This window comes from Oncorhynchus gorbuscha, linkage group LG16 (assembly GCF_021184085.1).
Source record: "Oncorhynchus gorbuscha isolate QuinsamMale2020 ecotype Even-year linkage group LG16, OgorEven_v1.0, whole genome shotgun sequence".
Lineage (NCBI taxonomy): Eukaryota > Metazoa > Chordata > Actinopteri > Salmoniformes > Salmonidae > Oncorhynchus > Oncorhynchus gorbuscha.
In genome coordinates, this window is record NC_060188.1 from 35893606 (window position 1) to 36023403 (window position 129798).

Here is a 129798-nt window from a genome sequence, read left to right on the forward strand (position 1 = left end):
CCACGCAGCATCTGAGGAAAACATGACACGACAGGGCGATACACAAACACAGCACGGTGAATTCTAGACAAGGAACCGACAGGGCAGAAACGAATAACAAGGAGAGAAATAGGGACTCTAATCAGGGAAAAGGATCGGGAACAGGTGTGGGAAGACTAAATGATTGATTAGGGGAATAGGAACAGCTGGGAGCAGGAACGGAACGATAGAGAGAAGAGAGAGCGGGAGAGTGAGAGAGGGAGGGGGAGAGAGAGGGATAGAAAGAGGGAAAGAACCTAATAAGACCAGCAGAGGGAAACGAATAGAAGGAGAAGAACAGGGACAAGGCATGATAATCAATGACAAAACATGACAATAATCTGAGTACAGCGCTCAGAGCCCATACAAATATCCGCCATGTTGTGGAGACAACATTAGTCAGAATAGCATTAAAAATATTCACTTACCTTTGATGATCGTCATCAGAATGCACTCCCAGGAATCCCAGTTCGACAATAAATGTTTGTTTTGTTCGATAAAGTCCATCATTTATGTCAAAATAGCTCCTTTTGTTAGAGCGTTCAGTCCAGTAATCCACATTCATGAAGCGCGTTCACTAGTTTCAGACGAAAAGTCAAAAAAGTTCCGTTACATGCCATAGAAACATGTCAAATGATGTATGGAATCAATCTTTAGGATGTTTTTATCATAAATCTTCAATAATATTTAAACCGTACAATTCCTTTTGTCTTTAGAAATGAAAAGGAATGCAGCTAACTCTCACGAGCACACGCAAGACTAAGCTCATGGCATTCTGCCAGACACCTGACTCAAACAGCTCTCATTCTCTCCCCCTTCACAGTAGAAGCCTGAAACAAGGTTCTAAAGACTGTTGACATCTAGTGGAAGCCATAGGAAGTGCAAAATGACCCCATAGACACTGTATATTCGATAGGCAATGACTTGAAAAACTACAAACCTCAGATTTCCCACTTCCTGGTTGGATTTTTTCTCAGGTTTTTGCCTACCATATGAGTTCTGTTATACTCGCATACATCATTCAGAGTGTTTTTTTAATCCAAATCTACCAATTATATGCATATTATAACTTTTGGGCCTGAGTAGCAGGTAGTTTACTCTGGGCACCTTATTCATCCAAGCTACTCAATACTGCCCCCCAGTCCCAATGAAGTTAACTCAGTGTCCAACGAAGGGCCAGAGGTATACACAATGGTGTCGTCTGCTTGGAGGTGGATCAAAGAATCACCAGAGGTCCACCATAGAGACTGCCAGAGGTCCGGGCAACAGGCCCTCCGATTTGACATACTGAACTCTATCTGAGAAGTAGTTGGTGAACCAAGCGAGGCATTTCAGAAACCAATGCTGTTGAGTCTGCCAATAAGAATGTTGTGATTGACAGAGCCGAAAGCCTTAGCCAGGTCGATGAATACAGCTGCACAGTAATGTCTCTTATCGATGGCGGTTATGATATCGTTTAGAAAATGTCCAGAGTCTTGTTACTCGTACAGACCAATTTCTCTTCTGAATGTGGATAGAAAATTGCTTTCTAAAATTCTAGCCACAAGATTAGAGGACTCACTGCCACTAATTGTGAAAGGAGACCAAACTGGCTTCATTAGGGGCCGTAAGTCATGCAACAATGTCAGGCGGCTTCTTAATGTAATTCAAGCCTACCAACAAAGTGCCGTGGATGGTCTTGTGCTCTCCCTAGATGCTGAGAAAGCATTTGATTGTGTGGAGTGGTCTTACCTATTATTTGCTCTAAATAAATTTGGTCTGGGGGACAACTTTATAAAATGGGTGGAAGTTTTATATGATGATCCTCAGGCTGCTGTCCTTACTAATGGACGAAGGTCAAATAGCTTCTCTATACACAGAGGTACCAGACAGGGCTGTCCTTTATCCCCTCTCCTCTTCTCTATACACAGAGGTACCAGACAGGGCTGTCCTTTATCCCCCCTCCTCTTCTCTATACACAGAGGTACCAGACAGGGCTGTCCTTTGTCCCCTCTCCTCTTTGCACTTGTCATGGAACCACTGGCCGAGGCCATCAGAGTAACGCCTGCTATACAGGGGCTGCTCATTGGTAATGTTCACCATAAAATAAGCTTGTATGCTGATGATGTCCTGATATTCATCTCTAGTCCCGAGACTTCAATTACATCTCTTATTAATATTATTGTAATATTTAGCGAATTCTCAGGCTACAAGATTAACCTTACTAAGTCAGAGGCTATGCCACTTGATAACCTTCATTCTGTACCTAATACTTCTCCCCCCTTCCCTTTTAAATGGTCTCCCTCAGGTTTCATGTATCTGGGTATATTTGTAACTCCTAAATTACAGCTAATGTACAAAGCCAATTTTGTTCCCTTGTTTGATACAATAAGACAGGATCTGGAGCGCTGGAACTCTCTCCCGATTTCTTGATTGGGTAGAATAGCCCTCTTGAAAATGAACATTTTACCTAGACTACTTTACCCAATCCAAATGATCCCAGTATTACTCTCCAATAAGGTAATAAAGGATGTAAATGGATGGCTAAGTTCCTTTATATGGAGTAAACACAAGCCAAGACTTAAGATGGCAATATTGCAGCTGCCAAGTTCTATGGGCGGCTTGGACCTGCCCAATATCAGGTTCTATCAATGGTGTGCCCACCTTTGTTATATTTGGATGACAAATGATGACTCCTCTATTTGGTTAGACATTGAGACTTCTCTTTCAAAATACCCCTTACAGGATCTTTTATTTTTAAGAAGTTTCAAGTCTTTAGAAGATCACTGCAATAATCCCGTTACATTTAACAAACTCAAAGTATGGAGGTCAGTTCAACGCTTCCTGGGAAGGTCCAAACTAACCTCTGCTCTTACCCCAATTCTTAACAACCCAGATTTCAGTCCAGGATTGCTGGATGCTGGCTTTAACTTATGGCTTAATAAGGACATACGCAGGCGAAATGACTTATTTGCTGATAAGATTTTTTTGTCATTTGAGCAGATGGTCGAGAAATATCGACTCCCAAAGCACGACTTTTTCCGCTTCCTACAAGTAAAGACATTATATTCTGAAGAGCACCACCTTAATTGGTAACCCTGATAATATAATAATGTTAATAATAATGTAATAATGTTATTATTATTACATAATTATTATTATTATTATAATGTAATAATGTTTTTATTCCCACAAAGGAAAATGTCTGTAAGTCTGTTTTATGATACTTTAAGGTCCTTTTCTGCTGTCAACACACAGAGGGTGAAACAAGTGTGGGAGAAAGAATTGTCTGTTACTATTGACGAAGAGATGTGGGAGGACATTTGGAGATATGCAAAAACAATATCTATATGTAACCTGTAGTAAAACGCCAAATGGATCTACCTCCTGGTCCTCTTCCCCTGTCTCACCCACCAAGGGTAGAGACAGAGATTACCTCGCCTACTGAAATACCGGATTGGGCAAAGCCACCAGAAGACGACTCAAGCCAACCAACTACTGAACCTGACTGGTGTCAGGAAGAATCACCCTCTGCCTCAAGTGACACCTCTGAATGGGAACAGCTGATAGACTCTTTGCTGATAGAGTGAGGGCACTGTCGTGAACAGAGGCCCATATGCGCACTGTAAGAAAAGTGTTTCCTCATTGTTGCTAGAGTAATGGGCTCTGTCATAACCAGAGGCCCATATATGCACTGTAAGAAAATTATTTCCTGTTGTAAGATATGTCATCACCCTCTCTGCTCTGAGGGAATGGGAGGAGCAGCAGATCGGGTGCAGAGAATCAAAAGGCATATAAAGAGACATTTGCCATTACTTTGGCGCTGACTTCTTGAATTCTGAATTCATTTAGACAACCATTTGACTTCGGGTAAATTGACACCTGACTCAAATTACTTAAAAGATTCTAACTTGTTGGATCTGAGAAGTGACTTTCCGATATACCGTTTAACTATCGATCAGTTGTTTTGTCGCTTTGCGCCAGGTACGTGGGTGCTGATGCAAATATATCCAGAGAGTTCTCTGTAGCCTCTCGATTGAGCTCAGCATCTCGACCTCGTTGCGAGCCGCTGACACTGCGGTAGTTCAACGGGTTTAACTATCGATCAGCTGTTTTGTCGCTTTGCGCCAGGTACGTGGGGGCTGATGCAAATATATCCAGAGAGTTCTCTGTAGCCTCTCGATTGAGCTCAGCATCTCGACCTCGTTGCGAGCCACTGACACTGCGGTAGTTCAACGGGGTTGAGAGGCACTCTAGTCCTTAAGGTTATCCCTTGCTTTCGCTTATGAATGTCTGAATTGACCCTGTGGTTTTGTGCCAGGTACGTGGGTGCTGATGCAAATATATCCAGAGAGTTCTCTGTAGCCTCTCGATTGAGCTCAGTATCGCGACCTCGTTGCGGACACAGACTTTTTTGAATATTCCATTTGGGGTAGGGAATCACCAGCGGGTTCTCTCATCCGAGCCAAACTTGAATCTCTCAATTTAGTAAAGCACCGACTCCAGGTCAACCTCTCAGCCAGTAGAGGGGAGTCGCTACTAACTAAATTCTTAACAGAACTATAACAGAACTCTGACCGATTGAAACTCTGCTCCTGATCTCGTGGGTCTCCTCATCATCTCTCAAAGGTAATTAAATAACTATTACAAGTATTTAATATAGAGATAAGTGTTATCATTGTACCAGGCATTTTATAAGAGCATTAAGTCAATTGCATGTTTTTGATTAACGCTGTGTGTGACCGAGTAACAATTGTGTATTTTGAAGTGTGTTTGATTGTAAAAGACAAAAAACAGAGTGTTTTCAAAAATAAACGGTAGTCTTATTTTGTCTCAAGTAAATGGTTCTCTCGTGACACTCCCCGCTACCGGGACACTGGAAACGGAGATCAGTACCCTATGACAGAATGAGTTACTATTAAAAGACAAAGAGGAAGGTGTGTCCAGTAGTGATTCATTTAATTGTCTTATCGATCTATCTAAGTTTTATTTTCCAAGCGATACATAGCCAACGGGCAGAGTAGTGAGACTAAGTTGACTAAAGGTCCTCACACTTTAAACTAGATACATCACAGAGGGGAAACACTCAACCACAGGGAAATCATATAGAGACTGGTAGGACTAGTGCTTAATAATAACTCAAGGACCAATTAGTGGTGAAACAAAGAGTCTAGAGGATAAAGGTGGGGTTCACACATCCCAGCTAGAGCTAGACCGTTGAGAGTGACAAGGCAAAAGACCTCTCTACGCGGACAACGCTTCGATATAGAAAGAGAGGCAGGGCTACGCGAGCGGTCCTGGTTATACCGAGATAACCTGAAGTACCTATAGTGCCCTGTCCAATCCAGGGAACGGGACGCTAACCACCTCTAGCACCCCGCTGCCGGCCAAGGGGCGGGGCTGAAGGTTTCGTATCGCGACACTTGGCGCCCAACATGGGGCCCCACACCTCTATTTAAGACTCTACTACTGCCTGAGTTAACGGCCCCTACCAGCGCTCAATTTCCAAACAACTTACTAAAGTAGGTATTTTTAAAGAATTAGAGATATGGCTACGGAAGTACTAACCTACCCAGACGCAGAGAGAACATTGGCTCTCCCTGCGGATGAGGAGGAATTACAAAAAAATAGGCGAGCTAGTGCCTTACCTTACAAACCATCAGGATGTTTCATTTTACCGGGTTTACCATGGGGTAAACTGCGAACGGTAGACCAGACAGCCATAAAATACCTTCTGGGATTTGAGGGCAGACAGGATTTCTGGAATGATAAAAAAATTCCAGAAAAGAACCTTAAGGGGAAACGAAATATACATCCAAGAAATGGGGACTTGGTGCCTGATAAAAGTGCCCCCCACCCCAGATGAGCAAGTTGAAGAACACAACGCGCGGCTGGCCATGATAATGCATGACCTAAGGTCATACTGGCCAGACGCAATAGGTTTAGCGCGGCATGGGGGAAACTGGGAAACGACCATAGAAAAAATCAAAATGCATGACCTCAGTGGAGACAACCTGGCCTCTGCAGAGGACATCCTGTCGGGGGAAAAAGACGGGCAAGATGAAGACCGACCAGCAAGGCCCATATCGGCCATGACGGTCTACAGCCCAAACGAACGGGACCCCCCGACCGCTCCGCCAGCAACCCCACAACAGCCTCTGGCAAGAATGCAGCCCCTAACCACCCCCCAAACAGGGGGGCTATATCCTGACATAATGGGATGGCAAAACCAGGGAGCTAGGCCGAGGGCCAATCCGTCGGCCCACTCTATGCCTAGGGGACCCTATGATCCCCCACCATTGGTAGACCCTACTGAAATAGGTAGTATTTCATATGATGAAGTTTATACCACATCAGAGGAAGAAGATGAGCTGGAAGGGGAAATCACCCCCTGGGCTCCAGCAGGAGGCTGGATAGTTCCCACACCTCAACACCCTCCAAACACCTGGGGAGGCTACGAGCCCCCTCAAGAACCCCCAGAGCCAAGGAGGAGCCTGGGAGCATTTAGGGGAGACCGGCAACCCATCCTGCCCCTCCCTAGAGCTTCACCAGGGCCACCTGGTCCTGGGTCAAGGCTGACACAGCCTCCCAGGACAAACCCAAAGCCAATGAGGCCTCAACCAGCGAATAAAAACATATTCATACAGGACCTGAACGGAGGACTCAGGGTAGAGATAGAACAGGGGAATGCCCTGCCCAGCACCACCTATGGTCTGGTAAATGCAGCCAATGGCCAGCGGTGCCATGGTGCCGGAATAGCCGGTGCCATCGCGGAAAACTCCACTCCTGAGTGGCTAGCAAACGAAAGGAGAGAGGGGCAAGTACGCCCCATTCCAGTAGGACAGGTGGTAAGAGGACCAATAGGCTGGAAACGTCCTGATCAATACTGGGCCACTCACCTCCTTCATGCAGTCGGCCCGGATGGTAGGGAAAGGGGAATGAGTTGCCCAGATTTTGAGAACCGACTTAGAGAGGTCTGCGACAATATCTGTGCCCACCTCCCGGGCAGCGAAAGCATTGCCACACCATGTGTGAGCTCAGGCATTTTCGCAGGGCCCCATGGTTCTCAACAATTGTTCGTGAAAATGATGTGCAGGGCCGCAGTTAGATGGGATCAAAGGAACCCGGGGCCAGGAGATACACGCCTAGTCATAGTAATAAACCCAACACTCACCATGCCCAGTACCGGAGAATTGGGAGAATGGACAAACCCACCAGCAATAAAGGCAAGAGCCTTCAGGCCCGCTAGAGGGAGACTTATCACCAGGACTCCAGCTGAGCATGAAGTACAGACCCTGGCCCTGGCTGACAATCCGCAGCTGGGACCCTGGTACGGACAAAACACCTACCCTGTGGGAGGACCCTGGTCCAGAGAGGCCAGCCCAGAGGACCACAGAGGAAGAGTAGTCCTGAAACAACAAACTCTGTCCAGGAGAACCTATAAAAGAGTCTCCCACTCGCCCAGCTCAAGGGATGTCATAGACAACCCAAAACTAGGGAATCCGGCCAAACTAACTCAACTCATGGCCGGGCATGATGGCCATAGACAGCTGTTGCTGGATTTACTGGCCCACATAGAGCCCCTACCCGACAAAGGCCCACGGAGGGTCAGAGTAGCCACTCCAGGGCCATCTCGTGAACCCATGGTGTTTCACAATAGCAGACCAGACCAAGAATCAGACGAAGAAGAAATACCCAGACCGGCGCCCAGAAGGACGCCTAGGGCTGCACCTTTCCCTCAAACGACAGATGAGGAAGAGGACGGAGAGGAACTTTTCTTCAGTCCCCCGGTGACCCCTGTAAATCGGAAAGGCCGCCCGGCCCCAAAAAAACAGTCACTCTCCAGGAAGGAGAGATTTGTCGGAGGTGGAGTCGGACTCAGAACCAGAACCAGGGGATGACACCCCACACCCTCCACCACAAGCCAAAGAGCTTATGGGCCAAATCAAATTCCTAAAAGAGACGATGCCACCTTACACCCAAGGTGATGATCGGTTAGCCTATGCGCATGAAGTCAGTGATAAGGCCTCAGAGTTAGGCATAGGTGATCATGCCAAATTGATTTTCCTGAACAAAGCACTAGGCACCAAACTAAAAGGGACCTGGGACCAGTGCGTCAGTGCACTAGGGACCCCAGCGAACAAAAGGAGAAAGGTGAAAGCAAGGCTGAAGGAAGATAGAGATAAGGGCCTCCCGTGGAAAGTATGTTTCTCACATGCAGACCAGTACATAGGCACAGAGGAAGCACTAGAGTGTTGCGTAGATAGGGCCAAAGCTGATGGGGATCCCTGTTTTAACCTGCTAGAAAGCCTAAACCCCAAATCAAACAAAGGAGAATGGAACTTACTCTGGAAACAAATCACCCAGATGGAAGCCAATGTAGAGAAAAGAAAAAAAGAAAAAGAGAAACCTAAAATAGGCAGGGTTCAAACTGAGGAAAAAGATGACGACCCATACCGCAACAAAGTTGACCTGACACCAGGGAGGAGAGACAACTCCCAGCCTAAGCCACAGAATAAACCAACCCCAAAGGATACCCATCCCAGATATCAGAAAAGGGACGAGCCCAAAGACAAGCCCCAATACAAACCTAGAGACAAAGACTCTAAGCCAGACGACCCTCACGGACCCAAAAAACCAGACTACCTAACAAAAGAAGACTTCCAGGCCCTCCCAAAAGAGGACAGAGACGAGCGCAGAGCCAGTTATGCTGCCTGGAAAGCTGCCAACCCTGATAAAAAATAGGATAGTGCAAACTGGGAAGAGGGAACCCTGGAAAAGAATCTAATGATTAATTTAGAAGGGACAACATTTCTAATAGACACAGGGTCTCAATGTAGCATGACCTCTCTTCCAGGTAAACCAGTGGGTACTACTACAGTATTGTTCCCTGACGGACATGAGAAAGACATGCCCCTAATAGAAACTTTCGGAATCAATATGATTCAAGGAAGAAAAAACCTACTATCCTTACCAGACGCAAAATTACTACATCACATAGGAAAAGTAAAAATAAACCATTATAAGCCAGTAGACGTAACAGGACAAATAGAGAGAATAGCCAAAGGGTCAGAACTGCCTGAGGCCTGTACCAAAAGAATAGTCAAAAAATTACACAACATAAACGTACAGCGGTACAAAAATGACTGTGGAACTTTAGGCCCTGAGTTTGCACACACCATAATAGGTGGTGTGCATCCTCCCGTAAAACAATACAAAATCAAGGAAGACCTCCTCAAAGAGGCTATGCTAACAATTGGAGAATTGGAAGCTCAGGGTAAAATAGAGAAAACAAGCACCCCCATCACCAACACACCCATGATGGTAGTGCCAAAACCAGACGGGACAGGGAGGTTAGTGTTCAATTTTAAGGCATTAAATAGATTAACAACAAACCATAATGGACCTTTCATAGACCCTACTATGGCGCTAACAGAGATGAGCATCAATAAATTCAAAACTTGTATAGATTTAGCAAATGGATTCTATGCTGTGCCTCTGGCAGAGGAAAGCAGGCCTAGAACAGCATTCACCCCTAACATGAAAGAATCCTACCAGTTTAAATGTACCCCACAGGGTTATTTGAATTCTCCGAACGTATTCCAGGGAGCTATGGGGAAAATCCTAGCGGGAATACCATGTGAAATATACATTGATGATGTTTATATCACTCGTGACGACCCAGAAGAACACACAGAGGCAGTAATAGAGGCCCTAGAGAGACTCAGCAGGGCAGGCATGAAACTGAACTTGACAAAGAGCCAAATAGGTCAAGAGGAAGTGAACTTTCTCGGTTTCACTATAGGCACTGGAATAACCGCAAGCAAGAATTTCTTAGAAAATGTAGCAGATCTCAGCAAGCCTCACACAGTAAAGGAAATGCATATGGCCCTAGGCAAAATAGGGTATCTGAGAAACCACATCAAGGGTTATAGTAGGGCTGCAAAGCATTGCTACAGAGGCATAACAAGAGAAGAGTGTCAAAAGGCCATGTCTCACAAAGAGTATGGCAGACAACCCATTAATTGGGACAAAAAGATGGAAGAATCATGGGAGAACTTGAAAGTGATGGCCCTGGAGGCTCAGGAGAATGAGCCCAGAGATCCAACGTACCCCTCTGGCTGTGTCTGAAACTTGAAGGGTCAGAGGTGGTGAGGGATGGCTACATTTGGATTTCAAATGAGCTGTCAGGAAAAACAATTAAAATGTTACAGCAAACAGCTGAAAGGGCCCACAATGAAGTACTCCAGTACAGGGGCTAAAATGGCCCTGCTAGAGCTATACTGGAACAAAATTCGTGTCCCTTGCCCAAGGACAGGCCATAATCATAAAAGACACAGAACTAAACGAACTATGGGCCACTAACCATACAAAAAAATGGTAGGTATTAAAACCACCACTTGGGATAAGTGGAGGAACGTACATGCCACCAAAGGAGTTATGTTCATCAGTGACCAAGGATGGGACACTGACGAACCAGGACCAGGACCTACAACAGTCAAGGTGAAACCAAAGGAGGATAAACCTAGGGACATAGTAGTGCTCACGGATGGAAGTGAGAAAACAGGAATAACCAAGTGGGGTTTTATTGTAAAAAACAAAGCCACTGGCGAAACACTCATAAAAAGGAAACAAGAAATAGCAGGCACTGCCCAGAAAGCAGAAGTCATGGCCATAATGGAAGTACTGCTACACTGTTCCACATCCAATCTAAAGAGAATAGAACTGGTTACAGGCAGTTACTACAGTGCCCAGGCCATGACTTCTGACAAAAAGATATGGCAGAACAATGGTTACAGAAGTGCTAAAAACAAAACAATTCAGCACGAAGGAGAGTGGAGAAAGATCCATGAGTTAATGGATTGAATGGATATTGTTGTCAGTCACCAAAAAGCCCACACAGTAGATGGGGGTGGAAAGGAAGCTGACTTCAATCAACAAGGCAACAGGGAAGTAGATGAACTAGCCCAGATGGGCAGAATAATTCTCTACAAAACGGAAGCAGACTAACTCAAGGCGTAACACATAGATTGGGGACATCTAGGTCCCAAAATCTTTATGAAGCGTCTTAGACAGGACCAGATTGAATTTGACCCAGTAGAGGCCAAACTGGTGTGCCAGCAGTGCATTACCTGTCAAGAGTAAAAGCCTAGTAATCTAGGAAGAGTGTCTGATCAACACATCAAAACATGCACGCCCTGGAGTCAAATAGCATTAGAGACTATGGGTCCCATGAAAAGTGCTACGGTACTGGGACATAGGTATGCTATAGTAGCGGTGTGCATGGCAATGGGCTACACAATGGTACACACAGCGAAAACATGCAATGCTCTGCCTGTGTTGACAATGCTTAACCTTTTGACTTTGACCCTAGGACGGTTTCAATCGATCAGGACTGACGATGGACGTCAGTATAAAAACAAAAAGGTAGAGGAATGGTGCACCCAGAGGGGGGTAAAGCACACTTTCTCACCTCCCTACACACCTCAAGCAAATGGGTGTGCAGAGAGGACCATTGGCAAACTCAAAACAACTTTGGGGTTGTGGAGAGCGGACAAAGATTGGGGACCAAAGCTAGTGCAAGCATGCATAGAGTTAAGTAGCACCCCAACCAGTTCAGGGCCTAGTCAAAGAGAGTTAATGGAATTACCAGGACAAAATAGTATGCTGGATGTTCCTAATCCCCAGTCTACCCCTCCACCTTGTGTTTTAAAGGTAGGAGACTGAATCAGGATTAGGAAAAATCCAGCGACAGACAAAAGTGACCTGGTAATACCAAAGAAATATGGTAAAAGGCATATTATTGAGGAAGTAATAAGCGCTAATACTGTGAGGACAGCTTGCGGAAGAACAGTTGACATAGCACAACTTAAGAAAGCATGTCTTCCATAATCGTACCAGATTGGAAATACCTCCTAGAGTGCAGAGCATGCCTCCAAGTCAGGAGGAGTCCAAACACCATTTGGGTAGGCAGGCACTTTAGACATGAGGAATTAGCCAGACAGGGCCTCAAAGGAGGGAGCACAGGAAGAGTAGTCTGGGAACGAAGCGTTCCGACAGGTCTACCTGGCTCAAGCAGACTGAAGTGTGTCCCTTGTGATGTATGCAATGAGCCCACTGGCGATATGCAATACGAAGGGCCCGCTGAGCATCAGGCAACTAGAGGTGTGCTCTGATGGAGCCTCAGGAGAGTATAGGTGCAGGTATGGAAGAGTTCAGACGTGTGGCAGGTGCAACTGCAACACCATGACCGACTGTGCACTAGACATAAGGACCCTGTCTTACCCACCAAGGGTAGAGACAGAGATGACCTCGCCTACTGAAATACCGGATTGGGCAAAGCCACCAGAAGACGACTCAAGCCAACCAACTACTGAACCTGACTGGTGTCAGGAAGAATCACCCTCTGCCTCAAGTGACACCTCTGAATGGGAACAGCTGATAGACTCATTGCTGATAGAGTGAGGGCACTGTCATGAACAGAGGCCCATATGCGCACTGTAAGAAAAGTGTTTCCTCATTGTTGCTAGAGTAATGGGCTCTGTCATAACCAGAGGCCCATATATGCACTGTAAGAAAATTATTTCCTGTTGTAAGATATGTCATCACCCTCTCTGCTCTGAGGGAATGGGAGGAGCAGCAGATCGGGTGCAGAGAATCAAAAGGTATATAAAGAGACATTTGCCATTACTTTGCCGCTGACTTCTTGAATTCTGAATTCATTTAGACAACCATTTGACTTCGGGTAAATTGACACCTGACTCAAATTACTTAAAAGATTCTAACTTGTTGGATCTGAGAAGTGACTCTCCGATATACCGTTTAACTATCGATCAGCTGTTTTTTCGCTTTGCGCCAGGTACGTGGGTGCTGATGCAAATATATCCAGAGAGTTCTCTGTAGCCTCTCGATTGAGCTCAGCATCTCGACCTCGTTGCGAGCCACTGACACTGCGGTAGTTCAACGGGGTTGAGAGGCACTCTAGTCCTTAAGGTTATCCCTTGCTTTCGCTTATGGATGTCTGAATTGACCCTGTGGTTTTGCGCCAGGTACGTGGGTGCTGATGCAAATATATCCAGAGAGTTCTCTGTAGCCTCTCGATTGAGCTCAGTATCGCGACCTCATTGCGGACACAGACTTTTTTGAATATTCCATTTGGGGTAGGGAATCACCAGCGGGTTCTCTCATCCGAGCCAAACTTGAATCTCTCAATTTAGTAAAGCACCGACTCCAAGTCAACCTCTCAGCCAGTAGAGGGGAATCGCTACTAACTAAATTCTTAACAGAACTCTGACCGATTGAAACTCTGCTCCTGATCTCGTGGGTCTCCTCGTCATCTCTCAAAGGTAATTAAATAACTATTACAAGTATTTAATATAGAGTTAAGTGTTATCATTGTACCAGGCATTTTATAAGAGCATTAAGTCAATTCATGTTTTTGATTAATGCTGTGTGTGACCGAGTAACAATTGTGTATTTTGAAGTGTGTTTGATTGTAAAAGACAAAAAACAGAGTGTTTTCAAAAATAAACGGTAGTCTTATTTTGTCTCGAGTAAAAGGTTCTCTCAAAGACAGTTAACGGCACGAGAGATAACAACTCTGACACTCCCCGCTACCGGGACACTGGAAACGGAGATCAGTACGCTATGACAGAATGAGTTACTATTAAAAGACAAAGTGGAAGGTGTGTCCAGTAGTGATTCATTTAATTGTCTTATCGATCTATCTAAGTTTTATTTTCCAAGCGATACATAGCCGATGGGCAGAGTTGTGAGACTAAGTTGACTAAAGGTCCTCACACTTTAAACTAGATACATCACAGAGGGGAAACACTCAAACACTCAACCACAGAGAAATCATATAGAGACTGGTAGGACTAGTGCTTAATAATAACTCAAGGACCAATTAGTGGTGAAACAAAGAGTCTAGAGGATAAAGGTGGGGTTCACACATCCCAGCTAGAGCTAGACCGTTGAGAGTGACAAGGCAAAAGACCTCTCTATGCGGACAACGCTTCGATATAGAAAGATAGGCAGGGCTACGCGAGCGGTCATGGTTATACCGAGATAACCTGAAGTACCTATAGTGCCCTGTCCAATCCAGGGAACGGGACGCTAACCACCTCTAGCACCCCGCTGCCGGCCAAGGGGCGGGGCTGAAGGTTTCGTATCGCGACAAACCGTACTCGAGCAATCCAATTAAGAATAATACACCGATTGCATATATCCTCAAATTGCAGACATGCTTTTAGCCCCACTTCCTCTTCCCCTCAGTGTCTTAAATGCAAAACTGATACAGGCACCCTAACACATTGTTTATGGTCATGTACCAAAATGTTTTGTGTTTAAGGCAGGCAGAATGGTCAGGCAGGCGGGTACAAAGTCCAGAAACAGGCAAGGGTCAAAACCGGGAGGACTAGAAAAAGGAGAATGCAAAAAGCAGGAGAACGGGAAAACCCCTGATTGACTTGGAAACATACAAGACAAACTGACACAGAGAGACAGGAAACACAAGGATAAATACACTGGGGAAAACAAGCGACACCTGGAGGGGGTGGAGAAAATAATGAGGACTGGTAAAACTGATCAGGGTGTGACAATAACAACAGAGAGTAGCAGCAGTGAAAACGAGAGTGAGAGAGGGGGGGCAATGCAAATAGTCTGGGTAGCCATTTGATTAGGTGTTCAGGAGTCTTATGGCTTGGGGTGCTGTTTAGAAGCCTCTTGGACCTAGACTTGGTGCTCCGATGCCTCTTGCCGTGCGACAGCAGAGAGAACAATCTATGACTAGGGTGGCTGGAGTCTTTCACAATTTTAGAGCCTTCCTCTGACACCGCCTGGTATAGAGGTCCTGGATGGCAGGAAGCTTGGCTACAATAATGTACTGGGCCATTCACACTACACTCTGTAGTGCCTTGCGGTCAGAGGCCGAGCAGTTGCCATACCAGGCAGTTATGCAACCAGTCAGGATGCACTTGATTGTGTAGCTGTAGAACCTTTTGAGGATCTGAGGACCCATGCCAAATCTTTTCAGTTTCCTGAGGTGGAATAGTTTTTGTCGTGCCCTCTTTACGACTGTCTTGGTGTGCTTGGACCATGTTTGTTTGTTGGTAATGTGGAACATGAAGCTCTCAACCTGCTCCACTGCAGCCCCGTCAATGAGAATGGGGGCGTGCTCGGTCCTCTTTTTCCTGTAGTCCACAATCATCTCCTTTGTTTTGATCATGTTGAGGGAGAGATTGTTGTCCTGGCACCACACGGCTAGGTCTTTGACCTCCTCCCTACAGGCTCATCGTTCCCGGTGATCAGACCTACCACTGTTGTGTCATCAGCAAACTTAATGATGGTGTTGGAGTTGTGCCTGGCCATGCAGTGAACAGAGTACAGGAGGGGACTGAGCACGCACCCCTGAGGGGCCCCTGTGTTGAGGATCAGCGTGGTGGATGTGTTGTTACCTACCCTTACCACCTGGGGTTGGCCCGCCAGGAAGTCAAGGACCCAGTTGCAGAGGGAAGTGTTTATCCCCAGGGTCCTTAGCTTATTGATGAGCTTTGATGGCACTATGGTGTTGAATGCTGAGCTGTAGTAAATTAATAGCAGTCTCACATAGGTGTTATTTTTGTCCAAGTGGGAAAGGGCAGTGTGGAGTGCAATAGAGATTGCATCATCTGTGGATCTGCTGGGGTGGTATGCAAATTGGAGTGGGTCTAGGGTTTCTGGGATAATGTTGTTGATGTGAGCCATGGCCATCCATTCAAAGCACTTCACGGCTACAGACGTGAGTGCTACGGGTCAGTAGTCATTTAGGCAGGTAACCTTAGTGTTCTTGGGCACAGGCACTATGGTGATCTTCTTAAATCATGTTGATATTACAGACTCGGACAAGGAGGCATTGAAAATGTCAATGTAGACACTTGCCAGTTGGTCAGCGCATGCTCGCAGTACACATCCTGGTAATCCGTCTGGCCCTGTAGTACGATTCAATCTTAGTCCTGTATTGACGCTTTGCCTGTTTAATTGTTCATCTGAGGAAATAACGGGATTTCTTATAAGCTTCCGGGTTATAGTCCCGCTCCTTGAAAGCGGCAGCTCTAGCCTTTAGCTCAGTGCGGATGTTGCCTGTAATCCATGGCTTCTGGTTGGGGTATTTACGTATGGTCACTGGGGGACAACGTCATCGACGCACTTATTGATGAAGCCTATGGCTGATGTGGTGTACTCCTCAATGCCATCAGAGGAATCCCGGAACATATTCCAGTCTGTGCTAGCAAAACAGTCCAGTAGCTTAGCATCTGCTTCATACGATCACGTTTTTATTGATCTATTCACTGGTGCTTCCTGCTTTATTCTTTGCTTGTAAGCATGAATCAGGAGGATAGAATTATGGTCAGATTTGCCAAATGTAGGGCGAGGGAGAGCTTTGTATGTGTCTCTGTTCCCTCTGTTTATACATTTAACATGCTGATAGAAATTTGGTAAAACGGATTTGTGGTTACTATGGCACTTTGTTGTGGTTGTAGGTGGGTGGTGTGTTTACCCAGAGGGGAGGAGAGAAGTGGGTGGTGTGGGTTTATTGCTGGGAGTGGTGGTGGGGCGTACGGCTTTTCCTTGCAGACATAAATGTGCTCTCCCCATACTCTTGGCATTCATATCTTACTTGGGTGTGCGTGTGTATTTGTTTGACTCTCGATTGTTTCTGCATTTCATTCCGTGGCCACAGAGAGCAAAAAATAACTCCTTAGTAAATGAAATGGCTGGAAGTTGTGGCCATTCGTGAATGAAACTGATCTTGATGTCTATCTCTCTCCCAACAGGTAAATCAGAGTTGATCTGCCATGCAGGGAAAACAAAGACATGGAGCAGAGAGCTACCCTTCAGTGAGTGTTATAGAGAGACCCTGCCCGCCACTCCTCACAGTCTGGGCTGTCATCTCATAGGTCACACACACCCACTGCTACACAGAGCGCTGACACACAGTCTCTATCCCGCCCTCTCCAACACACTCCTCACAACCACTCTGTCTGATGGGCTGGTGCTGAGAGAAGGAGATTAGAACAGCCAAAAGCCATTGTGGATCTGTATAAGAAACAAGCACAAATTCACACACACTCGCGAATATGCACACACATACACACACTCACACACATTTTTGGCAAGCTGATTATTTTAACAATATTTTGAACAGACAGTAGTTTTGCTCTGTCTTGTCTGACACACTCAGTGTCAAGTTGCACTCTCTTTCTTGTCCTGGTCGAGAACATGGCCCTGAGGTAAACGCCTCATGAAAAGCTGAGTTTCTAGGTGAAATCGGATCTGAAATTTGAAGTGCAGGGTTGTGGGTGGGAATTTCCCATGCGATATGTGGACTACCGCGCATTCCCAAATACTTTCGTGATATGGGAATTTCTTGTATAGTGAATTCACAACTATACATGAACAAGTTTCTGGAAATTTCCGGACTGCACTTCACATAAACTCTCAACGGCTGCAGTCATGTGCCTCTCTACTTCATGTGTTGGAAGAGAAGCCTTGTGAAAAGAAGCCAACTCTCCGTGTCTCCTTATTTTTTACTGATTTCATTGTTGTAAGATTTATAAGCATGGTTTTGTTGTCAAAATGTAGAGAACATGTTTTTCTAAACTGTGATGAGTTTTCTGGACATTTAGATAATAATCATTTTCACATTCATTTGAGTGTAGCCAAACTAAGCGGGCTAACTTTGTATGTGTCACGACTCAAGGTGGTCTTCGCTGCAGGCCTACTAGCTGCCACTGATTATTTTCTTCCCCTCCTTATGTGTTTATTGAGTACACCTGTTTTGAGTTGGTTATAATTAGTGAGGCTTTATTAGTCAGCCGGCCCGCCTGGTTCTTTGTGCGGGATTGATTGTTGTAACCCTGGTGTTTGCATTAGATGTACATGTTCGTGTATTTAGTGCTCGACTGTTTTTGTTTCCCTGTGTCTGGGGCATTTGGTTTAAGCACCCGTAAGTGGGGTGACCATAGTTCAACATGTAGTGTGTGCATTAAAAAAAGCACTTTATTGAACTCTGCTTTCCTGCGCCTGATTTCACCCTCACGACACCCAGGACCTTACAGAATCCCGCACCCGAAAGAATGGAGTCAGCAGGAGCAGCGGCCAACCCTCTCCCATCGATGGAGGAACGGGTCCTACACCATACCACCATTCTCCATCGGATCGGAACGGCTATGGATCAGGTGATGGAGAGAATGGACCGATGGGAGAGAAGTGGTCTCCTCTCTCCACCTTCGGCTCCCCCAGTTCAGGACTCCCCATCCCCCGGCTCCAGCGCTCTCCGTCTTACGCTCCCGAGGGTTTATGATGGAGCAGCAGCGGGGTGCCAAGGGTTTTTACTCCAGCTGGAACTGTACCTGTCCACCGTCAGACCCACTCCCTCTGGAGCGGAAAGGGTGAGTGTCCTCATCTCCTGCCTCACGAGTCGTGCTCTGGAGTGGGCGAACGCAGTCTGGAATGGCCCTGACTCAGCGAAGGAGCACTACCCAGAGTTTTCCTGCCATTTCTGCGCCGTGTTTGACCACGCTCCAGATGGCTGAGCGGCGGGAGAACGACTATTCCATCTCAGGCAGGAGAAGAGGAGCGCCCAGGATTACGCATTGGAGTTCCGGACCTTGGCAGCAGGATCTGGGTGGAACGACAAGGCCCTTATCGACCACTACCGGTGTAGTCTCCGGGAGGACGTCCGCAGGGAGCTAGCGTGTCGGGACACCGCTCTTTCGCCGGATGAGCTGATTGACATGTCCATTCGACTGGATAATCTGCTGGCTGCCCGCGGGCGTTTGGAGAGGGTCCTGTGTGTTCCACCACCCAGCACCTTCGCTCCCGTTCCGATGGAGTTGGGAGGATCTATGCCAAGGGGTACCGGAGGAGAAGGCTCCCCCTGCACCAGCTGTGGTCGGAGAGGACACACGGCAGACCGGTGCTGGGGGGGTCCGTCTGGGAGTCGAGATGGCAGACGGAACACTTCTCGATCACCCCAGGTGAGTCAGCACCAAACTCACCCAGAACTCCCTGTTGGTCACATGTTTGTCTTGATTTTTTTTCTTACATTTTTTCCCTCTTCCCAGCATAGGGCGCTAGTCGATTCAGGCGCAGCTGGGAACTTTATGGATCGCGGACTCTCTCTTAAATTAGGTGTTCCGCTTGTGCCGATAGATTCTCTCTTTCCCGTGCACTCCCTAGATAGCCGGCCATTAGGGTCAGGGGTGGTCAGGGAGACCACGCTTCCACAGGACATGGTAACGCAGGGGAATCATAGGGAGCGTATTGGTCTCTATATTATTGATTCGCCTGCGTTTTCAGTGGTGATAGGGATTCCCTGGCTGGCCCGGCACAATCCTAAAATTTTGTGGAGACGGGGTTCTCCAGGGGTGGTCAGAGGAGTGTTCTGGAAGGTGTCTGGGAGTTTCCATCGGTGCCAGGTCAGTGGAGAGTTCAGACCAGGGTCCCACAGTGTGCATTCCCCCCGAGTATGCCGATTTGGCAATCGCTTTCAGTAAAAAGAAGGCGACTAAATTACCAGCACTTCGACCGGGAAGGGATTGTGCGATAGATCTCCAGGTAAATGCTGCGCTTCCCAAGAGTCACGTTTACCCATTGTCCCAAGAGGAGACGTTGGCTATGGAGACATATGTCACGGAGTCTCTGGGACAGGGGTACATTCGGTCCTCCATCTCACCCGTCTCCTCGAGTTTCTTTTTGTGAAGAAAAAGGAGGGAGGTTTGCGTCCGTGTATAGATTATAGAGGTCTAAATGCCATCACAGTGGGGTTCAGCTACCCACTACCTCTCATTGCTACGGCAGTGGAATCATTTCAGGGAGCGCAGTTCTTCACAAAATTGGATCTCAGGAGCGTGTATAGTCTGGTGCGTGTTCGGAAGGGAGACGAGTAGAAAAACGCATTTAGTACCACATCGGGCCACTATGAGTACTGCGTCATGCCGTATGGGTTAAAGAATGCTCCAGCCGTTTTCCAATCCTTTGTAGACGAGATTCTCAGGGACCTGCACGGACAGGGAGTGGTTGTTTGTATCGATGACATTCTGATCTACTCAGCCACTCACGCCGCACGCATGTGTCTCTGGTACGCAAGGTGCTTGGTAGACTGCTGGAGCATGACCTATACGTCAAGGCTGAGAAGTGTGTATTCTCCAAACGAGCCGTCTCCTTTCTGGGTTATCGTATTTCCACCTCGGGGGTGGAAATGGAGGGTGACCGCATTAAGGCCGTGCGTAATTGGCCGACTCCGACCACGGTAAAAGAGGTGCAGCGGTTTTTGGGTTTTGCCAACTATTACTTTCAACAGGTTGAAGGCGCTGTTCACTGATGCACCCGTGTTGGCGCATCCGGACCCCTCTCTAGCATTCATAGTGGAGGTGGACGCGTCCGAGGCTGGGGTGGGTGCCGTGCTATCACAGCGCTCGGGTATGCCACCAAAACTCCGCCCCTGCGCTTTCTTCTCGAGGAAGCTCAGCCCAGTGGAGCGTAACTATGATGTGGGGGACCGGGAGTTGTTAGCGGTGGTCAGGGCTCTGAAGGTGTGGAGACACTGGCTTGAGGGGGCTAAGCACCCCTTTCTCATCTGGACCGACCACCAAAATCTAGAGTATATTTGGGCAGCTAGGAGACTGAACCCACGTCAGGCAAGGTGGCCCATGTTTTTCCCCCGAATCTGGTTTACGTTATCTTATAGACCGGGCTCCCAGAACGTGAAGGCGGACGCACTGTTCCGCCTTTACGACGCGGAGGATAGGTCCACCGAACCGACTCCCATCCTTCCCGCCTCAAGGCTGATAGCACAAGTGGTATGGGAGGTGGACTCGGACATTGAGCGGGCGTTACGGGCTGAACCCGCGCCTCCACAGTGTCCGGCGGGGCGGAAGTACGTGCCGCTTGGTGTTCGGGACCAACTGATTCGGTGGGCGTGGGGGCAGATTTTAGACTCCTGGCAACACATGATGGCTGAATATGATTGGATAAAAGATCTAACATAAAGACCAGCCCTCCAAATCTCAACCTGGGCCTGGAAGCAGTGCAACCAAGAGGAACGCTATGAAATGAAGAGTGTAACTCTTACCCTGGGGAATAATTTAATACATATTTGTGGGACAATATATTTAAAAAATATATATATTCTGATGATGTTTAGGCCAGCAGAGAAGGCCTTGCTGGCCCTGACGGCCCACCACTGCAACTACACATACCTAGGTGTCTGGCTAGACTGTAAACTCTCCTTCCAGACTCATATTAAGCATCTCCATCTCCAAAATTATATCTAAAATCGGCTTCCTATTTCGCAAACAATGCCTCCTTCACACACGCTGCCAAACATGCCCTCATAAAACTGACTATCCTACCAATCCTCGACTTCGGCGATGTCATTTACAAAATAGCCTCCAACACTCTACTCAGAAAACTGGATGCAGTCTATCACAGTGCCATCCGTTTTGTCAACAAAGCCCCATATACCACCCACCACTGCGACATGAATGCTCTTGTCGGCTGGCCCTCGCTACATATTCGTCACCAGACCCACTGGCTCCAGGTCATCTAAAACTCTTTGCTAGGTAATGTTCCACCTTATCTCAGCTCACTGGTCACCAAAACAACCACCACCCGTAGCATGCGCTCCAGCAGGTATATCACACTGGTCATCCCCAAAGCCAACATCTCCTTTGGCTGCCTTTCCTCCCAGTTGTCTGCTGCCAATGACTGGAACGAATTGCAAAAATCGCTGAAGTTGGAGACTTATATCTCCCTTACTAACTTTAAGCATCAGCTATCTGAGCAGCTTACCAATCACTGCATCTGTACACAGCCTATCTGTAAATAGCCCATCCAACTTTTTTTGCTCTTTTGCACACCAGTATCTCAACTTGCACATAAATATATATATATATATATATATATATATATATATATATATATATATATATATCTTGTTCTCAACTAGCCTACCTGGTTAAATAGAGGTTAAATTTTTAAAAATACATTAAAAAATCTCTGCAAAATCGGCAGTGTATCAAATACTTGATCTCCCACTGTAGATTTAATGTATTTCGATTCCTTCTTCAGCATAGCCAGGATTAGAGTGTTTATGAGAGTGAGGTGAGTTCAGCAGTTCTGCATTAACCAAATCAGCACTGTAGGACCTGCTATTTACAGATAATTTAATAATCATGTTTATAAAAGCACAGGTGTGCACGCTTAAGCACACACCCTAATGGGAGCCTGTGGGGGATTCTCTGTACCTGTACATACTCTGGGTCCTTTTTCAGTGGGTGGACGGCTGAGCGGACACCCCAGGGCCAGCTGGTGTCCTCGACAGTCCTGGGTCTTAGTTGGAGAGATCAGGCACATGCATGAGCTACCATGTCACGAGGAGGCCAGCCCAGCGGAACGTTATGTAACAGGACTTTATCCTGAGGGAGCAACCCCTGAGGGCCGGTCACAGCAAGAGAGAGAGATGGAGACAGATAGAGGGAGAGTTTTTTTGTTGTTGTGTAGAACATTTTGTGTTTTATATTTTTTACCTTTTATTATTTTATTTGTTAAGCACCTTTGAAATGCATTTGTTGCAAGAAATGTGCTGTGATAAATAAAGTTTGATTTAATAGGGAGAGAGAGAGAGAGAGGTTCAGAGAGAGAGAGAGGCGGTCCTCATAAGTGTGGCTGGGCTGACTGAAGTGCTGCTTCAAACACAACCAGGCTGCCGAGGCTTAGCACCTTAGATTCTCTCTGTAGGGGCCCACGGATGAGGAGAGAAATATTGACACTAAATTTACCATCAGTGAGTGTAAATTGTGTGTGTGGACGTGTTTAACTATACTTGTGAATAGTATCAAGAATAGTAAACAAACAAAAACTTGACCAACTGGGGACATTTTGTTAGTCCCCACAAGGAAAAAGGCTATTTCTAGGGGGTTTAGGGTTAAGGTTAGAATTAGGGTTAGGATTAGGAATTAAAGGTTTATGGTTAGGGTTAAGGTAAGGTTTTGGGGTTAAGGTTAGGTTTGGGGCTCGGGTTAGGTTTAGGGTTAGGGAAAATAGGATTTTGAATGGGAATCAATTGCATGTGTGTGAATGAGTAAATGAGAGAGTTAGTGAGTGATGTGATGCTCTTATGTCACGTGTAAGAGTGAGTTAATGGTCATGCACATGTACAGTACCAGTAAAAAGTTTGGACACACCTACTCATTAAAGGGTTTTTCTTTATTTTTACTATTTTCTACATTGTAGAATAATAGTGTAGACATCAAAACTATGAAATAACACATATGGAATCATGTAGTAACCAAAAAAGTGTTATACAAATCAACAACAAACAAAAATATATATATTTGAGATTCTTGAAATTAGCCACCCTTTGCCTTGATGACCGCTTTCCACACTCCTGGCATTCTCTCAACCAGCTTCATGAGGAATACTTTTCCAACGGTCTTGAATTAGTTCCCACATATGCTAATTATTTGCTGGCTGCTTTTCCTTCACTCTGCCGTCCAACTCATATCAAACTATATCAATTGGGTTGAGGTCGGGTGATTGTGGAGGCCAGGTCATCTGATGCAGCACCATCACTCTCCTGCTTGGTCAAATAGCCCTTACACAGCCTGGAGGTGTGTTCTGGGTCATTGTCCTGTTGAAAAACAAATGACAGTCCCACTAAGCGCAAATCAGATGGGCTGGTGTATAGCTGCAGAATGTTGTGGTAGCCATGCTGGTTAACTGTGCCTTGAATTCTAAATAAACCACTGACAGTGTCACCAGCAAAGAACCCCCATACCATCACACCTCCTCCTCCATGCTTCACGCTGGGAATCACACATGCGGAGATCATCAGTTCACCTACTCTGCGTCTCGTAAAGACACGGTGGTTGGAACCAAATTTTTCAAATTTGGACTCATCAGACCAAAGGACCGGTCTAATGTCCATTGCTCGTGTTTCTTGGCCCAATCAAGCCCCTGCTTCTTGTTGGTGTCCTTTCTTTGCAGCAATTCAACCACAAAGGCCAGATTTACACAGTCTCCTCTGAACAGTTGATGTTGAGATGTGTCGTTACTTAAACTCTGTAAAGCATTTATTTGGGATTAAATTTCTGAGACTAGTAATTCTAATGAACTTCTTCTCTGCAGCAGAGGTAACTCTGGCTCTTCCTTTCCTTTAGAGGTCTTCATGAGAGCCAGTTTCATCATAACGCTTGATTGTATTTGCGACTGCACTTGAAAGGACGTCTTGAAATGTTCTGCATTGAAAGACCTTCATGTCTTAAAGTAATGATGGACTGTAATTTCTCTTTGCTTATTTGAGCTATTCTTGCCATAATATAGACTTAGTCTTTTACCAAATAGGGCTATCTTCTGTATACTATCCCTACCTTGTCACAACACAACTGATTGGCTCAAACACATTAAGAAGGAAATAAATTCCGCAAATTAACAAGGCACACTTGTTAATTGAAATGCATTCCAGGTGACTACCTCATGAAGCTGGTTGAGAGAATGACAAGAGTATGCAAAGCTATCATCAAGGCAAAGGGTGGCTACTTTGAGGAATCTCAAATCTAAAAAATATTTTGATTTGTTTAAAAAATGTTGGTTAATTCATGATTTCATATGTGTTATTTCATTGTGTCTAATGTCTTCAAAATTATTCTACAATTTAGAAAAGAGTAAAAATAAAGAAAAACCCTTTAACGAGTAGGTGTGTCCTAACCTTTGACTGGTACTGTGTGTGTGTGTGTGTGTGTGTGTGTGTGTGTGTGTGTGTGTGTGTGTGTGTGTGTGTGTGTGTGTGTGTGTGTGTGTGTGTGTGTGTGTGTGTGTGTGTGTGTGTGTGTGTGTGTGTGTGTGTGTGTGTGTGTGTGTGTGTGTGTGTGTGTGTGTGTGTGTGTGTGTGTGTGTGTGTATGCATGCGTGTGTGTGTTATCTGACCTCAATGAGAGTCAGCTCTGTAAAGTGGGTTATGGAATGGCAGGGTGGACCGGGGTAGAAAGTGTGCCATCAGGACAAACAGAGCCGAGCCGAGAGCAGGTCTGGTACTGCACACACAGCCTACGTTCCAAATGGTACCGTATTCCCTACATAGTGCAGTACTTATGACCAGAGCCCTATGGGCCCTGGTCAAAAGTAGTGTACTATATCGGGAGTAGGGTGCAATTTAGGACAAGACAACACATCCCAGGAAGATATTTAAAGGGCTTCTGTCCTCCCCAATGCACCATGCAGGCTAAAATGGGCCAGGCAGGACCAAGCCCAGAAGACAGAGAGAGAGAGTCACACTACCCAACTCTTTTTATCAGGGCTTGCTGTTTCTAATGTATTGAGGACATATTATTTAGTAGAAAAGAATGATAAAAAAGGTACTTTCTGAAACATATTTCAAGGCAGGCTTTGAGAAAGTGGGAAGTGGGTGTTTCAGTAAAGGGAAGCCTTCTTTACATGGTGTTTATAATTTAAAAGCCTACTTTTTTTCAATCCATACAAGGGAGAACTTTCTCAAGGGATATTGTATTAATCATCAAGAGAAGTTTCCTTTCTGCAGACTGTTGACTTCCAAGAATCAACAGACTTCTTATATATTTGGGGGGGGTCGTCTGTGGACTATTTTCCTTTTGATTGTTACACAGACTGACAAGTGAACTGGTAGAGATGGAATTTAGGCTTATGAGTGTTTTAACTATGTGTCGTTCCTCCAAAGGCCGCAGATGTATCATGTGTTTCCCAAAACACAAAGCATGTGTCCATACTGATTGGATAGAAAAAAAGGCAGTGCTCAGATCAGCTTTCTCCATTCAAATTTTACCTTAAAATCAGAATTATTTCACAATACTGACAACGGATCAGCTCCTAGAGATATAACCTGTGGCTGCAAATATTGAGGTGGCTTAACCTAGCCTATTCAAATACTTACCCAATATTTCTGCACTAAATAATATATACTGTATGGTACATCATTGCGCTGATGTTACACATTGTGTAATATATTGAGGCAAACATTAGGCTACAATGAGCTAAATATGGCTCAATTGATTGAACATGAAATTCATTTCAACATGATTTAAATATATCGGCCTTATTAGCCTATACTGTAGTCTATTTATATTTTAATGCATTCATCCCAGTTTTTTATTTGAAGCATCCTTTGCTTGTTTGTAACAATTGCAAAAACACTGGCAACTTTGTATTTAACTTTGTTTTAAAGTATACACACCCCTTGACTTTTTTGTTGTGTTACAGCCTGAATTTAAAATGGATTAAATTGAGATTTTGTGCCACTGGCCTACACACAATACCCCATAATGTCAAAGTGGAATTATGTATTCATACATTTTTACAAATGCTGAAATCTCTATTTAACCCATTTGTTATTATGGCAAGCCTAAATAAGTTCAGGAGTAAAAATTTGCTTAACAAGTCACATAAGTTGCAATAATAGTATTTAACATCATTTTTGAATGACTACCTCATCTCTGGAACCCACGCATACAATTATCTGTAAGGTCCCTCAATCGAGCAGGGAATTTCCAACACAGATTCAACTATGAAGACCATGGAGGATTTCCAATGCTTCGCAAAGAGGGGCACCAATTGGTAGATGGGTAAAAAAAAAAAGCTGAATATCCCTTTGAGCATAGTGAAGTTATTAAGGACACTTTGATTAGTGTATCAATACACCCAGTCACTACAAAGATACAGGCGTCCTTCCTAAAGGAGAGGATGGAAACCGCTCAGGGATTTCACCCAGGCCAATGGTGACTTTAAAATGGTTACAGCGTTTAATGAATGTGACAGGAGAAAACGACAACAATACTAACATAAATGAGTGAAAAAGACAGAAGCATGTACAGAATAATAACATTTAAAAACATGCATTCTGCTTGCAATAAGGCACTAAAGTAAAACTGCAAAGAAAATTGGCAAAGAAATGTCCTGAATACAAAGCGTGCAAATCCAACACAACACATCACTGTGTGCCACTCTTTATGTTTTCAAGCATGGTGGTGGCTGCATCATGTTATGGGTATGCTCATGATTGTTTTCTGAAGGTAGTAAACTTCTTAATTCTATGTTTAGCAATATAAAGTGACGAGGAAGGGCAAAAAAGCATCTGATGACGACATTAGCCTTTCTGATAAATAACAAGCATTTTCAAGTGCAGTAACAATGGTTTTGGGGAAAAAGCTCAGAGATTTAACAATGCTCCTACGAAGGTTCTAACGATGAACTTAGCCTTAAGATGCTTTTGGGAAACCGTGCCCTGTTAAGATCTATCCTTGTTTCATTGTCTTGCTGATGGATCATTTGGATTTTTGCTTATCATTTTGGATTTCTTGTTTTTGGAACAAAACATGTACTTTAATTGGAGGACAAAGACATTTAACATGATTTAGCATTTTCATTTGTGATTCAGAGGCTGATCCTATACATTTGAGTTGATTTTGGGGGTATTTTGTTTTGCTTAGAGTCCGTATGTCAGCTGATTCAATTGTGAATACTCATAATTGTTTCCATGATATTCGTGACTTACATTATATTTCTATTCGCTGCATTGGGTTTACAGCTAGTTTACCGTTATAAAACACAATCATAAATACCTGTTACTAACTGGTTCCTAGTGGTGCAAAACACAGCAAATCTAGCATTTGTTAATGAGAGCAGTGCAATGGTTTGGGGTCACTCTGGGTCACTGTAGTGCTTCCGTGCTTCTGCCAAGGATAAAGGCCAAAGTGGCAATCCCTGTCCCTGCACACACATACACACACAAGCAGCCCCTCCTCCACTGCGATGATTTTGGGGACAGGTGTTTCTCCCAGGGCCTTAGCGTGTGTGACGTGTAGCGTGTTGCGTGTACTGTGTGGGGTGTGAACCTCCAGATGTATGGAAGACACTGTGTAGGACTTATACTGTGTATCACAACACAGATGGGGCCATGTATATGCGATTTTCCTGGTATAACCTACCAATGTTGTGACAACATCACAGTATGCACCATAACCTTAATGCTTAATATTGCCAGCCCTCCCTATTTTTGACTTTACCTGTGGTCTACCTTGTGTGAGGCAAAATTAGGAATAACTGACTGCTACTGGCACCTGTACATGATCGGAGAGAAGGGGACAAGGATCCACAGCAGTGTAGAGGGACCAAGAAAGAGTGGTGACTGAAAAATAATAGAAAAGTGGCTACAGAGAATGAATGGAATAGTGGCAGTAGAGGATGAATGGAAAAGGGAGAGAGCGAGAAAGAGAGTGCCTGTGATGGTACGGCAGGCCCTTGGCTGAATGGTCCCCTATCTGGAACATGGTCACCCATGGCTAACTGTAGGTTAACTAACTGTAGGTTAGTTGGGCCCATTCCATGGTTAGGCTGCCTCTGGCTAGGGAGCATATGCCCGCACTGGGCTACCAGGTGTCCATTTGGAAACCTTGTTAAGTTATTACTTAACAGCAACTCTTCTGTTTCATCACACGTTAGTTCACCACAGGCCCACCCAGCAGTCCTTTTTACCGTTAAAGCTATTGTGGAGAGTATTGTATTTGTGGAGAGTATTTTTTCTACATGCCATTATGCCTATTTACTTTTATGTGTCATGACATAGCAAACCTTACCATTATCTTTTAATAGGTCTTGTCTGATCTCCCCTAACATTTATCTCATGACCCAACACACACACACACCCTCACACACGGTACACACAAACATCGTACACACACACACTTGTGAGCGTCCGTCCCTCAGCAGCCCATTAGGTGATTAGGTAACATCAAGGCCTCCCACGCGGATGGCAGTAATGAACCACAAATTTGGATCTAGACGATCCGGACGCGCTGAGAGGCCGTCTCATTGGGTGTCTCACACTCACTCCATGTTCCAAACCCTACACCTCAGGTTTCAAACCCTACAACAGCCCCATTTTACCCCTCTGAATTGGGGCCTTAGAGGGGGGGGAAGGGGTGGAGAGGTGGGAGGGGGTATCTAATATCCTTCCACAGATCAACCAACCGGACATTTGAGTTCTTTCAATTTCCAGCTTCATGCTGTTAGTTAGACCAGACAGGAAGCAGCTCCCAATGTGGGTGTCTAGCCTACAAAAGGTCAGAGGACAAAGGTTGTGTTACCGATATGTGAGCTTAACAAGTGACACTGGCAGTGGCAAGTACAGTGTAGGATTGAATTCTCTCTAAAGTTACATTAGAGCAGACTAACAGGAAGGAAAGAGAAGGCTACGCTACCCTTCCTACACACCTGTGCCCCTGTTTCAACATCAGTAACTTATATCCTATCCTAGGAATACCTAGGATAGGATAAGTAATCCTTCTCACCCCCCCCCCTTTAAGATTTAGATGCACTATTGTAAAGTTGTCAAGTTTTGTCATTGGTTATCATGTCTTGTCTCTGTGCTTCCCTTCTATTCGTTTCCCTCTGCTGGTCTTATTAGGTTCTTTCCCTCTTTCTATCCCTCTCTCCCCCTCCCTCTCTCCCTCTCTCGCTCTCTCTCTCTATCGTTCCGTTCCTGCTCCCAGCTGTTCCTCATTTCTCCTAACTACCTCATTTACTCTTTTCACACCTGTCCCCTATTTTGCCCTCTGATTAGAGCCCCTATTTCTCCCTCTGTTTTCCGCTTCTGTCCTTGTCGGATCCTTGTATGATGTTCGCTATTCTGTGTCCTTGTCTCGCCCTGTCGTGTTTTACCTTCTTCAGATGCTGCGTGTGAGCAGGTGTCAAGGTCTGCTACGGCCGGTGCCTTCCCGAAGCAACCTGCAGTCTGTGGTCGAGTCTCCAGTCAGTCCTCTCTACTGACGAGTGGAATTCAGTTTTCCTGTTTTGTTTTCACCTTGATATATCCAGGATTATCACTTTTGTCTAGAACTGGAATAAAGACTCTGTTTTCGTTAAGTCGCTTTTGGGTCCTCATTCACCTGCATAACAGAAGGATCCGACCAAGAATGGACCCAGCGACTACGGATTCTCGCAACACTGCCGTCGAGATCCAGGGAGCTATGCTCGGCAGACACGAGCAGGAATTGTCTGCTGCTCGTCATGCCGTTGAGACCCTGGCCGGCCAGGTTTCCGACCTCTCAGGACAGTTTCGGAGTCTTCGTCTCGTGCCACCAGCTACTTCCTGGTCTTCCGAGTCTCCGGAACCTAGGGTTAATAACCCGCCATGTTACTCTGGGCAGCCCACTGAGTGCCGCTCCTTTCTCACCCAGTGTGATATTGTGTTCTCTCTCCAACCCAACACATACTCTGGAGAGAGAGCTCGGATTGCTTACGTCATTTCACTCCTTACTGGTCGGGCTCGGGAGTGGGGCACAGCTATCTGGGAGGCAAGCGCTGAGTGTTCTAACAATTATCTGAACTTTAAAGAGGAGATGATACGGGTTTTTGATCGTTCAGTTTTTGGTAAGGAGGCTTCCAGGGCCCTGGCTTCTCTATGTCAAGGTGATCGATCCATAACGGATTACTCTATAGAGTTTCGCACTCTTGCTGCCTCCAGTGACTGGAACGAGCCGGCGTTGCTCGCTCGTTTTCTGGAGGGACTCCACGCTAAGGTTAAAGATGAGATTCTCTCCCGGGAGGTTCCTTCCAGCGTGGACTCTTTGATTGCACTCGCCATCTGCATAGAACGACGGGTAGATCTTCGTCACCGAGCTCGTGGAAGAGAGCTCGCATTAACGGTGTTCCCCCTCTCCGCATCTCAACCATCGCCTCCCTCCGGCTCAGAGACTGAGCCCATGCAGCTGGGAGGTATTCGCATCTCGACTAAGGAGAGGGAACGGAGGATCACCAACCGCCTTTGCCTCTATTGCGGTTCTGCTGGACATTTTGTCATTTCATGTCCAGTAAAAGGCCAGAGCTCATCAGTAAGCGGAGGGCTACTGGTGAGCGCTACTACTCAGGTCTCTCCATCTAGATCCTGTACTACCTTGTCGGTCCATCTACGCTGGACCGGTTCGGCTGCTTCCTGCAGTGCCTTGATAGACTCTGGGGCTGAGGGTTGTTTTATGGACGAAGCATGGGCTCGGAAACATGACATTCCTCTCAGACAGTTAGGGAAGCCAACGCCCATGTTCGCCTTAGATGGTAGTCTTCTCCCCAGTATCAGATGTGAGACACTACCTTTAACCCTCACAGTATCTGGTAACCACAGTGAGACCATTTCTTTTTTGATTTTTCGTTCACCTTTTACACCTGTTGTTTTGGGTCATCCCTGGCTAGTATGTCATAATCCTTCTATTAATTGGTCTAGTAATTCTATCCTATCCTGGAACGTTTCTTGTCATGTGAAGTGTTTAATGTCTGCTATCCTTCCTGTTTCTTCTGTCCCCTCTTCTCAGGAGGAACCTGGTGATTTGACAGGAGTGCCGGAGGAATATCATGATCTGCGCACGGTCTTCAGTCGGTCCAGAGCCAACTCCCTTCCTCCTCACCGGTCATATGATTGTAGTATTGATCTCCTTCCGGGGACCACTCCCCCTCGGGGTAGACTATACTCTCTGTCGGCTCCCGAACGTAAGGCTCTCGAGGATTATTTGTCTGTTTCTCTCGACGCCGGTACCGTGGTGCCTTCTTCCTCTCCCGCCGGAGCGGGGGTTTTTTATGTTAAGAAGAAGGACGGTACTCTGCGCCCCTGCGTGGATTATCGAGGGCTGAATGACATAACGGTTAAGAATCGTTATCCGCTTCCCCTTATGTCGTCAGCCTTCGAAATTCTGCAGGGAGCCAGGTTCTTTACTAAGTTGGACCTTCGTAACGCTTACCATCTCGTGCGCATCAGAGAGGGGGACGAGTGGAAAACTGCGTTTAACACTCCGTTAGGGCATTTTGATTACCGGGTTCTGCCGTTCGGTCTCGCTAATGCTCCAGCTGTTTTTCAGGCATTAGTTAATGATGTACTGAGAGACATGCTGAACATCTTTGTTTTTGTCTACCTTGACGATATCCTGATTTTTTCACCGTCACTCGAGATTCATGTTCAGCACGTTCGACGTGTACTCCAGCGCCTTTTAGAGAATTGTCTCTACGTGAAGGCTGAGAAGTGCGCCTTTCATGTCTCCTCTGTCACATTTCTCGGTTCTGTTATTTCCGCTGAAGGCATTCAGATGGATCCCGCTAAGGTCCAGGCTGTCAGTGATTGGCCCGTTCCAAGGTCACGTGTCGAGTTGCAGCGCTTTCTAGGTTTCGCTAATTTCTATCGGCGTTTCATTCGTAATTTCGGTCAAGTTGCTGCCCCTCTCACAGCTCTTACTTCTGTCAAGACGTGCTTTAAGTGGTCCGGTTCCGCCCAGGGAGCTTTAGATCTCCTCAAGAAGCGTTTTACATCCGCTCCTATCCTTGTTACTCCTGACGTCACTAAACAATTCATTGTCGAGGTTGACGCTTCAGAGGTGGGCGTGGGAGCCATTCTATCCCAGCACTTCCAGTCTGACGATAAGGTCCATCCTTGCGCTTATTTTTCTCATCGCCTGTCGCCATCGGAACGCAACTATGATGTGGGTAACCGTGAACTGCTCGCCATCCCCTTAGCCCTAGGCGAATGGCGACAGTGGTTGGAGGGGGCGACCGTTCCTTTTGTCGTTTGGACTGACCATAAGAACCTTGAGTACATCCGTTCTGCCAAACGACTTAATGCACGTCAAGCTCGTTGGGCGTTGTTTTTCGCTCGTTTCGAGTTCATGATTTCTTATCGCCCGGGTAATAAGAACACCAAGCCTGATGCCTTATCCCGTCTCTTTAGTTCTTCTGTGGCTTCTACCGACCCCGAGGGGATTCTTCCTGATGGGCGTGTTGTCGGGTTGACTGTCTGGGGAATTGAGAGACAGGTTAAGCAAGCACTCACTCACACTGCGTCACTGCGCGCTTGTCCTAGTAACCTTCTTTTCGTTCCTGTTTCTACTCGTCTGGCTGTTCTTCAGTGGGCTCACTCTGCTAAGTTAGCTGGCCACCCCGGCGTTCGGGGTACGCTTGCTTCTATTCGCCAGCGGTTTTGGTGGCCTACTCAGGAGCGTGACACGCGCCGTTTCGTGGCTGCTTGTTCGGACTGCGCGCAGACTAAGTCGGGTAACTCTCCTCCTGCCGGTCGTCTCAGACCGCTTCCCATTCCTTCTCGACCATGGTCTCACATCGCCTTAGACTTCATTACCGGTCTGCCTTCGTCTGCGGGGAAGACAGTGATTCTTACGGTTGTCGATAGGTTCTCTAAGGCGGCACATTTCATTCCCCTCGCTAAGCTTTCTTCCGCTAAGGAGACGGCACAAATCATCATTGAGAATGTGTTCAGAATTCATGGCCTCCCGTTAGACGCCGTTTCAGACAGAGGTCCGCAATTCACGTCACAGTTTTGGAGGGAGTTCTGTCGTTTGATTGGTGCTTCCGTCAGTCTCTCTTCCGGTTTTTATCCCCAGTCTAACGGTCAAGCAGAAAGGGCCAATCAGACGATTGGTCGCATATTACGCAGCCTTTCTTTTAGAAACCCTGCGTCTTGGGCAGAACAGCTCCCCTGGGCAGAATACGCTCACAACTCGCTTCCTTCGTCTGCTACCGGGCTATCTCCGTTTCAGAGTAGTCTGGGGTACCAGCCTCCTCTGTTCTCGTCCCAGCTCGCTGAGTCCAGCGTTCCCTCCGCTCAGGCGTTTGTCCAACGTTGTGAGCGCACCTGGAGGAGGGTCAGGTCTGCACTTTGCCGTTACAGGGCGCAGACTGTGAGAGCCGCCAATAAACGTAGGATTAAGAGTCCTAGGTATTGTCGCGGCCAGAGAGTGTGGCTTTCCACTCGTAACCTTCCCCTTACGACAGCTTCTCGCAAGTTGACTCCGCGGTTCATTGGTCCGTTCCGTGTCTCCCAGGTCGTCAATCCTGTCGCTGTGCGACTGCTTCTTCCGCGACATCTTCGTCGCGTCCACCCTGTCTTCCATGTCTCCTGTGTCAAGCCCTTTCTTCGCGCCCCCGTTCGTCTTCCCTCCCCCCCCCGTCCTTGTCGAGGGCGCACCTATTTATAAGGTACAGAAGATCATGGACATGCGTTCTCGGGGACGTGGTCACCAGTACTTAGTGGATTGGGAGGGTTTACGGTCCTGAGGAGAGGAGTTGGGTTCCATCTCGGGACGTGCTGGACCGTTCGTTGATTGATGATTTCCTCCGTTGCCGCCAGGGTTCCTCCTCGAGTGCGCCAGGAGGCGCTCGGTGAGTGGGGGGGTACTGTCATGTTTTGTCATTGGTTATCATGTCTTGTCTCTGTGCTTCCCTTCTATTCGTTTCCCTCTGCTGGTCTTATTAGGTTCTTTCCCTCTTTCTATCCCTCCCTCTCTCCCCCTCCCTCTCTCCCTCTCTCGCTCTCTCTCTCTATCGTTCCGTTCCTGCTCCCAGCTGTTCCTCATTTCTCCTAACTACCTCATTTACTCTTTTCACACCTGTCCCCTATTTTGCCCTCTGATTAGAGCCCCTATTTCTCCCTCTGTTTTCCGCTTCTGTCCTTGTCGGATCCTTGTATGATGTTCGCTATTCTGTGTCCTTGTCTCGCCCTGTCGTGTTTTACCTTCTTCAGATACTGCGTGTGAGCAGGTGTCAAGGTCTGCTACGGCCGGTGCCTTCCCGAAGCAAGCTGCAGTCTGTGGTCGAGTCTCCAGTCAGTCCTCTCTACTGACGAGTGGAATTCAGTTTTCCTGTTTTGTTTTCACCTTGATATATCCAGGATTATCACTTTTGTCTAGAACTGGAATAAAGACTCTGTTTTCGTTAAGTCGCTTTTGGGTCCTCATTCACCTGCATAACAAAAGTGACTGTTCTACTGGATGTCATAAGGTGAATGCACCAATCTGTAAGTCGCTCTGGATAAGAGCGTCTGCTAAATGACTTAAATGTTAAATGTTAAATAACTCATGGGAGACCAAACAGTGTGTACTCTGTACTATTTCCTGATAGCTTCGATGAGATGGTAGCTATTTCCTGGACAGCACATGGTATCCATTGTTTAGATATTACTCACACAGAGTTGGCTCTGAGGCCAACAGAGAGAATAAGAATTACATCTGACGAGTGGAAGAGATGTAAGATGTGATGAAGCATGTAAGTCCCACACAAGTATGGACTGACTGTTAATGTCCCTGGCAGCACTATCGTTGATAGTGAGGATGATAAGTCGCCTGGCATCCAAACTGATTTAGGGCTAGATTCAGTCCGTAAGTTTGTATCGCGATAAACCTTTTAAGGGAATTTCCGATTGAGCCAACCAATGCAGTGTTTACCATGAATGCAGTCTCTGCAAACGCAGGAAGGTTGCTTTTAAATTTCAATCCCGCTATAGGGTGGGTCTTCACTGTTTCACTGTTGTTTCACTTACAACAATAACATTAACGAAGTCAGAAGATCAGACAACCAGTGGGAGAATCACGTGAGCACAGGTGCCACTAGATGTTCCTCACTGAGATGTTACTAGCTGTCAAATCATTGCCTCCTTTGTCCTTGTTTTCTCAAAGAACATTAGAGGTGAGGATTCAAGGTCCCTCCCTAAGACCTCTTCTCCTATGAGCTTTGAGAGGAATTGATGAAACAAGGACAGAGGAACCAAATGTAGCATATTCTTACAGAGTGGACTACTGAGCCTTGACCAGAAACCTATGGCTCTGATGTCAAGAATGGCGCTACAGACGATAGCTGCCGTTTTACAGGCTCCTGACCAATTATGCTATTTTGTGTGTTTTTTTATGCTGGTCTTAACGTTTTTGGTACAAAATGTGTCCGCCATCATTTCCTATGACCGTAAATGGCTTCTAGACATCAGAGCAGCGATCACTAACCTTGATTTGAATGAAGAGTTCTAATGAGTGGGAAGCTCTAAACATTCTGCTTACTTCAGGCCAGGCCCTAATTCCTGGGACTCGAAAGAGGAAGCGACGGAGAAAAAGAGGCATGTGAGGCGGTCTCCTAACGAGATTACGTTAGCGAACAAATAGACCACCATTGCTCACTGTTCTGTTGGCGAATGTGTGCAGTCACTGGATGAACTCTGCTTGAGACAATCCTATCAACTGGACTTGAGTCTTGACTGAACAAGAACAGGGATAATATATACATATCTTAAGGGATTCTCCATGCATTGTCTAGATCAGACAGCAACCTCAGGTGTGTTTCTTTGTTAACAGCAGCTGGTGTGCGATCTCTAATGTTAAGTACATTACATTTACATTACATTTAAGTAAGTTCCATGTTTTTGCTCGCCTCAGTTAGAATAACTAATGATAAGCTACTGACCAAACTATTTACAAAGATAATTTTCATCTATATTTTTCATAGCTTGTCTATTTACCACCACAAACTGATGCTGGCACTAAGACCAGACTCAATGAGCTGTATAGGACCATAAGCAAACAAAAATGCACATCCAGAGGCATCGCTGCTTGTGTGCAGGGAAAAAAATATTTTTTTAACCAGCATGTCACCTGTGCAACTAAAAGGCAACAAAACTCTTGATCCCCTTTACACCACACACAGAAATGGATACAGGGTTCTCCCTCGCCTTCCTTTTGGCAAATCTGACCATAACTATATCCTCCTTTTTCCTGCTTACAAGCAAAAACTTAAAAAGGAAGTACCAGTGATGCGCTCAATATGGAAATGGTCCGATTAAGTGGATGCTACAGGACTGTTTCACTTGCACAGACTAGAATATGTTCCGGGATTCATTCAAAACAATGAGGAGTTCACCACATCAATGGCTTCATTAAGATGCACATTGATGACGTCATCCCCACAGTGACCGTACATAGCACAACCAGAAACCATGGATTTACAGGCAACATCCGCACAGAGCTAAAGAGCTAAAGGCTAGAGCTGCCGCACAGAGCTAAAGGCTAGAGCTGCCGCTTTCAAGGAGCAGCTTTCAAGGAGCAGGACACTAATCCGGATACTTATAAGAAATCTCGCTACGACCTCCTACGAGCCATCAAACCGGCAAAACATCAATAGAAGACTAAGATTGAGTTCTACTGATGCTTGTTGGATGTGGCAGGGTTTGCAAACTATTAGGGATTACAAAGGGAAACCCAGTTGCGAACTGCCCAGTGACGAGAGCCTACCAGACGAGCTAAGTGCCTTAAATACTCACTTCGAGGCATGAGAGCACCAACTCTGTGTGATCTGTGTGATCTCACTCTCCGTAGCTGGTGTAAGACCTTTAAACAGGCTAACATTCGCAAGGCCGCGGGGCCAGATGGATTACCAGGATGCGTACTCAGAGCATGCAGTGATCAGATGGCAAGTGTTTTCACTGACATTGTCAACCTCTCCCTGACCCTGTCTGTAATACCAATACCAAGGTATTACAGACCACCATCGTCCCTGTGCCCAAGAACAACATGGTAACCTGAATATCACCGACCCGTAGCACTCCCATCTGTAGCCATGAAATGCTTTGAAAGGCTGGTCATGGCTCGCTTTGAAAGGCTGGTCATGGCTCACATCAACACCATCATCCCAGACACCCTGGACTCACTCCAATTTGCATACAGACCCAACAGATCCACAGACGATGCAATCTGTGCACTCCACATTGCCCTTTCCCACCATTGACTTCAGTTCATCATTCAACAGCATAGTGCAACTGGATCCTGGATTTTCTGACATGCCACCCCCAAGTGGTGAGGGTATGCAACAAAACATCTGCCACACTGATCCTCAACACAGGGCCCCTCAGGGGTGCATGCTTAGTCACCTCCTGTACTCCCTGTTAACCAACGACTGTGTGGCAAAGCACGACTCCAACACCACCATTAAGTTTGCCAAAGACACAACGGTGGTAAGCCTGATCACCGACGATGATGAGACAACAACCACTCCCTCAACGTCAGAAAGACAAAGGAGCTGATCGAGGACTACAGGAAATGGTGGACCAAGCACACCCCTATTCACATTGTGAGGCTGTAAGTGGAGCAGGTTGAGAGCTTCAAGTTAATTGGTGTCCACATCGCTAAGGACCTATCATGGTCTAAACACACCAACACAGTTGTGAAGAGGGTGCAACAACTCCTCTTTCCCCTCAGGAGGCTGAAAATATTTGGCATGTGCCCTCAGATCTTCCAAAAGTTGTACAGCTGCACAATTGAGAGCATCTTGACTGGTTGCATCACCTTGGCATCCGACTGTAAGGCGCTACAGATGTAGGACATCACTGCCAGCGGTCGCATCCGCACTTCGGTCCGCAGGTAGTATAACTTTTCATTACATTTCATTACATTTCATTATAGTACAACGGTTTGATTTGTCTAATCTTAGCAATTTCTTCTTAGCTAGCTACATAGCCGTCTTTGTATCAAAGATAATTGCGTAATTATCGTATTTCGTCGTCCTAACGTAGTCTACACTGCTATCTGCCCAGCAGCTAGCCAGCTAGCAAACGTCCACCGTCTACCGAATAGCAGCACTGTAGAAACTATTACACTCAACTGAACGACTTGATTAGTGTAGTGTTAGCTAGCTACATAGTTGTCTTTGCTGTCTTTGTATCCAAGATAATTGTGTAGTTTAGAGTGTGTAGTCTTAGAGTGATTATCTTAATTTACCGAGGTTAGCTAGCCAGCTATTTGTCGTCCTTAACGTAGGAGACACTGCTAGCTAGCCAACAGCTAGCCAACGTCTACCGAATAGAACTTCCGCACTCAACAACCCGGTCGCATTCCGCTTCGCTCCACAGGTAGTATCACATTTTCATTTCATTTCATTACAGTACAACGGTTTGATTTGTTTGATCGTAGCTAGCTACATAGCTAGCTACATAGCCGTCTTTGTGTCAAAGATAATTGTGTAGTCTAGAGCAATTTTCTAGGTTAGCTAGCCAGCTATTGTCGTTCTTTTAACGCAACGTAACGTAATCAACACTGCTAGCTAGCCAGCTAGCCCCCGAATAGCAGCACTGTAGAAACTATTACACTCAACGGAACGACTTGATTAGTGTAGTGTCAACAACGCAGCCACTGCCAGCTAGCCTACAAAGTCAACAACGCAGCCACTGCCAGCTAGCCTACTTCAGCAGTACTGTATCATTTTAATCATTTTAGTCAATAAGATTCTTGCTACGTAAGCTTAACTTTCTGAACATTCGAGACGCGTAGTCCACTTGTCATTCCAATCTCCTTTGCATTAGCGTAGCCTCTTCTGTAGCCTGTCAACTATGTGTCTGTCTATCCCTGTTCTCTCCTCTCTGCACAGACCATACAAACGCTCCACACCGCGTGGCCGCGGCCACCCTAATCTGGTGGTCCCAGCGCGCACGACCCACGTGGAGTTCCAGGTCTCCGGTAGCCTCTGGAACTGCCGATCTGCGGCCAACAAGGCAGAGTTCATCTCAGCCTATGCCTCCCTCCAGTCCCTCGACTTCTTGGCACTGACGGAAACATGGATTACCACAGATAACACTGCTACTCCTACTGCTCTCTCTTCGTCCGCCCACGTGTTCTCGCACACCCCGAGAGCTTCTGGTCAGCGGGGTGGTGGCACCGGGATCCTCATCTCTCCCAAGTGGTCATTCTCTCTTTCTCCCCTTACCCATCTGTCTATCGGCTCCTTTGAATTCCATGCTGTCACAGTTACCAGCCCTTTCAAGCTTAACATCCTTATCATTTATCGCCCTCCAGGTTCCCTCGGAGAGTTCATCAATGAGCTTGATGCCTTGATAATCTCCTTTCCTGAGGACGGCTCACCTCTCACAGTTCTGGGCGACTTTAACCTCCCCACGTCTACCTTTGACTCATTCCTCCCTGCCTCCTTCTTTCCACTCCTCTCCTCTTTTGACCTCACCCTCTCACCTTCCCCCCCTACTCACAAGGCAGGCAATACGCTCGACCTCATCTTTACTAGATGCTGTTCTTCCACTAACCTCATTGCAACTCCCCTCCAAGTCTCCGACCACTACCTTGTATCCTTTTCCCTCTCGCTCTCATCCAACACTTCCCACACTGCCCCTACTCGGATGGTATCGCGCCGTCCCAACCTTCGCTCTCTCTCCCCCGCTACTCTCTCCTCTTCCATCCTATCATCTCTTCCCTCTGCTCAAACCTTCTCCAACCTATCTCGTGATTCTGCCTCCTCAACCCTCCTCTCCTCCCTTTCTGCATCCTTTGACTCTCTATGCCCCCTATCCTCCAGGCCGGCTCCGTCCTCCCCTCCCGCTCCGTGGCTCGACGACTCATTGCGAGCTCACAGAACAGGGCTCCGGGCAGCCGAGCGGAAATGGAGGAAAACTCGCCTCCCTGCGGACCTGGCATCCTTTCACTCCCTCCTCTCTACATTTTCCTCTTCTGTCTCTGCTGCTAAAGCCACTTTCTACCACTCTAAATTCCAAGCATCTGCCTCTAACCCTAGGGAGCTCTTTGCCACCTTCTCCTCCCTCCTGAATCCCCCTCCTCCCTCTCTGCAGATGACTTCGTCAACCATTTTGAAAAGAAGGTCGATGACATCCGATCCTCGTTTGCTAAGTCAAACGACACCGCTGGTTCTGCTCACACTGCCCTACCCTGTGCTCTGACCTCTTTCTCCCCTCTCTCTCCAGATGAAATCTCGCGTCTTGTGACGGCCGGCCACCCAACAACCTGCCCGCTTGACCCTATTCCCTCCTCTCTTCTCCAGACCATTTCCGGAGACCTTCTCCCTTACCTCACCTCGCTCATCAACTCATCCCTGACCGCTGGCTACGTCCCTTCCGTCTTCAAGAGAGCGAGAGTTGCACCTCTTCTGAAAAAACCTACACTCGATCCCTCCGATGTCAACAACTACAGACCAGTATCCCTTCTTTCTTTTCTCCCCAAAACTCTTGAACGTGCCGTCCTTGGCCAGCTCTCCCGCTATCTCTCTCAGAATGACCTTCTTGATCCAAATCAGTCAGGTTTCAAGACTAGTCATTCAACTGAGACTGCTCTTCTCTGTATCACGGAGGCGCTCTGCACTGCTAAAGCTAACTCTCTCTCCTCTGCTCTCATCCTTCTAGACCTCTCGGCTGCCTTCGATACTGTGAACCATCAGATCCTCCTCTCCACCCTCTCCGAGTTGGGCATCTCCGGCGCGGCCCACGCTTGGATTGCGTCCTACCTGACAGGTCGCTCCTACCAGGTGGCGTGGCGAGAATCTGTCTCCTCACCACGTGCTCTCACCACTGGTGTCCCCCAGGGCTCTGTTCTAGGCCCTCTCCTATTCTCGCTATACACCAAGTCACTTGGCTCTGTCATAACCTCAGATGGTCTCTCCTATCATTGCTATGCAGACGACACACAATTAATCTTCTCCTTTCCCCCTTCTGATGACCAGGTGGCGAAATCACATCTCTGCATGTCTGGCAGACATATCAGTGTGGATGACGGATCACCACCTCAAGCTGAACCTCGGCAAGACGGAGCTGCTCTTCCTCCCAGGGGAAGGACTGCCCGTTCCATGATCTCGCCATCACGGTTGACAACTCCATTGTGTCCTCCTCCCAGAGCGCTAAGAACCTTGGCGTGATCCTGGACAACACCCTGTCGTTCTCAACTAACATCAAGGCGGTGGCCCGTTCCTGTAGGTTCATGCGCTACAACATCCGCAGAGTACGACCCTGCCTCACACAGGAAGCGGCGCAGGTCCTAATCCAGGCACTTGTCATCTCCCGTCTCGATTACTGCAACTCGCTGTTGGCTGGGCTCCCTGCCTGTGCCATTAAACCCCCTACAACTCATCCAGAACGCCGCAGCCCGTCTCGTGTTCAACCTTCCCAAGTTCTCTCACGTCACCCCGCTCCTCCGCTCTCTCCACTGGCTTCCAGTTGAAGCTCGCATCCGCTACAAGACCATGGTGCTTGCCTACGGAGCTGTGAGGGGAACGGCACCTCAGTACCTCCAGGCTCTGCTCAGGCCCTACACCCAAACAAGGGCACTGCGTTCATCCACCTCTGGCCTGCTCGCCTCCCTACCACTGAGGAAGTACAGTTCCCGCTCAGCCCAGTCAAAACTGTTCGCTGCTCTGGCCCCCCCAATGGTGGAACAAACTCCCTCACGACGCCAGGACAGTGGAGTCAATCACCACCTTCCGGAGACACCTGAAACCCCACCTCTTTAAGGAATACCTAGGATAGGATAAAGTAATCGCGGCCACGCGGTGAGGAGCGTTTGTATGGTCTGTGCAGAGAGGAGAGAACAGGGATAAACAGACACATAGTTGACAGGCTACAGAAGAGGCTACGCTAATGCAAAGGAGATTGGAATGACAAGTGGACTACACGTCTCGAATGTTCAGAAAGTTAAGCTACGTAGCAAGAATCTTATTGACTAAAATGATTAAAATGATACAGTACTGCTGAAGTAGGCCAGCTGGCAGTGGGTGCGTTGTTGACACTACACTAATCATTATCTGGTGTGACCACCGTTTTCCTCATGCAGAGCGACACATCTCCTTCACATAGAGTTGATCAGGCTGTTGATTGTGGCCTGTGGAATGTTGTCCCACTCCTCTTCAATGGCTTTGTGAAGTTGCTGGATATTAGAAGGAACTGGAACAAACTCTTGTACACGTCGATCCAGAGCATCCCAAACATGCTCAATGGGTGACATGTCTGGTAAGTTTGCAGGCCATTGAAGAAGTGGAACATTTTCAACTTGCAGTAATTGTGTACAGATCCTTGCGACATGGGGCCATGCGTTATCATGCTGAAACATGAGGTGATGGCAGATGAATGGCACGACAATGGGCCTCATAATCTCATCATGATATCGCTAGCATCGATAAGATGCAATTGCGTACAACAAAATATTTTACAACGACGTTGGAGGCTGCTTATGGTAGAGAAATGTACTAATTCCCTTTCATTTTTTTACTCCTCATTGTTGGGAAAGAACTTGTAAATGAGCATTTCACGGTAAAGTCTCCACCTGTTGTATTCGTGACAAATACAATTTGATTTGTATGGCTTCAGTTCAGATAGATTTTTGTACATTTTAATGTTGCAATAATAGGATCTAGGCCGAGCGTTTGAGCGAGCGAGAGAACATAATTTTGATGGCAAACCCTGATACCAATGAATCGACTGTCTCGCAGAGAAATAGAACAGCTAATTTTCAGCCACTCGTGAGTCTCATTTGAATTTCCTGGTGCGTCAGGAAATTGTGTATTTATTCCTTGTGTCTTTCTATAGTTTTTCTATTTTTCTCCCTGCATTGTTGGGAAGAGGACGTAACTAAGCATTTCACTCTTAGTAAACCTGTTGTTTACGAAGCATTTGACATATAAAATGTCATTTGATCTTATGGGCCCTGGTCAAAATAGTGCACTACATATGAAATAGAGTGCCATTTAGGAAGCATCCCGTGTCCTACTTTTCCCAGCAGCGTAGGTGTACCCCGTCCTAGCAACAATCTGAGGATGACCTAGGCACCACTGAGTGATGAGGACCATATATTGAGCTCTGAGGACAAGCATGCCTTGCTGAGTGGCATATGCTCTCTTAGTGTAACCACCAAATCACCTTCACTAGTCTAACCCTGCACAGTGAAGGGAGGGGGAGCACAAGTGGGTTTTCTGTGTGTGTGCATGTGTGTTTGTGTATGTGTGTTAATGACTAAGACAAATCTGTGCCCCCACTAAAACCGTATTTCCAATTTCGGGAAAACACCTCTTTCTTGCCCCCCATCAAATCTCAAAACATACATGATGGTTTATCATCCATGACGCGCATTTCATAAATGCTCTACATTCGCCAGTGAATTCGTAAATGTAATAGCATTGCCAATTCTTGTGATTTCAATATTACAATTCACTTGACTCTCATAATGTTAGCTGACACAAGAATTGTAATTGCAATGCTGTTTACTGCCACACTTTTTCAGGTCCAATATTGTACGTGAAACCTTACTGTATTCTAGCTGGTGTTGTGCTCTCCAGCATTTCAACTCACTCTTATGTAAGGGGTGGGTTGTGTAACAATTGTGGATACATTTTTATTTGGGATATAGCCTCACCTCCCAAACACTCCCCAATGAGCCAGAAAGGTCAGATCATCCACAGGGATTGCCCGGACAGGGGGTGAAGAGGAAGGCGGTGGGGGCGGACAGACGACACAGGGGGGGGGGGGTTGGCACACACCCATGCACACGCACACACTTACAGACACTCACTCACTTTCATACAGCACTGAGAATTATGGCGCAACCCCTCTTGTTTGATTACTGTAAGTATTAAAAGGACAAGACTACACCACCTTAACCCCGAGACAGTTTTCAAGGTGGCGGCGTAACACAAACGCATATACGCACGCACAGGCATGCACACATACGCATGCACACACACTCACACAAACAAACATCAGCAATCTATGTAAGTTAAGACTGGCAACAAGAAATCAACCAACACATTCATGACTACACCAACAGGTAGTGCAGGTAATGGATTGTGTGTGTATGTGTGTATTTTATGTGTGTAAACTTGTGTATGTTTTGGACTCTGCAATATTATAATTAATATGTTTATGTATGGTGTCAAGGTTGTTGAAAATGTGTGTTACTTAATGTGCATTCAGTTGTTTGTGTGTACACTGAGCATCAGGCTGCATCTCAGTGCCAACGCAGTTCTTCGGGAACGGACAAGCGCATAGTCTAAAAATGCCAACTACAGTGACACAGACGGAAAGAGAGAGAGAGAGAGAGAGAGAGAGAGAGAGAGAGAGAGAGAGAGAGAGAGAGAGAGAGAGAGAGAGAGAGAGAGAGAGAGAGAGAGAGGGGGCAGTGATCAACAGTGAGTGAGCGAGAGATAGAACTGCAGCAGACCTGGATCAGATAGCAGAGATAGAGAGAAAGAGCGAGAGACAGAGAAAGAAGAGAGGGTGACTGTGTGGATTGGACAAGGTTGGGGAAAACGTTGATTTAAACAAGTGGACCCCTCCAGAGAGAGAGAGGGAGAGAGAGAGATCCCCAAAGATCATTCAGACCGGAATATCATGCTTCTTTTCCCAGAAAATTGTTACCTAGAAATGTTACCTTTGGGGGTTCTGGTCATTTGCGAAGGGCTAATTTCCTTCCCAATTTTCCCATCTATCTATTTCTGAAAACGAGAGCACCTATCGAGTGCGTCTTGCTGGAACAGGTGGTGTGTTGTGCAGCGGTACGGTCCCTGTCCTGTCACTGCGTTGGTGGTGTGTTGTGCAGACACTTTTCCTGAACGGAGAAAGAGACTATTGACGACCAGGACCAATCGAGATGAAGAAGCTCAGCGGGTTTTTCCGGTTCTGCCTCACTCGGATGGAGTGGTTCTACCCATAAAGGATCTGAAGAGAATTAGCCAGAACCCAGCAGAGAACATGCTACAGTTTGGCTAAAGAACCTTAGCGAGCAGAAGGGGAACTGGAAAACCTCTGTGGAAATCTCTGTAACTCTGTTCTAGAACAGTTGAAGAAAGGGAACTTTAACTTGAACAAATAGGGATCATCACATCACAAGGTAAGCAGCTGGACTATCAGACTGGCATTGATTGACACCTGTGAAGGAATGAATTCACCACCTCTTTCTTCAACAGCTGTCTAGTGCAGATTCATTACCCTGAAAATCTGACAACTGACATTTTGGATGTAGCCTACATTCTCTGTTAAAATAACAGTTGTTGTACAGAAATACACATTTATAATCATACATATTGTTTTGAGGGCCGGAAAGGGTCAGAGAGGAGTCTAAGAGAACGGTATGGATATTAATATCTCTGGTATGGTTCGCCGCTGGCATCCTAGAAACTGTATTGTGCAGCTACGGTGTGAAACACACCAGCTGGTACAGATGACGTTTTCTACCTGCTCCCAACCTGCTGTACATCTGGGACATAACGAATTGAACCTGGGGCAACATGTTAATGCTTAAGCTGTTCTAAAACTGAACCTGCATGGGTCTAATGGGAACACACTGATGAGACCGTTGAGGAGTAGATAGCTTGAATTCATACTCAAATATAGGTACCTTAATCTAGGCTATTAGTAAAGAGAGTCATTTTCCTCTCACTAAACAGTCCAGACAATTGCACCAGGAATCAATGTTTCAAAGTCAATCATTATCTAGCTAATAAGTAAATATATATATTTTACCTTTATTTAACTAGGCAAGTCAGTTAAGAACAAATTCTTATTTTCAATGACGGCCTAGGAACAGTGGGTTAACTGCTTTGTTCAGGGACAGAACGAGAGATTTTTACCTTGTCAGCTCAGGGATTCGATCTTGCAACCTTTCAGTTACTAGTCCAACACTCTAACAACTAGGCTACCTGCCGTTCGATATATATATCAATTGAACATTATATCAATTGAACATTTTCAAAATAATAATTTCTCCCAGGAAGAACATTATTGAATAGTTCACGGTTTTGGATCAGTATGTATATATTTTACATGTTTTATACATATATATTTTTAATTTTACCCCCTTTTTCTCCCCAATTTCGTGGTATCCAATTGTATCCAATCTTGTCTCATCGCTACAACTCCCGTACAGGCTCGTGAGAGACAAAGGTCGAGAGCTATGCGTCCTCCGAAACACAACCCAACCAAGCTGCACTGCTTCTTAACACAGCGCGCATCCAACCCGGAAGCCAGCCGCACCAATGTGTCGGAGGAAACACCATGCACCTAGCGACCTGGTCAGCGTGCATTGCGCCCGGCCCGCCACAGGAGTCGCTAGTGAACAATGAGACAAGGATATCCCTACATGCCAAACCCTCCCTAACCCGGACGACGCTAGGCCAATTGTGCGTCGCCCCATGGACCTTCCGGTCGCATCTGGCTGCGACAGAGCCTGGGCTCAACCCCAGAGTCTCTGGTGGCACAGCTAGCACTGTGATGAAGTACCTTAGACCACTGCGCCACCCGGGAGGCCCCTACATATATATATTCATTTATTTTAAACATAGGGGATGGATCAGCTTTAATATTACAGATAGATTGTTGCTTCCATCAATGTAATTGTCTGCATCATTTCCAATCCCCCATATCTTTTTGGGGTACAGTTTATATATATATATATATATATATATATACATAGTGTACATACACATACCCACATACATATAGGTGAGATGGAAGGTGTGCATGAATGGACTTTGGAATGCCAACTGCCAGAATAGCTAGTAAAGTTTTTCAATGGGATCTACCCATAGTGGGAGCCTGGGCAACTGAAATGTCTGACCTTTTTCAACAGTCTGACTGTGAATATCTGTATGAAAACCGAATTAAGGGAGACATAGATGTGATTACAAAACAACTGTTGATGCAATATGAAATAAAATGGGTGGAGGTGATTAATTATAAACCCAAATTGAGAGCCTTTTGTTTGATTAAGGGTGAATTCGTATGTGAGAGATATATTATATATAACCTACCTAGCAAGAGATCGCTATGTGCACAGGTAAGATAAGGGATGTTGTCTCTCTGCATATTAAAACAGGTGAGTATTGTGGTGAAATGAAAGAGGAAAGGACATAACGAATTAATGAAATAGTATGCGCAAAACACTAGTCTCAACGTCAACAGTGAAGTGGCGACTCCGGGGCACTGGCTTTCTAGGCAAAGTTGCAAAGAAAAAGCCATATGTCAGACTGACCAATAAGAAGAAAAGATTAAGATGGGCAAAAAAACACAGACACTGGACAGAGGAACTCTGCCTAGAAGAGCTTGTTTATGTGCCAATTAATCCCATAGGTATGGGTTGCCAATTGGCGATTTGACACCAAAATAAAATTTCATTCATTCATTCGTCATTCTTTCATTCATATATATATAAACATTCATACATATACACCTATATGTACATACCCACATATATATATACATATATACACATACACAGTTTTTTTACAATATACCTTCCTTTATTATTCCCCACAAACCCTACCACCGCTCCCCCAATTGGGGTAAACTAATAAACAATAACACTTAGGCTTCTGCTTTCAGCTTATACATACTATACACATTTTATAGACACAATTTATTTTACAATAGATATATCTTGTTTGTTTTTAGTCCTGGCCTTCCTCTGTTTCTGATGTCCATCCACTTTGATTTCTATGTTCCATACATTTGTAGCTGTGCTATTTCACAAAAATTCTGAACCTATATACACTTGAGATGGGCTCGGTGATGGTGCAACTGCTTAGCATCTGAGTGTATGGTTGTTTGTGAGGGAAAGGGGTTGAGTGTATATGAGTGTCTGAGTGTTTGTGTGGGTGTGTCAGTGTGTATGTTAGATGTTAGGGACAATATAGGATGAATCACAAAAATAATAATTGCTTTCTAAATGTAATTTTGTAATACTGGTAAGAGTTAACAAACCTTTACATAAACTGCCTAGATTACTACAAATATGAATAGCTAATGGAAATGAAGAGAAACAGGATTTTTTAAAATACATGTATTTTTTAATAGTTATATATAATACAAATGGAGGTGAGGGCAATGGAAATGCTTTTGGCGGTTGATCTGCTTCTGTTCTGTGGGTGGCACTGTGTGGTCTTTCGAAGGATGGTCACGGTCTCTCCAGGGCCATGGGATCCGGGGGGTTAAGGGTGGTCTGTCGGTCATTGTGATGTCAACCCAACTCGGGATGAGGAGGGGTTTTAGCGGGTGGAATAGTGGGGACCAATTGGAGTTTATTTAGTAGCAATACAAATATCATGGTACAGCTATATAGACACTCAATCATCATGTTACTTTTTAATGGTACGTTTACAAACATATATTATGATAAATCTAATTGAAACTTGTATCTCATTATGGTAATTGGTGAAATAAGTATAGCCAGTTATAATTGTAATGGCTTAGCAGATAATAAGAAAAGAAGATCAGTATTTACCTGGATAAAATAGAAGGAATATAGTATCTATTGTTTACAGGAAACTCATTCAACAATTTTAGATGAAGTTTTGTGGAAAAAAAGGACTGGTGTAAAGAAATTCAAAAGGGGTGATGATCTTAATCAACAGTAATTTTGATCCAAATGTGCAAATTGTCCAAACAGATCCTCAAGGTAGATGGATGATTTTAAATATGTTATTGGACCATGAACAGATATGGCTTATTAACCTATACGGTCTAAATAATAATGAGCCATGCTTCTTTGAAAATGTATCAACCCTAAAAGCAACACAAGGCTCCATTATTTTGGTGGGAGATTATAATACGGTTTTAGATACCTTTATGAACTGTAAAGGAAATCATACTACAAACTATCACTCTCAGGCATTTAAGGAAATCATGAATGTCATGGATATATTGGAATTAGTGGATATATGGAGGCTTAAATACCCTGACCTAGTGAGATATACATGGAGGAGGCTTAAACAAGCTAGTCATCTTGATGACTTTCTTATGTCGTTCCTTTCTGGCACCAAAAGTTTTAAAAGTATTGATTGGAGACAGAATGCGGTCGGACCATCACATGCTTGGCATACATATTACTCTTCCAGAATTTCCACGTCGGCGAGAACATTGGAAATTGAATCAAAACCTACTGGATGATAACTTGTTTTTAACTAGGACAGAGGCTACCAACAAAAATGAATGGAGGAACTTATTCAACAAAGATACAGTGTAATATATTATGAAAAATAAAGCGAACTGGATGGAATATGGGGGAAAATGCACCAAATTCTTTTTAAATCTTCAACATAGAAATGCCACCAATTTTTTTTGTTGCTGAAACTTCTTCCAAATGATGGAGTCACTCATGATTCACTGAACAATATTTTGAAAGAGAAAGTAAAGTACTTTTCGTTTCAGTCTCCTCCATCTCCACTAACCGAAGCTAATTGTATGGATTTTATTTATATTAATAATGTATAATTAATATCTGTACAGAAAGACTCATGTGAAGGCCAAATTACAGAGGAGGAACTTCTTGATGCAATTAATGCCTTTATGTCTGGGAAAACTCCAGGGCTGGATGGCATACCAGTGGAGGTACACCAAACTTTTTTTGAAATACTCAGAGGACCATTATTAGCATGTTTTAACCAATCCTATATAAATGGCAGATCCAAAAGTTTTGAGTAAATAACAATACATATTTTTTTTGTTTAGCTCGTTGAAAGATGAATAATCAAAATAAAGTTGATGTATCATGCATTTTTTCCCACTATTTTTTAAAATTTATATTTTACCTTTATTTTGCATCTAGGCAAGTCAGTTAAGAACAAATTCTTATTTTCAATGACAGCCTAGGAACAGTGGGTTAACTGCCTTTTCAGGGACAGAACAACAGATTTGTACCTTGTCAGCTCGGGGATTCAAACTTGCAACCTTTCGGTTACTATTCCAACGCCTCTAACCACAAGGCTACCCTACCACCCAGCAGAATGACAGCCTACTAAACTTGGTATTATGGATATTTTACAATATACAATGTTTCTTTGCCAAATATTCTTATTACTCACTCACAACTATTTTGTTTGATCACTGAAATAAGCAAATGGTTGTTAGTTACATCAGAAGTTGAAATAAGTACCTGAAAATGCCATGTACCAGTACTATGTGTCCTGTAATACACACGTGTTCAGGTCCAATCATATTGTGGCTCCCGAGTGGCGCAGAGGACTAAGGCACTGCATCTCACTGCTAGAGGTGTCACCACAGACTCTGGTTCGAGGCTGTTCCATGCTGTATCACAACCGACTGTGATTGGGAGTCCTATTGAGCGTTGCACAATTACCCCAATGTTGTCCGGGGAAGGGTTTGGCTGGGGTAGGCCTTCCTTGTAAATAATAATTTATTCTTAGTTGACCTTGTTACATAAAGGTTCAATAAAAAATATATAAGCCTTTCTCTATTCCTAGGTGTCAGCTGGTCTGAATGGGGATTCAGTTAAAATGAATGGATCAACAGAAACAGCCATGCTTACATTTGGTCATTTATTGTACTTTGTAGTTTTAGTTGATCATCTGGTAAAAAAAAATGTGTGATTACTGAATCACTGTATAGCTTGAGATCAACAAGGTGGTTTATTTGGAGTCTGATTCAGGGCAAAACTTACCCCATGAGCTGTTCTAATTGTCTTTCATTTACAGTGGCAGTTGCAATATCAATCAAATGACTGTACATAATGATTTCTACATCGAATAGACAAGTATTTACTTGACAGATTTTTCAGATACAAATGTAAGTGGAATTCATTTTACATACAGCATCCAAATATTTCTGAGACCTTCACAGAATTTAAAATCATTGTAAAAATGTCTGTGTCTGTTTCATACAATTAACATTTAATGAGTGTGCCACTTCATATTTCACCATGTTTAATAGAACGTGTACAGTACGTGTACTTTTTGGACAGTTGTTTGGACAGTTAAATTAGTGTCTGTTCTGTTGCTGTCTGTCATCACCACCACCATCCGACACCATACCAAGACCAGCTCTGTGCTCTCTTTCCCTCTTAGTTTACAGCAATAGCAGGGCACACATGTAAACCCCTTTCCACCCTTCCACCTCTCCCTCCCTCCCGTTTCACAGTTTGTTTCTGCCCCAAACCTGCCAGCTTCCAACACCAGCTGGCTGTATCGGAGTCACAAGCGCCTTGCTAACGAATCAATCAGGTTTCGGTGCACGGCGGTGGGAAACCCAATTATGTAGACAATGATTCTTCCAAGCTATGAACTACGTGCAAAGAGCATCTGGCTAGTGGTGGGGTGTGATGACAAATAGCACCCTATTTCCTAAAGTAGTGCACTAAATAGGGAATAGGATGCCATTTGTGTTGACAAAGCATAACGAGTGTCTCATCACTTATCAATCTTACTTTGGAAGAGATAGTACCTTCAGAAAGTATTGACGCCCCTTTACATTTTTTTTACATTTTGTTGTGTTACAAAATGGGATAAAATGGATTAAAACTTTGTTAGCGACCTACACAAAATAATGTCTAAGTAGAAGAACAATTTTAACATTTGTAAAACAATTAAGAAAATTAAAACTGTAATATATCTTAATTTGATAAGTATTCAACACCCTGAGTCAATACATGTTTGGCAGCGATTACAGCTGTTAGTCTTTCTGGGTAAGTCTAAGAGTGTTGCACACTTGGATTCCATAATATTTGGACCCTATTCGGTCCCTCTTTAAATTATGTTTAGCTTATAAAAGTGATGTAAAATCCAGAAAATTATGTCATTGCTTTAGAAGCTTCTGATTGACTAATTTACTAATTTAAGTCAATTGGAGGTGTATCTGTGGATGTATTTCAAGGCCTACCTTCAAACTCAGTGCCTCATTGCTAGACATCATGGGAAAATCAAAAGAAATCAGCCAAGACATCAGAAAAAAAATTGTAGACCTCCACAAGTCTGCTTCATCCTTGGAAGCAATTTCCAAACGCCTGAAGGAACCACGTTCATCGGTACAAACAATAGTACCCAAGTATAAACACCATGGGGCCACGCAGCCGTCATACCGCTCAGCAAGGAGACGCGTTCTGTCTCCAAGAGATGAACATACTTTGGTGCGCAAAGTGCATTTCAATCCCAGAACAACAGCAAAGGACCCTTTGAAGATGTTGGAGGAAACAGGTACAAAAGCATCTATATCCACAGTAAAACAAGTCCTATATCGACGTAACCTGAAAGGCTGCTCAGCAAGGAAGCCACTGCTCCAAAACTGCCATAAAAAGCCAGACTACGGTTTGCAAATGCACATGGGGACAAAGATCATACTTTTTGGAGAAATGTCCTCTGGTCTGATGAGACAAAAATACAGCTGTTTGGTCATAATGACCATCGTAATGTTTGGAGGAAAAAGGGGGAGGCTTGCAAACAGAAGAACACCATCGCAACTGTGAAGCACGGGGGTGGCAGCATCATGTTGTGGGGGTGCTTTGCTGCAGGAGGAACTGGTGCACTTCACAAAATAGATGGCATCACGAGGAGGAGAATTACGTGGATATATTGAAGCAACATCTCAAGACATCGGTCAGGCAGTTAATGCTTGGTCGCAAATGGATCTTCCAAATGGACAATGACCCCAAGCATACTTCCAAAGTTGTGGCAAAATGGCTTAAGGACAACAAAGTCAAGGTATTGGAGTCCCTATCACAAAGCCCTGACCTCAATCCCATAGAAAATGTGTGGGCAGAACTGAAAAAAATACAAAAACATTACGTTTCAAAAAGTCCAGTAATGCAATTACACTATATATACACAATTATGTGGACTCCCTTAAAATGTGTGGTTTTGGCTATGTCAGCCACAAGGTTGCTGACAGGTGTAGAAAATCGAGCACACAGCCATGCAATCTCTATAGACAAACATTGGAAGTAGAATAACCTTGCTGAAGAGCTCAGTGATTTTCAACGTGGCACCGTCATAGGATGCCACATTTCCAACAAGTTACCTCTTAACATTTATGCCTAGCTAGAGCTGCCGGTCAGCCGTAAGTGCTGTTATTGTGAAGTGGAAATGTCTAGGAGCAACAACATCTCAGCCTCAAAGTGGTTGGCCACACAAGCTCACAGAACGGGACCGCCGAGTGCTGGAGTGTGTAACGCATAAAAATTGCCTGTTCTCGGTTGCAACACTCACTACCGAGTTCCAAACTGGCTCTGGAAGCAACTTCAGCACAATAACTGTTAGTCGGGAGCGTCATGAAATGGGTTTCCATGGCCGAGCAGCCGCACACAAGCCTAAGATGTCCATGCGCAATGCCAAGCGTCAGCTGGAGTGGTGTAAAGCTCACCGCCATTGGACTCTGACGCAGTGGAAATGTGTTCTCTGGAGTGATGAATCACTCTTCGCCATCTGGCAGTCCGACAGACGAATCTAGGTTTGGCGGATGCCAGGAGAACACTACCTGCCCAAATGTATTGCGCCAACTGTAAGGTTTGGGGGAGGAGGAACAATGGTCTGGGGCTGTTTTTCATGGTTGGGGCTCGGCCCCTGAGTTCCAGTGAAGGGAAATCTTCATGCTCTTTCCTGTTTCAGCATGACAATGCCCCCATGCACAAAGCGAGGTCCGTCCAGAAATGATTTGTCGAGATCGTTGTGGAAAAGCTTGACTGGCCTGCACAGAGCCCTGACATCAACCCCATTGAACAACTTTGGGATGAATTGGAACGCGAACTACGAGCCAGGTCTAACCGTCCAACATGAGTGCCCGACCTCACTAATGCTCTTGTGACTGAATGGAAGCAAGTCCCCGCAGCAATGTTCTAACATCTAATGGAAAGCCTTCCCAGAAGAGTGAAGGCTGTTGTTGCAGATAAAGGGAGACCACCTCCATATTAATGCCAATGATTTTGTAATGAGGTGTTCAACGAGCAGGTGTGCTCATACTTTTGGTAATATAGTGTACATGGAACATTACACAGGACTGTGGATAATGTAGCTTGTCCCTGAGCTGGAGGACAAATGGTTCTTGCATCTCTTCCTGCTGGAGGTATTGCATGTTGGTTCCAACCTTAAAGTAACAATAAAGAATGTTAGCAGGTCTGTTAGGAAATGCCTTTGTCACATCATCTGGATAAGCGCATTTCTGTGCTGCGCCAGAAACTCTACAGTGCATGGGAAGCTGGGAAACTCCATTCAATTAGTATTATTATATTCCTCTTTCATTTACAAATCTCATGATGTGACTATGAGACATAGCTGTATTTAGCGGGATTTGTATTTTGCTGAGCTAGATAGGAATACTGTGAAGTCACTGAAATTATTTGAAACAACGATTGAGGTAGCTACAGTAAGTAATCTAACTCAACACTTAACTACTACAAACTCATTTAAATTACAATAAATAAAAGTTAACTTATCTGTTTTTCGCTGTCCAGTGGCAGCACAATAGCAGATTATTGTTAGCGACACTAAGAAACTACTTCCTGGTCAGGAATTTTGGAAAAGTTCAAAATGAAAGCCTTCACGTAGTATTAGAAAAGTGTCAATAACCATTCATGATATATGAAAACTTGTCTAAGCATTAGCAGTAATTTATATTTGTTTATATTTTATTCATATAAGTGACATTTGCATAACAATGTGGGTTTCAAAATATGTTCCAATACATATGTATACAATATATAAATATAAATGTATTTGAGCAGTGAGAGACAGAATAACAACAAAAGTATCCAGAAAAACACATGTCAAAAATGTTATAAATTGATTTGCATTTTAATGAGGGAAATAAGAATTTGACCCCCTCTCAATCAGAAAGATTTCTGGCTCCCAGGTGTCTTTTATATTGGTAACGAGCTGAGATTAGGAGCACACTCTTAAAGGGTGCGTGTTACCTTCGCTTATCTCAGCGTGTTACCTGTATAAAAGACACCTGTCCACAGAAGCAATCAATCATTCAGATTCCAAACTCTCCACCATGGCCAAGACCACATAGCTCTCCAAGGATGTCAGGGACAAGATTATAGACCTACACAATGTTGGAATGGGCTACAATACCATCACCAAGTAGCTTGTTGAGAAGGTGAATATAGTTGGTGCGATTATTCGCAAATGGAGGAAACACAAAAGAACTGTCAATCTAACTCTGCCTGTGGCTCCATGCAAGATCTCACCTCGCGGAGTTGCAATGATCATGAGAACGGTGAGGAATCAGCCCAGAACTACACGGGAGGATCTTGTCAATGATCTCAAGGCAGCTGGGTAACACAAGAAAACAATTGGTAACACACTACGCCATGAAGGACTGAAATCCTGCAGCGCCCGCAAGGTCCTCCTGCTCAAGAAAGCACATACACATGCCCGTCTGAAGTTTGCCAATGAACATCTGAATGATTCAGAGAACAACTGGGTGAAAGGGTTGTGGTCAGATGAGACCAAAATGGAGGTCTTTGGCATCAACTCAACTCGCCGTGTTTGGTGGAGGAGGAATGCTGCCTATGACCCCAAGAATACCATCCCCACCGTCAAACATGGAGGTGGAAACATTATGCTTTGGGGTTGATTTTCTGCTAAGGTGACAGGACAACTTCACCGGATCAAAGGGACAATGGACGGGGACATGTACCGTCAAATCTTGGGTGAGAAACTCCTTCCCTCAGCCAGGGCATTGAAAATGGGTCGTGGATGGGTATTCCAGCATGACAATGACCCAAAACACACGGCCAAGGCAACAAATGAGTGGCTCAAGAAGAAGCACATTAAGGTCCTGGAGTGGCCTAGCCAGTCTCCAGACCTTATTCCCATAGACAATCTGTGGAGGGAGCTGAAGGTTCAAGTTGCCAAATGTCAGCCTCGAAACCTTAATGACTTGGAGAAGATCTGCAAAGAGGAGTGGGACAAAATCCCTCCTGAGATGTGTGCAAATCTGGTGGCCAACTACAAGAAATGTCTGACCTCTGTGAATGCCAACAACGGTTTTGCCACCAAGTACTAAGTCATGTTTTGCAGAGGGGTCAAATAATTATTTCCCTATTAAAATGTAAATCAATTTATAACATTTTTGACATGCGTTTTTTCTGGATTCTTTTGTTGTTATTCTGTCTCTCACTGTTCAAATAAACCTACCATTAAAATTATAGACGGATTATTTCTTCGTCAGTGGGCAAACGTACAAAATCAGCAGGGGATCAAGTACATTTTTCACTCACTGTATATATACAGTGTGGCAAAAAAGTATTTAGTCAGCCACCAATTGTGCAAGGTCTCCCACTTAAAAAGATGAGAGAGGCCTGTAATTTTCATCATAGGTACATTTCAACTAAGACAGACAAAAATGAGAAAAAAAATCCAGAAAATCACATTGTAGGATTTTTAATGAATTTATTTGCAAATTATGGTGGAAAATAAGTATTTGGTCAATAACAAAAGTTTATCTCAATACCCTTTGTTGGCAATGACAGAGGTCAAACGTTTTCTGTAAGTCTTCACAAGGCTTTCACACACTGTTGCTGGTATTTTGACCCATTCCTCCATGCAGATCTCCTCTAGAGCTGTGATGTTTTGGGGCTGTTGCTGGGCAACACGGACTTTCAACTCCCTCCAAAGATTTTCTATGGGGTTGAGATCTGGAGACTGGCTAGGCCACTCCAGGACCTTGAAATGCTTCTTACGAAGCCACTCCTTCGTTGCCCGGGCGGTGTGTTTGGGATCATTGTCATGCTGAAAGAACCAGCCACGTTTCATCTTCAATGCCCTTGCTGATGGAAGGAGGTTTTCACTCAAAATCTCACGATACATGGCCCCATTCATTCTTTTCTTTACACGGATCAGTCGTCCTGGTCCCTTTGCAGAAAAACAGCCCCAAAGCATGATGTTTCCAGCCCCATGCTTCACAGTAGGTATGGTGTTCTTTGGATGCAACTCAGCATGCGACTCCAAACACGACGAGTTGAGTTTTTACCAAAAGGTTATATTTTGGTTTCATCTGACCATATGACAATCTTCCAATCTTCTTCTGGATCATCCAAATGCTCTCTAGCAAACTTCAGACGGGCCTAGACATGTACTGGCTTAAGCAGGGGGACACTTCTGGCACTGCAGGATTTGAGTCCCTGGCGGCGTAGTGTGTTACTGATGGTAGGCTGTGTTACTTTGGTCCCATCTCTCTGCAGGTCATTCACTAAGTACCCCCGTGTGGTTCTGGGATTTTTGCTCACCGTTCTTGTGATAATTTTGACCCCACGGGGTGAGATCTTGCGTGGAGCCCCAGATCGAGGGAGATTATCAGTGGTCTTGTATGTCTTCCATTTCCTAATAATTGCTCCCACAGTTGATTTCTTCAAACCAAGCTGCTTACCTATTGCAGATTGTCTTCCCAGCCTGGTGCAGGTCTACAATGTATTTTCTGGTGTCCTTTGACAGCTCTTAGGTCTTGGCCATAGTGGAGTTTGGAGTGTGACTGTTTGAGGTTGTGGACATGTGTCTTTTATACTGATAACAAGTTCAAACAGGTGCCATTAATACAGGTAACGAGTGGAGGACAGAGGAGCCTCTTAAAGAAGAAGTTACAGGTCTGTGAGAGCCAGAAATATTGCTTGTTTGTAGGTGACCAAATACTTATTTTCCACCATAATTTGCAAATAAATTCATAAAAAACCCTACAATGTGATTTTCTGGGAAAGAAAATCTAATTTTGTCTGTCATAGTTGAAGTGTACCTATGATGGAAATTACAGGCCTCTCTCATCTTTTTAAGTGGGAGAACTTGCACAATTGGTGGCTGACTAAATACTCCCCCCCCCACTGTATATATATATATATATATATATATATATATATATGTCTCCTTGTCCTCAAGTTTTATCATTGGAGTGGGATACAAAAGGACTCACGGGTGTGCTTTAGGACCATGCGGACGCCTCCAAGCGGTCGGGTAGGCTGTTTGGAGTGTTTATCCTACTGGAGAATTCAAACAAAAATACAAATATGCTCCCCCACTTCTAAAACCAAAGTTGTCCCCCTGCATAGAGCAGGAACTATTCTGGGTGCAGTAGTAAAAGTATGGGAATACTCAGTAGGGTCTGTAGACTGTATACATGGTGTCATTTCATGGGGCTCTGAATAATACAGTGTTGCTGACCTTTTACTCCAGCCATTCCACTGGCGGCTGCATCACATCACATGTGCGATTGCTGCACTACAGAAAACCTGCTAGCCAAACAACAGTGCTGGGCATGCTCACTGAATTAAAGGGAAACTACACTCAAAAATCTACATTTCTTTTGACTTCAAAAGTCATCCCCTGATGTGGTTTAAGCATTCTTGTGAACAAATAAATCCAATGTTGTTGTTTTTCTATTAAATGAGTCTGAATAAATGGGGTAAACCAGAAAAATGGACGGAAATCCGAAGCCTGGAAATACGAAACCAAGAAAACGGAATTTGGAAAAAAAAGAAGTAGGCAGATTTTAAAAGGCCCTACCAACCATTTATTTTGCTGTGCATGACTGCACTTTAGAGTGTGTGTCATCCTGCAGCACAGCATTTTGGGGAAGTTGAGGTCAGGTCCAATATTGTCTATGCACCCAAGAGGGAAAGAGGTTGGGCCATCCTAGGAATATGTTAGTGAAATATAACATATACAGTTTTGCAGACACTTTTATCCAAAGCTACTTACAGTCATGCGTAAATACATTTTAACATATGGGTGGTCCCATGAATCGAACCCAATATCCTGCCATTGCAATGCTCTACCAATATCCATGATAGGGTTGTGTATCCTCAGTTTAATATGATTTATTGGCCCTTTATTAAGTGGTGCTTTTGCCACCCTTTATAAAGCACAAGTTTATGCCATATTTGTCAGAGTGGGTTATGTCACATTTGACATTGGTGGTTGTTTCACAGTTATGCAACATTTATAAAAAATCATGGCATACAGTTATAGATGATTTGTAACACATTTAGGATGTCTTTATGATGCCTCTATAAGCTGCATGTAATTTTAAGCGGGACCCGTTATTCTCTAAAAAAATCTTCAAGTTCTGTCAAGTTGGTTGTTGATCATTGTCAGACAGACATTTTCAAGTTTTGCCATAGATTTTCAAGCCGATTTACGTCAAAACTGTAACTAGACCACTTAGGAACATTCATTGTTAAGCAATTCCAGTGCAACTCCAGTGTCTTCAGAAAATATTCATACCTCTTGACTAATCCACAAATTGTATGTAAGCCAATCAGGAACATTCAATGTCGTCTTGGTACAAAACTCCAGTGTATATTTGGCCTTGTGTTTTGGGTTATTGTCCTGCTGAAAGGTGAATTTGCCTCCCAGTGTCTATTAGAAAGCAGACTGAAACAGATTTTCCTTGAGGATTTTGCCTGTGCTTACCTCAATTCCATTTATTTTTGTCCTTAAAAACTCCCTCGACCTTGCTGATGACAAGCCTACCCAGAACATGATGCAGCCACCACCATGGTGGAAAATATGAAAAGTGGTAGTTAGTGATGTGTTGTATTGAATTTGCCCCAAACATAATGACTTGTATTCAGGACTGTAACGGCAGATCTCCTCTTCTGCTGAAGAGGAGTAAGGATCGGACCAAATGCAGTGTGGAAAGTGTCCATAATGTTTTTAATAAAGACAAATGAACACTCGAACAAAAACAATAAACGATAACGTGAAATCGACAACAACCCGAAACAGTACCATGTGGCGACAAACACACACAGGCTACCTAAGTATGATTCTCAATCAGAGACAACTAACGACACATGCCTCTGATTGAGAACCATACTAGGCCGAAACAGAGACCAAACATAGAAAAACAAACAGACTGCCCACCCCAACTCACGCCCTGACCATACTAAATAAAGACAAAACAAAGGAAATAAAGGTCAGAATGTGACAGTACCCCCCCCCCCCCCCCCCCCCGGCCGCAAAACCTGAACCTATAGGGGAGAGCCACGGGGGGCCCCTCCTCAACCGCCCCCGTGGCTTCTTATGAGCGCCGACCCTCGCCGCCGACCTCCGACTGGGAACCCTAGCCATGAGTCCCAAATGGACGGGAGATTCCGGCAGCGCCGGACGGACGGGAGACTCCGGCAGCTCCAGACAGGTGAGAGACTCCGGCAGCTCTGGAGTGAAGGGCGATTCGGGCATCGCCTGGCTGACTGACAGCTCTGGCAGCTCCTGGTTGGCTGACGGCTCTGGCATCTCCTGGCTAACTGATGGCTCTGGCAGCTCCTGGCTGGCTGGCGGCTCCTGGTTAACTGACGGCTCTGGCGGCTCCTGGATGACTGACGGTTCTGGCGGCTCCTGGCTGACTGACGGCTCTGACAGCTCCTGGCTGGCTGGTGGCTCCTGGTTTACTGACGGCTCTGACAGCTCCTGGCTGATGGCTCTGGCGGCTCCTGGCTGACTGGCGGCTCTGGAGGCTCCTGGCTGGCTGGCGGCACTGGAGGCTCCTGGCTGGCTGGCGGCTCCTGGCGGCTCTGGCGGCTCCTGGATGACTGGCAGCTCTGGCGGCTCAGGACAGACTGGTGGCTCTGGCAGCTCAGGACAGACTGGCGGCTCTGGCGGCTCAGGACAGACTGGCGGCTCTGGCGGCTCAGGACAGACTGGCAGCTCTGGCGGCTCAGGACAGAGGGGAGATTCTGGCGGCCCAGGACAGACGGGAGACTGGCGTAAGGACAAGAGACTCTGGCGGCTCAGGACAGACGGGAGACTCTGGCGGCTCAGGACAGACGGGAGACTCTAGCAGCTCAGGACAGACGGGAGACTCTAGCAGCACTGGACAGGTGGGAACACCTGTAGGCAGAAAACGGAGAAACAGCCTGGTGCGGGGGGCTGCCACCGGAGGGCTGGTGCGTGGAGGTGGCACTGGATAGACCGGACCGTGCAGGCACACTGGAGATTTTTAGCACCGAGCCTGCCCAACTTTACCTGGTTGAATGCTCCCGGTAGCCAGGCCAGTGTGGAGAGGTGGAATAGCCCGCACTGGGCTGTGCTGGCGAACCGGGGACACCATGCGTAAGGCTGGTGCCATGTACTCCGGCCCAAGGAGACGCACTGGAGACCAGGACTGACACTTTTAGAGGACCTAGCGGATGCCACAGGCTCCAATCACATTCTCCAGCAATGGGATGGCAGGTAGCCTAGTGGTTTGAGTGTTGGGCCAGTAACTGAAAAGTTGCTAGATTGAATACCTGAGCTGACAAGGAAAAATGTGATGTTAACCCACTGTTACTAGGCTGTCATTGTAAGTAAGAATTTGTTCTTAACTGACTTGCCTAGTTAAGTAAATAAATGGCAACATGTCAGTTGCTGTAAGCCTATGATGAACGAGGCTTATTTTGCTTTGCGAAGCCCAATCCAGACATTAAGGATCCCTGTGGCCTTGGAGGTGGGATCCTACCTCGGGTTAAGATCTTCCCAGCTCCCCCCCTTATCAGACTGTGAGGGTGTCTGAACTTCGGCCCCTTTATCAGCCATGATGGACTCTACGGCTGGCTACTCAAGGGGCCTCTTAAACCATTCGAGGCGATTAAATGTCTGGAACTCCTCTGCCATTTCACCAGCTGTCATCATTGGCAGCTCTATGGTGAAAAAATATTTTGGTTCCCGGGGCCAAAACCCTGTGCTTTCCTGGAGGATGATTACATTACAAGGCTGCTTCTTACCGTTCTACGACAGCTGCCGGGGGCTGATGCTGTCATAGTTCATGCTGTCATAGTTCATGTGGGGTCAAATTACATTAGGAATGTTAGATCGGAACTAATGAAATTGGATTTTAGAGAACTGATTCTAGCTTTGAAAGACTCCAAAAATAGGCCAATTATGTCAGGCCCTGTACCATCGCTGGGCCGCGGCTGAGAAAGATTAAGGAGGCTACTGGCATTACACATCTGGCTAAAAGACTACTGTAGCTCTGTTAGCATAATTTTTAAAGAGTCCATCCAAGTCATCTTGGTGCCTGGACCTTGTCCACGTATTTCAAGGCCGAGTTGAGACAATTATTTATCTGTGACTCAAGCCCTGCTCACTTAATCCCTACCATTGTGTCGCTGGGTTGTCGTAGTATGCTGCAAATGTACATTGTCCCAGGGGTGTTGTGAAGTCATAATGTAAGTAACCTAATGTATGATCCTCTAACTCCCCAGAATGCCTGTCAATGCAATGACTATTGTCAGCAGTAATCATGTGCCTATGAACTTGAGTTATACTGTAAGCAATGAGGCGGTTTGCCCTAGTAGGAAGCCCACTGTGTGCAATTCACCCTGCACTATCAGCTCCAACATAAATATTACTGTCATGTCTACCTCTACTAAGCCTCATAGTAAAGCAATAAAAACGATTGAGAATCACAAAAAAGTGCCCACATTAACATACAGTCAGGTCCATAAGTATTTCGACAGTGACATCATTTCCATCATTTTGGCTCTGTACGCCACCACAATGGATTTGAAAGGAAGCAATCAAGATACGATTTAAATGTAGACTTATATCTTTAATTTAAGGGTTTTGTCAAAATTATTGTATGAACCGTGTAGGAATAACAACCATTTTTATACATAGACCCTACATTTTAGGGGCTCAAAAGTAATTGGACAAACTAACATAATAAATAAATAAATGTGATTTTTAATACTTGGTAGGAAATCATTTGCTGTCAATGACTGTCTGAAATCTGGAACCACCAGACATCACCAGATGCTGGGTTTGTTCCCTGGTGGTGTTCTGCCAGGCCTTTACTGCAGCTGTCTTGGAGCATTTTGGCTTCAGTTTTATCTTCAGCAAGTGAAATGCATGCTCAATTGGATTCAGCTCAGGGGAATGACTTGGCCATTGCAGAACCTTCCACTTCTTTGCCTTAAAAAAAGTATTGGGTTGCTTTCACAGTATGCATCGGGTCATTGTCCATCTGCACTGTGAAGTGCCGTCCAAAGAGGTTTGAAGCATTTGGCTGAATCTGAGCAGATAATATAGCCCTAAACACTTGATAATTCACCCTGCTGCTTTTGTCAGCAGTCACATCAACAATAAATACAAGGGAACCAGTTCCATTGGCAACCATACATGCCCACGCCATAACACTACCTCCACCATAATTCACAGATGAGGTGGTATGCTTCGGATCATGAGCAGTCCCTTCTCCATACTCTTCTCTTCCCGTTATTAAGGTGCAAGTTGATCTTTGTCTCATCTGTCCATAGGATGTTGTTCCAAAACTGTACATCCTTTTTTAGATGTTTTTGGGCAAAAACTCTAATTTGGTTGTTTTTGAGGCTTACCAATGGTTTACATATTGTGAAAAACCCTCTGTATTTACTCTGATCTTCTCTTGATTGTTGACTTTGACACAGATACGCCTACCTCCTAGAGGGTGTTTTTGATCTGGCCACCTGTGAAGTGGTTTTTCTTCACCAGGGAAATAATTATTCTGTCATCCACCACCGTTGTTTTCCGTGGTCTTCTGGGCCTTTTGGTGTCCCTGAGCTCACCAGTGTGTTATTTCTTTTTAAGAATGTACCAAATAGTTGATTTGGCCAGAGCGAATGTTTTTGCAATCTCGCTGATGGGTTTGCTTAGATTTTCCAACCTTGCTTCACTGGCAGTGACAGCTCTTTGGACTTCATATTGAGGGTTAACAGCAACAGACTCCAAATGCAAATGCAACAATAGAAACAATAGAAATCAACTCTAGCCCTTTTGTCTGCTTGTAAATTAACTAATGAGGTAATAACACACACACCACCCAATTTAAACTCCAATATGCTGTGGTAGACAGCTAAAATAATAATAACTTGGTCAATGTCCAAACATTTATGGACCTGACTGTATGTAGCCTAAGAAAGGTTCATGAAAGGTTCATGAAATTGCTAACTTGCTGGTAACAGATAACATTCATATACTGAACATCTCTGAAATGCAATTAGATAATACTTTGATGATAGCAATACATGGTTACAACATCTTCAGAAGAGAAGATGTTCAGAAGAGAAGAGACACAAATTCAGAAGAGACACGAATGCCAATGGGGGTGGTGTTGCTGTTTATATTCAGAGTGATATTCCTGTAACGTGGTCCTGTGTAGCTCAGTTGGTAGAGCATGGCACTTGCAATGCCAGGGTTGTGGGTTCTATACCCATGGGGGACCAGTATGAAAATGTATGCACTCAAGTCTCTCTGGATAAGAGTGTCTGCTAAATGATGTAAATGTAAGGCTTAGAGAGGAGGTTCACCTGCCTCACCTAAAGTCTAATCTTGTGGGAAGTTGCTAAGACAAATGAGATCATACAAGTGGTTTTGTGTTGAAGCTGTAAAGAATATTTGCTGGACTGTTGTGTGTAATGAGAAGCAACCAGACACTGCACTTGATGTATTTATTCAATTAGTTATTCCAGTTACTAATAAGCATGCACCCATTAAGAAAATGACTGTAAAAACGGTTAAGTCCCAGTGGATAGATTAGGAATTGAAAAATGGTATGGTTGAGTGGGATGAGGGACAAGGAATGGCAAATAAGTCTGGCTGCACAGCTCATCATCAAACATACTGTCAATTGAGAAATCATGTGACTAAACTAAAGACAAATAAGAACAAACTGTACTATGAAACAAAGATAAAGAATCATAGTAAAAAGCTTAAATGAAAATGTGGACAAAAACGTGAACTCAGCTCCATCCTTCATTGAATCAGATGGTTTATTCATCACAAAACCACTGATATGTCCAATTACTTTAATGAATTTTTCACTGGCAAGATTAGCAAATTTAGGCATAACATTCCAACAACAAACGTTGAATCTACATATGCATTCATAACTGACCAAATTATGAAAGACAAGCATTGTAAATTTTGAATTATGTAAAGTAAGTGTGAAAAAAGTATTGTTGTCTATCAACAATGACAGCCACCTGGGTCTGACAACATGAGAGCGTCTGGTCAGCGGGGTGGTGGCACCGGGATCCTCATCTCTCCTCATCTCCTCATCTCTCCCAAGTGGTCATTCTCTCTTTCTCCCCTTACCCATCTGTCTATCGCCTCCTTTGAATTCCATGCTGTCACAGTTACTGGCCCTTTCAAGCTTAACATCCTTATCATTTATCGCCCTCCAGGTTCCCTCGGAGAGTTCATCAATGAGCTTGATGCCTTGATAAGCTCCTTTCCTGAGGACGGCTCACCTCTCACAGTTCTGGGCGACTTTAACCTCCCCACGTCTACCTTTGACTCTTTCCTCTCTGCCTCCTTCTTTCCACTCCTCTCCTCTTTGACCTCACCCTCTCACCTTCCCCCTACTCACAAGGCAGGCAATACGCTCGACCTCATCTTTACTAGATGCTGTTCTTCCACTAACCTCATTGCAACTCCCCTCCAAGTCTCCGACCACTGCCTTGTATCCTTTTCCCTCTCGCTCTCATCCAACACCTCCCACACTGCCCCTACTCGGATGGTATCGCGCCGTCCCAACCTTCGCTCTCTCTCCCCCGCTACTCTCTCCTCTTCCATCCTATCATCTCTTCCCTCCGCTCAAACCTTCTCCCACCTATCTCCTGATTCTGCCTCCTCAACCCTCCTCTCCTCCCTCTCTGCATCCCTTGACTCTCTATGTCCCCTATCCTCCAGGCCGGCTCGGTCCTCCCCTCCCCGCTCCGTGGCTCGATGACTCATTGCGAGCTCACAGAACAGGGCTCCGGGCAGCCGAGCGGAAATGGAGGAAAACTCGCCTCCCTGCGGACCTGGCATCCTTTCACTCCCTCCTCTCTACATTTTCCTCCTCTGTCTCTGCTGCTAAAGCCACTTTCTACCACGCTAAATTCCAAGCATCTGCCTCTAACCCTAGGAAGCTCTTTGCCACCTTCTCCTCCCTCCTGAATCCTCCGCCCCCTCCCCCCTCCTCCCTCTCTGCAGATGACTTCGTCAACCATTTTGAAAAGAAGGTCGACGACATCCGATCCTCGTTTGCTAAGTCAAACGACACCGCTGGTTCTGCTCACACTGCCCTACCCTGTGCTCTGACCTCTTTCTCCCCTCTCTCTCCAGATGAAATCTCGCGTCTTGTGACGGCCGGCCGCCCAACAACCTGCCCGCTTGACCCTATCCCCTCCTCTCTTCTCCAGACCATTTCCGGAGACCTTCTCCCTTACCTCACCTCGCTCATCAACTCATCCCTGACCGTTGGCTACGTCCCTTCCGTCTTCAAGAGAGCGAGAGTTGCACCCCTTCTGAAAAAACCTACACTCGATCCCTCCGATGTCAACAATTACAGACCAGTATCCCTTCTTTCTTTTCTCTCCAAAACTCTTGAACGTGCCGTCCTTGGCCAGCTCTCCCGCTATCTCTCTCTGAATGACCTTCTTGATCCAAATCAGTCAGGTTTCAAGACTAGTCATTCAACTGAGACTGCTCTCCTCTGTATCACGGAGGCGCTCCGCACTGCTAAAGCTAACTCTCTCTCCTCTGCTCTCATCCTTCTAGATCTATCGGCTGCCTTCGATACTGTGAACCATCAGATCCTCCTCTCCACCCTCTCCGAGTTGGGCATCTCCGGCGCGGCCCACGCTTGGATTGCGTCCTACCTGACAGGTCGCTCCTACCAGGTGGCGTGGCGAGAATCTGTCTCCTCACCACGCGCTCTCACCACTGGTGTCCCCCAGGGCTCTGTTCTTGGCCCTCTCCTATTCTCGCTATACACCAAGTCACTTGGCTCTGTCATAACCTCACATGGTCTCTCTTATCATTGCTATGCAGACGACACACAATTAATCTTCTCCTTTCCCCCTTCTGATGACCAGGTGGCGAATCGCATCTCTGCATGTCTGGCAGACATATCAGTGTGGATGACGGATCACCACCTCAAGCTGAACCTCGGCAAGACGGAGCTGCTCTTCCTCCCGGGGAAGGACTGCCTGTTCCATGATCTCGCCATCACGGTTGACAACTCCATTGTGTCCTCCTCCCAGAGCGCCAAGAACCTTGGCGTGATCCTGGACAACACCCTGTCGTTCTCAACTAACATCAAGGCGGTGGCCCGTTCCTGTAGGTTCATGCTCTACAACATCCGCAGAGTACGACCCTGCCTCACACAGGAAGCGGCGCAGGTCCTAATCCAGGCACTTGTCATCTCCCGTCTGGATTACTGCAACTCGCTGTTGGCTGGGCTCCCTGCCTGTGCCATTAAACCCCTTCAACTCATCCAGAACGCCGCAGCCCGTCTGGTGTTCAACCTTCCCAAGTTCTCTCACGTCACCCCGCTCCTCCGTTCTCTCCACTGGCTTCCAGTTGAAGCTCGCATCCGCTACAAGACCATGGTGCTTGCCTACGGAGCTGTGAGGGGAACGGCACCTCAGTACCTCCAGGCTCTGATCAGGCCCTACACCCAAACAAGGGCACTGCGTTCATCCACCTCTGGCCTGCTCGCCTCCCTACCACTGAGGAAGTACAGCTCCCGCTCAGCCCAGTCAAAACTGTTCGCTGCCCTGGCCCCCCAATGGTGGAACAAACTCCCTCACGACGCCAGGACAGCGGAGTCAATCACCACCTTCCGGAGACACCTGAAACCCCACCTCTTTAAGGAATACCTATGATAGGTTAAGTAATCCCTCTCACCCCACCCCCCTAAGTTTTAGATGCACTATTGTTAAGTGACTGTCCCACTGGATGTCATAAGGTGAATGCACCAATTTGTAAGTCGCTCTGGATAAGAGCGTCTGCTAAATGACTTAAATGTAATGTAAATGTAAGGAAAATGACTGAGGATGATAGCGGACTATATTGCCACTCCTATTTGCCATCTCTTCGATCTAAGCCTACAGGAAAGGGTGTGCTTTCAGGCTTGAAGGGAAGCAAGTCATTCCAGTACCCAAGAATAGCAAAGCACCCTTTCCTGGATCAAACAGCCGACCAATCATTGATCTCACCTTCGCTGTTTTTATCATGAGAATGTGACCAAAAAACAGGTTCCTTTTTTAAAGGAAGGATTTGTATGCAAAGGCAATTGGTCAGTTTACCAACCCTTAGTAAACTTTTGGAAATAACTTTAGCAAGTCAAATTCAAGGACTTTCAGGGACTTTTTTCAAGCACTTAATTGTCATTTTCAAGTTCCTCAATGTTATACAATTGAATAAATCATATGATTGTACATATAGTGCCGAATATAGAACCCCCCCTGACTAAATAGATTGGATGGATACATGCATGCCGATTTTTCTGTAACCAAAAGTATGTGGACAACTGCTCATCGAAAATCTCATTCCAAAATCATGGGCATTAATATGGAGTTGGTCCCCCCTTTGCTGCTATAACAGCCTCCACTCTTCTGGGAAGGCTTTTCACTAGATGTTGGAACTTTGCTGCGGGGACTTGAGAGACTGACTTCATGACTACTTGTTTTTGTAAGAGGTGTTGACAAGCTGAATGTAAACCCATGCATACCCCACAAGACATGCCACCAGAGGTCTCTTCACAGTCCTCAAGTCCAGAACTACATAGAGCCATGCCTACATGGAACTCTATTCGACATCAGGTAACTGATTCAAGCAGTATAATCAGATTTGAAAAACTGGTAAAAAATACACCTTATGGAACAACAGGGACTGTGAAGAGACAGACACATGCATACACATACATTGTGATATTATTGTATGGTGGGATTAAACATTTTGTATTGTAGATATGTAGTGGTGTAATAATGTTATATGATGTACTGTTTTATCTTTTGTTTTATATGTAATGCAAGTGCTTACATATGTTTGGACCCTAGGAAGAGTAGCTGCCTTGGCAGCAGCTAATGGGGATCCCTAATAAATACAAACACAAATTCTTGCTTCCATTCAGCCACAAGAGCTTCAGTGAGGTCAGGCGCTGATGTTGGGCGATTAGGCCTGGCTCGCAGTTGACGTTCCAATTCATCACAATGGTATTCAATGGGGTTTAGGTCAGAGCTCTGTGCTGGCCAGTCAAGTTCTTCCACACCAATCTTGACAAACCATTTCTGTATGGGCTTCGCTTTGTGCACAGGGGCATTATCATGCTGAAACAGGAAAGAGCCTCCCCCAAACTGTTGCCACAAAGTTGGAAGCACACAATTGTCTAGAATGTAATTGTATGCTGTAGCGTTAAGATTTCCCTTCACTGGAACGAAAGGGCCTAGCCCGAACCATGAGAAATAGCCGCAGACCATTATTACTCCTCCACCAAACTTTAAAGTTAGCACTATTCATTGGGGCAGGTGGTTGGAAAGATGGCATCCTATGACGGTGCCTTGTTGAAAGTCACTGAGCTCTTCAGTGCGGGCTATTCTACTGCCATTGTTTGTCTATGGAGATCACAAGGTGGTGTGCTCAATTTTATACACCTGTCAGCAACGGGTGTAGCTGAAACAGCCAAATCAACTCATTTGAAGGTGTGCCCACATACCTTTGGCCATATAGTATATGTGGCACACATAATAAAGCCATGAATAGCGGTAGCATTAATCTCACCATCGCTGTTTTTAATGAGAATGTGACCAAAAAATAGGTTCCTTTTTTTTACGGAAGGATTTGTATGCAAAGGCAAGTTGAAGCCAACATTAGATGTTGTCCTCCTCATAATAACCGCACGTGGTTTTACCACAAGCGCAAAAACCCTTCATCTGAAGCAGTAGGAAACAAAAATAAAGTGACCACATCTCTCACAAAAACTGAAATCACATGATTATAAGGCAGCAGGATAACTTATAAATTGGCTACAATAATTACAAGGACATTTCAAGCACTAAATTGACAAAATGTCTGATTTTCAAGGTAGGCCAATTCCAGTATTTGAATTTCGGAGGTCCAAATTCAAGCTAGATGCAAAACAAAATGTACGTGTCATGTTATTTCATTACCAGATCATAGTGTGAATAAACCCACTAGTCCATCTAATTTTGTGTCATTGTCTACAGAATAAGGAATAGAAATAGTGTTGGGTGTTGCGCAATAGCATATCCTAAACAATTGCGCACAGTAGACTCGGTGTCCAATCCGAGGCACAGAAGCATTACCTTGATACTTTCTCTGTTAAATCTAACGAGACAACGAAATCTAACGAAATCAAGCAGACAACAACCGACGATCAACATGAAATTCGCTAGGGATATTTTATATCCAACGTGTATCCGGGAACAGCTGTCTTCACAGGTGTAAGGAATGAGACACCAAAATGTTCCGGACATTCCTCATGAACACCTTTTTTTCCAGCACTTAGAATGTTGTTGCATTGCAACAGCTGTTCATCACTTGACTGTCATTCTGAAAATTCCTACCTGGATCAGATGATGATGTGTGAAAATATCACAGCATAACTAATCAGCTGTACACAAAATGCCACTCCAACAAGTATTATGCATAATTATTGAAGAACCACAGTAATGACGGTATCAATTTAGAATTTAAGTGTCAAGGTAAGGTGACTCTTTTGGTTAGAAGCATTCAATTTTGCAATCACATTTATTACAGGGTTCAAGTTCCATGTCTAATTTGACGAATTAATGCTTAATATATGATATGACAACTTACACTTCAATAAATGCAGCGAAACAAAACTAATATTTTATGTCACACAATGTTGGACAAATCCGTCAAGACACCAACCAAGCCCTCAACTGGCAGCTTCATTAAATATTACACTTAAACCACCAGTAAAATCTCTATCCAGCGTCTGTGTTATTTAAATAAATATATATATATATTTATTGGTCAGTCTGAGATATGGCTTTATCTTTGCAACTCTGCCTAGAAGGACAGCATCCCGGAGTCGCCTCTTCACTGTTGATATTGAGACTGGTGTTTTGTGAGTACTATTTAACGAAGCTGCCAGTTGAGGGCTTGTGAGGCGTCTGTTTCTCAAACTAGATACTTTAATGTACTTGTCCTCTCGCTCAGTTGTGCACCGTTGCCTCCCACTCCTCTTTCTATTCTAGTTAGAGACAGTTTGTGCTGTTCTGTGAAGGGAGTAGTACACAGCATTGTACGAGATCTTCAGTTTCTTGGCAATTTCTCGCATGGAATAGCCTTCCTTTCTCAGAACAAGAATAGACTGACAAGTTTCAGAAGAAATGTCTTTGTTTCTGGCTGTTTTGAGTATGTAATCAAACCCACAAATGCTGATGCTTCAGATACTCAACTAGTCTAAAGAAGGTCGGTTTTATTGCTTCTTTAATCAGGACAACAGTTTTCAGCTGTGCTAAAATAATTGCAAAGGGGTTTTGGAATGATCAGTTAGCCTTTTAAAATTATACATTTGGATTCGCTAACACAATGTGCCATTGGAACACAGGAGTGATGGTTGCTGATAATGGGCCTCTGTACGCCTATGTAGATATTCTATAAAAAGATCAGCTGTTTCCAGCTACAATAGTCATTTACAACATTAACAATGTCTACACTGTATTTCTGATCAATTTGATGTTATTTTAATGGACAAAAAATGTGCTTTTCTTTCAAAAACAAGGACAGTTATGTGACCCCAAACTTTTGAACGGTAGCGTATGTTTTTTCTCATCAATCTACATACAATAACCCATAATGACAAAGAAAACATTTTTTTTAGAATTTTTTGCAGAAACAGAAATACCTTATTTAACTAATTATTCAGACACTTTGCTATGAGACTCAAATTTTAGCTCAGGAGCATCCTGTTTCCATTGATCATCCTTGATTGGAGTCCACCTTTTGTAAATTCAATTGATTGGACATGATTTGGAAGGGCACACACCTTTCTATATAAGGTCCCACATTTGACAGTGCATGTAAGAGCAAAAACCAAGCCATGAGGTCGAAGGAATTGTCCAGAGAGCACCGAGACAGGATTGTGTCGAGACACAGATCTAGGGAAAGGTAACAAAACATTTCTGCAGCATTGAAGGTCCCGAAGAACAAAGTGGCCTCCATCAATCTGAAATGGATGAAGTTTGGAACCACCAAGACTCTTTCTATTTTTAACTAGGCAAGACAGTTGTTTATTTACAATGACAGCCTACCTTGGCCAAACCCGATAAAGCTGGGCTAATTGTGCGCCGCCCTATGGGACCCCCAATCATGGCCGGATGTGATACAGCCTAGAGCTGGCCACCGGGCCAAACTCAGCAATCGGGGGAGAAAGGCCTTGGTCAGGGAGGTGACCAAGAAGCTGATGGTCACTCTGACAAAGCTCCAGAGTTCCTCTCTGGAGATGGGAGAAACTTGCAGGACAACCATCTCTGCATCACTCAACCAATCAGGCCTTTATGTTAGAGTGGCCAGACAAAAGCCACTCCTCAGTGAAAGGCACATGACAGCCCGCTTGGAGTTTGCCAAAAAGGCACCTAAGGGCACATGACAACCATCTCTGCAGCACTCCATCAATCAGGCCTTTATGTGAGAGTAGCCAGACAAAAACCACTCCTCAGTAAAAGGCACATGACAGCCCGCTTGGAGTTTGCCAAAAAGGCACCTAGGGCACATGACAACCATCTCTGCAGCACTCCATCAATCAGGCCTTTATGTGAGAGTAGCCAGACAAAAGCCACTCATCAGTAAAAGGCACATGACAGCCCGCTTGGAGTTTGCCAAAAAGCACCTAAAGGACTCTCAGACCATGAGAAACAAGGTTCTCTGGTCTGATAAAACCAAGACTGAACTCTTTGGCCTGAATGCCAAGCATCACATCTGGAGGAAACCTGGCACCGGATGTCTTTAAGCGGCAGAGACTGGGAGACTAGTCAGGGTTGAGGGAACGATGAACGGAGCGAAGTTCAGAGAGATCCTTGATGAAAACCTGCTCCAGAGCGCTCAGGACCTCACACTGGGGGCAAAGGTTCACCTTCCATCAAGACAATGACCCTAAGTACACAGCCAAGACAAAGCAGGAGTGGCTTCGGGACAAGTCTCTGAATGTCCTTGAGTGGCTAAGCCAGAGCCCGGACTTGAACCCAATCTAACATCTCTGGAGAGACCTGAAAATAGCTGTGCAGCAACTCTCCCCATCCAACCTGACAGAGCTTGAGAGGATCTGCAGAGAAGAATGGGAGAAACTCCGCAAATATAGGTGTGCCAAGCAAGGACTAGGGAGTTTTCAAAGATAAAAAATAAATGCAATAGAGCTAAAGGACAGGCAAAAATCGAGAGGAAAACCTGGCTCAGTCTGCTTTACAACAAACAATGGGAGACAAATTCACCTCTCAATAGGACATTAGCCTAAATCCAAGGTCAAATATAAACTGGAGTTGCTTACCAAGGCAGTTTTCACTTAAATCGGTTTAAAATATATATGTCTGTCTAGCAATCTATTTAATCCATTCGAAATTCAGGTGGTAACAAAATGTGGAATAAGTCAAGTGAAGGCAATGTCTGATTTGTTATAGTTACCAATTTACCAAAAACTGCCCTGCTTTATGAGGTGAATACTTATGCGACAACTATTTTTGTAATTTCATTTGTAAACATTTGTATAATTTTCTTTTCACTTTGACATTATGTAGTATTTTGTGTAGATCAATGACAAAAAAATTACAACAAAATGTGAAAAAAAGTTCAAAGGGTTGTAGACTTTGTATACACTCTTAGAAAAATACGTGCTATCTAGAACCTAAATGGGTTCTTTGGCTGTCTCCATAGGAGAACCCTTTGAACCCCATACAGGGTTCTACATTGAACCCAAAATAGTTCTACCTGGAACCAAAAAGGGGTCTACTATAGGGACAGCTGAATAAATCATTTGGAACCCTTTATTATAAGAGTGTTGGCTCAGTAGATATATAAATCAGAACTCTGTCAAAGGCTTTGGGTAGGATGGGAGGCTGGGATGCATAGGAGTAATGTTCAGTTCACACTATTTACTTAAAGGATGGTATTGATAACACCTTTCATTGCACCTGTGAGTGTTGCCACATCTTTGTTGACGCATTTGTTGACGCATTCATTCGACATCATTGTCATTTCCGTATTTTTTGGACATGCATTTATTCAATCTTCATTTTACTGCAATGAAAGGGGTGCTTTAATTTTCTTCTCTCCAGGCATATTATAATAAATAAATTGAAGGAAGGGTGTAATGAAACATTCATGTAAGGCATTATGAGATGTTGAGATGCCACTATCCTACATACCCCCTTCTAGTAAAAGTGTGGCAGAACATTTCTTCCTCAGTTGTCAGACAAATGGGTCTTGTGTGCCCAGCTACTCCCCTCCCCCCTCTGTTCTCCCTCCCCACTGTCTCCCTTCCCTCTCCTATCTCCTCTTCATCTCCTCCCTCTGTGTCCACGTCGGTCCCTCTGTCTCCCCTCCCCATTTTCCCCCTTCTCCCCCATATCCCATCCATTCCCCCATCTCCGCTGTCTCCATCCAGGTGGGACACTTTGACCTTGTTCTGCTGCTGGCTAGACCAATCTCTGAACAGAGCTCAGATAGACTGAGCAATACCAGGCCAGCTCTTCTTAACTCCACATCTGAATACAGCAGATAGTACAAAGGATATGGTATAGTGGTAGTTAACAACACACATAGCTCTTAACAGAGACCAGGATTAGATCCCTGTGTCCACTCTTCCTACTGTGTCTCCTTATTTATCTTCCACTCTGTTTCCACCCTGTCTTATAAAACGTGAAAAAAACTCTGCATTGTATTAGACCAGATTTCTCTCCAGACCATCTCACAGAGCAGATAAAAGATCCTGAAGTCCTAAATTGGCAGTGTAATAATGTGTGTAACGTTCTGCCGTTCAGACAAACAGCCAAGCAAACAAGCATCCCTGACTGTTCTCCTGTTGCCGTGGTGATTCTTTGAGAGCGCCGCTGGGTCTCATGGGAGCTGGTTTGGTGATGGGCATGTCGACAGTCTGGTCTGTCAGGGACCTGCCGTCCTTTGCTGTCACGTCTACTCCCGCTCCTCCCCTCCAGCGTTCAACGTCGCCGGTATACTAACCACCGGGCCTGGCATCTATCATTACGCGCACCTGCACTTCATCATGACCTCCATTACCTCACTTATTACCTCCGCTATATCTGGCACTCCCTTAGGTTCTTTCACCAGCCAGTATTGTTTATGTGTTTATGTGAAGACGCCACTGCTATGTTGTCTCGGTCCATGTTCGTTGTTTTATTAAACGTACCACCTGCACCTGCTTCAGCATTACATTTGCATATGGATGCCTTCCCCGATCAGCACGTGTCATGACGTCATCCTCCTCCGGCGCTGTATGTCGTGAGTTTTACATTCAGGTTGCATCCCAAATGGTACCCTTTTCCCTAAAGTGCACAGTGGGCCCTAGTCGAACGTAATGCACTATATAGGGAATAGGGTTCCATAGGGGATGTAGCTTCAGAATATGAGCACAGTAAGATGACAGCTGTCTCATCTGATTGGGAGCAGGTAAACCTGAGATGAAAGGATGCCAAGGGGGACAGAGAGACGTGTAATTATTTATTTATTTGTTTATTATGAACATTCTGTTATGAGGGAGACCTGGACAGGGACAGATGGAAATAGTACATTACATCAAGTCTGTCCTTGATCTCATGCCTTTATCTAATCTCTGTCTCATTTGTCTGTGCAGCCTGTCTGTCTCTCCCCTAGGCATATATAAATGTGTCATAAGGTTTTATCTGCCTCGAGTTCACCCACCTTTTTGACGTCTACATCCCTGCTGCTGATGTTATTGTGGACGGAAGAGGAGATCTTGATTGACTAACATAATGGCTGAAACTAGTAGTAGTTAAATGGCGAGGAGAGGAAGGGAAGAGAGGATTTGAGGATAGGACAGAGGAAAGACTGAGATTTGAATCTTTGTAGTTTGATTCAGGAAGCGCAGAGGACGCGAAGGACTGAGACAGGAGTGAAGTCCTGACCAGCCAGAGACAGCCCCGCAATATGACAATAGCACACTAAAGCTCCCCTAGTCAGATGATTATCTACAGTACATCACTGAAGTCTGGAATAACCTAATCCGGACTCAATCCACCCAGCTCAAACACACGTACACATGTGCACAAATACACATGCGCACACACACAGTCTTATATAACTAACCTTGTGGGGACACACAATTCAGTCCCATTCAAAATCCTTTTTTCTCTAACGCCTAATCCTCACCATTACCTTACCCATACCCTAACTCTAAACCCAAAATCTAACCTTAACCCTAACCCTATAAACCTAACTATAGCTCCTATTACTTGAACAGACATCCCCATTAAAGTCTAAACGGGTAACAATTTAAAGGTGCTGAGCGATGAGGTTGGTTCAGTTTTGGTTAGAATATTTTAAAAATAATTCGGTTTGGATAATTTTTAAAAACATTTAAATGCACCATGCATTATGTGGGTTGAATGCTGTAACAACTCAGAATAAAACAATTAATAAAAGTCCCATAATGGTAGTGACTGCCCATTACTTCACATTACTTTAATAAAATATTTCAGTTATTGTGTATATTACATTTGTTTTATTTGATGACTATTATTTCATTCCAAGTCAACATCTCATCTCTATAGAGGTGCTGCCTAACCAACATTTATCTTAAACGCTCAGCACTACATTCTAGTAATTATATTTCTATTCCTTCCATGTTGTCTTTCTCCCTATTGTCAAAACACCTCCATTGCAGCTGGATTCCAGATCCACAGCATTCTGTGGTGCAGGGGAGGAGAGAGGGAAGTGAGGCTTGAAGGCAGAGGTGGATATTTAGGCCATGGGCTGTGTGTGCTGTGAGAAGAAGGGGGAGAGGAGAAAGGGACAAGCAAGGTTCCCTAGGGGTCTCCTACAGAAGTCCCAGGGGACGCAACTGCACAGTCCTTCCTGTATCCAAAAGACGTCACACAACTAAACAGACACGGAATGAGCACATTCTCAACACTTGGGACCAGGTTTATTCGCATTGTCCTGACTGACCCAACGCTTCACTAAGGTATCATTCAACCGTGGAAATCTTTAAGCCCCAAGGAAACCCACCATGACAATTTGAAACACAGCAATTTCTCACACTCATACGACACCCAGGAATCAGCTCAATTTAAATGCTACTAATTATAATTTCAGTATTAGTAAGAGGCATAACTTGAATACATATGACTCATGACTCACACACCAAAAGCACAAGGGAGCCCTAATACCCTCATTTACACACAGAGTTATGGAACATGTTGCCTCTGAAGCATACTGTCTGGACTTATAGTACTGTAGGTGTTTGTCCCCATAGGTGTATGGCACCCTATATAATGTACTATTTTTGACCAGGGCTCAGCGCTGCCAACAAGACCAACCAAGCATTGTAATTTTAAATTCCGTAAAGTGAGTGTGGAAGAGGGGGGAAATGATTGTTGTATGTCAATAATGACAAGCCACCGGGGTCTGACAACTTGGATGGAAAATTAGTTAAGATAATAGGGGACGATATTGCCACTCCTTTTGGCCATATCTTCGATCTAAGCCTACTAAAAAGTGTGCCCTCAGCCTTGAGGGAAGCAGAAGTATTTCTGTTACCCAAGGATAGTAAAAGCCCCTTTACTGCCTTAAATAGCTGACCAATCAGCCTGTTACCAACCCTAAGCAAACTTTTGGAAAACATTGTTTGACCAGATACAATGGTATTTTATTGTAAACAAATTGACAACAGACTTTCAGCACGCTTATAGGGAAAGACATTCAATGGCACTTACACAAATGAATGGCTGAGAGAAATTTATCATTAAAAAATTGTGGGAGCTGTTTTGTTAGACTTCAGTGCAGCTTTTGACATTATCGATCATAGTATATTGCTGGAAAAGCTTATGTGTTATGGCTTTACACCCCCTGCTATATTGTGGATAAAGAGTATAACAGAACACAGAGGGTGTTCTTCAATGGAAGCCTCTCCAACATAATCCAGGAATTGCCCAAGGCAGCTGTCTAGGCCCATTACTTTTTTCAATCTTTACTAATGAATTGCCACTGTCTTTGAGTAAAGCCAGTGTGTCTATGTATGTGGATGACTCAACACTATACACATCAGCTATTACAGCAAGTGAAATCACTGCAACACTTAATTTAACAAAGAGCTGCAGTTAGTTTCAGAATGGGTGGCAAGTAATAAGTTCAATATTTCAAAAACTAAAAGCATTGTGTTTGGGACAAATCGTTCACTAAACCAGAAACTTCAACTACATGTTGTTATAAATAATGAGGAAATTGAGCAAGTTGAGGTGACTAAACTGCTTGGAGTAACCCTGGATTGTAAACTGTCATGGTCAAAACATGTTGATGCAACAGTAGCTGAGCTGGGGAGAAGGCTGTCCATAATACAGCACTGCTCTGCCTTTTAACAACACTATCAACAAGGCAGGTCCCACAGGCCCTAGTTTTGTCACACCTATTCAGTGGTGTGGTCAGGTGCAACAAAGAGGGACCTCAGAAAATTATAATTGGCTCAGAACAGGGCAGCATGGCTGGCCCTTAAATGTACAGTGGGGAGAACAAGTATTTGATACACTGCCAATTTTGCAGGTTTTCCTACTTATAAAGCATGTAGAGGTCTGTAATTCTTATCATAGGTACACTTCAACTGTGAGAGACGGAATCTAAAACAAAAATCCAGAAAATCACATTGTATGATTTTTAAGTAATTAATGTGCATTTTATTGCATGACATAAGTATTTGATACATCAGAAAAGCAGAACTTAATATTTGGTACAGAAACCTTGGTTTGCAATTACAGAGATCATACACTTCCTGTAGTTCTTGCACACACTGCAGCAGGGATTTTGGCCCACTCCTCCATACAGACCTTCTCCAGATCCTTCAGGTTTCGAGGCTGTCGCTGGGCAATACGGACTTTCAGCTCCCTCCAAAGATTTTCTATTGGGTCCAGGTCTGGAGACTGGCTAGGCCACTCCAGGACCTTGAGATGCATTCTTGCGGAGTCACTCCTTAGTTGCCCTGGCTGTGGGTTTCGGGTCGTTGTCATGCTGGAAGACCCAGCCACGACCCATCTTCAATGCTCTTACTGAGGGAAGGAGGTTGTTGGCCAAGATCTCGTGATACATGGCCCCATCCATCCTTCCCTCAATACGGTGCAGTCATCCTGTCCCCTTTGCAGAAAAGCATCCCCAAAGAATGATGTTTCCACCTCCATCCTTCACAGTTGGGATGGTGTTCTTGGGGTTGTACTCATCCTTCTTGTTCCTCCAAATTCGGCGAGGGAGTTTAGACCAAAAAGCTATATTTTTGTCACGTCAGACCACCTCCCATTCCTCCTCTGGATCATCCAGATGGTCATTGGCAAACTTCAGATGGGCCTGGACATGCGTTGGCTTGAGAAGAGGGACCTTGTGTGCGCTGCAGGATTGACCGCGTAGTGTGTTACTAATGGTTTTCTTTGAGACTGTGGTCCCAGCTCTCTTCAGGTCATTGACCAGGTCCTACCATGTAGTTCTGGGCTGATCCCTCACCTTCCTCATGATCATTGATGCCCCACGAGGTGAGACCTTGCATGGAGCCCCAGACCGAGGGTGATTGACCGTCATCTTGAACTTCTTCCATTTTCTAATAATTGTGCCAACAGTTGTTTCCTTCTCACCAAGCTGCTTGCCTATTGTCCTGTAGCCCATCCCAGCCTTGTGCAGGTATACAATTCTATCCCCGATGTCCTTTCACAGCTCTCTGGTCTTGGCCATTGTGGAAAGGTTGGAGTCTGTTTGATTGAGTGTGTGGACAGGTGTCTTTTATACAGGTAATGAGTTCAAACAGGTACAGTTAATACAGGTAATGGGTGCAGAACAGGAGGGCTTCTTAAAGAAAAACTAACAGATCTGTGAGAGCCAGAATTCTTACTGGTTGGTAGGTGATCAAATACTTATGTCATGCAATACAATGCAAATTAATTACTTAAAATCATACAATGGGATTTTCTGGATTTTTGTTTTGGATTCTGTCTCTCACAGTTGAAGTGTACCTATGAAAATAATTACAGACCTCTACATGCTTTGTAAGTAAGAAAACCTGCAAAATCTGCAGTGTATCAAATACTTGTTCTCCCCACTGTACGTGGAGAGCTAACATTAATAATATGCATGTAAATCTCTCATGGCTCAAAGTAGAGGAGATACTGACTTCATCACTATTTGTTTTTGTAAGAAGTGATGACATGTTGAATGCACTGAGGTGTCTGTCTAATCTACTAGCACACAGCTCGGACATGAACCCACAAGACACGCCACCAGAGGTATCTTCACAATCCCCAAGTCTAAATGGGACTATGGGAGGTGCGCAGTACTACGTAGACCCATGGCTACATGGAACTCTATTCCACATCAGTTAACTGATGCAAGTAGTAGAATCAGATTTTAAGAAACTGATAAAAATACACCTTATGGAACAGTGGAGACTGTATAAGGGCACAAGGTGAGACCCAGATGCGGACACGGGAGGCAGATAGTTTGAGTATTTGATATTTATTAGTCCAAAAGGAGTAGGCAAGAGAATGGTCGTGGACAGGCAAAAGTTCAAAACCAGTTCATAGTCCAGGAGGTACAGAGCGGCAGGCAGGCTCGAGGTCAGGGCAGGCTGAATGGACAGAGTCCAGAAAACAGGCAAGGGTCAAAACCGGGAGGACTAGTAAAAGAGAATGTAAAAGGCAGTAGCACGGGAAAAACACGCTGGTTGACTTGGAACGTACAAGACGAATTGGCACAGAGAGACAGTAAACACAGGGATATATACACCAGGGATAACAAGCGACACCTAGAGGGGGTGGAGACAATAACAAGGACAGGTGAAACTGATCAGGGTGTGACATGAAGATATGCGAGCGAGCGAGCGCACACACACACACACACACACACACACACACACACACACACACACACACACACACACACACACACACACACACACACACACACACACAGATATGCACACACACGCAGATATGCACACTCACACACTCTACACATACGTGCATTGTAATATTGTTGTATGGTGGTGTTGTACATTTTATGTTGTGGATATGTAGTGGTGTAATAATGTTGTATAATGTACTGCGTTTATCTTTTGTTTATTGTGTGATATAAGTGCCGATGTGTTTGGACCCAGGGAAGAGTAGCTGCTGCCTTGGATCCCTAATTAAAACAATACAATGAATGGCATATTATGTAAAATGCCTAGAAAGTCTACACCCCCTTGAACTATTTTCACATTTGGTTGCATTACAAAGTGGGATTGAAATACTGTAGATTTTATTGTAATTGTTTTGTCATTGATTTACCCAAAATTCTCCTTAATGTGAAAGAGAAAAGAAGTCTACACATTTTTACAAAATAATATAAATTAAATCACTAAAATGTAGTTGTTACATAAGTATTCACCCCCTTTGTTTAGGCCTAATATAGTTCAGGAGTAAAATGTGGCTTAACAAATCACATAATAAGTTCAACATATGTAAGGTCCCTCGGTCAAGTATTGCATTTCAAGCACAGATTCAACTACAAAGACCAGGGAGCTTTTCGAAACCCTCAGAAAGAAGGGCAGTGATTGGTAGATGGGTAACAATAACAAACCAGACATTGAATATATCTTAAAGGATGGTCAAGTGAATTATTATGCTGTGGATGATGTAGTAAATCACCTAGACACAAAGATGCAGTAGTCCTTCTGAACTGAATACAAATATATAGACTGAAGCCGTTTTTTGCATATGTACAATATGCAACAAGGCACTAAAATAATACTGCAAGAACACACAGCAAAGGAATACACTTCTTGACCTAAATGCAAAGTATTGTGTTTGTGGCAAATCCAACACAACACTGAGTAACTGCCTCCTTATTTTCAAGCATGGTGGTGGCTGCATCATGTTATGGGTATGCTTGACATCAGCAAAGACTGGGGAGTTTTTCAGGATGAAAAAATGGGATGGAGCTAAGCACCGGCAACAACCTAGAGGAAAACATGCTTCAGTCTGCTTTATACCAGACACTAGGAGAGGAATTCACCTTTCAGCAGGACAATAACCTACAACACAAAGCCACATCTATAATGGAGTTGCTTACCAAGAAGTCAGTGAATGTTCCTGAGTGGCCACGTTACAGTTTTGACTTAAATCTGCTTGATAAATCTGTCACCTTGACAGAGCTTGAATAATTTTTTTGAAGAATAATCGGCAAATATTGTACAATACAGGTGTGCCAAGCTCTTATGAGATTTACCCAGGACTCACAGCTCTAAATCGCTGTTAAAGGTGTTTCTAACATGTATTTACTCGGGGGTGAACACTTATCTAATCAAAGTATATTAGTGTTTTATTTTTCATTTTAAAACTAATTCTGCATTTTTTCCCCACTTTGAAATTATTTCATGTAGATTGTTGACAAAAAATGTCAATTCAATTCATTTTGATTCCAATTTGTAACACAATAAAATATGAATAAATCCAAAGGGGGTGTAGACATTCAATAGGCACTGTATTATTATTATTATAAAATGTTTTTGTAATCGTACTTCTTTGTACGCCCCTTTCTTTCTCTTGCACAGGTGTGTGTGTGTGTGTGTGTGTGTGTGTGTGTGTGTGTGTGTGTGTGTGTGTGTGTGTGTGTGTGTGTGTGTGTGTGTGTGTGTGTGTGTGTGTGTGTGTGTGTGTGTGTGTGTGTGTGTGTGTGTGTGTGTGTGTGTGTGTGTGTGTCACGATCGTTGTATTGAGGAGACCAAAGCGCAGCGTGGTGTGAATGCATGATTTAATGATTGACGAAAAAACTTGAAGTACACACGCTAAAACAAACAAACAAACAAACTAACTAACCAGACAAAACGGGACCGCTATAGAAAATGAGTGCTAACATGCAACATCACATAGACAATAACCCACCAACCACAATACAACACAGGCTACCTAAATATGGTTCCCAATCAGAGACAACAACAAACACCTGCCACTGATTGAAAACCATATCAGGCCAAAACACATAGAAATAGACAAGCTAGACATACAACATAGAATGCCCACTCATATCACACCCTGACCAAACAAAACATAGAAACAAACTATGCAAATCATGGTCAGAGAGTGTGTGTGTGTGTGTGTGTGTGTGTGTGTGTGTGTGTGTGTGTGTGTGTGTGTGTGTGTGTGTGTGTGTGTGTGTGTGTGTGTGTGTGTGTGTGTGTGTGTGTGTGTGTGTGTGTGTGTGTGTGTGTGTGTGTGTGTGAGAGAGAGAGAGAGAGAGTATGTGTTTGTTTGTGTACAGTAAATAAACCACTTTTATAACATGGCTTAACAAATACTATACTCACATCAGTCTATATTCTAGAAATCTTGGTAACACTTTACTTGACACCCAATGTCATAAGACATTATTACACAGTTATAACCATGTCATAATGTCATAACAACTAACATAACTTGTTATAATATGCTCATAACACTGCCATATACTTACAACTGTTGTGACATATCTTGCGTTATTTTATTGCTGGTTATGACACCAACACAAGTGTCAAAACCCACATTTATTCAAATGAGTTTTTCCCTGCCAAGAAGTTTCATTTGATTTGAACGTTTGTTTCTTATCTATGTTGTTGTTGTTGCAATGAATGAATGATGTTATGGCCCAATGTTTGTTGGTAGGTTTTGACACTCTTATGTAAATGTGATAACCAGCTATAAAATAACGCAATATATGTCACAAGAGGTCTAAATATATGTGTCATGACAGTTATAGCAGGTTATGACAAGTTATGTCAGCTGTTATGACATATTTTGACATGGTTATGACAGTGGCATAACGTATTATGATGCTGGGTGTCAAGAAAAGGGTTACTGAAACCTTACAGAACACCCAAATAATTATAATTGTGTCTGGGAAAGACAGAATTCTGATATTTTACAAGTTTCCAAATTGTGTGATAATTCATCTCTAACTGTAAGCAGTTTACTTGGATTGGCTATGAATGTGGTATGAGACAAATATGAAAAAGAACCACACAGGGTTCACATAGCCATGTTATTCCATCCTGTAGTCTGTGCATTCTGTTCCATGTCAGATGAGCATTCATACATACTCTACTATGAACATTGTGAAACACTCACACACCTGTGGTGTCCCGTCTGCATGCTGACAGCTCTGGGAGTTTGATTTCAGTATAGATCAAAGCTGGGAATTGTGAGGTCCTCTCATTTCAACTCAGTAAAAATAATAGTTCTGTAAATCATGAAATTCACTTGAACCTACTCCTTTGCTGTGAATATTCAGAAAGCAGATGACATAAACCAAACCAACAGGTAGCCTAAATGTCTGTAACTACATGTCAATCAAACCAAACTACAGCAACAAGATCGTCTTGGCATGGACTTCATTCATTGGACTTTAAGACCCTCTTGAAATATAACATAGTCATAACATAGTCATAAATACCAAGGAGATAATCACGGAAGGACACTAATTTCTGAGTCTGTCTTTGTCTCTGTGTTTGAACATTTCTGTTGTTTTGAGGGTTCGGACTTTGGAGTGTGTTTGTTAGCCAGTCAGGCAGTGGGTCACATAAGTCGAGGGTGGGGGATCAGCTATAAAGGTCAGATTACAATTGGCTATGTGCTGAATCATCTCACAGTAGATGTCTCTCTCTACAGTGCTCTCTGACTCACTTAGCCTGTGTCCCAAATAGCACTTATTTTGAGCAGGGCCCCATAGGGCGCTCTGAAAGATTGTGTGTGTTCCTCTGTTCAGCTCTCATTTATTTTATTCCTCTCCCACTAACTCTGTGATAAAGTCATTGCAATTGGAACCAGCAGGCTTTCAATAATGACATGAAATTTAAAGTGTTTAATTAATACATGTTCAGTGTACATTATAGACGATATTCAGCCCCACTTCATCTGAAAACCATTAAAGAGAAAAGTGACATTAAGTACAAGGCCTGATCTAAACTAGTCTAACCAGCCTTGTTTCAATGGCCAGACAGACTAACGGCCAGACTAATATATATTCCAATGTCCAGCCATAGACTAATATACAGTATATTCCAATGTCCAGCCATAGACTAATATACAGTATATTCCAATGTCCAGCCATAGACTAATATACAGTATATTCCAATGGCCAGCCATAGACTAATATACAGTATATTCCAATGTCCAGCCATAGACTAATATACAGTATATTCCAATGGCCAGCCATAGACTAATATACAGTATATTCCAATGGCCAGCCATAGACTAATATACAGTATATTCCAATGGCCAGCCATAGACTAATATACAGTATATTCCAATGTCCAGCCATAGACTAATATACAGTATATTCCAATGTCCAGCCATAAACTAATATACAGTATATTCCAATGTCCAGCCATAGACTAATATACAGTATATTCCAATGTCCAGCCATAGACTAATATACAGTATATTCCAATGTCCAGCCATAGACTAATATACAGTATATTCCAATGTCCAGCCATAGACTAATATACAGTATATTCCAATGTCCAGCCATAGACTAATATACAGTATATTCCAATGTCCAGCCATAAACTAATATACAGTATATTCCAATGTCCAGCCATAGACTAATATATGTTTTTCCCCCTCTGAAGATGTTCCAACTCCTGTCCTGTCCCCTCTACTATGTAACATCTAACACCGCCGTGTGTCTATTCGTGGCATTAAAACTTTCATATGATCTGCGAGTCATCTGGCAATAGTGCAGCCTCTGCATATAGCCATGTGTGACTCTGCCATCTCAGACGGCTGATCAGGTTCAGATGGCAATTATCTCATGGTTTCACTGTCGTAGAAGAGGCAAATCAACTTTGGGTAACATTATGTGCTGCACAGGGACAGTGTAATGGACTTAAATTCTCACTCTGCAAGATATGCGTAATGCATTTACATTTAAGGGTGGGCCTCTGACAAATACTTATTTACCTCATGCAGATAGCGCCTGTGTCATGCAGGTGAAAGAGGACCCAAAAGCGACTTGGCGAAAACAGAGTCTTTAATCCAGTAAAGTAAATACAAACAAAAAACACAACTTTCACTCGAAATGACGAGGACAAACTGGAGACTCGATCTTGAACAGCAGGTGAACAGCAGGTTGCCTCGGGAAGGCACTTGAACCAGACAGACTCAGACACCTGCTCACCACGCAGCATCTGAGGAAAACACGACACGACAGGGCGATACACAATCACAGCACGGTGAATTCTAAACAAGGAACCGACAGGACAGGAACGGAACACAAAGGAAGAAATAGGGACTCTAATCAGGGGAAAGGATCGGGAACAGGTGTGGGAAGACTAAATGATTGATTAGGGGAATAGGAACAGCTGGGAGCAGGAACGGAACGATAGAGAGAAGAGAGAGCGAGAGAGTGAGAGAGGGAGGGGGAGAGAGAGGGATAGAAAGAGGGAAAGAACCTAATAAGACCAGCAGAGGGAAACGAATAGAATGGGAAGCACAGGGACAAGACAAGATAATAAATGACAAAACATGACAGTACCCCCCACTCACCGAGCGCCTCCTGGCGCACTCGAGGAGGAATCCTGGCGGCAACGGAGGAAATCATCAATGAGTGAACGGTCCAGCACGTCCCGAGACGGAACCCAACTCCTCTCCTCAGGACCGTAACCCTCCCAATCCACTAAGTATTGGTGACCCCGTCCCCGAGAACGCATGTCCATGATCTTATGTACCTTGTAAATAGGTGCGCTCTCGACAAGGACGGGAGGGGGGAGGGAAGACGAACGGGGGTGCGAAGAAAGGGCTTAACACAGGAGACATGGAAGACAGGATGGACGCGACGAAGATGTCGCGGAAGAAGCAGTCGCACAGCGACAGGATTGACGACCTGGGAGACACGGAACGGACCAATGAACCGCGGAGTCAACTTACGAGAAGCTGTCGTAAGAGGAAGGTTGCGAGTGGAAAGCCACACTCTCTGGCCGCAACAATACCTTGGACTCTTAATCCTGCGTTTATTGGCGGCTCTCACAGTCTGTGCCCTGTAACGGCAAAGTGCAGACCTCACCCTCCTCCAGGTGCGCTCACAACGTTGGACAAACGCTTGAGCGGAGGGAACGCTGGACTCGGCAAGCTGGGATGAGAACAGAGGAGGCTGGTAACCCAGACTACTCTGAAACGGAGATAACCCGGTAGCAGACGAAGGAAGCGAATTGTGAGCGTATTCTGCCCAGGGGAGCTGTTCTGCCCAAGACGCAGGGTTTCTGAAAGAAAGGCTGCGTAGTATGCGACCAATCGTCTGATTGGCCCTCTCTGCTTGCCCGTTAGACTGGGGATGAAACCCGGAAGAGAGACTGACGGACGCACCAATCAAACGACAGAACTCCCTCCAAAACTGTGACGTGAATTGCGGGCCTCTGTCTGAAACGGCGTCTAACGGGAGGCCATGAATTCTGAATACATTCTCGATAATGATTTGTGCCGTCTCCTTAGCGGAAGGAAGTTTAGCGAGGGGAATGAAATGTGCCGCCTTAGAGAACCTATCGACAACCGTAAGAATCACAGTCTTCCCCGCAGACAAAGGCAGACCGGTAATGAAGTCTAGGGCGATGTGAGACCATGGTCGAGAAGGAATGGGAGCGGTCTGAGACGACCGGCAGGAGGAGAGTTACCCGACTTAGTCTGCGCGCAGTCCGAACAAGCAGCCACGAAACGGCGCGTGTCACGCTCCTGAGTCGGCCACCAAAAGCGCTGGCGAATAGACGCAAGAGTGCCTCGAACACCGGGATGACCAGCTAACTTGGCAGAGTGAGCCCACTGAAGAACAGCCAGACGAGTGGAAACAGGAACGAAAAGGAGGTTACTAGGACAAGCGCGCGGCGACGCAGTGTGCGTGAGTGCTTGCTTAACCTGTCTTTCAATTCCCCAGACTGTTAACCCGACAACACGCCCATAAGGAAGAATCCCCTCGGGATCAGTAGAAGCCACAGAAGAACTAAACAGACGGGATAAGGCATCAGGCTTGGTGTTCTTGCTACCCGGACGGTAAGAAATCACAAACTCGAAACGAGCGAAAAACAACGCCCAACGAGCTTGACGGGCATTAAGTCGTTTGGCAGAACGGATGTACTCAAGGTTCTTATGGTCTGTCCAAACGACAAAAGGAACGGTCGCCCCCTCCAACCACTGTCGCCATTCGCCTAGGGCTAAGCGGATGGCGAGCAGTTCACGGTTACCCACATCATAGTTGCGCTCAGATGGCGACAGGCGATGAGAAAAATAAGCGCAAGGATGAACCTTATCGTCAGACTGGAAGCGCTGGGATAGAATGGCTCCCACGCCTACCTCTGAAGCGTCAACCTCGACAATGAATTGTCTAGTGACGTCAGGAGTAACGAGGATAGGAGCGGACGTAAAACGTTCCTTTAGAAGATCAAAAGCTCCCTGGGCGGAACCGGACCACTTAAAACACGTCTTGACAGAAGTAAGAGCTGTGAGAGGGGCAGCAACTTGACCGAAATTACGAATGAAACGCCGATAGAAATTAGCGAAACCTAAAAAGCGCTGCAACTCGACACGTGACCTTGGAACGGGCCAATCACTGACAGCTTGGACCTTAGCGGAATCCATCTGAATGCCTTCAGCGGAAATAACGGAACCGAGAAAAGTAACGGAGGAGACATGAAAAGAGCACTTCTCAGCCTTTACGTAGAGACAATTCTCTAAAAGGCGCTGTAGGACACGTCGAACGTGCTGAACATGAATCTCGAGTGACGGAGAAAAAATCAGGATATCGTCAAGATAGACAAAAACAAAGATGTTCAGCATGTCTCTCAGAACATCATTAACTAATGCCTGAAAAACAGCTGGCGCATTGGCGAGACCGAATGGCAGAACCCGGTACTCAAAATGCCCTAACGGAGTGTTAAACGCCGTTTTCCACTCGTCCCCCTCTCTGATGCGCACGAGATGGTAAGCGTTACGAAGGTCCAACTTAGTAAAGCACCTGGCTCCCTGCAGAATCTCGAAGGCTGATGACATAAGGGGAAGCGGATAACGATTCTTAACCGTTATGTCATTCAGCCCTCGATAATCCACGCAGGGGCGCAGAGTACCGTCCTTCTTCTTAACAAAAAGAACCCCGCCCCGGCCGGAGAGGAAGAAGGCACTATGGTACCGGCGTCAAGAGACACAGACAAATAATCCTCGAGAGCCTTACGTTCGGGAGCCGACAGAGAGTATAGTCTACCCCGAGGAGGAGTGGTCCCCGGAAGGAGATCAATACTACAATCATACGACCGGTGAGGAGGAAGGGAGTTGGCTCGGAACCGACTGAAGACCGTGCGCAGATCATGATATTCCTCCGGCACTCCTGTCAAATCGCCAGGTTCCTCCTGAGAAGTAGGGACAGAAGAAACGGGAGGGATGGCAGACATTAAACACTTCACATGACAAGAAACGTTCCAGGATAGGATAGAATTACTAGACCAATTAATAGAAGGATTATGACATACTAGCCAGGGATGACCCAAAACAACCGGTGTAAACGGTGAACGGAAAATCAAAAAAGAAATAGTCTCACTGTGGTTACCAGATACTGTGAGGGTTAAAGGTAGTGTCTCAAATCTGATACTGGGAAGATGACTACCATCTAAGGCGAACATGGGCGTAGGCTTCTCTAACTCTCTGAAAGGAATGTCATGTTTCCGAACCCATGCTTCGTCCATGAAACAACCCTCAGCCCCAGAGTCTATCAAGGCACTACATGTAGCACCCGAACCGGTCCAGCGTAGATGGACCGACAAAGTAGTACAGGATCTTGATGGAGAGACTTGAGTAGTTGCGCTCACCTGTAGCCCTCCGCTTACAGATGAGCTCTGGCTTTTACTGGACATGAATTAACAAAATGTCCAGCAACTCCGCAATAGAGGCACAGGCGGTTGGTGATCCTCCGTTCCCTCTCCTTAGTCGAGATGCGAATCCCTCCCAGCTGCATGGGCTCAGTCTCTGAGCCAGAGGAGGGAGATGGGTGCGATGCGGAGCAGGGAAACACCGTTGATGCGAGCTCTCTTCCACGAGCCCGGTGACGAAGATCTACCCGTCGTTCTATGCGGATGGCGAGAGCAATCAAAGAGTCCACATCTGAAGGAACCTCCCGGGAGAGAATCTCATCCTTAACCACTGCGTGGAGTCCCTCCAGAAAACGAGCGAGCAGCGCCGGCTCGTTCCACTCACTAGAGGCAGCAAGAGTGCGAAACTCAATAGAATAATCCGTTATGGACCGTTCACCTTGGCATAAGGAAGCCAGGGCCCTAGAAGCCTCCCTACCAAAAACTGAACGGTCAAAAACCCGAATCATCTCCTCTTTAAAGTTCTGGAACTTGTTAGAGCAATCAGCCCTTGCCTCCCAGATAGCTGTGCCCCATTCTCGAGCCCGGCCAGTAAGGAGTGAAATGACGTAAGCAACCCGAGCTCTCTCTCTAGAGTATGTGTTGGGTTGGAGAGAGAACACAATCTCACACTGCGTGAGAAAGGAGCGGCACTCAGTGGGCTGCCCGGAGTAGCAAGGTGGGTTATTAACCCTAGGTTCTGGAGGCTCGGCAGGCCAGGAAGTAACAGGTGGCACGAGACGTAGACTCTGGAACTGTCCAGAGAGGTCGGAAACCTGAGCGGCCAGGTTCTCCACGGCATGGCGAGCAGCAGACAATTCCTGCTCGTGTCTGCCGAGCATGGCTCCTTGGATCTCGACGGCAGTGTAACGAGCGTCTGAAGTCGCTGGGTCCATTCCTTGGTCGGTTCCTTCTGTCATGCAGGTGAAAGAGGACCCAAAAGCGACTTGGCGAAAACAGAGTCTTTAATCCAGTAAAGTAAATACAAACAAAAAACACAACTTTCACTCGAAATGACGAGGACAAACTGGAGACTCGATCTTGAACAGCAGGTGAACAGCAGGTTGCCTCGGGAAGGCACTTGAACCAGACAGACTCAGACACCTGCTCACCACGCAGCATCTGAGGAAAACACGACACGACAGGGCGATACACAATCACAGCACGGTGAATTCTAAACAAGGAACCGACAGGACAGGAACGGAACACAAAGGAAGAAATAGGGACTCTAATCAGGGGAAAGGATCGGGAACAGGTGTGGGAAGACTAAATGATTGATTAGGGGAATAGGAACAGCTGGGAGCAGGAACGGAACGATAGAGAGAAGAGAGAGCGAGAGAGTGAGAGAGGGAGGGGGAGAGAGAGGGATAGAAAGAGGGAAAGAACCTAATAAGACCAGCAGAGGGAAACGAATAGAATGGGAAGCACAGGGACAAGACAAGATAATAAATGACAAAACATGACAGCCTGAGTTATATTTTCTATCTGTAGAGAGCAACATTACATTCTTTTTAAGCACGTTTTCAAAGCTATAATTACATAACTTGTTTACCAAGTCTTCTATGACAACTTATGACAACAAGCCTTTAACCAACAATGCTGTTTAAAAAAAAATGTTAAGGAAAATATTTGCTTAATAAACTAAGGTAAAAAAACAAAATAGCAACAATAAAATAACAATAACAAGACCTATATACCGGGGGTACCGGTACCGAGTCAATGTGCAGGGTACAGAGTAGTCAAGATAATTGAGGTAAAGTGACTTTTTTATTGATAATAGATAATAAACAGTGAGTTGCAGCAGCGTAAAAATACAAAATAGCCCAGGTAGCCATTTCATTAGCTCTTCAGTAGTCTTATGGCTTGGAGGTAACAGCTGTTAAGATGCCTTTTGGACCTAGACATGGCGCTCTGGTACCTCTTGATGTGCGGTAGCAGAGAGAACAATCCATGACCAGGGTGGCTGGAGTCTTTGACACCACCTGGTATAGAGGTCCTGGATGGCAGGAAGCTTGGCCACAGTGATGTACTGGGCCGTACGCATTACCCTCTGTAGTGCCATTGCGGTCGAAGACCGAGCAGTTGCCATATCAGGCGGTGATGCAACCAGTCAGTATGCTCTTGATAGTGCAGCTGTAGAACTTTTTGAGTATCTGAGGACCCATGCCAAATCTTTTCAGTCTTCTGAGGGGGAATAAGCATTGTCGTGCCCTCTTCACGACTGTCTTGGTGTGGTTGGACCATGTTAGTTTGTAGGTGTTGTGGACACCAAGGAGCTTTAAGCTCTCAACCTGCTCCACTACAGCCCCTTTGATGAGAATGGGGCTGTGATCGGCCCTCCTTTTCCTGTAGTCCACGATCATCTCCTTTGTCTTGAACATGTTGAGGGAGCAGTTGTTGTCCTGGCACCACACTTCCAGGTCTCTGACCTCCATATAGGCTGTCTCATCATTGTCAATGACCAGACCTATTACTGTTGTGTCGTCGGCAAACTTAATGATGGTGTTGGAGTCGTGCTTGGCCACTTGGTCATGGGTGAACAGGGAGTACAGGAGGGGACAAAGCACACTCCACTCTGAGGAGCCTCTGTGTTAAGGATCAGCGTGGCAGATGTGTTGTTGCCTATCCAGGATCCAATTGCAGAGGGAGGTGTTTAGTCCCCCAGGGTCCATAGCTGAGTGATGAGCTTTGAGGGTACTATGGTGTTGAACGCTGAGCTGTAGTCAATGAACAGCATTCTCACGTAGGTGTTCATTTTGTCCAGGTGGGAAAGGTCAGTGTTGAGTGCAATAGAGATTGTGTCATCTGTGCATCTGTTAGGGCGATATGCAAATTGGAGTGGGTTTAGGGTTTCTGGGATGATGTTGTTGATGTGAACCATGACCAGCCTTTCAAAGCAGTTCATGGCTACAGATATGAGTGCTACGGGTCGGTAGACATTGAGGTAGGTTACCTTGGTGGTCTTGGGCACAGGGACTATGGTGGTCTGCTTGAAACATGTAGGTATTACAGACTCGGCCAGGGACAGGTTGTAAATGTCATTGATGACACTTGTCAGTTGGTCAGCGCATGCTCGCAGTACATGTCCTGGCAATTTGTCTGGCCCTGCGGCCTTGTGAATGTTCACCTGTTTAAAGGTCTTGCTCACATCGACTATGTGATTACACAGTCGTCCGGAACAGCTGGTGCTCTCACGCATGCTTCAGTGTCGCTTGCCTCGAAGCGCGTATAGAAGTCATTTAGCTTCTCTGGTAGCCTTGTGCCACTGGGCAGCTCACGGCTGGGCTTCCCTTTGTCATCTGTAATAGTTTCAAAGCCCTGCCACATCCGATGAGCGTTGGAGACATTTTAGTAGGATTCCATCTTAGTCCTGTATTTACATTTTGCCTGTTTGATGGTTTGTCTGAGGGCATAGTGGGATTTCTTATAAGCGTCCGGGTTAGAGTCCCGCTCCTTGAAATCGGCAGCTCTACCCATTAGCTCAGTGCGGATGTTGCCTGTAATCAATGGCTTCTGGTTGGGGTATGTGCGTACGGCCACTGTGGGGACAACGTAATCGATGCACTTATGATGAGGCCGGTGACTGATGTGGAATACTCCTCAATGCCATCGGATTAGTCCCGGAACATATCCCAGTCTGTGCTAGCAAAATAGTCCTGTTGTCGCACCCTGACCTTAGAGATCCTGTTTATGTCTCTATTTTGGTTTGGTCAGGATGTGAGTTGGGGTGGGTATTCTATATTCTATTATTTGTATTTCTATATTTTGGCCGGGTAGGGTTCTCAATCAGGGACAGCTGTCTATCGTTGTCTCTGATTGAGTACCATACTTATGTAGCCCTTTTTTCCACCTGTCTTTGTGGGAAGTTGACTTTTGTTTATGGCACATAGCCTGTAGCTTCACGGTTTTTGTAGTGTTTATTGTTTTGTTCGGCGTCATTTTCCAAATAAAACGAACCACGCTGCACCTTGGTCCACTTCCTTCAACAGCCGTGACACCTGTAGCTTAGTATCTGAGTCATCTAACCACTTCCGTATTAAGCGAGTCACTGGTACTTCCTGTTTTAGTTTTTGCATGTAAGCAAGAATCAGGAGGATAGAATTATGGTCAGATTTGCCAAATGGAGGGCGAGGGAGAGATTTGTACACATCTCTGTGTGTGGAGTATTAAGCTGGTCTAGAGTTTTTTTCCCCCCTCGTTGCACATTTGGTCAAATGGTTTTAAGTTTCCTCGCATTAAAGTCCCCAGCCAATAGGAGTGCCGCCTCTGGATGGGCATTTTCTTGTTTGCTTATGGCTTTATACAGCTCGTTGAGTGCGGTCTTAGTGCCAGCATCAGTTTGTGGTGGTAAATAGACAGCTATGAAAAATATAGATGAAAAGTCTTGGTAAATAGTATGGTCTACAGCTTATCATGAGATGAGGTGAGCAAAACCTAGAGATTTCCTCAATAATTGATTTCGAACACCAGCTGTTATTAACAAATAGACACAGACCACCACCCCTTGTATTACCGGAGGAAGCTGTTCTATCTTGCCAATGCATGTAAAAACCAGCCAACGTTATATTATCCATGTTGTCGTTCAGCCATGACTCTATTACAGTTTTTTTAAAGTCCAGTTGGTAGGATAGTCTTCACCGGAGCTCATCCAGTTTCATCCTGTGTTTCTATGTTAAACAATTTTGTTATATTTCAATCTTCTGTGATGTATATAAAGTGTAATATTAGGATGCAAACTCAAAATTGAATACATTTCAACTCTATACCTGACATGCCCATAACCATGTGTGTGAGGTGTACACTTTTGTTGATAAGTAGATTTGTTTAAGACTATCAAGAAACACTGATTTCGCCAACTGCAGTAAAATGACGTAAAATTATACTGAAATGTCTATCAGCAGGTAGGTACAAAACAAGATGAGAGCAGTAACCACGGTGACAGCATCAGTGTTTTCTTTGGTTATCGGAGAGATAGCGGAGTCATTTCTTGGCAGATATTTGACGAAACAGACAGACAAGCTATATTTAGACCAGTATCCATTTCTCCCTCCCTTCTACAATCTTAAGGGTCCCCCCTGTTTTCTGCTTCCTTCTCTACCCTTTCGTCTTCCTTGTGTCCTTCCACAGTGCCTCCCCTGTCTTCCCTGACCTCTATCCTTTTTTATTCCTTTCTTCTCACCTCTTCACTCTCTCTGGTTTCTCTGTGTTCCATTACAGTACTTCCCTCTCACCATCACTAGCCCTCTCCATCTAATCTTTCTCAATCTGTCTTGCTGTTGGCTGGTTTCTCTGTACATGGGCAGAGTTCCAAATGGCATTCTGACTGTTTTGCCACCTGGAGGGAACCAGAAATACTTAAGTTTGGGTGGCAAGACACCAAGACGGGCCAGGCCAGTTATTCCTGTGAAAAAAGGAAGATTTACAGCCATATTCTGGGAGAGGAGGAGATAGCGAAGAGGGCAGGAAGGAAAGACTGCCCCCGGATGATTTTAAGTTACCTGTGTACTGAGACAACAACAATCCACCAGCATTAGGAAATTACAAACCACTTCACACCTGCGATCAAACCAGCCTCCAAAGTTAACACATCTACAGTATGCCGCGCACCCAATCTCAGCAGACCTCAGTCTCAGCGTGGTGACTTGTTTCCATGGTGATGGCTTTTACCACTCTCTTACATTGAGCCGTCCCACAATACCTCAGCAAATCAGGTTCCCTTTCGGCAACTCCTGTTTACTGGTTGGTCGCTACACTGAGCCAAACGCACCATGTGGCAATATTAGAGAGAGAGAGACTTGCGAGAGAGAGAGGACTATGAGAGAGGTGCCTGTTAGTTAGGTCAATCAACAACGATGTGATCCATATGTCATAACCTACTTTTTGTGTCGCTAAACATTTCACTGCAATATGTTATCAGATCTGTCTTCATCTTCAGCACCTGAGGAACACCTAAGAGTCAAAACATTGTTTCATTGGAATTAGCTTCTTAGTTGCGTTGACATGAACTGTGCTGGAGATGCAAATGGTCTGTACAGTACTTCTGTTGAAAAGAAACGCACTCAGAACACAGTGCGCTCTCAGAGCCTGAGCTGTGGAAAAGGGGACTCAACGTGACTGGCAGCTATTATTAGAGAGACAAATCACACTGCTCAGCCACTAGACTACAGTACAGCCAGAGCCAGACCAGGGGGTGCTGATGACAGGTGGTTGTGGGAGGTTACTCCTAAATCAGGTCCATTAATGGTATTAGATATCAGTAGATTCTTAAAGAATATCACTTAGAAATGCCTTATTAGCTTACGACAGTTGCAGTACAAAGGGTCTTACTTTATCTCAAATCTAAAGTTGTATTGTTCAATTCAGAAGATGAGTTCCAATTCAATTTTAGGGCTATAAAAACATACATAGTGAAAATTGTTGCCAGTTCCGAAATTGAATGAAAACATAGGTGATGAATTGATTGAGTTCAAATGGAATTGAACCCCCAACCCTGAATCTGTTGTTTAGATCTAGGATGCTTCCCAAATAGCACCCTATTCCTTATATAGTGCACTACCTTTGCCCTATGGGGCCTGGTCAAAAGTAGTACACTATAAAAGGGAATAGGGTGTCATTTGGGACACAAACATAGTCTACTGAGGAGTTTAAAAACCACTATTATAAGCCTCAAGACCAGGATCCCAGCTGAAGGGCTGCTTACAATTTTCACAAGAAAGAGTGTGAACATGGTTTAATTAGCAACATCTGCTGCTGCTACGGCGCACCGAGCCCAAAGTGACAGAGTACTACACACTGGACCTTTGTAGTGATAAAACACTGCTGAAAATAAAGTTAAAAAGCCACTGAGTAGAGGAGTCTTTGAGGCAGAATGGGAGGGGTGTTGTTTAACATGGCCTGCATGTAACAGCTTAGTTTTTATTCAAGTGTTGCACATATAATATAGATATATAGATATAGATATAGATATTTCATTTATTAATTGGTTTATCATAAAAACAGTAGATAATATCAGGATTTTGTGTATAGTAGACTAACCTCTGGCTTCTCTTCTCTCCTCAGGTCAGGAAGGGTGTGTCTAGGACCCATTTGGCCACTTGGACAGAGATCTGTTTTGGCATCAGGGGGGAACCGCCTGTGCCCATTTCCTGTAATCCCCAGTGCTGTTTCCTGTGTCTTGCCTACCACTGACTGTTGAGTTGGAACAGCGACTCTCTGGTGCCCCACTGGCTGAGCCTGGCTCGGTCATGAGTGTGGTCGGGGCGCACCGCTACAGCATTGTATCCTCGGAGGAAGAAGGCCTGCGTCTCGGTGCCATGACTTCCGTCACAATGGGCAACGGCTTCGGTAACGGCAAGATCCACACGACGCGCCGCAAGTGCCGCAGCCGCTTCGTGAACAAGAACGGCCAGTGCAATGTGCACTTCTCGCACATGGACGAGAAGTCGCAGCGCTACATGTCGGACATCTTCACCACATGCGTGGACATCCGCTGGCGCTGGATGTTCCTGATGTTCACACTGGTGTTCGTGGTGTCCTGGCTGGCATTCGGCCTGGCCTTCTGGGTCATCGCTTTGCTTCATGGAGATATGGACAACCCGGGTGGTGGAGACGATAACTTCACCCCCTGCGTCCTGCAGGTCAACAGCTTCGTGGCCGCCTTCCTGTTCTCCGTGGAGACACAGACCACCATTGGTTATGGCTTCCGCTGCGTGACGGAGGAGTGCCCCTCAGCCGTCTTCATGGTGGTCTTCCAGTCCATTTTCGGCTGCATCATCGACTCCTTCATGATCGGTGCCATCTTAGCCAAGATGGCGAGGCCTAAGAAGCGTGCAGAGACGCTGCTGTTCAGCAACAATGCAGTGATCGCCATGCGGGATGGGAAGCTGAGCCTTATGTGGAGGGTGGGCAACCTGAGGAAGAGCCACATGGTGGAGGCCCATGTCCGGGCCCAGCTCATCAAGCCCCGCATCACAGAGGAGGGTGAGTACATCCCCCTGGACCAGATCGACATCAACGTAGGGTATGACACGGGCATCGACCGCATCTTCCTGGTCTCCCCGCTCACCATTGTGCACGAGATCGATGAGGAGAGCCCCCTGTTCGGCATCAGCAAGCTGGACCTGGAGTTGTCCGACTTTGAGATAGTGGTGATACTTGAAGGGATGGTGGAAGCCACAGCCATGACAGCGCAAGCTCGCAGCTCCTACCTGTCCTCAGAGATCCTGTGGGGTCACCGCTTCGAGCCTGTCGTCTTCGAGGAGAAGAGCCAGTACAAAGTGGATTACGCTCACTTCCACAAAACCTTTGAGGTGCCGTCCACCCCCCAGTGCAGTGCCAAGGACATGGCGGAGATGGAGGACGAGGACAAGGATCCTACGCCCACAGCCAACTCTTTCTGCTATGAGAATGAGCTGGCTTTCATCAGCCAAGATGAGGAAGAGGATGAGGAGGGGCAGGAGGATGGGGACAGGGTGCCAGAGCTGGAGAGACTGCAGGCCACTGTCAGCCTAGACCAGAGGTCATATCGTAGAGAATCGGAGATATGACCTTTGACATTTCATAATAGTTTTCTTGTAACTCAGTTCTAGCGGGTTGTTTTCCATGTGAATACATGCAGAGCAATGCAAGTGCCAAATGAAACCCATGACTTATCGCATCACGCTACAGCCATGAGGAAGGAGGAAATCACTCTAGAAACAGCCATGCATGGAGACAGCAGTGCTGCTTGCTCATAGCATGGAATAACAGGAACAGTCATCAAAAGACCCCTCTCTCTTTAAGAAAACTTTAAAACTTTTGGTCATGAGATGGTTTGAGGTAGGAGCTTTATATAATGCAATATTCATTGTCTATTAAGAAATAATATCTTCGCTATAAAAAAATATATATTGATTTCTTAGTTGAGTGTGTGAAGTATTTTCAACAGATCAAGAGGGTATTTTGAGGGATTCTTATAACTGCCCTATATTGTAGTTTACAGAGTCAAAGACACAGAGTGTGATGGAAATAGAAACACTGGATACCTACTGCTGTTTAGTTAAACATTTTCTATATGCACACCTGCAGTTTTAAAGGTACTTTCCATAAATATTGCCTGCTGCTAATTAGCTATTTGAAATAAATATGAAATATAAACTTAAAATTGGAAGAATACAGTGATAAAATGCATAAGTGCATAAATTTGTGTTGTGTATTTTGCATTTCTATACCATTTGAATCCCTTAGAAAGTGAACAATTGATAGCATGAAATTAGATTTTTGTTATATTACTGGGAACCTGTATAGAAAACAATTAGTGGGCACAATTCACTATCAAGTGAACAAAACACTATGTTTTGCTGTCTAAATCACTCTCTAGCAATTGCACCCCACCACTTTATTTGTTTAACAGGGAATCTGATTGATTTAGACAGCTCCAATTATTGCACACAGCTGAACAGCAGACCAGGCAGCAACATTGATAAAGCACAGTTACAGGTTGGCTCGTACCGAAATCTAGCACAAATAGAACAAAGCACTGCATTAAGGGGCTACACTCGGCTACACTTGAAAATCAAACAAATTAACCCATTAGCCACCGCACAGAAGCAAAAGATTGGCTAACAAAAGAGCAGTAGCCTTAGCTGTATATTAGGCTACATTTCAGCTGATAATACTAAAATGGGAGTTGGCTGGGTGACTGAAGTTAAAGACCAGATAATATAGAACTGTAGAATTGACCTACTGACAGTCTTACCAAAAACCTTAAAACAGAGGAAATAAGTGACAAGTGGGAATAAAAGAGGGACAAAGAAAGAAGAGGAGAGATTAAAGTTGGTAGGTAAAGTCAATCAATCATCACGTAGGTAAAGTCTGGTACGGTACTAAAAATGGGTATATAATTTGCACTGTTACATCTCCTTCCAGTCATCACATTGGCTGAGGAGACATCAATCAAGACATGGGTCATGTTCATTGGGTACCAAAAGGGAGAAAAAAACATATGCAATAGTAAACAAACAAAAAATGGTTTACTATTGCATATGTTTCTAAACGTTGTGTGCCCTAATGAACACGGCCATGAGGTTGCTTAAAGAGGAGATACCATTGGACATCCCTAAACAGACCCAAAGGAGGAAATAGTGATAAATAGAATAATGGAGAGAGACAAAAGAGGATTACATTAGCGACCTGTTCTCCCACAAGGGCTCTTTGCAGACAGGCAGCACTTGGAGAAATGAACATGTCTAATTACAGTACGGGGGAATATGTAACATCATTTAAATAAATTAAATGTGTTGTAGAAATAGATTACTGCCTGCAAAACTTGTCACCGCGAATTAGAAAAACTCTGGGCGGGAAATAGTGCCAAATGGTACCTATTCCCTATATAGTGCACTACTTTTGACCAGGACCCATAGTACTTATTCCCTACATAGTGCACTACTTTTGACCAGAGCCCTATGGGTGTGTAGGGAATAGGATGCCATTTGTGACGCAGCCCTAGATCTTTCTGCGTTTCATATCTGAACTATGCACCTTAGATACAGTTTTGAGAAAAGAAGAGTGAAAACTAATAACAACACGAAAACAATACTATAGAGTAAAGACACAGGTCATTAATTTAGGTTCAACACAACAGTAAGTGTACACCTGACAGATTTGGACATACGTCAGTAATATGGTAGCAGACCAGACCCTCTCCTGGGTTAGGTTAATACCGTTTTACTTACACCAATTTATGCTACTCCAGTTTTTCACGGGAATCATTAAGTGTACGGTGGTAGGGACTAGTACTACAGTGGTTTATGTTACTTTAAAACTGGGTTGTACAGTCCTGCTATCCAGAACTTGCCTTGTATATCAAGGTCCATTCAGATAAGCATTATTCTCAAGGTGAAGCTTGCTGTCGGCTTTTGTGGGCGTGTATCAGAACATCTCATGCTGTATCCAATCCAATCAACTGACTCTTATTAGTCAAACCATTGGCGATAGACAGAAGACAGGCCCAGAATAGACCTCCTGATGCTTCTTTTCTTTCAACACTTTCAAGCAACACAAAACTTTGGCTTCAAGCCCTAACTACCCGTCGGGACTCTTCTTCCCAAATGAAACCTAAACCAAAGTTGTGTACTGGACTGTGTCGTCAGAGCCAGATTAAGCTGGTTTTAGTGCATGAGCTTGAGCAACACTCGTCCATGTACTGTATGTGTCAGGTTGTGATATCCAAAATGGCACTCTATTCCTTATATAGTGTACTATGGTGCTCTTGCTCTGGTAGAGCAAAGTAAAATAGACTACTACAGTACATAGGGAATAAGGCGCCATTAAGGATGCGCCCTCAGTCGTCCCTACAAACCCAACAGAGCCCCAGGACACTGTATGGAGGATCCACAGACCAGTCAAACAGATTACTGTTTTCTAGTATATTTTTGTAGAGTACCAGAATTCCTTGTCTCTCCTACTGCACAAAGTAACTCACTATATAGCCCTATATGACCTATAATAGTTTTTGTGGCAATCTTTCATAGACTAGACATTAGGGACATAGAAATGTATTGTATAGAATGGCCATCCCTTTTTGAAAAGCAATGTTGGATGGATGCCAGTCAGATGGCTAATGAACCTGGAGGAGTAGTGGTTTGACAAAATATTCAAGTAATTGTTGATTTTTTTGTTTTGTTTCAGAACTTTGTGTGATTCACACACAATGTGATCTGTTAAATTGTGCGGCTATATCGTTTTGTTCATAATAATTCATGTGGATTGGAGACAACATTATTAATACTTTGTCATTCTAAACTAGCTCCCACAGTCTCACGTCAGAATTAGACCATTCATCCATGTCTCTCAAACGACCAATTTCTAAGTTCTTCCAAATGTCAAATTGTGTACTTAGACATTTTGCGGAGTTAAAATCTCAAAAACAACTTTCTTTCACTGAATTTGAACATGCAACCTTTCACAGCAGAGACAGATGCCTATTGCCTATGCCTAACCACCATCCATGTCTAAGCAAAACCAAAACCTACTTGAAGGTAACAGCGCTCCCTGTTGCACCTAGTGGCCAGTTTTCACATCATATCAGATATTGATATATGTTGACAACTGACTGGTGTCAGGGGTGAACTGGCTGGTAATTCTACAGCATCGCATTGTTTTGCTATCTGGGAAGGTTAATGAAACACATGGCAAGGAAGATCGGTTGCATCTAAATGGCACAATATTTCTTTCATAAAGCACAACTTTGGTCCCTGGTCAAAAGTAGTGCACTTTGAAAGGAAACGTGCTGCTACTACTGTACAAGGTGTCGTCTCTGTAACAATGATGGCAATGGGCGATCACAGAGATGCAAAACCATTATCAACATCTGCTTTATCCACAGTACCATAGGGTAGTGGATGACCATTGATATTTAATGTAACGAATTAACACTTTTGACACCAAATTCCCTATATAGTGCACTACCTATGCCCGGGTCAAAAGTATTTCACTATGTAAGGAATAGGGTGCCATTTGGGACTTAGACTTAGTTGTCCATGACTCTTAATAATACTCCCATATCGGTCCGTCCGTAGATAGACAGACTGTCCTATGTGTAGTGGAAACTTACTTGCTCACTATTTTCATAAATCAACACTATTCTATTTTTATATCAATCTTGATGAGCTGTTTTTTTTCTTAACATCTCTGAATATGCTTGGAGGACGAGGAAAGGGGTTGAGTTAGCTTGATACTTGAGCACAAACTGAAACTGCAAACCTGGGGATGAGGAGAGGGAATTGGGGAGAAGATACAAACTGAAACTGCATTCAAACTGAGCTTTTAGCACGTCATAACTACTGATCTATAATCTTAAATCTAGAATTAACATACCAATAACATAAGCCATCAGATGATACCAACCAGAGAGTTGTGGAGATATAAGAGATGTCCGAGCTGCTCACTAAGTCTCTGATTAAAACTAATTGCTATTTATCTTCAGAAAGGAGAAGGGATTCTGTAACTGACTCGACTGGATGGACTGGTTGAACTTTGACCTCTATCGGACGTCTTCCTCTGTCTGAACGAGCCCGAGATGCTGATTTACACTGACTGGGTTGTTGTTGATATATTTTTCTCCTACCTTTTGGTTTATTTCAATGAAAAATGAACGACTGAAAATGTTAATAAATCATAAAAAAAAGATATAATTACAAAATGTAACTGCGTTTTAACGGTGTCTCTTTTCTCATTGACATAATGATTTGTGATGTGACTGAAGAGAAAGAAGTGTGGGCGTTAATCGGAGAGAAGAGAGGGAAGAGAAGAGGAGTGAGAGAGAAGGATGGAGAGAGAAGAGAAAAGGGAGAGGGACAGAGAAAAGAGAGAGACAGGTGTGATTTATGATTGGCAATTTGGGGTACAGTGTCAGAGACTCCTACACACACACACACACACACACACACACACACACACACACACACACACACACACACACACACACACACACACACACACACACACACACACACACACACACACACACACACACACACACACACACACACACACACACACACACACACACACACACACACACTTTCAAGTGGAGAGGATCCACAGTTACAGTATAGTTTGATGTGTAAGTCCTTATAGGGTCCCTGATCCTATAGGACTAATCAACTTTGATTAATAAATGGAAAGTGTAATCTGCTATGGGATAAATAGTGTGTGTGTGTGCATGCGTGTGTGTAACATGTTATGTTGTGTGTATATATCCAACAAATGAAACATTTCTTATTTTTCAAAAGGCTATGTTATGTATCGACGCCTGAAAATATGGGGTAAAAAAAATGCCACAGCTGGGCCAACAACAAAATAACACAGAGGTCACATTCCAAATGGAACCCTACTCCCTACATACATTGGGCACAGACCTCAATTCAACATATATTCCACATTGATTCAACCAGTGTATGTCCAGTGGGCAGTTACCAGCTGCCAGTATAACCACCTCTCCATTAAGCTCTGTGGCTTGACCCTTGACTGTGTGTGTCCGTGCGTGCGTATACAGAGACACAGCAATTGAAATACAGTACCAGTCAAAAGTTTTTGAAATGTTCCGGATTGACTGTCTTAAAGTAATGATGGACTGTCGTTTCTCTTTGCTTATTTGAGCTGGTCTTTTACCAGGCTATCTTCTGTATACCACCCCTACCTTGTCACAACACAACTGATTGGCTCAAACGCATTAAGAAGGAAATAAATTCCACAAATGAACTTTAAACAAGGTATACCTGTATTCCACTACTACCTCCAAAATGTATTCCAGGTGACTACCTCATGAAGCTGGTTGAGAGAATGCGAAGAGTGTGCAAAGCTGTCATCAAGGCAAAGGATGGCTTACCACACGATTCCATATGAGCTATTTCATAGTTTTGATGTCTTCACTATTATTCTACAATGTAGAAAATCCTTTTTTTAAATAAAGACAAACCCTTGAATGAGTAGGTGTGTCCAAACTTTTGACTGGTACTCTATGTGGTCCATTTGTGTGTGTGTGGCCAGGATTCAATCCGATCTCGGTTATAGGAATTGCGATCTCCGCAAAAGCGGGAACATTGCCTTTAAAAACTGAAATTCCTATAATCTGCAATGGGATTGAATCCTGGCCTGTGTCTATGTGTGAGTGTGTGCGTGTATGTAAACATGTTACATGTGTGTGTTAAATCCAAGCATGTACAGAAGGATCAATGGTAATATTCTTCTCTCAAAAAAAAAACATTTTCAGACCAATCAGATTAGATTAGTGATGATGATGTAATGTCACCTCCATAGTTCCTATAACAGCCAGAGTGCGGCAGTGCCATGAGTCAGCGTGAAGCCTAATCTGATGCCTAAACCTGCTGGTGCATCCTGCCGATTAATCCCTGACAAGATCACAGGTCAAAGGGTCGTACGCCATTGCTTCCCAAATGGCACCCTGTTCCCTTTATAGTGACTACTTTTGAACAGGGCCCGTAAGAGACTAGGCACTATTTAGGACATAGGGTGAAATTTGGGAGTCAACCCAGGCCTCCTACCTAGGCCTTCTACATAAGAGTTAATTTGTCAGTCGCACACCAGGCAGCACTGTGTAATCCGGGTAAAGGACCCCCTATTCACTTTATAGTGCACTACTTTTGATCAAGGCAAAAGTAGTGCCATATACAGGGCCTTCATAAACTATTCATACCCTTCGACTTATTCAACAATTTGATGTATTACAGCCTGAATTCAAAATGGATTAAAATTAAAAAATGTTTTACCCATTTACACAATTTCTAAAAACATGTTTTCACTTTTTGTCATTATTGGGCAGAAATGTTTGCAAATTTATTGAAAATGTAATACAGAAATATTTCATTGACATAAGTATTCACACCGAGTCAAAATTTGTAGAAACACCTTTGGCAGAGATTATACAGGTCATCTTGGGTATGTCTGCATCAGCTTTGCACACCTGGATTTGAGGATTCTCTCCCATTCTTCCTCACAGATTTTCTCAAGCTCTGTTAAATTAGATGGGATGCGGCAGTGAACAGTAATCTTCAAGTCTTTCCACAGATTTCCAATGGGATTCAAGTCTGGGCTTTGGCTGGACCACTCAGGGACTTTCACATTCTTGTTCTGAAGCCATTCCAGCATTGCTTTGGCTGTATGCTTGGGGTCAATGTCCTGTTGGAACGTAAATCTTTACCCCAGTCGAAGGTCATTTGCACACATCAAGGATTCATTTTTTTCTTTGTACTTTTTTCTCCCTAATTTTGTGATATCCAAATGGTAGTTACAGTCTTGTTCCATCGCTGCAACTCCCGTATGGACTCGGGAGAGACAAAGGTCGAGAGCCATGCATCCTTCGAAACACGACCCTGCTAAGCCACACTGCTTCTTGACACACTGCTCGCTTAAACCAGGAGCCACACCAACCTGTCCGAGGAAACACCGACCGTGTGGCGTGCATGTGCCCGGCCCGCCACAGGAGTCACTAGACCGCAATGGGACAACGATATCCCGGCCGGCCAAACCCTCCCCTAACCCGGGGTATGCTGGGCCAATTGCACGCCACCTCATGGGTGTGACAAAATCCAGAACCCGTACCTGTATTGACGCCTCTAGCACTGTGATGCCTTAGACAGCTTGGGAGGCCCTTTTACTCATCAAGGATTTGCCTTTATTTTGCTCCATTTTATTGTTCCCTCTATCCCTACCAGTCTCCCAGTCCCGGCTGCTAAAAAGCTTCATGGTAGGGATGATGTTTAGACAGGTGATGAGCTGGGCCTAGTTTTCTCCAGACATAGCATGCCAAAGCATTCCATTTTTGTCTCATCAGAACACAGAATCTTTTGTCTTATGATCTCAGAGTCTTTCATATGCCTTTTGGCAAACTCCTTAGCGTGCTATCTCAAGAGTGGCTTCTGTCTGGCCACTCTTGCATAAAGCCCAGATTGGTAAAGTGCTGTTGAGATTTTTGTTCTTCTGGTAGGTTCTCCCATTTCAGCCAAGGAACTCAGTAGTTCCGTCAGTGGTCATTGGGTTCTTGGTCACCTCCCTGATCAAGGTCCTTCTTGACCGGTTGCTCAGTTTGGTCGAACGGCCAGCTCTAGGCAGAGTCTTGGTAGTTCCATATTTTTTCTATTTCCAAATGAGACCACTGTGCTCTTGGAAATTTTCAACACTCTAGAAATTGTTTTATACCCTTCCCCAGAAACAGTATATGCCTAATCACATTTCCATCTACTGTAGGAGATCTACAGACAGTTCCTTGGACTTCATGGTATAGTTTCTGCTCTGACATGCACTGTCAACTGTGGGACCTTAAATAGACAGACAGGTGTGTTTCTTTCTAATCATGTCCAAACAATTGAATTGGTCACAGGTGGACTCCAATCAAGTTGTAGCAATGATCAAAGGAAATTGAATGCACCTGAGCTCAATTTGGAGCAAAGGGATATGAATACTTATGTAAATGTGATATTTCTGTATTTCATTTTCAATAAACTTGCTAACATTTTGAAAAACATGTTTTCACTTTGCCATTATGGGTTATTGTGTGTAGATAGGTGAGGGAAAGAAATATATTGAATCAATTTTGAATTCAGGCTGTTACACAAGAAAATGTGGAATAAGTCATTAGGCACAAATGTATGGATTTCACATGACTGGGAATACAGATATGCATCTGTTGGTCACTGATACCTTAAAGAAAAGGTGGGGGTGTGGATCAGAAAACCAGTTAGTGTCTGGTGTGACCACCACTTGCCTCATGCAGCGCGACACAACTCCTTCGCATAGAATTTATCAGGCTGTTGATTTCCTCTTCGATGACTGTGTGAAGTTGCTTTATATTGGTGGAAACTGGAACACACATGTTGATCCAGAGCATCCGAAACATGCTCAATAGGTGACATGTCTGGTGAGTGTGCAGGCCATGGAAGAACTGGGACATTTTCAGTTTCCAGGAATTGTGTACAGATCCTTGCATTATTATGCTGAAACATGAGGTAATGGCGGTGGATGAATGGAACGACAATGGGCCTCAAAATCCCATCATGGCATCTCTGTCATTCATATTGCCAAAATGCAAATTGCCATCGATAAATAAATGATGTTGGAGGTGGCTTATGGTAGAGAAATTAACATTCAGTTGTCTGGCAACAGCTCTGGTGGACATTCCTGCAGTCAGCATGCCAATTGCATGCTCCCTCAAAACTTGAAACATCTGTGGCATTGTGTTGTGTAACAAAACTGCACATTTTAGAGTGGCCTTTTATTGTCCCCAGCACAAGGTGCACCTGTGTAATGATAAAGCTTTTTAATCAGCTTCCTGATATGCCACACCTGTTAGGTGGATGGATTATCTTGACAAAGGAGAAATGCTCACTAACAGGGATGTAACACAGATTTGTGCATAACATTTGAGAGAAATAAGCTTTTTGTGCATATGAAACATTTCTAGGATCTTTTATTTCAGCTCATGAAACATGGGACCAACATCTTTACATGTTGCGTTTATATTTTTTTTCAGTGTACATACTGAGGCATAGATGCAGACATACATACATGCACACACAAGCATGCACGCACACACATACACTTTGAAGAGGTTCAGTGACGGTGCCTGGTATCCCACTTTGGGAGAGCCTTTTCATCTCTCATCCAGATCTGACAGGGTCACCTTCCCCTCAATCACATGCACAGACTAAAAACCACTCCACACACACACACACACACACACACACACACACACACACACACACACACACACACACACACACACACACACACACACACACACACACACACACACACACACACACACACACACACACACACACACACACACACACACACACACAAAACAACTCTCTACACAAGTGGTTTGCTCTGGATTTACTGCCAGGGGAAATCAGCTCTCAGACTCACTAAGAGGCTTTCACTCTCTTAGTTTGTACAAGATCAAAAAGACGAAACTGAATAATTACATTGCATTGTGTGAATGTGTGCAGAGGTGCGTTTTCAACCAAGTGTTTGTGTTCCAGTGTTTACATACCCTTACGAAGTGACAACATCCAGTGTATATGTGTGTGTGCCTGTGTCTATGAGTGAGTGTCTGTTTTTGTCTGTTTGACCTGTGTCTATGCGTGTGTTTCTATGTGCCTGTGTCTATAAGTGTGTGCCTAAGTGTGTGTGGGCCTGTGTCTGCCTGTGTGAGTGTGTGTGTATAGCTGTGGGTTTACCTGTGTTGCACAGCAGGCTGTCTTTGGAAGGTCACATCACTGCTATTGGTGGGTGAATAAGAGTTCATTAACACCACATCAGACATGAGGCTATCCACTTGGTCATCCAATCACTACTGCAATAAAACGTGTCTGTTAGACAGGGCTTGACACACACGCACACACTCACACACACATGGATGCAAGCACGCGCACACACAAATACAAACACACACACGCGCAGACAGACAGACTCACTGACTCAGGGCCAGATTCGATCCGGACCGTGGAAGATCTGCATTATAGCGTGATAAAAATGTTACATTTCCGATTGAGCCGAAATATGCAGTGTTTACCATGAATCTTTCGTGGTCCGGATTGAATCTAGGCCTCAGACACACACACAGAGAGAGACAAACAGACACTCTCTTATCAATTGTGAGCAGTCATTTTTTATCGTTTGAAAAAAGGATAAAGGCGTAGAGGGTGAGAGTAAAGGCAGTTGGATATTTTCGGCTCCCAGACGCCTACCTCCCTTGGGGTCAGAGATCAAAGGACCAGAGGAGGTCAACGTTGCCTGCTGCAGAGAAAAGTTACGTCCCAAATGGCACACTATTCCCTATTTAGTGCACTACTTTTTGCTAGGGCCCATAGGGTTCTAGTCTAAAGTAGTGCACTATGTAGAGAATCATGTGCCATTTGGGACACAGCCAGAGAGTGGGTCGGTTGTTTGTTAGAACACTCCGTCTTTAATTGCTGTACTTCTGTTCTGTACCGGTTCTCCTTGCCTGCAGCTCAGTATGGGAGGAGAGAAGAACGAGGCGAGGGAGGGATGGAGGGGCATGTCGCCATGCTAAAAACCTTCCCTTTCCTCTCTCATTCCCTTTGGAGAAGTGACCTCTCTTTGGTGTGGAGGAGAGTCACCTTTTCTTCTTCTCCTTCTTTCTCTCACTCCCTCTCTCTCTCGGTCCCCCCTCTTCTGACCACACTGTGATTACTGAACCACTCAATTGGGTTCCTAAAAGTAGACATGCTAACCTCCAAAAACATTTCTGTGAGGTTGCAGGAAGGTAACAGTAGCTTAGCTGTGGGTGAATGTATGCATCTGCAGGAATGAGATGATAGACGGTTGGCTTACTGTATGGTTTTAATATCATCACGTGCTTTCTCTCTCTCTCTGTTGCTCTCTCTCTCTTTCCTCTCTCTCTCTCTCTCTTATACACACACACACACACACCAAGGATTTTCATATGCCCATCAGCTAAACTACACTGGTAATTGCTTGAGTCCAACTTGCTACTGAAGAAAATTCACTAGAGTGAATGCAATCTCTCCCACACACACAAACATGCCATCCCCCACACACACTTGCTCGCACACACACACACGCCATAATGAAAACCCAGATACCATACACACTCCTACAGGGTAGTGGGAGGAGAATGAGAGATTCAGATAGACTCCACTCGGTGCCGGGTTCCCATGGCGACAGGTGACATAACGCCTAATGGAAAACAACCAAACCTGATGACAAACAGCGAAAGAGAACCACTTGAACACTGTGTGCATCTCAAACATCACTCTTTCCCCAATTTAGTGCATTACTTTTGACCAGGACTCATAGGGCTCTGGTCAAAAGTAATGCACTATATTGGGTTTGTGTGTTCGTTAGAACACACTGGAAAATCTGTGTGTGTGTGTGTGTGTGTGTGTGTGTGTGTGTGTGTGTGTGTGTGTGTGTGTGTGTGTGTGTGTGTGTGTGTGTGTGTGTGTGTGTGTGTGTGTGTGTGTGTGTGTGTGTGTGTGTGTGTGTGTGTGTGTGTGTGTGTGTGTGTGTGTGTGTGTGTGTGTGTGTGACTATTATAGTGCATTGCAAAAGTATTCATCCCCCTTGGCATTTTTCCTATTTTGTTGCATTGCAACCTGTCATTTAAATGTGTTTTAATTTGGATTTCATGTAATGGACATACACAAAATAGTCCAAATTGGTGAAGTGAATTGTAAAAAATGACCTGTTTCAAAAAATGCATATATATTCACCCCCTTTGCTATGAAGTCCCTAAATAAGATCTGATGCAAACAATTACCTTCTTAAGTCACATAATTAGTTCAATAAAGTCCACCTGTGCTCAATCTAAGTGTCACGTGATCTCAACACCACTAAGCAAGGGGTACCAGCAAGGGGTACCACCAAGCAAGCGGCACCATGAAGACCAAGAAGCTCTCAAATCAGGGCAGGGACAAAGTTGTGGAGAAGTACAGATCTGGGTTGGGTTATAAAAAATATCTGAAACTTTGAACATCCCACAGAGCACCATTAAATCCATTATTTAAAAAATGAAAGAACATGGCACCCACAACAAACCTGCCAAGAGAGGGCCTCCCACCAAAACTCACGGACCAAGCAAGGAGGGACATTACACAGAGAGGCAACAAAGAGACCAAAGATAACCATGAAGGAGCTGCAAAGCTCCACAGCGGAGATTGGCGTATCTGTCCATAGGACCACTTTAAGCCGTACACTACACAGAGCTGGGCTTTACGGAAGAGTGGCCAAAAGAAAGCCATTACTTGAAGACAAAAATAAGCAAACACGTTTGGTGTTCGCCAAAAGACATGTGGGAGACTCCCTAAATATATGGATGAAGGTACTGGTCAGATGAGACTAAAATTGAACTTTTTGTCCATCATGGAAAACGCTATGTCTGGCGCAAACCCAACACCTCTCATCGCCCAGAGAAAACCATCCTATGTTTTTCATCAGCAGGGACTGTGAAACTGGTCAGAATTAAAGGAATGATGGATGGCGCTAAATACAGGGAAATTCTTGAAGGAAACCTGTTTCAGTCTTCCAGAGATTTGAGACTGGGATAGAGTTTCTGTAGGGGTCCTGTGTGTAGCGAGTGTAGAGAGTCAGGCACAGGACAGCAAATATGATTAATCAACGTACTTTTACTCAAAATGACAAATGTACAAAGTAACATCACGAGCACACAATGCCGGACCGAAAATACAATAAACAATCACTCACAAATACAACATGGGAACAGAGGGTTAAATAATAAACAAGTAATTGCTTGAGTGAAGCCAGGCGTAATAACACAAAGACAGAAAAAATGGAAAATGAAAAGTGGATTGGCGGTGGCTAGAAAGCCGGTGACGTCAACCACCGAACGCCACCCGAACAAGGATAGGGACCGACTTCGGGCAGAAATCGTGACAGTACCCCCCCCCCCCCCCCCCCCCTCCTTGATGCGCGGCCCCAGCAGTGCGCCGACACCGACCTCAGGGACGACCCGGAGCACGAGGCGCAGGGCTATCTCTCCAAGGGACAGTACTCCTCCCACTCCACAAGATACTGAAGGCCCCTTGTCCGACGCCTCGAGTCCAGGATGGCTCGAACAGCAAACGCTGGGGCCCCCTCGATATCCAGAGGGGGCGGAGGAACCTCCCGCACCTCAGCTTCCTGGAGTGGACCAAACACTACCGGCTTGAGGAGAAACACATGGAACGAGGGATTAATGCAATAATCTGGGGGGAAGCTGAAACCTCGTTCAGTCTCCTCAGGAATTTAAATGGCCCACAAACCGCGGACCCAGCTGCTGGCAGGGCAGGCGGAGGGGCAGGTTTCAGATCGAGAGCCAGACCCGGTCACCTGGTGCAAACACCAGGACCTCGCTGCGGTGGTGGTCGGCGCTCACTTTTTGCTGCCTCACGGCCCGTTGTAGGTGCACATGGGCGGCGTCCCAGGTTTCCTCCAAGTTCTTGAACCATTCTTCGACCGCAGGAGCTTCGATCTGGCTCTGATGCCACGGTGCCAGGACCGGTTGATACCCCAGTACGCACTGGAAAGGAGAGAGGTTATTGGAGGAGTGGGGGAGTGAGTTTTGGGCCATTCTCTGACCCGGAGGATGAACATAGCCCACTCCCCCGACCGGTCCTGGCAATATGACCGCAGAAACCTACCCACATCCTGATTTACTCTCTCCAACTGCCCATTAATCTTGGGTTGAAAGCCTGAGGTAAGGCTGACCGAGACCCCCAGACGTTCCATGAACGCTCTCCAGACCCCGACGTGAACTGGGGACCCCGATCAGAGACTCTGTCCTCAGGTACCCCGTAGTGCCAGAAGACGTGAGTGAACAGGGCCTCTGCAGTCTGTAGGGCTGTAGGGAGACCGTTCAAAGGGAGGAGACGGCAGGACTTAGAGAACCAATCCACAACAACCAGGATCGTGGTGTTGCCCTGTGAGAGAGGAAGATCCATCAGGAAGTCTACTGACAGGTGCGACCACTGCCATTGTGGAACGGGTAGGGGTTGTAATTTCCCTCTGGGCAGGTGCCTGGGAGCCTTGCACTGGGCGCACACTGAGCAGGAGGAAACATAAACCTTCACGTCATTGGCCAAGGTGGGCCACCAGTATTTCCCACAAGGCAACGCACCGTCTGACCGATGCCAGGATGACCAGAGGAGGGTGACGTATGGGCCCAATAGATCAAACGGTTGCGGACAGCAGACGGAAACTCACAGGCGCCCAGCTGGACACTGGGGTGAGTGGGTTCTGTGTGTAACGCCCGCTCGATGTCCGCATCCCAGCTCCCACACCACCGGTACCACCAGGCAAGACGCCGGAAGTATGGGAGTGTGATCCATGGACCACTCCTCTGTGTCATACATCCGGGACAATGCATCTGCCTTAGCGTTCTGGGAACCTGGTCTGTAGGAACCTAAACACTCTGTCAATGCATAAGGATTTGTAAGACCCTTATTTTATAAGAATGGACAGAGCCCCGGTCTTAAAAGTCAAGTAACAGCCTTTAATCAAGAGAGTACTGAGTTCATACACATTTTACCACAGGTTATAAACTGAAAATGACGTCAGCGTTTTCCAAATGTTCCGTCTCTTCTTGACACTGGTAGAAAGGCTCTATAGATCTCAAGCCTTCCCTCCTCACCTAGAGCCAAGGTTAGTCAGTGTAGATAAGCATTCTAGACAGTCTGGAGATTAGTTAATTCATTTGTACCAAGGAACAAGACCGTCATTGTTCTAAACTCTTGACTACATTATATTCAATACTGGGAGCAAGAGAGAAAATTCATACATGTACAGTAACATAATAGTATTCGGATTAGTCAGTCCTGATTGAAATGTATACATAATTAGTCATCATTGATAAAAATTCCCTTAACAATGACTTAAAGATTGATGTATACCAGCGGAACCCATCCAACTTGAAGGAGCTGGAGCAGCAAAAATCCCAGTGGCTAGATGTGCCAAGCTTATAGAGACATACCCCAAGAGACTTGCAGCTGTAAATGCTGCAAAAGGTGGCTCTACAAAGTATTGACCTTGGAGGGATGAATAGTTATGCATGCTCAAGTTTTCTTGTTTGTTTCACAGGAAAAAATATTTAGCATCTTCAAAGTGGTAGGCGTGTGTGTAAATCAAATTATATAAACTACAAAAAATGGGATTTTAATTCCAGGTTTTAAGGCAACAAATTAGGAAAAATGCCAAGAGGGTGAATACTTTCACAAGCCACTGTACTACAAGCGACTAGCACACAGCCAAGGCAACGAAGGATTGGCTTCGGAACAAGTCTCTGAATGCCTTGAGTAGCCCAGCCAGAGCCCGGACTTGAGTTCAATTGAACATCTCTGGAGAGACATGAAAATAGCTGTGCAGCGAAGCACATCATCCAACCTGGGAGAACTTGAGAGAATCTGCAGAGAAGAATGGAAGAAACTCCCCAAATACAGGTGTGCCAAGCTTGCAGCATCATACCCAAGGAGACTCGAGGCTGTAATCGCTGCCAAAGGTGCTACAAAAAATTACTGAGTAAAGGTCTGAGTACATATGTAAATGTGATATTTCCATTTTTATTTCCGTTTTTATTGGTAATCAATTTGCACAAAAAATAAACACCTGTTTTTGCTTTGTCATTATGCTTTGTCAAAATGTGGAAAAAAGTCAAGGGGTCTGAAGACTTTCCGAATGCACTTTATCTGCAGGTAGGTGAGTGACCGAGACTGTTGAGGGAGGCTGACCCTGTCTTGTCCTTGTCTGTATCATCCATTAATCTATATTAATGTATTCCTTTGGGCTGATTTGCTTATGGAGCCCAAGTAGAGCACATCACTCATACAGTAATGAAAGCCTCCTCTGCCTCCAGCCTGGCAGAAATATTCAATTACACCAACAGGCCAATTCAATTACCAGACGTGCTGACGGGGGCCTGCGGGCCACACACATGCACACCTTCACACAAGCCTTTACACACACATCTTTTCACATCAAACACATACCAGACAGACAAGCACACACCTGAGAAATGAGGTACACACACACACAGACACACAGGTGAGCTCCCTCATACTAGTCTCGGATATCTCTGCTTCTCTCTGACATTTCGAAAGGGGAAGAAAACAATTATTCCACCAATAACATCAGGCTTCTCCAGACAACATCTCCTGAACAATCTCTGTCACCATCTGAATAGCAGTCCTCATTCTAATATGACCAGCTAGTCTAGACAGAGACATGTCACTGCTCCACATGGAGAAGGCTAGGTCTGTATCCCAAATGGAATCCTATCCCTTTCTCATTTATAGTCGTTTTTATTAGTTGAAGGCCGAGTAGTAGTTTTTATACTATGAATGTACTTTTTTATTTGTATTATTAGACAGCAGAGCAGTAATGTCAGTTCAGCTAAACCTAGGGTATGGCAAAGTGGGTTGTGCGGGGGTGGTTCCAAGGAATCTTTTGGAAGTTGAAGCTCATTTACTGCATTTTTACAGAATTTAAAAACTCAAATGCTATTGGAGAAAAGGAAAAACAAACAAAAATGACCCCATCTTACCACAATATTGGGTTTAAAGGGTCTGTCGAACGACATATACAACGTCAACCACTACTCAACCTCAACATAAGTTGACTAATTTACTCATGGAATGACGCATACTGATAATGGCCTCGAAGCCGGTGTTTGGAGGATATACTGGCACGGGTGTTGTTAGGCCCACGATGAAGTCGAGGGCCGGAAAACCATGCCAATATATCATCCAAACACCGGCTTCGAGGGCATTACGACTTTTCTACAACGGGTTACCAACAAATTCAAATAAAGACTGACATATTTTCATTAAAAACATTATTTGTATTAATTTATTCATACTATTTCATCCTTCCACCAGATATAGTCCTGACACAAATCTAGAGTTGCTAGAGATGCGACCCAGTCATTCAGTCTTGTTCTGTATCTATAGATGCAACCCAGTCATTCAGTCTTTTTGTTCTGTATCTATGCACTTTGTTTGTTCGAAATGTTCCATTGCCATACTTGCTTGCAACGTTCTTATCCCTTGCTATTGCTATTGTTATTTACTTTTGCTCTTTGCACCCCAGTATCTCTACTTGCACATCATCATTTGCACATCTATCACTTCAGTGTTAATGCTAAATTGTAATTATTTTGCCACTATGGTCTATTTATTGCCTTACCTCCCTAATCTTACTACATTTGCACACACTGTATATAGATTTTTTCTATTGTGTTATTGACTGTACGTTTGTTTATTCCATGTGTAACTCTGTGTTGTTGTTTGTGTCGCACTGCTTTGCTTTATCTTGGCCAGGTCGCATTTGTAAATGAGAACTTGTTCTCAACTGGCCTACCTGGTTAAATAAAGGTGAAATAAAAAAATGTAAAGTAATGATTCACAGTTGCGCGTAATGAGTGCCAGGTGTGCGTAATAATGAATCCCAGGACAGGTGGTTAATACTATGGCGATGTTGTATGCCGGAGGGACGAGCCGATGTGACAGTACCCCCCCCCCCCCCCGACATGCTGTTCCAGCCGCAGGACAATGTCAACCAGGGGGACGACCCCGAGGAGCGGATCGGTCCGGCGGTGAAGGTGGAAATCACGGATGATGTTGGGGTCCAGAATGTCCACCACTTGAACCCAACACGGCTCCTCTGGGCCATACCCCTCCCAGTCCACCAGATACTGGAGCTGACCCCACGACATCGGGATCTGACAGAGTACGCCGGGGGAACAGCATCAGCTAGGGGACCAGATGTCGTAGATTTCCACATCTACATCCCAAACCACTGGACCCTCGACTCGGGAGAATGGGATTATGGGTGCCCTCTGGACAGAAGCCTCTCCCGAATCGTAGATACGGGACAGGGTATTGGCCTTGATGTTCTTAGAACCTGGGCGATAGGTCAGCGTGAAGTCAAACCTGGTGAAGAGGGCCGACCTGGCTTGGTGCGGATTCAGTCTCCTCGCTGTTCGTATGTACTCAAGGTTCCGATGGTCAGTGAGGATGGTGAATGGTTCCTTAGCACCATCCAGCCAGTGTTTCCTCTCCTCTAATGCTAACTTCACCGCCAAGAGCTCCCGATCGCCAACGTCATAATTCCTCTCTGCGGGGGACAGTTTCTTGGAGGAGAAAGCACAATGATATAATTTTAGGGGGCCAACTCCTTCTATCTCAACCACAAAAGGTAGCGTGGGATCTTGGTGTATTAGCAAAGGGGCGGAGGTGAAATGCCCCTTGAGGAGACAAAAGGCCTCGTCGGCTGATGGAGACCAAACCAACCTACGAGGCCCACCCTTGAGGAGGGAGGTGAGAGCAGCGGTGACGGCGCTGAAGTTTCTGATGAAGCAGTGATAAAAGTTGGCAAACCCCAAAAAATATTGTAACCCCTTGATGGTAGTTGGGACTGGCCATGACCTTACCGCATCTACCTTCTTGTCTTCCATCCTCACTCCCTATGGGCTGATTTGGTAGCCCAAGAAGGAGACAGCCCTCTGGTGGAATTGGCACTTCTTCACCTTGACGAACAGGTGGTTAGCCAAGAAGCGTTCCAGGACTGCTCGAACATGAGTGATGTGATTTTCCAGGTTGATCGAGAAGATCAGGATGTCATCGATGTACACAATCACCTGATGTCCGAGCATGTCCCTGAACACCTTGTTGACGAATGCCTTGAACACTGATGGAGCATTGGCTAAGCCAAAGGGCATAACCATGTACTCGTAGTGACCAGACATCGTGATGAACATCGTCTTCTACTCATCGCTCTGGATAAGAGCGTCTGCTAAATGACTTAAATGTAAATGTAAATGTCATGCCCACTCCCGGATGCGAATGAGATTGTAGGCACTCTGCAGGTCCAGTTTGGTGAAGAACCGGGCCCCGCAGAACTGTTCGATGGCTGACGGCACCAGTGGGAGAGGGTTCCGATACTTCGTGGTGATGACATTGAGTCCGTCGTAATCCTCCCTCCTTCTTGGCCACGAAGAAGAAACCAGTCGATGCAGGGGACATGGACCTGTGGATGAAACCCTGTTGGAGAGCCTCTTGAATGTAGTCCTCCATGGCCTGGGTCTCAGACACCGACAGTCTGTGCGGAGGTGTAGCACTGGAAAACAGGTCAATGGCACAGTCCCAGGGGAGATGAGGAGGGAAACAGATAATGCGGGTCTTGGAGAATACCTCCCTTAGATCCTGATATTACGGGAGGGAGAGAAGCGATGGAAATACCTACACTCCTGGAGGAGGTTATTCAGACGGATGGTCATCGCAATGAGTGCGTCCAGGGTGACGTTGTCATCTCGGCAGGCCAGTTCCGTCTGGGCCTCCTCGCGCAGACCTCTTCTAAATAACGTGCTGAGTGCCGGCTTATTCCATCCACTGGAAGCTGCTACTGTCCGGGAGGTAAGCACATACTCAGCAGCCGTCTAATTCCCCTGCTGGAGCTAAAACAGATGCTCTCCTCCCTCTCTGCCCTCCACGGGATGATCAAAAATACATTTAACCTCTCTGGGAAATGTGGGACGGTAGCGTCCCACCCCGCCAACAGTAGGTGAAAGTGCAGGGAGCCAAATTCAAAACAACAATAATCTCATAATTAAAATTCCTCAAGCATACAAGTATTTTACACCATTTAAAATATAAAATTCGCGTTAATCCAGCCACAGTGTCTGATTTCAAAAAGCTTTACAGCGAAAGCACCACAAACGATTATGTTAGGTCACCACCAAGTCACAGAAAAACACAGCCATTTTTCCAGCCAAAGAGAGGAGTCACAAAAAGAAGAAATATAGATCAAATGAATCACTAACCTTTGACGATCTTCATTAGATGACACTCATAGGACTTCATGTTACACAATACATGTATGTTTTGTTCGATAAAGTGCATATTTATATCCAAAAATCTCATTTTACATTGGCATGTTATGTTCAATAGTTCCAAAACATGCTGTGATTTTGCAGAGAGTCACATCAATTTACAGAAATACTCATAATAAATATTGATAAGAGATACAACTATTATACATGGAACTTTAGATAAACCTCTCCTTAATGCAACCGCTGTGTCAGATTTTTTTTAAAACTTTACGGAAAAAGCATACCATGCAATAATCTGAGTACGGCGCTCAGAGCCCAAACAAGCCAAAAAGATATCCGTCATGTTGTGGAGTCAACATTAGTCAGAAATAAATATTCACTTATCTTTGATGATCTTCATCGGAATGCACTCCCAGGAATCCCAGTTCCACAGTAAATGTTTGATTTGTTCGACAAAGTTCATAATTTGTGTCCAAACACCTCCTTTTGTTAACGCGTTTGGTAAACAAATTCAATCTCACGACGTGCGTGCAAGTCCAGCGGAAAGGTCGGACGAAAATTCCAAAAAGTTCCGTTACAGTCAGTAGAAACATGTCAAATGAAGTATAGAATCAATCTTTTTTTAAATCATAAATCTTCAATAATGTTCCAACCGGAGAATTCCTTTGTCTGTAGAAAAGCAATGGAACGCGAGGTAACTTTCACATGAACACGCGTCACGAGTCCATGGCACTCTGCCAGACACCTGTCTCAATCCCCTCTCATTCCCCCTTCCTTCACAGTAGAAGCCTGAAACAACGTTCTAAAGACTGTTGACATCTAGTGGAAGCCTTAGGAAGTGCAACATGACCAATATCCCACTGTATCTTCAATAGGGAATGAAGGGAAAATATCCCACCTTGTCTTTAGCGTATTTTGTTTTGTCGGCATTTGGAAAGGTTCCCGACAAATTAGCTTTTTCCATCAGGCCTGTGGTGAATTTTGTATATATATTTTTTTACATGTACTTTACTCGTATAAAAAGGAAACCTGGTTCATGTAATTTAAAAAAAGAAAACCATGATCTTTTCATCTTACAAATATATCAAATTCAAATTTAATGGACATGACCATGATGTCTCTGGAGAGTGGGTTGCTGAATGGTAGCCTATCTACATCTGGTACGTTTTCCCAAATAAGGTCTCTCTCTCCCGGGCTAAAGCCATCCGCAAGCACCCTGCCATGGAGCATAGAGCCTGGAACATCTGTGTCCTGTTTGGACAATCTCACTTTGTTTGATTATGTTTTAGGGGGATCCACTTGAACACTCTGGGTGCGTCCCATATGGCACTCTATTCCCTATATTGTGCACCAATTTTGACACACACCTTGAAATAAACACATACCAGACAAACAGACACACACCTTAGATATGGAAGCCACAGCCTGTCGCATGCACACGCACAGAGACCGAAGTAGTGCACTATATAGAGAATAGGCTGCCATTTGGGAAGCAGAATCTCTGTTTTAGGAATGAATAGATGTTGTGTCTGTTTAGCATAATGAAAGGCTCCCTGTCGGCTCACAGAACCATGCATTATTCATACATTATTATTCATCAGTCTAATCAAATCGACGAGGCACAGGCAGACACCTGCAGCTCAGAGATAGTCGTGCATATACACACTTTAGAAGTAGGTGCTATGTACTGGCGCACACACAACTTAGAAGTGGGGGTCACAAGTGGGGGCTGTCGCACACACACCTTAGAAGTGGGGGTCACAAGTGGGGGCTGTCGCACACACACCTTAGAAGTGGGGGTCACAAGTGGGGGCTGTCGCACACACGCCTTAGAAGTGGGGGTCACAAGTGGGGGCTGTCGCACACACGCCTTAGAAGTGGGGGTCACAAGTGGGGGCTGTCGCACATACACCTTAGAAGTGGAGGCCACAAGTGGGGGCTGTCGCATGCACACCTTAGAAATAGGGGCCCCAGGCTGTCACACACATACACACCCGATGGCCAGTTCAGATTGAACAGATATGATTTTTGTATTCATTTTATCTCTATCTGCACCATTCAGAACGTTTTCTAGAGTGGATATTAAAACATAACATGTCTCACTACCTGTCTGGATTGGAAACCCCAATGGTCCATGGTCCCCAACCCCTACGGTGGAAAACAGTGTGTCGGTCTCCCTTTGTGAACCTGCTGCTTCATCCTCTCTAATAGCCCCTCACCATGGGGTGGGGGGGGAACCGTCAAAATGAAGTGAATAAAGTGGCAATATTTTCAGAATAAAAAGCATTATTTTTTAGATAGTCTAAATTAAGCTTCAAGAAAAAAGATTGAATATAATAAACTTTAAATTTATTTTTGAGAACAAAGTAACATTTTGAGAATAGAATAAACTAGACATTTATATTGGAGAACAAAGTCAACATGTTTTAATGTTTTTGTTTAGATAAAGTGTCATTTTTCAAGATTAAAGTAGGGGATTTGGCTAATTCCATGCCTCCCTGGCTCCCCTTTGATGTGTATGCCACCGTTGAAGTGCCTGAGTTAGATGACCTAGTGAAACTATACTTTAGAATTTTCTTTAGTAACCAAACATTACAGCTAAAGCCATCTATGCAGCCATGTACAGTATTGCATCCAAGTCCATGTGATTCCTCTTATATAAACTATATATAAACAACATTTTTCTTTGCATCATACTGGCAGTCTACACGTTGTCTTTACTGGATTACATGGGTTGTTTCACCAACTCGGTGCCTTTGAGAACTAAGTGCCTATTAGATGACAAATAAAGTAACAGGGTTGACAATTTCTTCTTAAATCAGCCATCAATTCCTTTGTAACAGTGGCAATTCAATCCAAAATTCACCAAAAAAAATGAAATTGTTAAAACATTTCCAGCCTGTCTATCCATTGACATGTTATGCTCGGACTACTCAAAAGTAGAACCAGCTGAACTGCTTTTAATCTATGTTTTTACTATTTTCTAAGGTTCTTTTGAAAAAAAGATTTAAAAAGGAATAGTTTTAGCGTATTAAAACGAGAGTTCAGTTTACTTAACAGGGTAACTGTAGCCTTTTCCTGCAGTCAAATGACATAGAGTTGAAGTTTACATACACCTTATCCAAATACATTTAAACTCAGTTTTTCGCAACCCCTGACATTTAATCCTAGTAAAAATTCCCTGTTTTAGGTCAGTTAGGATCGCGACTTTATTTTGAGAATGTGAAATGTAAGAATAATAGTAGAGAGAATTATTGATTTCAGCTTTTATTTCATTCATCACATTCTCAGTGGGTCAGAAGTTCACATAGACTCAATTAGTATTTGGTAGCATTGCCTTTAAATTGTTTAACTTGGGTCAAACATTTTGGGTAGCCTTCCACAAGCTTTCCACAATAAGTTGGATGAATTATGGCCCATTCCTCCTGACAGAGCTGGTGTAACTGAGTCAGGTTTGTAGGCCTCCTTGCTCGTACACGTTTTTCCAGTTCTGCCCACAGTTCTGCCTGTTCTATAGGATTGAGGTCAGGGCTTTGTGATGGCCACTCCAATACCTTGACTTTGTTGTCCTTAAGCCATTTTGCCACAACTTTGGAAGTATGCTTGGGGTCTTTGTCCATTTGGAAGACCAATTTCCGACCAAGCTTTAACTTCCTGACTGATGTCTTGAGATTTTGCTTCAATATCAACGTAATTTTCCTCTCTCAAGATGCCATCTATTTTGTGAAGTGCACCAGTCCCTCCTGCAGCAAAGCACCCCCACAACATGATGCTGCCACCCCCGTGCTTCACGGTTGGGATGGTGTTCTTCAGCTTGCAAGCATCCCCCTTTTTCCTCCAAACTTAATGATGGTCATTATGGCAAAACAGTTATATTTTTGTCTTATCAGAAAAGTACGATCTTTGTCCCCATGTGCAGTTGCAAACCGTAGTCTGGCATTTTTATAGCGATTTTGGAGCAGTGGCTTCTCCCTTGCTGAGCAGTCTTTCAGGTTATGTGGATATAGCACTCGTTTTACTGCATCCACAGGTACACCTCCAATTGACTGAAAATGTTAGCACAGCTGAAAACTGTTGTCCTGCTCAAAGGAGCAATAAAGCTGGCCTTCTTTATGCTAGTTGAGTATCTGGAGCATTAGCATTTGTGGGTTTGATTACAGGCTCAAAATGGCCAGAAACAAAGAACTTTCTTCTCAAACTGGTCAGTCTTTTCTTGTTCTGAGAAATGAAGGCTATTCCATGCGAGAAATTGCCAAGAAACTGAAGATCTCATACAATGTTGTGTACTACTCCCTTCACAGAACAGCGCAAACTGTCTCTAACCAGAATAAAAAGAGGAGTGGGAGGCCCTGGGCCACAACTGAGCAAGAGCACAAGTACATTAGAGTGTCTAGTTTGAGAAACAGATGCCTCACAAGTCCTCAACTGGCAGCTTTGTTAAATAGTACCCGCAAAACACCAGTCTCCACGTCAACAGTGAAGAGGCGACCCTGGGATGCTGGCCTTCTAGACAGAGTTGCAAAGAAAAAGCCATATCTCAGACTGGCCAGTAAAAAGTAAAGAGATTAAGATGGGCAAAAGAACACAGACACTGGACAGGGGAACTCTGGGAAAGGGCAGTGCGGAGTACAATAGAGATTGCATCATCTGTGGATCTATTAGGGCGGTATGCAAATTGGAGTCGGTCTAGGGTTTCTGGGATGATGGTGTTGATGTGAGCCATGACCAGCCTTTCAAAGCGCTATGGGTCGGTAGTCATTTAGGCAGGTTACCTTAATTTTCTTGGGCACAGTGTCTATGGTGGTCTGCTTGAAACATGTTGGTATTACCGACAGACAGGGAGAGGTTGAAAATGTCAGAGAAGACACTTGCCAGTTGGTCAGTTCTTGCTCAGAGTACACGTCCTGGTAATCTGTCTGGCCCTGCGTTGTTGTGAATGTTGAGCTGTTTACACGTCTTACTCACATCGGCTGCGGAGAGCAGGATCACACAGTCATCCGGAAAACCTGGGGCTCTCATGCATGTTTCAGTGTTTGTTCTGAACCTGTTAGTTGTTTAGCACCCCCTAGTGGCAGTTTAAGTGCAGCAGTGTTTAATTTACCTGTTTGTGTCATGTGACAGGAAGCAGTTTCAGAAGGGAAGCAATGTGTTAGATGTGCAAGTTTGACAGGGTAGTTACAATCCTTCAACATCCTTCTTTATAAGCTTTGTAAGAAGCAATGTCTGTAAGTACATTTGTTTCTAAACACAAGATAAATATTTATCACATTTCATTTTCATGTTTCCATGAAAGATGAAAAATAGCTTCAGTGCTATTTCTCCCTAGGGACACCTAGCTGAACAATAAAGCATTCAGTTGCATCCTAGTAACTTTATTTTGGAGTCTAGATTGAGCACTCTTATTCCGTACATTTAGCGCAGTTATTGTGAAATACATTCTGTGCTCTATACTACTGTAACTGAAAACATGTACTTTTGTGTTTGTTGCAGTTTCATACTGTGATTCAAGTAAACTTCCAAAACGGCACCCTGCCTCTCACGGAGTTATTTCGGCAGGTAGCCTAGTGGTTAGAGCTTCTATGCCGTACAACACTCCTTCATTGGCCTCCAACTGCTCTTAAACGCTAGTAAAACCAAATGCATACTTTTCAACCATTCACTGCCTGCACCTGCTCGCCCCACTAGCATCACTACTCTGGACGATTCTGACTTAGAATATGTGGACAACTACAAATACCTAGGTGTCTGGCAAGACTGTAAACTCTCCTTCCAGACTCATATTAAGCATCTCCAATCCAAAATTAAATCTAGAATTGGCTTCCTATTTCGCAACAAAGCCTCCTTCACTCACGCCGCCAAACATACCCTCTTTGACGATGTAATTTACAAAATAGCTTCCAATGCTCTACTTGCAAACTGGATGCAGTCTATCACAGTGCCATCCGTTTTGTCACCAAAGCCCCTTATACCACCCACCACTGCTCCGCCTTATCTCAGCTCACTGGTCACGATAACAACACTCACCCGTAGCACGCGCTCCAGCAGGTGTATCTCACTGGTCATCCCCAAAGCCAACACCTCCTTTGGCCGACTCTCCTTCCAGTTCTCTGCTGCCAATGACTGGAAGAAATTGCAAACATTGCTGAAGCTGGACTTATATTTCCCTGGGAGAGAAGTGTCAAGAATAAGAAAGCAATACATTCCCTAGTACACTAGAACACAGCAAAACATGAACAACAACAGTCTAAACATAGCTGAGGGCAATTGAGCAAAATGTCCACTAGATGACAGCAAATGGACCTATCACGACCCTACAGTCGTGACACAATTTGTAGTTGTCCTACAGGAAGGGTGATAAATCCATATCTTCATTTAAACCAGGGTATTTAGTGGCCTGTAGTTTGTAAATCCCAAACCTTTCCCTTTGGTTTAACTGTTTAAGATGGTCCCCTTTCCTAATAGAGGCCGGAACATGATCAATACCCATAGCTTGTAGGGAGGCAGGGTTGCCATGGTGTAAGGACTTGTAGTACCTGTGATCAACATTTCTGGAGAACCCCTTTCTGATGGGAGTGGGCTCACTCACAATTTTGCCTAAGAACACAGCCATGAATAAAGAATGGTACCAAAACATCCTCAGAGAGCAATTTCTCCCAACCATCCAGGAACAGTTTGGTGACGAACAATGCCTTTTCCAGCATGATGGAGCACCTTGCCATAAGGCAAAAGTGATAACTAAGTGGATCAGGGAACAAAACATTGATATTTTGGGTCCATGGCCAGGAAACTCCCCAGATCTTAAATCCTTAATCCCATTGAGAACTTGTGGTCAATGGGATTAAAACAAAAACCCACAAATTCTGACAAATTCCAAGCATTGATTATGCAAGAATGGGCTGCCATCAGTCAGGATGTGGCCCAGAAGTTAACTGACAGCATGCCAGAGGTCTTGAAAAAGAAGGGTCAACACTGCAAATATTGACTCCTTGCATCAACTTCATGTAATTGTCAATAAAAGCATTTGACACTTATAAAATGCTTGTAACTATACTTCAGTATTCCATAGTAACATCTGACAAAAATATCTAAAGACGGCAAACTTTGTGAAAATTAATATTTGTGTCATTCTCAAAACTTTTGGCCAGACACAGATAAAAGGGATACACACACAGTAGTGTACAAATACACCGTGGTTGAGAAACAAATATGCGGATGACACACAGCTGTACATTTCAATGAAACATGGTGAAGCCCCAAAATTGCCCTCGCTAGAAGCATGTGTTTCAGACATAAGGAAGTGGATGGCTGCAAACTTTCTACTATTAAACTCGGACAAAACAGAGATGCTTGTTCTAGGTCCCAAGAAACAAAGAGATCTTCTGTTGAATCTGACAATTAATCTTAATGGTTGTACAGTCGTCTCAAATAAAACTGTGAAGGACCTCGGCGTTACTCTGGACCCTGATCTCTCTTTTGAAGAACATATCAAGACCATTTCGAGGACAGCTTTTTTCCATCTACGTAACATTGCAAAAATCAGAAACTTTCTGTCCAAAAATGATGCAGAAAAATTAATCCATGCTTTTGTCACTTCTAGGTTAGACTACTGCAATGCTCTATTTTCCGGCTACCCGGATAAAGCACTAAATAAACTTCAGTTAGTGCTAAATACGGCTGCTAGAATCCTGACTAGAACCAAAAAAATTGATCATATTACTCCAGTGCTAGCCTCTCTACACTGGCTTCCTGTCAAAGCAAGGGCTGATTTCAAGGTTTTACTGCTAACCTACAAAGCATTACATGGGCTTGCTCCTACCTACCTCTCTGATTTGGTCCTGCCGTACATACCTACACGTACGCTACGGTCACAAGACGCAGGCCTCCTAATTGTCCCTAGAATTTCTAAGCAAACAGCTGGAGGCAGGGCTTTCTCCTATAGAGCTCCATTTTTATGGAACGGTCTGCCTACCCATGTCAGAGACGCAAACTCGGTCTCAACCTTTAAGTCTTTACTGAAGACTCATCTCTTCAGTGGGTCATATGATTGAGTGTAGTCTGGCCCAGGAGTGGGAAGGTGAACGGAAAGGCTCTGGAGCAACGAACCGCCCTTGCTGTCTCTGCCTGGCCGGTTCCCCTCTTTCCACTGGGATTCTCTGCCTCTAACCCTGTTACGGGGCTGAGTCACTGGCTTGCTGGGGCTCTCTCGTGCCGTCCCTGGGGTGGGTGCGTCACCTGGGTGGGTTGATTCACTGTTGTGGTCGGCCTGTCTGGGTCCCCCCTTGGGTTGTACCGTGTCGGAGATCTTTGTGGGCTATACTCGGCCTTGTCTCAGGATGGTAAGTTGGTGGTTGGAGATTTCCCTCTAGTGGTGTGGGGGCTGTGCTTTGGCAAAGTGGGTGGGGTTATATCCTTCCTGTTTGGCCCTGTCCGGGGGTGTCCTCGGATGGGGCCACAGTGTCTCCTGACCCCTCCTGTCTCAGCCTCCAGTATTTATGCTGCAGTAGTTTATGTGTCGGGGGGCTAGGGTCAGTTTGTTTATCTGGAGTACTTCTCCTGTCCTATTCGGTGTCCTGTGTGAATCTAAGTGTGCGTTCTCTAATTCTCTCCTTCTCTCTTTCTTTCTCTCTCTCGGAGGACCTGAGCCCTAGGACCATGCCCCAGGACTACCTGACATGATGACTCCTTGCTGTCCCCAGTCCACCTGGCCATGCTGCTGCTCTAGTTTCAACTGGCCTGGGCCTTAGGACCATGTCCCAGGACTACCTGACATGAGGACTCCTTGCTGTCCCCAGTCCACCTGGCCATGCTCCTGCTCCAGTTTCAACTGTTCTGCCTTACTATTATTCAACCATGCTGGTCATTTATGAACATTTGAACATCTTGGCCACGTTCTGTTATAATCTCCACCCGGCACAGCCAGAAGAGGACTGGCCACCCCACATATGCTCTCTCTAATTCTCTCTTTCTTTCTCTCTCTCGGAGGACCTGAGCCCTAGGACCGTGCCCCAGGACTACCTGACATGATGGCTCCTTGCTGTCCCCAGTCCACCTGACTGTGCTGCTGCTCCAGTTTCAACTGTTCTGCCTTATTATTATTTGACCATGCTGGTCATTTATGAACATTTGAACGTCTTGGTCATGTTCTGTTATAATCTCTACCCGGCACAGCCAGAAGAGGACTGGCCACCCCACATAGCCCGGTTCCTCTCTAGGTTTCTTCCTAGGTTTTGGCCTTTCTAGGGAGTTTTTCCTAGCCACCGTGCTTTTACACCTGCATTGTTTGCTGTTTGGGGTTTTAGGCTGGGTTTCTGTACAGCACTTTGAGATATCAGCTGATGTACGAAGGGCTATATAAATAAATTTGATTTGATTTGATTTACTGTAAATACACATACCAACAGAGAGAGAAGCAGATTACATGTTATGAGACACAGTTGTCTACAGAGGGACATACGGTGCCTTGCAAAGGTATTCATCCCCCTTGGCGGTTTTCCTATTTTGTTGCATTACAACCTGTAATTTAAATGGATTTTTATTTGGAATTAATGGAGCGGACATACACAAAATAGCTTAAATTGGTGACGTGAAATGGGATAAATTACTTGTTGCAAAAATGTACAAAAATTAATCAATAAAAAACGGAAAAGTGGTGCTATGAAGGCCCTAAATAAGATCTGGTGCAACCAATTGCCTTCAGAAGTCACATAATTACTTAGAAATGCACACAGGTGGACTTTATTTAAGTGTCACATGATCTCAGTATATATACACCTGTTCTGAAAGGCCCCAGAGTCTGCAACACCACTAAGCAAGGGGCACCACCAAGCAAGCGGCACCATGAAAACCAAGGAGCGCTCCAAACAGGTCAGGGACAAAGTTGTGGAGAAGTACAGATCAGGGTTGGGTTATAGAAAAATATCCTAAACTTTGAACATCCCACAGAGCAGCATTAAATCCATTATTCAAAAATGGAAAGAATATGGCACCACAACAAACCTGCCAAGAGAGGGCCGCCCACCAAAACTCACAGACCAGGCAAGGAGGGCATTAATCATAGAGGCAACAAAGAGACCAAATGTAAAGGTGCCAACCGGAAGTGCCATAATTGGTGTCACAGAGGCTGTTTCAAAGGGTTAAAAAAGTCAGATATTTCCTATATGTGCGATTAGGCAACCCTCATGAACTGTAAATCAGTCATGTCTCCCATAAAATTTCCAAGAAAAACTCACACACACACACAGCTTGGACGGAGGGACACAGTGTGGTGCGTAGAGACAGACAGAGCCTGCAATAGTTACCTTTGTTTGAAATATTAAATAACCGTCAGACCTAGAGTTCTGAAACTTTAGAAACCTGTTCTAGAGCTCAGGTCGATAGTGCGTGGTGAGTTATATGGCACTAGAACGTCCTCGGAACGAGAAACAGCCTCGTACATTTGCAATAACTGCAATTCATTTAGACCATTACGAAAATGACGACATTTAGAAAAGTCTCAGAGTAGCAAGACTAGGTCCATTGAAACCAACTCGGCCCATAGAGACGGACCCCAATGTTTCTGTCCGATAGCTCATTCAAGGACCCCATACCAAGGCATGGAAAAAAGTGGATTTTCAGCACCAATTAAGCTCTTGCTCGGGCACCGAATGACCTATTGAGCCGAAACTTGGGATTTGGAGTCGCCTCAGCTAGACCTACAGATAATGTCAGAACTGGACCCACAGCTAGAACGTAACTTCGTGTT

At 44.7% G+C, this 129798-nt stretch overlaps 1 protein-coding gene across 1 annotated transcript; it reads left to right on the forward strand.

The window, feature by feature from the left end:
• Positions 1-44821: 44821 nt before the first annotated feature.
• On the forward strand, positions 44822-103378 carry LOC124000630 (ATP-sensitive inward rectifier potassium channel 12-like). The gene is made up of 2 exons (XM_046307150.1): positions 44822-45479; positions 97253-103378. The coding sequence occupies exon 2, from the start codon at positions 97438-97440 to the stop codon at positions 98737-98739; it is 1302 nt and encodes a 433-aa protein (XP_046163106.1). The 5' UTR covers positions 44822-45479; positions 97253-97437; the 3' UTR covers positions 98740-103378.
• The last annotated feature ends 26420 nt before the right edge of the window (positions 103379-129798 follow it).

Coding starts and splice junctions, on each gene's coding strand:
- LOC124000630 (XM_046307150.1), top strand. CDS start 97,438: ATGAGTGTGGTCGGGGCGCACCGCTACAGCATTGTATCCTCGGAGGAA.